Genomic DNA, 144179 nt, shown 5'->3' with positions numbered 1-144179 from the left:
GGGAAAACCAAGGAGCAGGCTAATTGCGATATGCGATGGTGATCCCCAGGCGGACCCGATGGCGCTATAAACTAGGATTTCCCGTGTTTTCACAGCATTCTCTGTGTAAACAGAGAATGACTATTACTAATGATTTCAAGCACCGATTTCCCTCATTCGTGGCAGAAATAGGTGGTCGCCTACCCAAAGGGCATTATACAATGATTATTGAACACTCAGAAGAGGGATTCGAGCAGACTATGGCCGAAAGTTGCAGAGCCCGAAAGGGAAACCAACAGATAGCGCGATTTGGCTTTTAAGCCGTGAATGTCAAAGACACAGGGCTGCTGGGTTGTTGAATGGTGGCCAAGTTCTTGTTTGCTGCTAAATTGTTGATGGTGGCCGAGTTGCTGAAGCCGAGCACAAGCGGGCAGCGCTGAGACAAAGCAGAAGCAAAAAAAAGAAGGCTGCTGAGTTATTGTTGGTGGCCAAGTTGTTGTTTGTTGCTGAATGCTGAAAGTAATAGCAGCAGAGAAGCGAAAAGCAGCTGAGGGAGCCTTTGGGGTCACTTGAAGTTCAAGTGAAAAGCCAGAGAGCGTGAAGGTTGCAGAAGGCAGAAAGAAGCCAGAGCAGGAGAGCCAAAGAGCCAAGAGCTCGAGCCAAAGAGCCAGAGTCAGAGCCAAGAGCCAAAGAGCCAGAGCCAAGAGCCAAGAGCCAAAAGCCAGAGCTTCAAGAGCCAGAAGGGATAAAATGGTATCTGAACCCACTGTTTTTGTACAGAACAACAAGAGTTGAGTCAAAGACTTGTAAAAGACTTACACCATAATCCCAGAGAGCCTAGTTGAATTAACTAGAGCTCACGGAGATGTAGCCCAAGAGTTGTGGGTGAACTCCAAATTAATTTGCTGTCTCATGTGTCTGTTTTTACTGCTGCTTTATTTACTGTTTTATATATATATATATATATATATATATATAAATATATATATATATATATATATATATATATATATATATATATATATATATATATATATATATATATATATATATATATATATATATATATCAGTTTCAACACATTAATTTACAACACTTAACAGTCAAAAACAAATACAAGCATACACCCATATTTTCAAGCATTTCTTAATTCCGCATTGGTTAATCATAAAAGACTTGGGAAAATTCAAGCTTTGGAAGTGGGAGAGGTTCTTGTAAGCTAGACAAGAAGCCTAAGAGCCCCATTTTTAGATCAATTGAAAGCCACAGAAGAGGCCATGGAAGAACTGAAGCATAACAAACATAATCTTCAAATAGAGAACAATGAATTGAAGATGCATCTACATGAAGAGAAAGAGGAGAAACATAGTTTGCTACGAAAACTACAAGCAAAGGACGAGGCCTTGGAAAAGCTACAGTGAGACCCATGTGAGGTAAAAAGTAGTTCTCCATCTTCATGTATATTTCTTGATGATGATTTCGCTATTTTTGAAAATCACACCACAGGATTGGCTCCAAACTATTGAAGAGAATGGGGTATGAAGGAAAAGGCTTGGACATTAATGGCCAAGGCATTATTAATCCCATCAAGGTAGAGGAATTGCCCCATTAGGCAGGACTTGGGTATGTCAGTAAGGAAGTTGGGGAATGCGCTGAGAGAGTTAGTGAACCACCAACAACGAATGATGAGCAACCCTCATCAGTTCTTTCCAAATCGAAAGAGAAGGTAAAATATGTTGATTTCCTTTCAATTTCCTCTACTGATAGTATGATGTCTGTTGGAGATTTGGAGATCCCAATTACAGGGACGAATATGAGGCTCCTTACAAAGACAAGACACGAAGAGAAAGAACTTGGTGTTAATAACCAAGGCATAACTCAACCTTTGGAGGTTATGCACGAACCTCGATTTGCAGGCTTGAGGTACACCAAAGGAGAGTGCTCAAAGGTGTCAGAGTTGTCCAAGACTTCGTCGAGGAAAGAGTGTGATGGGAAAACATCCCCATCATCCCATGGCAGTTTCCATTGTAGGGAGAGAGCTGGGGCAAGCTCTCATCGCCATACCGACATCAAAAACAGCAAAGGAAGGTATAATCACTTTCGATCTTCGGATTTTCATTATGATCATATTGTTAATAATGAACGAAGACAAAGGCATCGAAAAACATGCACTTTTTGTGGTTTACCTAACCATACCTTTTCCAAGTGTTGGAAAAGAATAGCAGCACTCATGAGGCATGAAAAACCCTCTCAACCGCATAAAAAGAAACAGGTTAAGCAGGTATGGAGGAAGAAAACATACTGCAGTCATTGCGACAGAAATGGCCATCAGAGAGCCACTTGCTGGAAGCTCCATCCAGAGCAGTGCCTTAAAGACAAAGCGTCGGTGCGTGAACCAGGTAAAGAAGTTGTTCGACATGAAAAACCACCTCAAGGAGGTGACCCATTCACATTGATCAGTGAGAAATGGTTTCTAGACATGTTGTCATTTCATGGTCATTCTTTTGTAAATCATTTTAAAATGTTAAAACTCTGAAAGTGATGTTATGTTTCTGTCACGTGTCGAAACAATAGTGTTTGGCCTTATGAGTGTAAATCATGCATTGCAGTCCGTCACTTTTTGAAGCAACCATGATAGGTTGGCCTTGTTGTCATATATGGAGTATTACGTCTATCTTATTGTAAACTTGACCACCGAGTATGAGTTATAAACTTGTGCAAGTGTGGGACGTTTGGGTCTTAGTTGGTCATGTCAATTAAGCATGTAATTTGCAAATCCATGTACTACACAGGTTGTAGATGTAGCACGTGTTAGCTCGTCGCTTAAGGCTCCAAAGAACAAAGGTGAAGGAGATGGAAGTGAGACCTTTTCAGGACATTTGTGATGCAGACAGGGTACAGAGAAAGATGCAGATTACTTTTTATGATTTTGGAGGACCAAAAGCTCCTCAGTGGGGAGGATTGATCCAGGTGGATCTTCAGATACATGGCGTGGAAACGCTAGAAAATCAAAGTGATCAGAATGATGTTGAACCAGGACCAGAGTGTAGATCTCGTCATCTTGATCGTGGAGGTGTGAACGGTTCGTCAATCCGAGTCCAGATGACGAAGTAATCGCGAAAAGTGTTAGCCTTAAGTTCCTTTGAAAAAAGGAGGTTTTTTCATGGAAATTGGACTTTAGGCCTTAAGAGGAAAATCTCAATTGGCATAGTCCAAAGGGTAGACTTAAGGTGGGCCTTTAGGACCCCCAATCAACGATCTCCGATATCGGAGTCAGGGGTAGGAAATCGGTGATGTCGGAGAGTTGTCTATGTGATCGGCGATCGGCGTCGGTGAAACCCAAAGGCCGAGGATCAGGACTTTAGACCCTACGATTAGTGATCACCGATATCAGCGATTGGAACGATCGGTGATTGGCGATCAGCGTCGGCATATACCATGTATCAGCAAAGGACCGCGGGCCGCAGCAATAACGATATAGCGACGCAATCTCAGCCGTCGAATCCGGAAACCTATCAATGACCCAGATCTAATCGGCGACATTGGCGATCGGCGATCGGCAACCTGCGATCCTGACTTGCGATATATCCCGCACCCGATAAGTTTATAGGCTTGATTTTATAAATTTTGAAATCCAAACTGTTGGATTTTTCAATGATTTTCAGTGTTTTTCCGGGTTTTTGTCATATCGTTGTAAAATGATAAAAGGTTTTTTTTAAAAGGTTGTTGCGCCCGCCGAGTGTTCTATACAAACGGCTTCTATTATTAAGCAACAGGCCTCCGATTTTGAAGCGCTCTTGTCCCAAACATGTTATAAAACACGATGGGTGATAGAGAGCCAGGGAGAAGAAGGAGGGAGTTAGAGCCTGCATGCCAGAGCATGCCCGAGGGCCCGAAAGCCTGTGCTAGAGTGCCGAGAACATGGTGCAGAGAGCAGAGAGCGGCGAAAGGCTGCGTAACAGAGGGCGAGGGTAGTAAAACAAAGAACCTGAGAGGCTACGTGACAGAGGACAGAGAGCTTGTACTAAAGTGCCCGAGAGCCTGTGTTAGAGAGCCCTGAGAGCCTGAAGTGCTAGAGAGCCATAAGGAGGTTGTGCCCGATGAATAGTCGCAGAATGAGGCTATGCAGAGATAGCTAGACTATGTTGTGAATTATGCAGGGAAACTTGAAGCCAGAGCTACGCTTGAGATGCATAGAGCCACAGAGCTTGAACTTTAGGTAGATCACAGAGCTGTAGTGATAGAGCCAGATAGCCAGTAAGCTACAGAGCCGAGAGTTCAGAGCAATTCTTCTTATGATCGATTCCTTTAAGCAATGCTTCTTTGATTGATTCTTCTTGTAATCGATGTTGTGAATTCGATATTCAGCAAGCTTCAGCCATTTATTGAACAACTATGTGTCAGATGTCCATTTTCTTGTGCAAGCAGCCATCTTCATGAGGATCGATGCTTTGAGAGCAATGGTTCGAGCAGCTTCAGCCGTGACATTCGCTTCTTCATATGGCCATTCGTAATGAGGCCATAACAGATTGGTAGCAGACTATGCCTGCGCATTGATAATGTGAACAGATGTTCACCATGGATTGTTTTATCCACTTCTTCATTCACATCTTCAGATGGCCCGTGGTTGGTGTGAGGTATATGATTTATTCATATATTTCTTCTTTTACATTATGCTGCAGATCCTAGATTGATATTGATGCAGGATCTTCTTTATTTCTTGTTGTCATGATTCCTTGCTTCATGTCATGAGGAATCTTCATATGATGTATTTTTGCTTTGAGATCCCTTATTGTATGTTTCTGGGATACTCTTGTTGTCGTTGTGCATGTGTTTTGCTTTGACATCCCTTTTGTGCCTTGTTGGCGGGATGCGCACCATGCATGTTTTGTGTCATACTGATAGGAGTTTTGATTGAGAGTTCTAGTTGTGGAATATCTCTTAGAGCCACTCCTATGTGAGGGCCTTCTTCCTTGTATGATTGAGACATCATCTCTTGTGTACATCACTTCTTTTGATAGCACCTAATGCAACAACCTACACCACCTTGATTGGGGCCCGAAGACGTAGTCCCTCCTGGACGAACTCCGTTAACAACGACTTATGTTTCCATGTGCTGATGATTATGTTGTTCCTCTTCTTTTCCGCATGCACTTGTATTCCTTAATGTTCTTTTGAAAGCAATTTTAACACATCACGAAAGTAAAAGGTCTTGGTAAGGTCCTTCTTCACACCCGGACCTGGATCAAAAGTGATGTTGTTTTACTCTCTCTTTCCCTAAATTGAAATGATACAAATATAAAGGAGTGAGCCATATGGCCAATGGGCTACTAGAGAACACAAACACTATGCATTTTTTTGCGCTCACTCTATCCATTTTCAGCTATTGTGCTCTACCATGGAATAAAATTCACTTGAATAGAATGAAACCCATTTCCCTCCTAGTGGCTCGATCATAACATATCACGATAGCCAATTAGGGGTTAAATTTGACCCATAAATTCTCAATATGAGTCACAACTCAACCCTTCTAGAGTATTTTTCATAAGGCCCATGTGCTTAACCCCTTTTTCCATGACTAATAGTGGCTGACGTGGCATCTTCTTGAATTATGGTGGTCAAACACAATAGGTCAACTTTTGAGAGGCATAACTTTTGTGTCCAAACTCTAATTAACGTGATTCTTGCATTGTTGGAAAGATATTCAAGTGTAGAATACCACCAAGGTATGTGACACTCACTAAGAAATGTCATTTAAGCCCTCAAACTAGCCCTAGAATATTTATGACCCCAATTCTCCAAATTGGGTCTCGCTACTAAAAATGCTCCTGTAAGATGTTTTCTCTATTTTTTCCACCCTTAAAGAATCAACATGGCTGACAAACAATATAATGATCTAATCTGAATTAGTCATTTTTTAATGATTTATTATGAGAAACTCTCTTATGTACAATTTATTTTCTTTCACATTAATAAATTACCTCAAGTGGCAATTGTTTCCCTCTTAAATGATTTTAACCACATGAAAACATGGGTGTTGTGACCTTTTTCACCACCTCCACATGGAAACTTTTAAGTTAGACCCTTCTCCCATTCAATTTAGATTCAAAATCACTCTCACCAAGCCACTACACCCAAAGTTGATGTCATTTTGTACCGTTGATTAGTTGCTAACCTCTTATATTTGGTTCATCTTGATATTTCCTTTGTTGTTAGTCTTGTTTCCATATATATGCGAACACCCCATGCAAGCCATTTGAAAAAGAAAAAAATATATTTTGATATATCCATAGGTACAATTTAGTGTGGGATACATTCCAATTCAAGGGTGACTCCTTTGTTGGTTGGTTTCACTAATTCATATTGGGTTGGTGACCCTAATGATTAGAAGTCTATTGCAGGTTATGTTTTTAACCTTAGTTCAGGACTTGTCACTTGGGATTGTAAGAAGCAGTGGGTTATTGATCTTTCTTCAGTAGAAACAAAGTATGGTATGATAGTTATGCAAGGTAATAAGCCCCATGGCTTTGATATATCCTTTCAAAATATGGATTCTAGTTGTAGCATATGACCACTCTTTAGTGTGATAATTGGAGTGCCATCAATATTTCTAAGGATCCAATTCAACATTAGCACAACAGACACATTGAGATACAAATGCACTTCATTAGAAATCTCATTCATTATCATGTTCTTGAAGTGCTCTTGCTCAATAGGTGAAAAAGTTTCAAACATTTTCACAAAGTATCTTACAAAACTGAAGTTTTCCAAGTTTCAATCTACATTTAGAGTTCACGAAGTTACCATTAAGAGGGGATAGGAGTAAAGCCTTATGAAGACTAAAAGCACAAATTGTTGCATTGACATTGATTTTAGTCTTCATAAGGTTTTAAGCCTTCTATATTTTAAAGGTTATAAGCAAAAAATCAATGGCAGGGGGGAAAGAAGGTCTATAAGCCCTCCCTCCCACCACCTTCTTTTGTGCACTTCGCACATTGGAGAAATGTTTCCTTATGTGTTTCGTCATGTTTCCCAAAAAATGGGTAAGTGGGGAAACATTTCCCCAAACATCCCAAGTCCTTGGAGCATGGGAAGAAGGGTGGGTGCCTTAGACCCTTGGGGACACAACCATGTGAAAAACTAAAAATTATTCAATTGAATGTCTTCAATGAGTAAGTGAACATGGAAGCAACATTTTTAGGCTTTAAAAGACCTATTATTATCAAGATTAGACATACATGACCTTTATTATGTCGACCTCAATCAATATTTTGTGATGTGAGATATAGTTAAAGCAACGTTGGGTTTGCTAGTTGTTAAATAAGTGTACTTCTTGTGATGTAAATATAGCCCTTTGTTAGAAAAAGAATTGTCAATATATCCTTCTGTCAAATGTTTATATAAGTGATCATTGACTTTAATTAACTTTAATGTTACACTGGATCAAAATTATTTTATAAATTATTTATGATAAAAACTGCTTATTTTAATTAATTTTTTCCAACAAATCCATTTTTTTATATAATATCTTCAACGCATTTGAATGCGCCTTGAAATTAGGGTTGTTGGAATTGAATCTTCATCACCAATTAAGTCGACATCAATCTTCTTAGAATCAAAAGTGATTTCAAATTTTTGCAATGGAGGGTCCCCAATACTGAGTTCTTCAACTTTAGGTATACCTTCCTCCTAAATAACAAGAAACGATCCCTAAGAGCGCCTACATGTCAAATACACAATACACTAAGGCATTTGCTTCACAAGTATTCTAAAACATGTGCCAAACGCATCTTACTTATGTGCCAAAAACATTATTATTTCTCATTTCAACTATACAAAAATAACTCTTATAACTTCTCATTATAAAAGGTTTATTATAAAATCTAAATATAAAGAAATTCAACCTCTCATTATAAGAGGTTTATTATAAAATCTAAATATAAAGAAATTCAAGTTAACTGACGAATAAATTATATATATATATATATAGATATATATATTTATATTTATATTTATATTTATATTTATCAATTTTCACTACTTATAATGTAAAAATATTCATAAATACGTCACTTTCAATGGACTTTATCATCTAGCTACAATATTGTGCATCAATACCTCATGCTTCCGAAACTTCAACACAAGTGTGAATACTTCAACACAAGTGTGAATACATTATTTGCTCAATATGTGCTCCGTTAATTGTTATGATCATGACGTTGTTGAAGTAAGACACATTTATACTTGATTACAAGATAATAAAAAGAGGGGTTGTGAAGCAGCTAGTCCCTGCGAATGGAGTAATTTCTTCAGTTTGATGGGATCATTTTGAAATAGTTTTTCGTTTTTATCTGTCAGAATGAAGAATTTTGCAGTAAATTTGAGTCTATTACAAATTTTAATGGGTTGTGTGTGTAAATTTGATTGATTTGACATAAGCATTCATTTTCTACCGTCAGAATTGATCATTATGCAGCGAATTTGAATGTTACAGAATTTCATGGTTTCTCTATCTAATTTGGATCATTTGGATCATTCGGACATGAATACGCGTTTTTTCCTGTCAGGTTCTATCTTTTTTGCATTAAATTTGTCTCTGTTACGGAATTTCGTGGTTTCTGTAGTGCCTCAGTTACTGATATGCGGCAGATACTTTCTCCTCCTCATCTCGTCCTATAGTCATCTAGTAGATCTTTAGTCCATTAATTAATCAATTAATTAATATTATTATTATTTTAATCTTGGAGATACTACTTATTTCCAGTATTTCTTTTGTCTTTTATGCTTTTGGAGTAGTGTAGTGTACACCTACATCTTAAGATCATTGTTTATGCTTCCTAGTCCCTTTGACCTACTCTTTCATTTGTTGGACTTTAATAATTTTTACTGCTAGTAGCTCTTGGTATCATAGACATACTCTCTTGGGTCAACATTAATTTCTTTTTGTTAATCTGATTATATGGGTTATTTGCTATATTTTTAAGCCATTTTATGACAAATTGGACTCTCGTGAAACTTAACGGTTCTCTAGGTAGATTAGACCATTTTGATATAAATATTTGTTTTCTGTTGTCCGAATGGATAATTTTGTAGTGAAGTTTACTCTATTGTGAAATTTCACGGCTACATGGCTAAATTGGATCTTGTTGACATAAATATTCATTTTCTACTGCCAGATTGTATCATTTTGCAGGAAAGTTGAGCCACTACTAAATATCACGTTTGATCTAGGTCTATTGGATAATATTGACATAGTGAAACAACTCCACGGGAGGGAAATCTTTTTTCTTAAAAAAACATGGCAACATGTAGTGCACATTAGAGACATGGTTGCATGCATTGAATGTTAGGGTTTAATTTATTCCTGCACATATAAAAATAAAAAAAAAAAAATTAATAAAAAGTAAGATAAATAATAAATTAAATTAAAAAGAAAAGGAAAAGACTTTGTCACCATAACCTTCCATGCATTTCACGTGTCGGAAGGATAAGGAGATCAAGTTGAGCATGTTGAATAATGGGTCCATTGCAATGGACAGACCTGAGGTTTCTGGGATTGTTCGGAGCAGAGATTGTTTCTGGGATTGTTCGAAGCCAGGTTTCTGGGACAGACCTGAGGTTTCTGGGATTGTTCTGGGTCTGTTGCAAATGTTCAGGAATTCTTTCCCTGACTGCCCTGCAAATTGTAAATTAAATGTTACAATCTCAACAGGTATTCATCAATTTTTAAAAGCAATTACAAAAGATTCAAATCAATCTTCTGCTAAATTCAAATATAACAATGATATTACATGATCAAATGCATGTATGGGACCTTGTAGCCTTGCCGAATTGTGTGATTGGGACCATTAAATCCTTTGCAGACATCCACATTAATTTTTTGATAAATGCAATTACGGTAACCAAGACAACCACATTAATTTTCAAAGATATCAGTTGAAAACACCCATCATCTGTAACGATTACGGGTATGCAAACATAATCTTGACAACATCTACTGATAAGGAAGGAGAAACAAACATTCAAGTTGACAACATGCAAGATAGAGAAGGCAAGGAAAGACAAAATAGGGCAGCAAACATAATTATTAAAGGGGTGAAAGACTATGGAAAAATGAATGTACTCTTGACCTTGCAAGAGACTTCTTGAAAGACAAGTTGCTATGACAAGGACAAATATGCCAAGCATGGAGGGTGGGTAAGTTTAACGGGGAGAGAGCCAGGCCCATAAAAGTCATCATGCCTAGCTTGCGTGATAAATATATCATTCTAAGCAAGAAACATCTCTTGAGGGGTTCTCGTTTTTTCCTAGAAGAAGATTTAACTGTAAAACAACAGGAGGAAAGAAGGGAGGAAATGTTAAAGGTTAGGGCAGCAAGAGATGAAGGAAAGAGAGCATGGATTTATAAAGGCAAAGCTATGATAGCGTGATTTGGACCTCCTTCCAAAACTAAGTAGCAAGATGGTAATAAAGAAGAGGCAACAAACTCTTCAACCGGAAATCAAGAAGCAAGGTCAGTATGGGAAAGTAGAGACAAAGACTCAAATGTGAGTCTTGCATGTCAAAATAAATAGCAATCAAGTCATACCCAGGTTTCCTTAAGATTAGTTTGTTGGAACTACAAAGGTTACCCATGGAGACGAGGACTTGGGTTAGGGCCTATTGCGGAAGGTAGAGACATAATTTTCCTCATAGAAACACATGAGAATGAAGGGTGCAAGGCACCTCTGTTTGAAGGATATTGGAAGATGGAAGAGTGGAATAGGGCAGGAGGGAATGGTAAAGGGCACGGGGGTATCATGGTTTTAGTAAGGGATAAAGAAGGTCATCTCATTTAGTTACAAAAATAATGTTGGCATTATGTTTCAGGAATGGCTATATATGTTACAGATGTTGTACTTGATGGCAACTCCCATGGCAAGGCTCTCTTTTTATTGAAAATAAAGAAGGACGCAGGAAATCAGTTCAAAAGATGCGTACCCGCAGGTACATCATGCAGAAGCTGCGTCCAGAGACGCAGGCCAGCCGTTCAGGAGGTGCGTCCACCCAGTGCACACATTTTAAGGCAGATAAAAGCACACGTGGGGGTTTCTTGTGTTTTACTCTTGGTATCTAGCCGACGGCATTGTGTTACTATGGTGTCGGCTCGTGGTATTGTTCCATGATTTGAGGAGGAGCTTGCATATATAAAGCAAAGGAAATCATTTGGTTTGAGTATGTCTTTGGTTGAATATGTTATAAGGCTAGATCTGGTCTAGATCTAAAAAGGCGAATCTTCTGAAAGACTGAGATCTCTTTGGCACATGATCAGATCTGTAGATCTGACTGTTTGGGTTACTCTTGAAGTCTTGAAATCATCTATGCCCGGAGGTATGCAGGTGCAGTAAGGGTTCAGGTGCGTCGGGACGCAGGCGCAGAAGGGTTCAGGTGCGCCGGACGCAGGCGCAGAAGGGTTCAGGTGCGTTCGGGACGCAGTGCAGTAATAGGAGGTCTGCGTGGGGACGCAGAGCGACTAAGGTTCAGGGGCGTCCCTGGAGCAAAAGGACGCGGCGCGATAGCATTTCTGGGTGCGTCTCTGCAGTAAAGTACGCGGTGCGATAGTGTTTTTGGTGCGTCCCTGCAGCAACAGGACGCAGTGCAGTTCAAGGAACAGTGCGTGGGCACACAGCGCAGCAGAAGGATCTCTGCGTGTGGACGCAGGGAAGCAGAAGGTGAACTACGTCTAGTCGCAGGTCACTGAAGGGAAAACTGCGTCTCTGTCTTAAGATGTTCTGTTGATTGAATTTCTCTGTTGATAAGGTGTTCTGGGTTAGTTCTGTTATTACTGATCTGATAACTGTAGTGGACTGTAACTGTTATGTACTTGATGATCATTTGATGCTTTATGAAAAGAAGTAGGGGGTTGTATCTCCCTTTCAGGAGAAGACTGGAAAACGAGAGAGAGAGTTGTAGCTCTCTGCAGGTTGCAGCCTACGTACTGGTAAAGGACTGCACCAGTACAAAATCATTGTAAAAGGAGTTTCTAATTTGAAAGAAGATAGAGACATATTGCAGCAGGTGGTTTTCACCCACATTGGGTTTCCACCTTACATCTTGTGTTCTTTGGTGTGACTATCTATTTTCTTTGTTCATGCTCATTATTTTATGGTACTGACATGCAAAAAAAAAAAAAATTCAAAGATCAAAAAGGAAGATTTATTAAATTGCTAGATAATACTGATTCACCCCCCCTCTCAGTATTATTTCCAACAATTTGGTATCAGAGCAGGTCCTTCAAAGAAACTTGATCGCTTGAAGGTAGATCGTTCATCATGAGCAACTATGAGAGAGAAGCATCAATCAGGCCACCGGTTTTTGATGGGACAAACTTCAATTATTGGAAGGTAAGAGTTACTGCATATCTTCAATCTCTTGGTACAGAAGTTTGGGACATTGTAGAAACAGGCTACGCTTTTCCTTCAGCTACTCCTACAGATCCAGCAGAGAAAAAGAAGTATGAAACAAATGCAAAAGCAGTCAGTACTCTGTTAGGATGTATATCCCAAACAGAATTCATGAAGGTAATGCACTACAAATCTGCAAAAGAGATATGGGACAAAATTGTCACAAGCTATGAAGGAGATGAACAGGTAAAGCGTGCTAAACTTCAAACTCTCAGGATTCAGTATGAGACTCTCAAGATGTATAATGATGAAAGTGTGGCTAACTATTTTCTTCGGGTAGATGAGATTGTTAATTGTATGAAAAATTTGGGTGAAGAAATAAGAGAGGCTATAGTGGTTGAAAAGGTTCTAAGATCATTGTCCCCCAAGTTTGAATCTAAAGTATCTGCTATAGAAGAAAAGGAAAATCTACGAATTCTTACTATGTCTCAGCTACATGGAATTCTAACTGCTTATGAAATGAGAAAGGGAGGTCCTTCAAATAGAAGAGAAGCTGCTTTCAAGGCATCAGGCAAAGGAGATTATTATGAAGCAAGCCACGTCCCAGAAGAAGAGGAAGAAGAATCAAATTTTGTCAGAAATCTTCAAAGGGGTTCTGGAAGGTTCAGAGGTAAGTTACCTTTTAAATGCTTTGCTTGTGGAAGAGTAGGTCATTATGCTGCAAAATGCCTTATAAGGATAAAGGAAAGGAACCTGCTAGATGGAACAAGAAACAGAACGCAAATAAGAAAAGCTACTACACTCATGAAGATAGTGATGGTCTATCAAACAGTGATGAAGATGAACAAGGTAATGAATATAAGTTGTTAATGGCATTTGAAGATGATGATTATATGGATGTTGTAGATGTGGATAACCTTTATGATGAAATCACTAGACTCAAGAGATGTATAGAAGAAAAGAACATGATCATTGATACTCTACAATTTCAAATTGATGAAAAGGAAAAACATCTTGAAAAATTAGAAGGTGAAATTGTTGGTCTTAGAAAAGAGATTGAGAAAACAAAAGCTATTAATCTCAAGTTTGTCAAAGGATCTGAAACTTTGGATGAGATTATCAATGTGCAGCGATCTCCTCTAAACAAGACAGGTCTGGGCTATAATGGAGAAACTTCTCAAGCATCCACCTCAAAAAGTTATCTTGATGCAGCAAGAAGAAATGAGCAAAAGCAAAATGAAGATCATCAGGTAAAGCAGGGACGAATTACAAACAGAAACTATCAGGGGCAATCCATCTTAAGGGTGAACAAAAGCTACAACCAGCCACAGGTAAACTCTTCTCAATTTGGTTCAAGAATGGATGACAATAGAAATTACAATCATTTGGCCGGTAGATTTGATAACCGCAAAAGTTTCTTCAATGAACAATGCTTTTCTTGCCATAACTTTGGTCACAAAGCAGCTCAATGTGTTGCATATAAAACAATCATGACTAGGGAAGCTCAAAAACGAAGAAGTATGACAGGGATTACAAAAAGGACCTATAACAACTTTTCGGTTCTTGAAAATGAAGTTGAATGTTCTATTTGCAATAACTTTGGTCATGAAGATTCTGAATGCAGGAGCAGGTTCAGCAGAAAAAGGAACAAGCCTCAAGCACCAAAACATGGAGAATAAAGGAACCTCAAACAGAAAGATGTGGGATAGCATTTTATGCAGAGGGACAGGAAAATCTATGGTACATTGACAGTGGATGTTCGAAGCATATGACAGGTGATAAAGAAAAACTTGAATCTTATTCTGCTCTAGAAAAGGGAAAGAAAGTCTCTTTTGGAAATGATACTCCTACAACTATAAAAGGAAAAGGCATTGCTCAGTTAAAAGAAAAGGTCAAGGCTGGAAATGTTTTGTATGTTGATGGATTGAAGCATAATCTTCTAAGTGTCAGTCAGCTGTGTGATCAAAGAACCGAGGTTATATTCAGATCGAATGGATGTCTTGTTCGTGATCTTGATACAGGTAAAACAGTGCTCAAAGGCAAAAGAACTCCAAATAATCTGTACATATTTGAAGAAGGACAACAACAATGCTATCTGAGCAAGGATGAAGAGCACTGGTTATGGCATCGAAGGTTGGGACATCTAAGCTTCTCACAAATAAGGAAAGCATGCAAATATCAGGCAGTTCGCGATCTTCCAGATATTAAAATTCCTGACAACACCATATGCAAATCATGTCAGTTTGGAAAACAAACCAGAACTAACTTTCCAGAGAAAGAAGGATCAGCTAGCATGCCTCTTGAGCTAGTACATACAGATACATGCGGTCCCTTCAGAAAAAGGACACCTCGAGGAGAAGAATACTTGATATTATTCATTGACGATTTCTCCAGGTTTGTCTGGTTAGGACTTATGAAGCACAAAGATGAAGCATTCGAAAAATTCAAATCCTTCAAAGCCTTGGTTGAAAATGAATCAGGTCACAAAATTAAGTGCCTCAGATCCGACAGAGGTGGGGAATTTACTTCAAATGAATTTTTCGATTTCTGTGATGAACATGGGATAAGGAGAGAATTCTCTACAGCTAGAACTCCTCAGCAAAATGGAGTTGTGGAAAGAATGAACAGAACAATCCAACAAATGGCTCGTGCTATGCTTGATGAATCAGGAACTCCCGCAACTTTCTGGGGTGAAGCTGCACATGCTGCGGTTGTTATTCTCAACAAAACAAATATCCGGGTGAACAGCACTCAAACTCCTCATGAGCTTTGGAGTGGTAGGACTCCTTCGGTAAAGCACTTCAAAATCTTTGGGAGCAAATGCTATATCAAGAATACTGATGAGCAGCTTGGCAAACTTGAACCTAGGGCAGATGAAGGCATTCTTCTTGGTTACTCTCCATATAGCAAAGCATACAAGTGCTACAATAAAAGACTTGGCAGAATTGTTGACAGTATTGATGTAGTGGTTGATGAGAAGGGATACATTCCTAGGAAGTACATCATGAAGACATAGAAGAAGATGAAGGCTACCCTCAAAGACAGAATGATGAAGAAGAAGAACCTCAAGCAGAACCTCAAGAAGAACCAGAGGAGCAGACAAGAATAGAAGAGAAAACCCCATCCAGATATGTTCAGAAGAATCATCCAGAATCTCAGATTGTAGGGCAGAAAGAAGCAGGTGTACAAACAAGAAGAACAGTTGCAGAAGCCTCAAGCTATTTGGCATTACTCTCCTCTACTGAACCACAAAATTGAAAGAAGCATGCAAAGATGAATGTTGGGTGAAAGCAATGGATGAAGAACTTGAGCAAATCGAAAAGAACAACACTTGGGAGCTGGTTCCTAGACCAAAGGATAAGAATGTAATCGGAACAAAATGAGTCTTCAAAAATAAATTGAATGAAAATGGAGAAGTAATTAGAAACAAAGCCAGACTTGTTTGTAAAGGGTATGCGCAGCAAGAAGGAATAGACTTTGAAGAAACCTTTGCTCCTGTTGCAAGACTTGAGGCCATCCGAATGTTCCTTGCTCTCTCAAGTTTTCAAAACTTCAAAGTATTTCAAATGGACGTGAAATCAGCCTTTCTGAATGGAGACTTGGAAGAAGAAGTGTACATTGAACAGCCAGATGGGTTCATTCTTGGAAATGATCCAAATCTTGTATGCAGATTGAAAAAGGCTCTCTATGGTCTCAAACAAGCTCCAAGGGCTTGGTACTACCGTTTGGACAAATATCTTCATCAACAAGGTTTTTCAAAAGGTTCAGCAGATAGCAATCTTTATATAAAAGCTGAAAATGACAAATTGCTAATACTTGTTGTGTATGTAGATGACATTATTTTTGGCAGCAATGAAGAAGCTATGAGTCAAAGCTTTGCCTCGGTCATGCAGAAATAATTTGAAATGTCCTTGCTAGGAGAACTGACATATTTCCTTGGTTTGCAAATCCAACAAAAAGAAGGAGGAATCTTTTTATCTCAAACAGATTTTGAAGAAATATGGCATGGAAGATGCAAAACCAGTATGTACACCCATGGTCACAGGATGTAGTCTCAGTGCAAATGATGAATCTGCAGCAGTACATCAACCAACCTACAGATCTATGATTGGAAGTTTACTATATTTGACAGGTACCCGACCGGACATCATGCATGCAGTTGGAATAGTTGGAAGATTTCAGGCAAATCCGAAGGAGACTCATCTTCAGGCAGTGAAGAGAATTTTCAAATATCTTCAAGGGACTCAAAATTATGGCTTATGGTATCCTAGAGATACGGATCTTACACTTCATGCTTATACAGATGCAGATTGGGCCGGAAGCGTGGATGACAGGAAGAGCACAAGTGGTGGTGCGTTCTTTATGGGTTCCAGACTGGTATCTTGGTTCAGCAAGAAACAGAGTTCAATTACCTTGTCTACAGCTGAAGCGGAATATGTTGCTGCTGCATCTTGTTGCACTCAACTTCTTTGGATGATGCAGACTTTGCAGGATTTTCAAATCACTTGTACACCACCTATCCCCATCTTATGTGATAACACAAGTGCAATCAGCATCTCAAAGAATCCGGTTATGCATTCAAAAACCAAGCACATACCAATCAAGTATCATTTTCTCCGGGAACAAGTGCTTGAACAGAAGGTCAAGTTGGAGTATGTTCCTTCTAAGGAACAAGTTGCTGATATTCTCACCAAACCATTGCCCAGGGACACTTTTGAATACCTCAGGCAAAAGCTGGGGGTTGTTGATGCATCATCTTATTGTTGAATCTTTTCTGATTGATGGTACAGGTTCAGGGGGAGCATATAATGCATTGTTGGCTTTATGGAGGATGGTCAGAAGGAGATCTTGGAAATAACTGCAATATGTCTCTATCTCTTTCATGGTGGATTATGGTTCTGTGTTGCAGATCTGGTTCCTTTTTTAGGGGGAGCATGAGCTTAGGGGAGCATACCCCTTTGCCCTTGATGTCAAAGGGGGAGAATGAAGCAAAGTTTGTGAGGTTGCCATCAAGTCCAAAGGGGGAGATTGTTGGCATTATGTTTCAGGAATGGCTATATATGTTACAGATGTTGTACTTGATGGCAACTCCCATGGCAAGGCTCTCTTTTTATTGAAAATAAAGAAGGACGCAGGAAATCAGTTCAAAAGATGCGTACCCGCAGGTACATCATGCAGAAGCTGCGTCCAGAGACGCAGGCCAGCCGTTCAGGAGGTGCGTCCACCCAGTGCACACATTTTAAGGCAGATAAAAGCACACGTGGGGGTTTCTTGTGTTTTACTCTTGGTATCTAGCCGACGGTATTGTGTTACTATGGTGTCGGCTCGTGGTATTGTTCCATGATTTGAGGAGGAGCTTGCCTATATAAAGCAAAGGAAATCATTTGGTTTGAGTATGTCTTTGGTTGAATATCTTATAAGGCTAGATCTGGTCTAGATCTAAAAAGGCGAATCTTCTGAAAGACTGAGATCTCTTTGGCGCATGATCAGATCTGTAGATCTGACTGTTTAGGTTACTCTTGAAGTCTTGAAATCATCTATGCCCGAGGTACGCAGGTGCAGTAAGGGTTCAGGTGCGTCGAGACGCAGGCGCAGAAGGGTTCAGGTGCGCCGGGACGCAGGCGCAGAAGGGTTCAGGTGCGTCCGGGACGCAGTGCAGTAACAGGAGGTCTGCGTGGGGACGCAGAGCGACTAAGGTTCAGGGGCGTCCCTGGAGCAAAGGACGCAGCGCGATAGCATTTCTGGGTGCGTCTCTACAGTAAAGTACGCGGCGCGATAGTGTTTCTGGGTGCGTCCCTGCAGCAACAGGACGCAGTGCAGTTCAAGGAACAGTGCGTGGGCACGCAGCGCAGCAGAAGGATCTCTGCGTGTGGACGCAGGGAAGCAGAAGGTGAACTGCGTCTAGTCGCAGGTCACTGAAGGGAAAACTGCGTCTCTGTCTTAAGATGTTCTGTTGATTGAATTTCTCTGTTGATAAGGTGTTCTGGGTTAGTTCTGTTATTACTGATCTGATAACTGTAGTGGACTGTAACTGTTATGTACTTGATGATCATTTGATGCTTTATGAAAAGAAGTAGGGGGTTGTAGCTCCCTTTCAGGAGAAGACTGGAAAACGAGAGAGAGAGTTGTAGCTCTCTGCAGGTTGCAGCCTGCATACTGGTAAAGGACTGCACTAGTACAAAATCATTGTAAAAGGAGTTTCTAATTTGAAAGAAGATAGAGACATATTGCAGCAGGTGGTTTTCACCCACATTGGGTTTCCACCTTACATCTTGTGTTCTTTGGTGTGACTATCTATTTTCTTTGTTCATGCTCATTATTTTATGGTACTGACATGCAAAAAAAAAAAAATTCAAAGATCAAAAAGGAAGATCTATTAAATTGCTAGATAATACTGATTCACCCCCCTCTCAGTATTATTTCCAACAAATAAGACTCAAATAAGAAATTCATTTGGTTTAAAATATCAGAAAATGAAAACCACATCAGAAACGCAACATGCTATTTTGCGCTGTAAGTTTCAAAAATCTACAAAGGTAGAGGGCTTAACCACAAAGATCCATTTGCAGCCTTAAAAGTGGATATTTTAACATATTCATAGCTAGGTGAAGTCCTTATAGTGGGTCATTTCAATGCTAGGACTGCAAGTGAGCAAGCTAGCATTCTTTTCTGTAAAGATGATTGCGACCTTTTTTAGATTACAGAAGAGAGTAATCATCAGTGGGAAAGAATTTCAGAGGACAAGGGCTGCAATCTCTTTGGTGAACAATTTCTTACTCTATGTGGGGCATTTGATTTAGTCATTTGTAATGGCTTGACTAGATGGGAAAACTCTGGTAATTTCACTTGCAATACTTACAACGGAGCAAGTATAGTAGATTATGTAATTTGCTCGCATGGTTTATGTGAGAAAAAGGAGGAAGTTTTGATTGTAGATCAGCTGTGGGACTTAAAATCAGATCACAAGGAAATTTATTTACGTTTCTCTTGGATTGGAAAGAAATAATTAGAGTAAAAAATTCAGCATGTCCAACAAAATCTCCCACAGGGCAGAATTCTTTTGACCCCAGAAAATTGTAATACCTTCAAAATGACGCTAGAGAGGCTCTTCGAGAAGGAGAAAATCGTAATTCAAAACCTTCATAGTCATGGATTAACACATTAAATTCAATGCGCACTTGCAAAGTGCAAAAGAGAAAAAATTAAGAAGTCTGAAACAAATTGCTTTCGAGTTAATGCTTGGTTTGACGAGGAATGAAAAAAGGCAAGGAGAATGTAGAAAGAGTCAAACAAGGATAACATAAACCACAAAGCTTACAAGCAGTTATTAAGCAAGAAAAAGACTGATTTCATGGTTTCAAGGAGGGAAGAACTAATCTTCCTTGGGAAAAATAATCCCAAATTATTTTGGAAGGAGCTCCAACCAAAAATGATACAAATTGGAAATAGTATTACATCTTCTAAATGGTTTGACTATGCAAGAAAACTCTATTAGCAGGATGCCAAGGTTGACCCTACCCCCTTGGTCAACACTGATACTGAACTCTTCACGGTGGAAGAGGTAGAGATGGGTATCAAGAAATTGGGTGTTGGAAAAGCAAAAGACTTAAATGAACTCCAAGCAGAATATCTAATGTGGGGCTCAAAGATTCTTGCACCTCACATTACAAAAAAATTCAACAAAATCATACAATAGGGGCTCCCCACAGATTGGACAACTAGTCTGGCAATACATCTTTTCAAGAGAGGTGACGCCAATAATCCCTCCAATTATAGGACCATCATGATAAACCCTTTGTTTTCAAAGCTATTTGGAAGCATTCTAGAAAACAAAATAAGAAAGTGGGTAGAAGAAAGAGATAAGCATGCTAAAGGGCATGCAGGTTTTAGACCTAAACATTCCACAGTTGATCATTGTATAACTTTAAGGCACATCATTGCAAAAATTTGGGAGAAAAATGAAGAAGTCTTTTGTTGCTTTGCTGATTTCAGAAAAGTGTTTGACTCGGTTCCTAGGAATAATATTTGGCACATAAAGGAGGAACTTGGGGTTCCTAAACACTTGAGAGAAATTGTGCATAGGCTGTATGAAGAGGTGAAAGTCAAAATTAGAACTTCAGCAGGCATTTTTGAAAGTTTTAGAAGTGATATCGGGGTCAAGCAAGGTTACCCACTGTCTGCTACCCTTTTTGTTTTATATATCGACAAGCTTAAGAAGTGGTTAAATTCGCAAGGGGATGATGGTATATATTTGGGCAAGTTTATTATAAGGCTTCTTTTGTATGCAAATGACCTTATTCTGATTTCTAAATCAGCTCTTGGTTTGCAAGAGCACTTACTATCCCTTGAGAAATTTTGTAGATGTGTGGGGATGCAAGTCAATATCAGCAAAACGAAAGTAGTGGTTTTCTCTAAGAAGAGAAAACATAACCAGCATAAGTTCTACTTTGAAGGCAACATTTTGGAAGAAGTTGCAGATTACAAACGAATTACAAATACGTTGGAATTGACATCAACAAAAATATAAGCTGGAATGGTTTTAGAAAAAAAGGAACTTTGGGGGGTTGGAAAGCAGTTTATGCTTTTCAAAATAGGTGTATAGAGGCAGAGTTATTTTACTGGAAAAACACTCAAACTCTTTTTGGGCTTCTAGTGATTTTGATGATTCTCTATGGTTGTGAACTATGGGCCAATACTACATCTAACATGCAGTGGAGACAAATTGAGAAAATTCAGAAGTGTTTGATTACAAACAAATTCAAGACTAAAAGTGTAGTTCCTTATGCTATCTTGTTAAGTGACACAGGGACTGCTCCTATTGAAGCAATTGCTATGGTGCGAGTCATAAGGTATTTAAAAAAATTGAGAAAATGGAATAGGGTAGATGACCTAAGTTTGTCTTTAATGACAGATTGTGCAAGAGAAAAAAAACTTGGATGCAGCAAAATAACAAATGGTTTAGTAAATTGGGTATTTGCTTGAACGCGTGTCCCATACACAACAAACAAATAAAAGCTTTTGTTATGGAAAAGTTCCATAAGCGTACTTGGGATAAGGAGCTAGGAAGAAAGAAAAAGTACTACATTGAAGTGTTTAATCCCACTCATAGTCATCAACCAAAAGCATACATAGAGGCCAATATCTCTTGGAGAGACAAAATTCTTATTGCTAAGTTAAGGACTACTTCTCATCAACTCTGTTGTGAAACAGGGCGCTGGAAAAGGCCAAAAGAAGTGTGGGAGGAAAGAGTATGCATTTTTTGTTCTTTCGAAAAAATGGAAACAGAAAAACATTTCATTTTAGAATGTGAGGCCTTCAAAGACAACAGGGAAAGTTATGTAGATATGCTGGCAGCTAGCTCTTGGGATAATATATTTAGTGAGGGGTTTGTCGAGAAGCCAGGAGCATTTATTTTGAAGCTTCACAGAAAAATGGTCGAATACATCAAGCAGATGAAGAAGCAATTTGTCCCATAGGCTATCTTTAGACTCGTGGACGTTAAAATAATTTCTTTCTTTCTTTCTTTCTTTTGTATAATGTCATTCCTCCTCTCCATGATGCATTTTATGTTGGTTTTTGCTTCATTTAATTATATTGAATTTTGAATATTCATTTAACCATAATCTTTTTGAAATATTTGTTAAATTCATATTTGATATATTATTAAAAATATCCAGTCTATTACGCCCTAAACTCCAAAATCAACAACCATTCTGCATTTGATAATATCACCGTAGCCAGGGGCTCACGCTTGTGGGGAGGGGCTCTGCGAATATGTTGAGGCCGCGCTACGCGCATATCTAGCACAGTGCATTGTGTTGTGAAGCAGTTCAAGACCACTGTCGGAAGGATAAAATATCCCGAGCAATTGCTACTAGGATTTTTCTTTTCTTATCACCTATGTTGCATAAAATAAGATTTGACAAGGTCCAATTGGAGGTTCTAAATACGCACTTGGAGATTCAAGCTAGTGGGCTTGCTCAGGGTGGAATTCAAGCTGGTTCATGGAGATTGTTGATCTGGAAGGTGGTGATGGGTTCAAGCCTCTTGCAACAGAGAATAGTGGCAATGGAGAAATGGTAGTGCCTATATGCTCCGAGCAATGGCATGCCTAAGTGGGTCCTCTCACCTCGCTGCCTGCGAAGGGCAGTTATGTCGTGTACTTCCCTCAGGGTCACATGGAGCAGGTAATGTTTGATTGATTGTCTCTGTGCTATCCCAAAATGCAGTTTCTTGTTGAAATTTTGACCCATACAAGCCATTTTTCTGTTGAATTCATTGAATTTAGAGCAAAATGTAGTTCAGTAGCATGTTTTGATGCTCATTTTGGTGATATATTATGTTAAAATCCATCTAGATGCTTTGAAATAAGCAGGTGGTTTCATCCCTGAACCAGGACACCGATCAACAGATGCATTCATACAACATTCCGACACAAATCTTCTGTAGAGTTATCTGTGTAAAACTTCATGTGAGACTGGTTTCTCAACTGTTCAAATTTATGAAAATTAATTATTGAATCGTAAGTTGTATTTATTGGTTGGCTTTGATTTTCATTGTGTTTTAAGACTTGTATTATGTTTGGTTTCTCACACATTATGCACCATGCCTGAAGGTTTTGCATTTACATATGTGTACTTGTTGTCTCTAGTTTTACCAGGCTGATCAGGAGACGGATGAGGTCTATGCACAGTTGCCATTAGTTCCTGTCCCAGAGGTGTTCTTATTCAATGTCAGAACAAATGCTTCCTTACAATAATTGTTAACAAATATTTTATATCCCCTATATGGAATTCTTTGTAACTGGGTTGATGTATTTTCTCACAGCCAACAGAGAAATCCTTAGAGGAAGAGGAGGAACAACAAGTGCATACATCTAGTACTAGCATTCCTCATATGTTCTATAAGACTTTGATTGTTTCTGATACAAGCATCCATGGTGGATTTTCGGTCCCCAGAAGAGCTGCGGAGGATTGTTTTCCTCCCTTTGTATGAGAATTTCCCCTTCTAGTATTGGAAGCACTTTTATTTTTGTTATATTATGGTGGGAAAGGCTTCAAAGAGTTATAGAATTCCATTCTTGGCAAGCATACCTTTTGTTACTTCTCAGCAAGTACAATTGACCTCAGAATGTTTCCATAGGTGGAAATCGAAAGGATTTAATCAATTACGACAGGTGAGTGAGGTCAGTGAAAGCGGAGAGCTGTTATGGCCTCCACTAAGGTTTGGATGGACCTAAAAAAGTTTGTCTTCCAGAGCTTACCCCATCTCAGGCATGCGGGGAAGATCAGACATTATTCTCAAGTATTTTTGCAGCAAATTTTGCTAGTTACATTTACAATCCTTCTATGGAAGAATGGTAATCCTTATATAAATACCAGCGATTAGTTTTAATATAACTCTTTGCTTCCAGAGTAGTAATTTGATTCTATTAGTTACTATGTTTTGTTTTTAGATTTCTGATTAAGGAGGTAATTCAGAGCTCAATTAGGCCTTGTTCGCAAATTGGAAATAAAACTGAGTCAAGAGATTATGGTCTAATGGATAGGTGGGGATCGCAAAAAGGATTATGTGTGCTTAAGAGTTTCTTCGGGCATAATTTCTTCAGTTGAGATAAAACTTTGGTATCCTTCAACCTCATTCAGAGCTCCATCATCGTCATATTGTTTATTCTAACCACACTGGACATTGACACTGTTCAAATCCAAAACACGTTTGGAGGTAAGTTGTCATCACCCCATTTGAGTTTTAACGACAGGAATCGAGCTTTTGCATAATGCTGCTTGCAACAGTTTTGTTTTGATGTCTTTATTTGGTTTTCTTGAATTAGATTTTATAGCAGATGGTTGCTGGAAACGGAAGGGTTTCCTCTGCCTCTGCCGCAGCCCACACCGGCAAGGGCAAGTCAGGTAGCAGATCTGATTAGGTTCTATTAGTTACTCTGTTTTATTTTTAGATTTCTGATTGAGGAGGTATGATATCATGAAATTAGACTGTAAAGTACAAAAAATTTAGACTATAAAGTACAAAAAAATTAATAGTAAGATTCTAAGGTATTAAAAAAAATAGTATGTTTACCTGTATATGCAGACAACATTGAGGAGGATGCAAACCGAGCTGAGGAGGAGGCTTCAGACAGAACTGAGGATGCAAACAGAGTTCAGGAATTAAAATAAAAAGCTACTAAATAAAAAGCTAGCTACTACAGAATGGTGCTGGAGGAATTAGCTGGTGTAAGGAGAACATGTTGCCAGGAAATTGAGCAGCCACGTGTAATCTAGAAGACATTCCAGATGCCTATCTTCCCAGGTGCAGTTTGGGTTATATTCTATAAATATATGACTAATTTACTTTGTTAATGCAAACAGGTTATGAAACAATTGCTTGACAATACTTTTTTAACCAAAGAATTTGATCTAATACGTGCTTTTGGCCTCGAGAAGAGGCCAAATAAGAAGGCAAAATTATTCATTGGCCACCAGAATGTACTGTCAATCTCTTATAGGGTGGACAAAAAGTGTTTGTATTAAAACTTTAGGTTTATGTCTTTTGATGTCTTGAGTACTAATATGAAAGACACACATTTCAAAGCATTTCGATTACTATAGTCCCTGTTGCCTTATGGCAAGGACTAAAAAGTGAATGGAATTAAAAATATATCAAAACTACAAAAAGAAAATAGAATGGAGAAACATACCCAAAGAATGGAAAGAAATATGCACAAGAAATGCATCGTTGGATGACTTTTAGTGGGTGGTGAGAGACATAAAGAGAGGCAACATTAAATGCAACCCTTAGTTGGTGGATGACATTTAATTGATGGTGTGACGTGAAGAAAGCCAGGATTCAGAGTTCAAGCAAGAAGAAGAAAACTTGACCCAAAAATCCATCTATTTAACTGGCAGCCATGGGAGCGGCCACGCAATTCATCTCAGAAAATGCCACAGGCGGTAATATAAGAAGCCCAACTTCATACACCCACGACTGCAAAAGGGTTGGAGATCCTAAGAGATATGAAGAAGACAGATGGAGGAGAGGTTAGATTCATAAAAATATTAAGAAAACATGCAGTTACTGGCTCGCAGGCAATTGCATGCACACAGGAGATGACTGCAAATATCTGCACTCCCATGTTGTTGGAGGCTCCGATGTCACTTTCTTGACAAAGCTCGTTGGCCACAGTAACAAGGTATGTAGCTTCTCGGTTTCCTTATTTGCTCTGCATATTCTTAGCTTGTTTTGGTTGGCTTCTGGTTTTCTCGCTCCCTCTGCATACTCTTGGTTGCTCGTTCTTTGTTGGTTTCCTTATTTTATGTGCTCTGTTTCTTGGTTTCCTTGTCTTCTTTGCATATCCATTTGATTTACTTCCTTCCCACAGGCTATTCGAGGGATTGCTTTTCCTACTAGTTCAGGTGTTGCCAAACTCTATTCAGTTGGTCAAGACAATAAGCTTTCTAGGATTTCCATACAAGACAAGCATTTTGAGCTTTTACTTACACTCAACTCTTATACTGTCTATAAATATCTTCATCGAAGCTTAACGTCTTCTTTCTTAAACAGGGTACACATATTCCTTTACATGGCGTGAGCGAAGCTGGATGCCTCCTCAGTGAAGGTCCTTGGATTTTTGTTGGCGTTCCTAACGCTGTCAAGGTAATTTAACAATATTTAACCCTTGTATTATAATTGATTTTGTCAAAGTGATTTTCTTCGGCTAACACAATGAATTTAGATTTCAGGCTTGGAATAGTCTCACGTCCTCGGAACAATCTTTAGATTTCCCCAAGGGACAAGTTCATGCCCTGGGTGTCGCTAATCAAATGTTTTTACGTTGGAACATAAGTAAGTTTCTTAAGTAAAATTTAGGTAATGAGTTTATCATATTTTATAGCTTTTTGATTATTTTGAATTGTGATTTATTTTATTAAGTAAAATTTAGGTAATGACTTTATTATATTTTTTAGCTTGATGATTATTTTGACTTCTTGTTTCACAAGATAACACAATTTTTGCATTGAGGTTTAATTTTTCAATCAATACCTTTCAACTAGCAGTGTTTTTCGCAAGGCATACTATTTGCAAGGCTTACTCTTCACATGGAATACACTACTTATTGTCTCATTGGCCAAGGGGTAGACGGACTCTACTCTGCTTCAATGGATCACACAATAAGGTATGCTTCTTTGCTTCTTTTCCACTACTTTTATTGGTATTTTTTTACACATTAATATAATTCTATTTGGATTACATTGGTTAATAGAAGCACAAATAAACATTATTTTTCTTGCAAACTTTGATGTTTTTTATGCACCTTGTTACCCACCACTTGTGGGTAGTATATAGGAGAAAAATTTCTCCTAGATGGTCCTTAGTCAGCAGCCAGCCCGACAACCAACAACCCCTTGCAATCACCAGATATCTTAATGTGCCATTGTGTCGGCCACCTAAGCTAGCCATGTGGTCCCTCGACCACTTATCATGATTATATGTTTGAAGGTGGGTCTCCTGACACCGAAGGTATAGCTTTTCATTGGTATAGTTGAGTAAATTTTGTTACTTGTCATAGAAACTTTTGGGCATGAATTGGTGGGGGATTCAGCGAAAAGAGTGGGTTATGTTTGTATTCTTGTCTCCACTACCCGATTTCATGGTTACCCTTATATCCTAGTCTCGTGGGATCTCCTTTACTTTCCATTAGCTTTTGGAATTGGCACTACATGGGAAATCCCATTTTTTGTTGTGTGGTCTCACTTCCCGATTCCACCTACATAACTCCCCTTCCACTCATTTTAGCCCCATTCATCTATTTTCCCAACCGGGTCCACATGTGTCCACTGGGTCCACATAGGGTTAGCCCCCCCTTCCCCTTGTCCACACCTTGGGTTGGGCTTCGAATGATGCCCCAGAAGTTGATGCAACTAAAAATAAAATAAAAAACATAATTTTGTCTCTCAACAGGAAAAGTACCACAAGATGTAAAATATGGTCGGGACATACAAATTCAGCACGTGGGCAAAAGCCAAATATGATCTCTACCCCTTATCCATGGCCATCACCCCAGTTCCTATGGGCCCTAAGTGAGCCCCTTCCATCATTAAGGAACCCATTATTTTCCCAACCCCTAGTGGGTGATGAACTGCCCCACCTTAAGTGGGTATCTACTGCCACATATTACACATCATGCTCTTGTCACCTAAAGCCCCAAGCAGTTATGAAGAAAAAACAATCAAAAATAAAAGATATGTGAAGAAGGGTGGAAAAACAAAGGTCTGGGCAAATCATGTACCATGATTTGCTCCCTCCTACACTCATATACCCAGGGGTGGGCTTTCCTTGTACCATTGTACCATGATGTGTGGTCTGGATGATTCCTCTAACCCCCACTTCGTTCCATCACCATATCATTTTCTACCTACCACTTGGGGGATGTACCATGGACATGTCACCCCCTTTAAAGGTTGAAACCACCTAATAGGATCCTTGATTAGCCCCCTTATTAAGCTTGGAGACACGTGTACATGCCAAAGCCCATTATGAAAGGGCATGCCACCATGAAGTGCCCCATTGATTACATGACTTGTAAGCTCTTTTACTTCACTGTTCTAATGATTTTTTTATATTGGAGGGTGTTATCACCAAAAAATTGATCATCTAGCCTAATTTACTAAATGGATCTAAGTATACTATGTAAACCCAATTTTACCCTAGTAAAATTGCTTTCACTGTGAGAAATTACCTAATAAACTACCTTTATTAAGTAATTTATAGTTAAACCCATGAAGAATAGTTAAATAAATCACTATTTACTTGATTTTCTTCTAGGAATAATTAATTAAACCATTGTTTTATTATTATTCCTTGTTAAATTTGACCCAATCATGAAAAATCAACAGATAAATCATTATTTTTCTTATTTTTCTCTAAGAATAACTACTTAATCATTAATTAATTACTATTCTTTGTTAAATTTGACTAAATCCCTTAGGAATAATTAAATAAATCATTTTTTTTATTATTCCTTAACTAATTCATTGAGATAATAAATAAATCATTTATTTGTTTATTATTTCTAAATAAAAGTTTAAATACTTTTTCCCTCCTAAACAAATATAATAAAATATTCCAAGTGGTAATTCCAAGAATGGGATCAATAATATTTTATTGTTGCTCATTATTCGAGGATAACTCAATATTTTGCTATAAATAGGAGGGTTTTCCATTCATTATTCACTTTTGATTATTGTTGGAAATAATACTGAGAGGGGGGGTGAATCAGTATTAGCAAATCAATAACTTTTTCATTTCCATAATCAGATTCATATACGCTACTTCAGTTAAGGGAACCCGCATGTACACGCAACTGTGTTTAATGCAACTAGCGTATATCCAACAAACTTATGATTCAGTTAATTCATCATAAGTTAATCTTTAATCAGTGCATCAGAACTTCATTAACCATATAAACAGCAACCAGGTGTAGTAAAAACATAACAGATCACACATAAGAAACACAAATGAACACCAAGATATAAGGTGGAAACCCAATGCGGGACAAAAACCACCTGTTGTTGTCTTCCATTTAATATAAGAAAAACCTGTTTACAATCTTGTGTTGGCGCAGACTCATACCAGTATGCAGGCACCCACCTACAGAAGGCTACAACCTTCTCTCGTTCTCCAGCTTCTACTGGAAGGGAGCTACAACCCCCTGGCTCTTGTACTAGCCGATATATTTACTAGTACGTAGGCGCCGACCTACAGAAGGCTACAACCCTCTCTCGTTTTCCAGCTGCTACTGGAAGGGAGCTCCAACCCCCTGGCTCTTGTACTGGCCGATATGTTTACCAGTACGTAGGCGCCAACCTACAGAAGGCTACGACCTTCTCTCTTCCTCCAGGGACCACGTTTCATAAATTTTCAGACTAGATACTCCTGGAATACAACACCATAATCTAAAGGCCACGTTTCATCCAATTTTCATACTGAACCCATCAACAACATTGAAGCTCAAAAACAATCACCACTAAATATTCAGAATACTGTTATCAAAACACAATCGCCAGAACACAAAGCAGAACCCAGAACTCTGCAACAACTACTAGAACCAACTGCAAATTCAGATATCATATTTCATAATGTATACGCTACTCTGATGAGTCGAACCTGCGTGTACATGCGCTTTTACCAAGGCGAACCCACGTACAGATCTACAAATATTAACTCATAACTTTGCAGCTATTCCAGACATCAGTCATACCCAGATCATAACATTTATAGAATAAACATGCGTCAGTAATTCAGATCTAGTCTATCCATGATCAAACCACATAATGATAATACATTCCAAGCCTTAAGATCTCGATCCATCATCCATCATCATCCACATAGGTGCATCCTTGGTTCAGATCAAGCAAAGCATCACAAACCCATAACCTGCATACTGGATCTCACACTTCATCAGATATTCAATACTTGCACACCTTGGCCTAATGATCTTCTCCTCCTTATATAGTTTTAGGCCTTTCTCAATACCGTGGACCAAAACCACTTAGGACCAATACCTTGGACCAAATACCTAGGGTCAATACCTCGAACCAAATACCTTGGACCAATACCATGGATCAAAATACCATGGACCAAATACCTTGGACCAAAACTTTGTTTTCGGCCAAGATATACGCACATTGTCTTCTGTTAAAATGTGTGTGTATGTTATACACACCTCTTGGTCTGTTAACCCGCGTGTATACACTCCTTTGTCAAGGTGAACCTGTGTTTACCTCTTTCTGATCATTAATTCTTTGCTATTGACCTACTGCACTATGATCTGTCATTTGAGTGAGTTGCCATCAAGGACAACACCTGTATCATAATGCCAACAATTATTTTCATTGTTGCACTCACTCTTGTAACTCGGATTATTTTCATTGTCGCACACCATATTTTTGTTGGGTTTATGCATTATAGAGAAGAGAGACTCTACAGAAGCTGAAAACGTTTGAGGATAGCCAAGAACCCATCCCATAAAGGGGGACTAGTAACATTTATTTGTTCTCTTCACAGGTGTTATTATTAAATTATTCTTTACATATCTGGTTTCCATTGGATAATTGGGGTTATTACTCTTTCTTTCACTATCTAACTATGATCATAGCATAGATCAGAATTTTGGCAGGTTTTGTTTCTATCAATAAGTGTAGATCTACAATGTTTAGCAGTAATTTCTATTGTTGAGATTTTTTTTCATCCGCAATCTTAAGTGGGTTCTTTTCGTACATCATTGAAAAGAAAACACTACAACAAATTGGCGACTCCGCTGGGTTTTATACTTCCAATCCATAAACCTGAGTGACCTTTGGTTTTCAGCTTAGGATTTCTTCTTTTTTCAATTATATTAATGTTTCCTAGTGTTTTAACCCTAGATCTGATAAATTTCTGACTTCTGTAAGATTTCTGGTCATTTCCGTAGGTCACAGGAACCAGCAGCGGCAAAGGTGGCACTTTTTTTCTGAAATTTGCAAATCGGGAGTCTCAGAGTAGAAATCGCAGTTTTCAGCCCAAAAGGTGTGATTTGGGCTCCAAAACGCAGCTTTCTGCCCAAAAAGTGTGATTTCATTAAAAAACAGGTCAGAACCTGCGATTTCTGGGTTTTAGGGTTTTTCTCATATCTGTTTTTGGGTTTTGATGAGAGCTGTCTACTGGGTGTCTGACCTCTATCTCATCCCTCTTAGGCCTTGATCCATTCTATTTTACTCGTCAAAGTCGAATTTAGCCTCCCCTAGGGCTTCTAGTACACTTCCACCTTTCTAGGAGGAGTTTAGCTGAGTGAGAAGTTTGAGTTTCTGCAACACTTTCAGCCACATTTTCCAGATTTGTAACCTTTTGTTTCAAATTTGATAAGATAGGTTGCTACCATCCATAGTTTCACATTTAAAATTTTTTGGTCATTCCCTTAGGGTCCCATCGGTTTCCCTAGGTGTTTCACCCATCTCCCTATCTTTTTGCAGCGATCTTCCCCTCTAGTTTTTTGTTGTTGCTACACCACTTTCCAATAGCTTAGAGTCACTTGATCCCAGTCACACTGACATTCAGATCTCTTGACCATTTCAGTGTATTTTCCATCAGTTTAGCCACCAAGCAGTATAGTGTTTGCAAACCCAGTTTTGGTGGGGTTTAGTTAATCATTTTGTTGTTCATTTTTTGTTACTTATTTCAGTTTATTTGCAGCAAGATTTTTTCTTTTTTTACAAACACGATCTAGGATTAATTAATTAATGCACTTGCACACACAAGCACACCTTAAGAAAAGGATGCTAGGTTTACACCACCAAGCCAAGACTTAACATAATAAATTTACCTCACCGCATCAGAGACGAAAGATATATTGTTGATCTCCCTTCACCATTTATGTGTTCTGTGTCCTTCCATCATTGCGCCACCAAGGCGTGAGTCACGAAGACTATTAGGCCTTTAACCCCAATTTCCGCTTGGGCGTATTACTCCTCCCTGTCGGGTTCGAGTTCATAGCCATCAGAGTCTCCATCCTAACTCTTTTCTGGGTCCTTTTGATTCCTCATCTAATTTTGAACCTCCCTCACCACATATCGTCACCATGTCTAGACCCACAGTTGGTGCAAGAACCCAAACTGGTGGTGGCTCCGGTAATATACCAGTGGTCACATCAGGCAGAACAGTCTCAGGAACCATTCCGGCAGCCCCCATGCTCCCCTTTATGGCTGGGTTAAGTCTACTGGATCTTAACCAGTTGATAAACGACCCCATACACCATGATGCTAGTTGGCCCTCTATGCCGACCAAGCTTCCCTCAGACATCCCAAAGTTTGAGGGTATTTCTGGAGAGGATCCTACCAACCATGTCCAATCCTTCCACATGTGGTGTTCATCCAACTCCATAACTGATGACTCCATTCATCTTCATCTGTTCCAATGCAGGCTCACTGGAGACACTACAAAATGGTATGTAGACTAGCCCTTCACCTCTCATTCCATTTTCGTGACGCTTGCTAAAGTGTTCTTATCATATTTCCAGTTACCTCTCCGGTACGACACTGGTACGGAGCTATTGACCACATTCCGTCAATCCTCCGCTACTCGCCTTTATAACCATGTTCAAGAGTGGTGTTGAAGGAGGAGCACATGTCGTGCCCCACCTTTTGAAGACCGTGTTTATCTAGATTAGTTTCTCAAGAGCCTTTTATCCCCCATTAGGAAAGACGTCGCGTCCCATTTTCCTCAGACCGAGGAAGAAGCTCTCCAGACCGCTTTGAGATACGATTTGATCTATGCTCAATCTAGTTATGTCTATACCGTTATTCCAGACCTCCCTCGTCCTGGAAGTGCCAATGCACTGGGGGCATCTCACACCGCCGTTGGTATCGTTGGATCCATTTCACACTCTTTGCCATATTCTCAGCAGAGTTATGGCTACCCACAGGGGGTCACCAATTCCTCCAACATTTATTCCCCTCTTGCTAGCAACATCTTTCCAGGGCCCCAACCCATCTACCAAACGGTTGCTCCTTCTTATGCACAGGCTAGCGCTCTAGCCCCTCAAGCATTAGCGCTGCAGCCTCCCATGAATCCTCAGCCCCAGTAGCCACCACCCCCCGAGGGTCAAGTGTTTGTGCAGTAGAGTGATACAAATCCCCAAAATTCGGAAAAAAGAATAAGGGGAATGGTAACAAGGGTAACCAGGGTAACCAAGGTAACCAGCCTAGTGAACCCTAGGGGAACCAGCTTAACACCAATGACCAACAACAGGGTGGCCAGCCCAAGAAAAACAAGGTTATGGGTACGGATAATCCTTGTGCATGTTGTGGTGTACATGGCCACTACACACATGAGTGTCTCCTTTTACCCCAGATGCACCAACTATGGGAAGCTCAAGTAGCTTCTCGAGGTCAACAATTGCCTCAGAATCCTGCGCCACCTCAAACGGTTGTGCTCACAAATCCTTTCCCTCAGCAAGAATTTGTTGTTGCTCAACCCCAGCCAGGTCATGCAGCCCAACTTCCCCAACCTTCTGGTCTTGGTGACTACCATATCCTAATGATAAACTTTGATGAGGTTAACCCCTCCAATATCAACCTACAAACTCAGTCACGTCAATATGACAAGCCCTCCACTTTGTCAGCTATCGAGTCCAAAACAAAAGTGTCCACTGAGCCTCTTACGACAGCAAATTCTCCTTTACAAATCCCTCAACCCAAAGTTGAGGCCATTCCCAAGATCCCAAATTGACCATTACGCTGTAACGTGATTTTTAACAGAGCTGCCCATACATACAATATAGTAGATGACTTAGCGCAATCACCTGCCGCCATGTCGACAATGGGGGATGTACCGTGGACATGTCACCCCTGTAAAGGTTGAAACCACCTAATAGGGTCCTTGATTAACCCCCTTATTAAGCTTGGAGACACGTGTACATGCCAAAGCCCATTATGAAAGGGCATGCCACCATGAAGTGCCCTATTGATTCCATGACTTGTAAGCTCTTTTACTTCATTGCTCTAATGATTTGTTATATTGGAGGGTGTTATCACCAAAAAATTGATCATCTAGCCTAATTTACTAGATGGATCTAAGTATACCATGTAAAGCCAATTTTACCCTAGTAAAATTGCTTTCGCTGTGAGAAATTACCTAATAAACCACCTTTTTTAAGTAATTTATAGTTAAACCCATGAAGAATAATTAAATAAATCACTATTTATTTGATTTTCTTCTAGGAATAATTAATTAAACCATTGTTTTATTATTATTACCTGTTAAATTTGACCCAATCATGAAAAATAAACAGATAAGTCATTATTTTTCTTATTTTTCTCTAAGAATAACTAATTAACCATTAATTAATTACTATTCTTTGTTAAATTTGACTAAATCGCTTAGGAATAATTAAATAAATCATTATTTGTTTATTATCCCTTAACTAATTCATTGAGATAATAAATAAATCATTTATTTGTTTATTATTTCTAAATAAAAGTTTAAATACTTTTTCCCTCCTAAACAAATATAATAAGATATTCCAAGTGGTAATTCCAAGAATGGGATCAATATTATTTTATTATTGTTCATTATTTGAGGATAACTCAATATTTTGTTGATGTAGCTTGGCTGGGAAAGATAGGTGTGAACATGGAGGCCGAGGGCAGGAGCTTCATATGGCAGTAGAACCGCAATGTGAAGACAAGCATTGTGCGAGTATGGAGGCAGAGAAATAGGGATTCGAACGACAATGTTATCGCAGTTTGGAGGAAGAACGCAGTGCGCGTTGGGAGGCTGAGTGCTGGGGTTGTAGCAAGCAAGTGGGTCCGCAGTATGGAGGCTGCCAAGTCAGATATCTGCATCGAATAACAAATGGTGGTCCCGGGTCGTGATGCACAACGGGAGATGACTTTCGAATGTGAGACCGTCGACATAGACCCAGTGCCAGAAGACCTTCTCGCTTGCTGGGGTCATGACGTTTCCGAGAAAAATCTAAAACACTTCTTCCCGAATAATGCAGTGTACCCTCGGTGTCTTGACAAGGCGGTGGGAGAAGGGAGTTTGAAGACAGGAGCTCAGGAACGGGCCTCTGTTACAAATCCTATATTGGAAGGGTTGACCACCAAACTGTCAAAGGCTCCGTCCAATGAAGAGGAAGGAGGGGAGCCGAAAGGTCCCGGAAAAGAGGAACAAGTGAGAAGATTGGCCCTTACCCCTGGGGCTGGGATAAAAAGGTCAGCTGTGGAGGTGGAAGAAGGTAACAGAGACAATGACGATCAAAAAACTGAGCTGTTTGGGGCAGAAAAGGCAGCTGATCCTGTTAAAAAGAATACAGGAAAGGGAGAAGCCAGGAAGGATGGCGGGGGTGGAAAGAGGAAGAAGATCAAACCTATCAGAATAAAGGAGGAGCGACCTAGTTGTGTGTTTGGAGTGGATATCCGTATAGATCAGGCTATGGAAGCCTCAGAAACATTATTAGTTGGTAGAGTCCGAGGAAGAAAGTTCTCGGTAGACTACATCAAGGATTGGGCTCAGTCAGAATGGAAAGAAGCACCGGGTCAGCCAGAACAAATCAAAAATTTGGACAGAGGATGGTTTTGTATTCGGTTCGGACATAAGGAGCATGTCGACTGGGTGATGGAAAAGAACTGGAGCTTCGGGAAGAGGCCAATCCTTTTTAGAAGATGGACGCCCTTGTTTGACGCCCAGAAAGAAAAAGAGGTGGAGTCCCCAGTCTGGGTCAAACTACCGGGTCTCCCTATGCAATTCTGGACTGACTCGGCCTTCACCTCTATTGGTAATACTCTGGGGAAGTTTCTCGACATTGATAGATCATACCTTCGATCTCACGACTGGGGAGTCGCCCGTATACTGGTAAGTCTAAACCCAGAGAGGGCTTGGCGGACGCTATGAACCTGAAGTACCGAGGTCTTGAGTTTATTCAGACCCTGGACTATGAAAACCTCCCTTTCAGATGCCATCGATGTCATCAATATGGTCATCTGGCCCGGGAATGTCCTCTCGGACACCGTCGACGCCGAGGACAAAGGAGAAGTAGAAATATTCAGAAGGCAAACCAGAAGGTGATCATTCAGGAAACAGAGGCTCAGACCAAGGAAAGCAACCCTATGGCATCCGCTCAGGGATTGGTCCCGGAGCAAGGGAAGGTTGATGATCAGGAACAACCGGGGATTGCAGCAAACGAGTCCATCTCTTATCCGATGATTTCCCTGGGACCCTCAACAGTCTCTGAAAAGGCAGGGGAGGCTCAGGCGAGTTTGTTTCTTTCCCCTTCCTCCTCCTTATGCTATTCTAATGCTCTATCTCTGTCTTGCTGTGATGAGTCTGGTCCTTTAAGACAGCTCTTGAATGAAATGCCGGATCTGAGGAAGGGTCAAGCCTCCATAGATAGTGTTATCATGGCCATTCCCTCCTCCCCATTGCTGACCTCTATTCCCATTGATGCTGCCTTTTCTGTCCCTCCTTCTGTCCGGAGTCCTGATCCCCCATATAATCTTAGACCTTTGGCCAATAGAAAGGGGAAAGGGCTTGCTGTGGGTGGATTGGAGCTGGATATGGTGTCAACAGGCTAGAGGAAGCTAAGAGGAAGGAAAACTAATCTGTCGAAGGCACAGTTGAAGGCTGTCATCGACATTGCTGACGGGAAGCAGATGTCTCTACCAGGGGTGCTTAGAGCAAAGCGGACACCCTCTGCGAGTTTACGATGATCATCTTATCCTACAATTGCAGGGGTCTAGCTAGCCTACCCAAAAAGCTAGCTCTGAAGGAACTAGTCAGGTCCAACAAACCTGATATTATTCTACTCCAAGAAACTCTGGGGAAGGGGGAAGAAGTTACAGGCTGCCTCGTTAAGCTTCTTCTGGGTTGGAGCTTTCATGTCATAGACGCCAATGGACATTCGGGAGGGGTGGCACTGGGTTTCAACGCGAAGGTTCTTCGAGAGATCTCCTCTTGGGGATGGGAAAATGTACTGGCTGTGGAACTATACTCCATCGAACTATGCATCCCCTTTCTCATTATCAATGTTTATGGTCCTGTTTTGGAATGGGAGAGGTTCTGGAACCCCTTCTTCGCTAAATCTTTTATGGCGCACCCAAATCTTGTAATCGGCGGAGACCTTAATTTTTCTTTGGGGATGACAGAATCTTGGGGGGTCAGAGCAAGAGCAGATCCCCTCACTGACTTCTTTCTAAATAAACTGGCCTCTTCTCTTCTGGTGGATGTCACTCCGCTCAAGATGCGCCCGTCGTGGAGGAATCGAAGAATAGGAGAAGAATGGGTCGGGAAGAAGCTTGACAGATTCCTTCTATGTGATTCGCTGACCGATAAGCTACAGGCTTTCAGACATTGGGTTGGGGAAGGCGGTCTCTCAGACCATCTCCCTGTTTTTCTCGAAGTGAAGGGTGCTTTCTCTAAACCGGGCACTCCCTTTAAATTTAATGCCTCCTGGCTTTTGGATGCATCCTTTATTAGCCTTTTCCACAGCACTTGGAAGAATGCTAATCTCAGCGAAGATGAGAGTCGCAGCAAGGCTTTCATAGAAAATCTAACAAGGATGAAGGCTGCCTCTAAGCAATGGGCCCTCCAGAAGAAACTGAATGAAGAAAAAACTCTAGAAAATGTCAACTCGGAGATAGCCCTTCTTGAAGACCCAGGCGGTAATGGTTATGGAACAGAAGAGTCTCGGGCCAGACTCCAAGAACTGGAGATGGAAAGGAAGAGAATTCTCCAGACCAGGGAGGAGAGTTGGCGCTTAAAAAGTAGAGCGATCTGGTTGCAGGCGGGGGACGATAACACCAAGTTTTTCCAGAACTATGCAAAAGGAAGGAAAAATTCTAATACTATCTGGGAAATGAAGAAAGCCAATGGTGATATGGCTCGATCTTTTGAAGAGTTAGCATCTTTAGGGGTCAATTATTTCAAGAACCTCTTCAAAGCACCAGAGGAAGCTTCTATTGCTGAAGTTATAAGAGTCGCCCAGTTCTTTCCTAGGTTCATAGAGGAGGAAGGAAATGAATCCATCATGGCACCTGTTTCTAAGGAGGAGGTAGAAGATATTCTCAAATCTATGCAAAAGGACAAAAGCCCCGGTCCGGACGGTTGGACTGTCGAATTCTTCCAACACTTCTTCGAATTCATCGGTGATGAGTTAGTGGCAGTTGTGGAAGAATCCAGGCGCACAGGATCAATATACCATCCCTTCAACTCCACATTTCTTGCCCTTATTCCCAAATCTGACCTCCCGGGCTCTTTTGAAGAATTCAGGCCCATATCCCTGTGCACCTGTGTTTATAAAATCATTGCAAAAGTTATTGCCTCTAGATTAAAACCTTTTCTCTCCAGAAACATTTCCCCTGAGCAATTTGGCTTTCTCGACGGCAGACAAATTCATGAAGCGGTTGGAGTTGCTCAAGAAACTCTTCATAGTCTAAAAATTGGGAGAAAAAAAGGAGTTGTAGTGAAAATCGATTTGTCAAAGGCTTTTGACAGAATCAGCTGGCTGTACCTCAGGCTTTTGCTAACTCATCTGGGCTTCAGGTATGATTTTGTGAAATGGATTATGAGCTGTATTTCTTCCTCCTCCATAGTTGTTCTGATTAATGGAGCGGCCTCCAGTTTTTTTAGTCCTGAACGCGGCCTGCGTCAAGGCTGTCCGCTCTCTCCCCTTTTGTTCCTGCTGGCAGTAGAGGGCATCAGCCTTATGATTCATGACGCAAAAAGACAAGGGTCTCTCAAAGGCATTGAAGCAGCTAAAAATTTCTGGGTTACCCACCTCCTCTTTGTGGATGACATAATACTGTTCAGTAATGGTAGCCTGGAGGATTGTAAGACGCTCAAAAGGATCATGGACCTTTTCCTGAAGGCTACTGGACTTTGTATTAATGAGAAAAAATCCTCTCTCACGTGCACAGGTATGTCCAGAGAAATGACGCGCAGCATGAAGATGGTCCTAAACTTCGATGTCAAAGCGCTGGAGGATACCTTCAAATACCTGGGCTTTCTTCTCAAACTTGATAACTACAGGAACAAAGATTGGAATTGGATCCTTGCAAAAATCGAATCCAAGCTGAAACATTGGAGTTTCAGATGGCTTTCCAGGGCAGGAAGGCTTGTGTTAATAAAATCTGTTCTGATGGCAGTTCCAGTCTATTGGGCTAGTCTGACTTGGGTTCCCAAAGGAATCTTATCCTCAATTGACAAAATTTGCAACAGGTTTCTGTGGGCGGGGTCCAAGACAGAGAAAGTCACCCTGTGGATCGCCTGGGATAAAGTGGCTCATCCTAAAGAGTGGGGAGGTTGGGGGATAAAAAATCTTCAATGCTTCTCCCAATATTTAGCAGCAAAACTTGCCTGGAGGCTCATTTCCTTTGACAACCTGTGGACTTTTGTTTCAAAAAGAAAATACATTGACCCTCTATCAACGATAGATTGGATCAGATTGCCAATAAAGACCTGCAAAAACTCCTCGGTGGTTTGGAAAGCTGTGGTAGCCTCTGTCAATATTATTGAGAAGGGTTTGGCTTGGAGTGTGGGGGATGGCTCTCAAATCAGGTTGGGTAGAGACCCATGGATAGGTTGTTCAGAGCGGTTCTCTCTATCTCAGGGGTTGGTTGCAGTTTTAAAAGAGAAGGGTCGATACACATTAAATCAGGTGGCCGATCCCCGGGCTTCCACCATATGGAGCCAAGGGTGGATGCAAGGAATAGATTTACAATTGGATGAAGAATGGCTGGAGGAATGGGAATCGTATAGGGAAGACCTCCTCAACTCTTCAGTCAGGCTCTCAGACGCTCCAGATGAACTTCGGTGGGTCTTTGCTCAGAATGGCCTCTACTCTCCAAAGATGGGGTACAAATGGATGATGACCCAAAAAGGGTGGGAAAATCCGGCTTGGTGGGCTAAACCTCTATGGAAGTTAAAAGGACCAGCGAAAACCAAACTTTTCTTTTGGTGTGTCCTGCTCCAGAAAGTCCCTACTTGGGATTTTCTTCAAAGACGAGGTAGGATTGGTCCTGGATGGTGTCCCCTCTGTAAAGATAGCATCGAATCAGTTCATCACCTGTTCCTATTCTGCCCTTTCAACTCTAGTCTGTGGACCGAAACGTTAAGGTTACTTAAAATCCCTTATAGATGGGAAGGGCAGGGGATTTTGGAAGCTTGGCAGAAGTGGTGGAAAGAAGCTTCAAATGATAGAGAGAGATCCATTCCACTTCTCATAACTTGGGGGACATGGCTTGCTAGGAATCAGGTCATCTTCAAGGACTCCGTCTTCCCGATTGAAATATTGGTTGTAGAAGGAGTTGCTATTTACAATAGTATCCCTGTTCCGCAGGCTACTCCTTCTCCCAGGTTGGTTCAGCAAAAAACTATAAGATATTCAATACCGTGGGCTATTATGACAGGGCCTCAGACATTAATGGTCGCTGTGGGGCTGGTTTAATAATTCATTTTTCAAAGGAAAAGATTGTTAAAGCTTCGGTCGGCCTAGACCAAGGCTCCAATAACTTTTTTGAGTTGAAAGCCCTCCACCTTCTTCTTTGCTGGCTTGTCCTAAGGAATGTGCAAGAAGTTCAGATTTTTGGGGATTCTATGAACATAGTGAGATGGTTCAATGGGACGCAATTATGCAGAAATTTCATCTTACTTCCCCTGCTTAGATAAGCTACTCGACTTAAATATCTTTTCACGGAGATTTCCCTTAGCCACATCTTCAGGGAAAGAAATTATGAAGTTGATCGCCTCTCCAAAGAAGGTGTTGATCAAGACATGGGGTCGTGGATTGTTTTGGAGGAGGAGAATGGGGTGGTTCGACCTCTCGAACAACCCATTTTCGAATAGCTATCATTTTTCAGAATCTGTTTCCTGTGCTTTGTACATAGTTGTTTTGCTACATATGTTTTTCACTTTCCTGTTTGCTAATCCTCTTCAGGTCTTTCGGGTTGTTTTCCTTGTAAAAGGAGGCTCAGTTCGACTTGTTTTCCTTACGCTTTTCCTAGTTTTTTAGAATCCTACTCGTGTCTACGCAGGATTCTCTCTTGGACGCTGTTTGCTCCTTTTTTCTTGCAGACCCTCAGTCTCTGTATCAATAATCCCTCTCCTGTATGCCATCCTCTAATGGTTCCCGGGAGGTGTGCACTTTCTGGTCGGGTCGTCTACCCTGCCTCTGATGAGATTTCGGTGAGCGGTTATTACAAATTGTAATTTTTTCCTGTCATCCATCTGGGACTGACGTGCTGGCTCTTTGCCATCCGGGTGAGGGTGTTTGCGCTGGTTTTTGTATCAACCAGCTGAGACTATTTTCTTTTACCTACTACAAGGCAAAGAATGAGTCTTTCTGTAATGATTTGCATATGCTATGTAACTAACTATTTTTCTCAATAGATGGTTCGAGTTTTTTCTGTGGAAAAAAAAAACTCAATATTTTGTTATAAATAGGAGGGTTTTCCATTCATTATTCACCTTTGATTATTTTCATTGTTGCACTCGCTGTTGTAACTCTGATTATTTTCATTGTCACACACCATATTTTTGTTGGGTTATAGAGGAGATAGACTCTACAGAAGCTGAAAACGTTTGAGGATAGCCAAGAACCCATCCCATAGAGGGGGACTGGTAACATTTATCTGTTCTCTTCACAGGTGTTATTATTAAATTATTCTTTACATATCTGGTTTCCATTGGATAATTGGGGTTATTACTCTTTCTTTCACTATTTAACTATTATCGTAGCATAGATCAGAATTTTGGCAGGTTTTGTTTCTATCAATAAGTGCAGATCTACAATGTTTAGCAGTCATTTCTATTGTTGAGATTGTTTGTCATCCACAATCTTAAGTGGGTTCTTTTCGTACATCATTGAGAAGAAAACACTACAACAAATTGGCGACTCTGCTGGGTTTTATACTTCAGATCCAAAAACCTATGTGACCTTTGGTTTTCAGCTTAGGGTTTCTTCTTTTTTCAATTATATTAATGTTTCCTAGTGTTTTAACCCTAGATCTGATAAATTTCTGACTTCTGTAAGATTTCTGGACGTTTCCATAGGTCACAATAACCAACAGCGACAAAGGCGACACTTTTTTTTTTTCTGAAATTTGCAGATTGGGAGTCTCGGAGTAGAAATCGGATTTTTCAGCCCAAAAGGTGCGATTTGGGCTCTAGAATGTAGCTTTCTACCCAAAAAGTGTGATTTCATCAAAAAACAGGTCAGAACCTGTGATTTCTGGGTTTTAGGGTTTTTCTCATATCTGTTTTTGGGTTTTGCTGAGAGCTGTCTGTTGGGTGTCTGACCTCTGTCTCATCCCGCTTAGGCCTTGATCCATTCTATTTTACTCGTCAAAGTCGAATTTAGCCTCCCCTAGAGCTTCTAGTATACTTCCACCTTTCTAGGAGGAGTTTAGATGAGTGAGAAGTCTAAGGTTTTGCAACACTTTCAACCACATTTTCCAGATTTGTAACCTTTTGTTTCAGATCTGATAAGATAGGTTGCTACCATCCATAGTTTCACATTTAAAATTGTTTGGTCATTCCCTTAGGGTCCCATCGATTGCCCTAGGTGTTTCACCCATCTCCCTATCTTTTTGCAGCAATCTTCCCCTCCGTTTTTTTGTTGTTGTTGCACCACTTTCCAGTAGCTTAGAGTCACTTGGTCTCAGTCACACCGAAGATCTCTTGACCTTTTCAATCTATTTTCCATCGGTTTAGCCACCAAGCAGTATAGTGTTTGCAAACCCAGTTTGGGTGGGGTTTAGTTAATCGTTTTGTTGTTCTTTTTCTGTTATTTATTTCACTTTATTTGTAGCAAGATTTTTTCTTTTTTTTCCAAACACGATCTAGGCTTAGTTAATTAATACACTTGCACACACAAGAACACCTTTAGCAAAGGGCGCTTGGTTTACACCGCCAAGCCAAGACTTAACATAATAAATTTACCTCACTGCATCAAATACAAAAGATATATTGTTGATCTCCCTTCACCATTTTTGTGTTCTGTGTGTCCTTCCATCATTGCGCCACCAAGGCATGAGTCGCAGAGACTATTAGGCCTTCAACCCCAGTTTCCGCTTGGGCGTATTACTCCTCCCTGTCGTGTTCGATTTCATAGCCATCAGAGTCCCCATCCTGACTCTTCTCTGGGTCCTTTTGATTCCTGATCTGATTTCGAACCTCCTTCACCGCATATCGTCACCATGTCTAGACCCACAGCTGGTGCAAGAACCCAAACTGGTGGTGGCTCAGGTAATATACCAGTGGTTACATTAGGCGGAACAGTCTCAGGAACCATTCCGGTAGCCCCCATGCTTCCCTTTATGGCTAGGTTAAGTCTATTGGATCTTAACGAGTTGATAAACACCCCCATACACCATGATGCTAGTTGGCCCTCTATTCCAACCAAGCTTCCCCTAGACATCCCAAAGTTTTGGGGTATTGCTGGAGAGGATCCTACCAACCATGTCTGATCCTTCCACATGTGGTGTTCGTCCAACTCCATAATCGATGACTCCATTTGTCTTCGGCTCTTCCAATGCACGCTCACTGGAGATGCTACAAAATTGTATGTAGAGCAGCCCTTCGCCTCTCATTCCATTTTCGTGACGCTTTCCAAAGCGTTCTTATCATATTTCCAGTTACCTCTCCGGTACGACACTGGTACAGAGCTATTGACCACATTCCGTCAATCCTTCGCTACTCGCCATTCTGGCCATGTTCAAGAGTGGCATCGAAGGAGGAGTACATGTCGTGCCCCGCCTTTCGAACACCATGTTTATCTAGATTAGTTTCTCAAGAGCCTTTTATCCCCCATCGGGAAAGACATCGTGTCCCATTTTCCTCAGAGCGAGGAAGAAGCTCTCCAGACCACTTTGAGATACGATTTGATCTATGCTCAATCTGGTTATGTCTATATCGTTATTCCAGACCTCCCTTGTCCTGGAAGTGCCAATGCACCGGGGGCATCTCACGCTGCCAACGGTATTGTTGGATCCATTTCACACTCTTCGCCATATTCTCAGTAGAGTTATGGCTACCCATAAGGGGGCACCAATTCCTCCAACATTTATTCCCCTCTTGCTAGCAACATGTTTCTAGGGCCCCAACCCGTCTACCAATATGTTTCTCCTTCTTATGCACAGCCTAGCACTCCAGCCCCTCAAGCATTAGCGCTGCAGCCTCCCATGCATCCTCAACCCTAGTCGCCACCACCCCCCAAGGGTCAAGTGTTTGTGCAGTAGAGTGATACCAATCCCCAAAATTCGAAAAAAAGAATAAGGGGAAGGGTAACAAGGGTAACCAAGGTAACCAGCCTAGTGAACCCTAGGGGAACCAGCTTAACACCAACAACTAGCAACAGGGCGGCCAGCCCAAGAAAAACAAGGTTATGCGTACGAACAAACCTTGTGCATGTTGTGGTGTACATGGCCACTACACACATGAGTGTCCCATTTTACCCCAGATGCGCCAACTATGGGAAGCTCAAGTAGCTTCTCGAGGTCAACAATCGCCTCAGAATCTTGCGCCACCTCAAATGGTTGTGCTCACAAATCCTTTCCCTTAGCAAGGATTTGTTGTTGCTCAACCCCAGCCAGGTCAAGCAGCCCACCTTCCCCAACCTTCTGGTCCCGGTGACTACCATATCTTAATGATTAACTCTAATGAGGTTAAACCCTCCAATATCAACCTACAAACTCGGTCGCGTCAATATGACAAGCCCTCCACTTCGTCAGCTACCGAGTCCAAAACAAAAATGTCCGCTGAGCCTCTTACGATACCAAATGGTCCTTTACAGATCCCTCAACCCAAAGTTGAGGCCATTCCCAAGATCCCAAAGGGACCATTACGCCGTAACGCGATTTCTAACAGAGCTGCCCATACAAGTAGATGACTTGGCGCAATCATCTGCCGCCATGTCGACACTCGGGGATGTACCGTGGACATGTCATCCCCTTTAAAGTTTGAAACCACCTAATAGGGTCCTTGATTAACCCCCTTATTAAGCTTGGAGACACGTATACATGCCAAAGCCCATTATGAAAGGGCATGCCACCACGAAGTGCCCCATTGATTCCATGACTTGTAAGCTCTTTTACTTCATTGTTCTAATGGAGGGTGTTATCACCAAATAATTGATCATCTAGCCTAATTTACTAGATGGATCTAAGTATACCATGTAAAGCCAATTTTACCCTAGTAAAATTGCTTCACTGTGAGAAATTACCTAATAAACCACCTTTATTAAGTAATTTATAGTTAAACCCATGAACAATAATTAAATAAATCACTATTTATTTGATTTTCTCTAGGAATAATTAATTAAAACATTGTTTTAATATTATTCCTTGTTAAATTTGACCCAATCATGAAAAATAAACAAATAAATCATTATTTTTCTTATTTTTCTCTAAGAATAACTAATTAACCATTAATTAATGAATATTCTTTGTTAAATTTGACTAAATCGCTTAGGAATAATTAAATAAATCATTATTTGTTTATTATCCCTTAACTAATTCATTGAGATAATAAATAAATCATTTATTTGTTTATTATTTATAAATAAAAGTTTAAATACTTTTTCCCTCCTAAACAAATATAATAAGATATTCCAAGTGGTAATTCCAAGAATGGGATCAATATTATTTTATTATTGTTCATTATTCGAGGATTACTCAATATTTTGTTATAAATAGAAGGGTTTTCCATTCATTATCCACTTTTGATTATTTTCATTGTTGCACTCACTGTTGTAACTCTGATTATTTTCATTGTCGCACACCATATTTTTGTTGGGTTTATGCATTATAGAAGAGAGAGACTCTACAGAAGATGAAAATGTTTGAGAATAGCCAAGAACCCATCCCATAGAGGGGGACTGGTAACATATATCTGTTCTCTTCACAGGTGTTATTATTAAATTATTCTTTACATATCTAGTTTCCATTGGATAATTGGGGTTATTACTCTTTCTTTCATTGTTTAACAATGATCGTAGCATAGATCAGAATTTTGGCAAGTTTTGTTTCTATCAATAGCTGTAGATATACAATGTTTAGCAGTCATTTCTATTGTTGAGATTGTTTGTCATCCGCAATCTTAAGTGGGTTCTTTTTGTACATCATTGAGAAGAAAACACTACTACATAGGGCAAAGGGGATGCATAGGATTTTATGCAGGATTGTAGGTGGGTCTCCATTTGGGGCTTGGTCTCCTTATACAGTTACTAGCCCCCCAGAGGGCCACATTGGCATTTGTAGGGTGAGTGTTGAGAGCCATGGGCCTCCACCATAATAGATATTACTTCATGGATCCTAAACAACATTCATTGATTGCTCATGTTCCACCTTTTGGATGAGGATGATGCACATGGTTCACCATGCCCAATCGACTCCACACTTGCACCATACATTTGGCAGATGTTCTAGGGTCTAGAGGATCTCTCCCGCTATAGAGGGAGGTCTTATGTCATCATTAAATCCCTTGTATATGGTTTACAACCATTTTTTATCCATTTGGAGACCCATGAGGATGTCCTTGTGCCCCCACACCCACTTGGGAGCAACACAGGTTCTTGCTTGGAAAACAAGGGGCCACCCCCTTTTCCATTATGTTTGGTGTCCATTTCTACATCATGACACCCCTTGGACTTCATTAGGCATCCTCAAAGGCCTAACTACTCACATTGTTGATCATTTGACCCTCTTGAGAGGCTTATTATTGTGTTATTGAGCTATTTAGTGGGCTTGTCACTAAAAGTGTTGTTATTATGCACATTATTTTATTCTAGAGGCATTATTAGTCCAAATTAGGTTATTCAAATCCATTAGAGGATTTTATAAATAGAAGATAGACATTCTTTTTCTTTGATCATCACTTGGATTGGGTTATTATCTCTTGTGAGATTTTCGCTATACCTTTTGGAGAACGATTTTAGATGATATAAATGAATTTTGATGTTTGGATATCTCTCTTGTCTTGGAGCTTCTCTATTGACACAATTTGATGATTGGATATACTCTTTTATACATGTAAGTGTTATTTTCATGCTTATTCTTATCATTTACTTCTTTCACATGAATGTTGTTGGGATTTTCATTATACAAGTATGAAATTTACTGCTATTCTATATGCATTGGTAGAAATTGTGATCATTTATAGCGTTGCATCATGTCATGGGCCATGTATGAATGGGTGAATGTTCTTAGAGATATTTTATGTTAAATACATCTCGAAAAGTCATCAATTATTGCAAATTGAAGTATAAAGACCTTGAAGAAACTATTCTCATGCCCTAATGCCATGCGAAGTTGTTTAAGGCCTCCTTGATTGGGTGAACTCTTTCCAAACCATAAATTCTCCTTGACTCCATCTCTCCCAAAGGACAAGGCACTAATCCTCCATAGGTAATCACTTTTAAAGCTTATTTCTCTCATCTCCCCTTCTTTTTCTAGGCTTAGCCTCCATAGGTCACTTAGGGCATCACTTTTCTCACGATTTAACCATCAAAAGAATTCAATCTCTTGCCCACAATTGCGCTGGTGTGTCCTATAGAACCTCTCCAAATTTCACAAAATTCCAATGGTGGGATCTTGAGATATATTAAGCTCTAGTTCAAAGATCGATTCTTGCCCTTGGTTTCCCATTGGTTAGTAATATCATTAGGATCACAGCATTAAATTATCAAAATAATATTCTTTCTTTGATCCTCTTCCCTTCCCTAATTAGGTCAAACCCATTCTCGGTTGATCAATTCCATACCCTTGACTTAATTGTGGGTCCACTTTTCCTTTTGTGATTTCGCAACTTGTCGATTCCAATTTCACAAATATCACATAAAAGCCAAGTCGCCACAAAGATACCTAGGCCTAGGAACCATCTTAGCAAAGCATAATCTCATAACTTATCCCTAAGGATCTTCTTGGCCATTCCTACAGCGCCCATCACCTTGCTTCCAAAGAAAGTGAGCCATACAATTGAGTCTCTCTTGTGAATAGGCCTTGGGAATCACCTTTCATCATTTTCATTGACATATCCATTATCGTGATTCCTCTCATACCGGGTCTCCTCCCATTGGTGAAAGTTTGTAAAGAGCAGGGAGCCTTAGCTGAGGTGACAATGGGCTATTACTCCATTATTTCCCTTGACCTAGTAGTTTCTCCATAGGATCCCCTACTAGTTTGAGCAGTAACATTTTGGAGTCGTTGTCGGGGAGGAAGCAGGTCTACCTCCCTTATGAATCTTTGATGAATTGATTCATTAATGACAATTCAATATTCCTTTGGTGACTCCATTCATTGTCAAAACCCCTAGTTTGCTCGAAGGTGACAACATTCCTCCTCTAACTAGGGTTGCAACAAAAAGGGGAGAATGAACTCCATCACTTGTTAGAATCACCCTTCTCCCTGAATTTGAAAAGGTCATTAATCCAACCCCAAAGATGGCATCTGGTTCTAGTGCTTACCCAAGCCAAGAAAAACCCAAAATGACTAGAAGCGAAAAGATTTTGATTAGTGTCTTTGCCCCTTTAAACTTGAGTAATGATGCCAAACCTTTACCTGAGAAGTACGATAATTGGTTGCCCAGGTTCAAAGGTGATGTTGTCATAAGCACTCATGACCATATTGAAGAATTCTATTGGAACCTTTCCCCTTGGTTGATATTCGATGAAGATAGGATAATGATGTTGTTTGGTTTGTCTCTTGAGGGACAGGCAAGGGAATGGTACCTTAGTCTTCCCCCAGGATGCATTGATAGTTCTGATCAACTTGAGAACATGTTCACAAAGAGATGGTCGTGTGATGCACTAGGAACCTTCAACATTGAAAATTCTATCAGATAAGTAGGGAAGGGAAGACATTAGTGAATTCATCCTAAAGTTTGATAGGATAGTTAGGGACATCCCCGACCATTTGAGGCCCCCTGATGCTAACATACTTGACAAATTTATGAAAGTGGTGGGTGGCCTCCTTACCTATGCACTAAGGGATAAGAAACCAAAGACCTTGGCTGAGGCCAAAGATATAGCTGTGGAAGTCGAGAAAAAGTTGTGGATTTCCAAAATGGATGTTGAAGAACACCATAAGACTAAAGTTGAGATGAAAAAGGGAAAACCTATGGATCAACATGAAGAAACTCTTTTAGTGATTCTCAAGAAAATGGAAAAGATTAGTGAAGAAATGAATTCATGAGATAGGCTCTACATTGTTGATTTTTGGTATCATCGGATGTGCTCTAAGTCTCAAAATTTGGAGGTAGGTTTAGACACATGCATTCTCCAATACCGAGAAATCGTTTTGGGAAATTCCATGCGGAGACAATTTTATTAAAATAATTAATTATTTTTAATGGGACCCTGAGTCTAAACTTAGGAAATTAAAATATTAAATGGTATTAATCTAACTTTGGGTGTAAATTCTAGAAGGAGACGAGGATCAAGCTAAAATGATCTAAGCTATTGATTAGAAGTTAATCTAGGTCGTTGGTTGTCCAGCAGAAAGATATAAAAAGAGGCTTGAAGGGCACCTGGAGAACACACATTGAGTGAAGATCAGAATATCAATTTTTTGAAGTAGAGCAGCCACCAGAAAGAATTTCAAAGTGATCTTTTGCATTGAGGGGCATCGATAGTATCTGGTGGGGATTTTTCTTGGGTCAGAGAGTACACGACAGAGAGGGCAGAATGACGTCCAAAGAGAGGCCGACGCTGGCCCACGCAGAGCTGATGCAGTGGCAACGTAGAGCCTAAAGGAGGATCAAATGCCTGCTGAGGAAATCGAGTTTCAGAAGTCGAGAGTCGGGGTGTGATACCGGGAGGCTGAAATTCAAAGTTTCCAACCAGCAGAGGGTCTAAAGGAGGAGCAGCGCAGTCCCCAGCAGAGGTGACGCAGAGACTGCGTAGGGTTGGCATAGTTCTATGCAGAGGTTGAGGTAGAAGGGATGTAAAGGCTCTTCTCCAGCGAGATCAGTGTCAGATTCTTCTAGTGACACGGTGAGAGAATCTTGCTATTCATTTTGTCTAGTTTCTCTCTGTATCGGATAGCCATTTGGGAATCCAACGAATTGTACTCAAAATTACCACTACATAATAATAAAACCCTCAATTGTTGCACTAGTTTTCCCACACTGGGTTTTTCCAGGGACATTTGTCCAAAAATAACTGTGTAGATGTATCTCTTTCTTGTTCAGTTTCTTGTTTCCATATTTTAATTAAATGGTGAAGGCTGCAGTGTATTCATTTCAGTGTTTACTACAGGAAATAGTAAATAATTTGGTTTAGTAATTAAAAAATAGGAGAAACGTGATCAGGTGTTGCAGTAGAAATTTGGGGCATCCAAATTTTCACATGTTATCATAGCTGCAGGTGAAATAAGAGAGCAGTGCCAGAAGAGCCCAATGCTGAAGGAAGAAGGGAAGTCAAAGTGTTGCATAGGCAGAAAATTAAATCCTCGGAGGGTTTGTGCAGTCCAGGCCAAGAGGGCAAGATCTTCGTGGTAAATCTCTCTCTGAGTGAGTTGATAGAGAGGTAGGATTTCCAAATCGAGATTTGTTAGCAGTAGAGGGAGCAATGCAACAAAAGCCTCAGCAAAGAGAGGTTCCTCGTGTGATGGATTTTTCTATAGGCAGTTGTTGGGCATAAAGATGTCATAAGAAAGAAAAGGCACTTGAGGTAATTTCTTCCTCAAAGAATTCCTAGCCAGGGAAATCAAATTCTCATTTGCTGAGTAGCAACAGGAGAGAGGAGGTCATTCGACTTTTTCGAGTGGCAGAAATGGCATCCAGTGGGTTGAGAGATCAAGATCGGTTGGATGGAACATCCAACTATGTGATCTGGAAGGCAAGGATTTTCTGCCTTCTGGATGAACATTTTCTCAAGACCTACATGGATAGTGTGGTAGCTATGCTCATGGATCCAGATCCGCTCAAGAACTACAAGGGAGAGATGGCAAAGACAAAGAGAATGATCCTCGATGGAGTGAAGGATCATGTGGTCTGTCACATCGCTAGCAAAGGGACTGCTAAGGAGAGATGAGATGCTTTGTCGACGCTATATCAAGGATCTTCCGAGCATCGGAAGATGTACTTGGAGCAGAAGATGAGATCTATGAACATGCAGAAGGGGGAACACATTAATCCATTCCTCACTAAGCTTCAAGGGACCCAAGATGAGCTGGAAGTTGTGTGGTCAACACCTCAAGGTTTCGAGATGGTAAGACTGGCCCTAAATTCAGTATCTGAGGAGTGGAAAGTTTTTGTCCAGAGCATCCTGGCCAGGGCGACTTTGCCAAACTGGGATGAAATGTGGGCAGCTCTTAAGCAAGACGAGCTGAGGAGTGACTTGGTCAAGTGTAAACTTGACGGAAGCAACAGTAGTGGGTTGAAGCCCACGGAGGAGGAAGAGAATGCAGCCCTCGCATCCAAGGGGTAGCATGAGGAATGAAAGAAGAAGAAAGATGTTTCAAAGATCAAATGCTTCAATTGTGGTGAATTCAGTCACTACGCAACACAGTGTCCTCTTAGGAAGAAGGAAAAATATGAGAAGCATGATCTAAAGGTTGCAGCTGCAAAGATCGAGGAGGAGTTCGCCATGACAACCCAGGCATCTCTAGGATAGAGGTGGGGCGATTTAGAGCTATAGTTCGAAAGGAATGCAGATGGGCAAGATCCTTGAGGAGCCCACCTCTCGAATCAATTCCTTGCTATGGGAGCCCAGGTCAGTAGTAGCAGGATGGATGAGTGTCAGTTGGTGCAGAGGAGTTCCAGAGTGACAATTGCAGTGGCTAGTAGCGCCAAAGACTGAGTAGTGCATAGCAGAGTTGGAAACAATGCAGATGGCACAAAGCAGAGGTCAACAACAATGTAGAGGCTTCATAGGTTCGGCTCAAAGACTAGCAACAGTCAGAACTCCAACAAAGAGATACATCATACTGAACACCAGTTTAGTAATTTGGGATTCTTTTCTGTTGTTGATGCACTAGCAGCAATAGTTGGAGAAGGTTGTAGTGCAGATGCAGTAATTGACAGTGGAAGTGCCAACAGCAGCACAGATCTAGAATTGAGAGGTAGTTGCAGTATGGATGCAGTCTTTACAGTGGCAGCTTCAGTAGCAGTACATATGCAACATTTGCGTAGTAGTTGGTGGATAGTATGTTAGACAGCAACATCGCAGAAGGATATGTTACAAAACAGAGTGATGCTTCAGCAGGGTGCATTGATAGAGCACATTCCTCGCTAAGAGGGAGTGTTGATTTCTGGTAGCATCGGATGTGCTCTAAGTCTGAAATTTTGTAGGGAGGCTTAGACACATGCATTCTCCAATGCCCATAAATCGGTTTGGGAAATTCCACCCGGAGACAGTTTTATTAAAATAATTAATTTTTTTTAATGGGACCCTAAGTCTAAAATTAGGAAATTAAAAGGTATTAATCTAAATGTGGGTGTAACTTCTAGAAGAAGACGAGGATCAAGCAAAAATTATCTAAGCCATTGATTAGAAGTTAATCTAGGCCGTTGGTTGTGCAACAAAAAGATATAAGAAGAGGCTTGAGGGGAACTTGGAGAACACACATTGAGTGAAGATCGGAAGATCGATTTTCTGAAGCAGAGTAACTGCCAGAAATAATTTCGAAGTGATATTTTGTAGTGAGGGGCAGGGATAGTATCCGATGGGGATTTTTCCTAGGTCGGAGAGTGCAATATAGAGAGGGCAGAACGATGTCGAGAGAGAGGCTGACACTGGCCCACGCAGAGCTGATGCAGTGGCAATGCAGAGCCTAAAGGAGGATCGAATTCCTGCTAAGGAAATCGAGTTTCAGAAGCCGAGAGATGGGGTGTGAAACCAGGAGGATGAAAGTTGAAGTTTCCAGCTAGTAGAGGGTCTAAAGGAGGAGTAGCGCAGTCCCCAGCACAGGTGACACAGAGACTACATAGGGTTGATGCAATTCTACGTAGAGGCTGATGCAGACGGGGTGCAAAGGCTCTTCTCCAGCGAGATCAGTGTCAGATTCGTCCAGTGACAGGGTGAGAGCATCTCATTATTCTCTTTTTCCAATTTCTCTCTGTATCGGATAGCCATTTGGGCATCCAACGAATTGTACTCATAATTACTACTTCATAATAGTAAAACCCTCAACTGTTGCATCGGTTTTCCCACACTGGGTTTTTCCGGGGACATTTGTCCAAAAATAACTATGTAGATGTGTTGTGTATTTTTCTTGTTTAGTTTCTTGTTTCTGTTAATTAAATGGTGAAGGTTGTAGTGTTTTTGTTTCAATGTTTACTGTAGGAAATAGTAAATAATTTGGTTCAGTAATTAACAAATAAGAGAAACGTAATCAGTTGTTGCAGTAGAAATTTGGGGCATCCAAATTTTCACATATATGAACAAACTCACCACCTTGGAAAGGGCCCAAAAGTCAAGATATATCCCAAAAGGGAAGCCTATCCCTAAGAAGAAAGATGGGAGGGCAAGCCTAGCTCATCCCAAGTCCCCAACACTTCGGCACCAACAAATGTTGTGGAGCGAGATTCATCTTCTGAAGGTGGACAAAGTGATGAGGATGAAAGTGAAGATGAAGAAGTCGATGAGCAAGCTAACCTTGTAGAATCCGAAGCCTTCAAGATTTTTCTAGGGGGCACATATACTCATCCTCCCATTAGGGGTCACTATTAAATAAGAGAAGAATGAGTCAATCCTGAATGTTGATCATAGTGGAAGATTCAAAGGGGTCCAATATTCAAGGAAGGATCTCAATAATGACCCTGCAACCTCCAAAGAAACCAACAAATATGACTCAATTCCCAAGAAAGTCCCTTCCAAATAACCTCTCCCTAAATATCCCCCTAAAAAGGATCCTTCGAAGAAAGTCAATTCCAAAAAGGATCCTCAAAAGAAAGAAACCATCAAAAAAAGATAAAGGTAAAGAGGTCAGACTTAACATTGACCTAGAGACTGCTATTGGGAAAATAATTATACTAGTTCCATTAAAGGAGATTGTGAAGCTTCCCTGTCAATAATGGAAAATCAAGAAATCTTTGGGCCTTAAAGAGGAAGAATTACCCGAGGAATTATAAAACATTCAACTTCCCGACCCAAATCTAGGGCATGCGCCATTCATGATTACCTTAGCCATAAATGACCTTATTTTACATAATTGTATGTTGGACTCAAGGGCTTCTACAAATATCATGTTGTTGGCTTGATGGGGCTTGACCCAAGTTCAGAGTTAATTAGCCAAACAAATCCCTGTACTATTGGCCCTTTCGGCAACAGCCCGCGGAGCGCGGACTGAGGTCTCACCCGAAGCAGTATGGGGGGATGTTGGAACCAAGTTTCCGCACCCTTGAGATGTCTGAGGGGTCGACTTAGTCCAACTAGGAATAGCTTCGCGCAGGTCACTCTGCGCACTTCCCTGACCTGCGAGGCCTTCCCGCTCTATCTCGATCGCCTTCGCGCAACCCTTAATCAGGGGCTGAGGTGATTTCACGCTGCTAAGGCAGCGATCTGCGCTCTTTCCTTGAGTTCTACCACAAATCTTACTTATCCTCTTATAACTATTAGTTAACTTTTCTTAAAACGATACTTAGTTTATCTTCACTTATTCAACACATTCATATAAGTTCATGCAAAAAATAAACAGTAACTTTCAATTTATATCCAATATACTCCAATGCAAAAGATAAGGAAAAAAGGTGCACAGAATGATAAGAACTTTTCTTTATTACTTCTCAATCAATTACAGACTCAACTCACCCTGCGCACTCAGCTGCAGGGGTCCACACACTCAGCTGCGGACTAATAGGCCTCTTGCACTCAGCTGCAAATCCTTCTCCTATCCTACGACCCAAGACACGACTTTACACTTTAACCAAGACTTAATGCTTCATCTTATCTTAAATTCTTAGATCTAATAATCTCTCTCTACAACTTAGAGCCTCGCTCTATTTATACAATCCCATGGTCCGTGGACCATGGGTAGAACTCTCAAGCCGACATTACATTACAAAAGTAAGGGCGAACAACCCTATGACTCAATTACAACTTCGCGCTCTGCGCCCACACTTCGCGGAGTCTTTACATCAGACGTAGTCAAAACTTGGGCTTTAAGCCCCAAAACTTGCCTTAGTGGATCCCGCACCCAATAGGCCCCCAACACAAACATCATGACTCGCCCTCGAGTCACTCTGTCGGTGCGAAGATCTTCGCATGGAGACCTCCCGACTTTGCTCGGACCGCTGCGAGGTCGGAAGTGCACAGAGCCACTGCCTGTTGGACTTCCTATGGCTAGTTAGATGGTCGGGCCACCTGTGTAAGGCGTCAATCGACTACCGTTTACTTTTCCTGGGAAGAGTTCACCATTCAGTTTCACCAACTACACCGCACCATTATTTGTGACTTCCTTAATAACATATGGTCCCATCCAATGCATTTGGAGTTTCCCTGGGAATTTATCAAACTTGTTGTCGTATAACAACACCAAATCATTCACCCTAAAAGTGTGCAGCTTGATATGTCGATCGTGCCATGCCTTTTCACGCTACTTTTGTACCTGTTGATGGAATCCTACCAAAAACATTCTTCTTTGAGTTCCTCCAGCTGCGCAAGCCTCTCCTCTAGGGCTCCATGGTTTGTCATACCTGTGAGCATCACTATGCGCAGACTAGGCACGATATACTCCATTGGAATTATGGCTTCCACTCCATAGACCAGCCTAAAAGACGTTTGTCCCGTCAATTTCTTGCATGTGGTCCTATAATCCCATAATATTGTGGGGACGCATAGATCCCAATCGTTTCACTGCGCATTGAATACTTTTGTCAACGCGGTCTCTAATACTTTGTTGAATGCTTCCATGGTTCCGTTAGCCTGTGGGTGGTACGGTGTGATTTTCTGATGATACACCTGAATTCTTCCATCAGTGCGCTGATCGTTTCATTCAAGAAATGTGTACCGCGATCGCTCATCAAAATCTTTGGACACCCGAATCGTGTCGGTACGTGTTCAAATAGAAACGTCACAGTCGTGCAATCTTTTACTAGCTGCACTTCTGCCCAATGCGTCAGGTATTATGTCGCAATAATAATATATCTCGCGCCTGTATTTTCTTGTGGTTTGATAGGTCCTACAAAGTCGATCGCCCACTTTTCAAAGGGCTACAACATCATTTGCGGATTCAAAGGCATCTTGTCCCTCAGTGATAGCTTGCCCGTTCTTTGACATACATCACATTCCTTGCAATGTGCTTTTGAATCCTGATGAAGGGTCAGCCACCACAACCCTGCATGGAGAATCTTCTGTGCGGTTGCTCTCCCTACATAATGACCTCCTGCAGGCCCCCATGAGCATCCGTGAGGATGCTACTTCATTCAAATTTTGGTACATACCTTCGCAGTATCTCATTAGTCCCCATCTTGTATAAATTCCCTGCAATGACAGAAAAGTCTGTCGCGCGCACCACTAGTTCCTTCTTCTGTTGGACAGAGTAACCTTCCGGCGTAGTTCCAGTTGTTAGAAAGTGGATTATATCTTCAAAGTGTCCATCCGCTACACGCACAACAAAAAGTTGCACGTCGGGTAGTCCTTCCTCCAAACTGGTAGGTTCCTCCCCTGTCTCAATGCGTGACAAGTGATCTGGTCCTGCGTTCAATCGCCCAGGCTTCACAACAACTTCGAAATCATATTCTTGGAACAATAAGAGCCACCTGCATATGCGCCCCCCCAACACAAGCTTATTGACCAAGTATTTTAGCGCGGAATGATCTGTATACATCTTGAAGTGTCCCCCTAGCAAATAGTGTCGATATTTCTAGAGCATGTACACCATAGCTAGTCCTTTATGTTCAGTGGTAGAATAGTTCTTTTCTGCTTTAGATAACTTGCGACTCGCGAACACGATGGGGTGATCCAAGCCTCTAACGCAATGCACAATGCATCAACATGAACATGAAATTCTTTCTTCTAGTTCGAGAAGACAAGAATTGGTGCAGTAACCATCTTCTGCTTCAATATATCTAGGCTCTTCTTACAGTCATCATCCCAGCAGAACGTGACATCCTTCTTCAATAGCTTTTCCATCTGCGTGGTGATTTGGGCGTAACTCTTGATAAAATTTCTGTAGTACCCTGTATGTCCCAAGGTAGTGCGCAACTGCTTCACACTGCGTGGTGCTTCCAAATTCAGAATTACTGCAATTTTTGCGGGGTCTACCATTAGCCCTTGTTTACAAACCACATGCCCCAACAGGTTCCCAAAAGGAACGAGGAACATACATTTCTTGAGGTTGAGCATGATTTGATATATTTGGCATGTATCCAACATCAAGCGCAAGTTCGCTACATGGTTCCTAACCAACCCAAATACAGTCCAATCATCAAAATAGACCTCCAAGAATTTATGAATATATTCCCTGAATGTCACAACAACTACGCGCGAGAAGATAGTCGACGCATTCTTTAATCCAAATGGCATAATAGTGTATTGAAAGCAACCCCACTCTGTTGTGAAGGTTGTCTTACTCCTATCCTCCGGCACGATTCTGATTTGGTGGTACCCTGAGAACCCATCAGTGAAAGAATATGCTTCCTGACCGCCTACATTGTCCAACACCTCATTGGTGAACGGAGTTGGGAATGGATCATGTACACACACATCGTTCAACTTTCTGAGATCCACGCATATTCTTATTTCATCCTTCTGCTTCTTTTCTTGTACCACCATCAGACTTACCCAATCAGATTCCTCGACAGGCTCGATAATGCCTGCCGCGAGCATCTTATCTAATTCTACGCGGACCTTCTCCTTGTATTTCGGGTTTAGGCGATACGGTCTCTGCTTTACTGGCTTCGTGTCGGGTTTTAACGTGATCCACATTACCCCTAAGTCTCTGATTATTCCCTTTAAGTCCGTGAACTTGGTCAGGAATAAGTCCTGATACTCGCGGAGTAGTTTAGCGACTTTATCCACTGTCGCGGCATCCCAGTAGTCCCCAATCTTCGTGAATTTAGGTTCTGCCTCTGTACCAATATTTACCTGCTTAGTCTTTACTGGCATGGTTATGTTAGGGTTCTCGATCTGTGGTCCTTGAACCTCGCGCTGGCCTTTTGTCTCTGGAATATCAATGTTCCTCGGATCTTCATCTTCTTCCTTAGCAGTTACATTATAACACTCCAACACGCAACTTAGCTGCGCAGCCCAGTCAGGCTGAATCATTTCTACTGACCCCTGCGGCATCCTAAAGATGGTTGCTTTTACTTCTTGTAGTGCTTCATCAATACTATCTGTTTCGAGAATATTTAGTGTTCTTGGACAAACGCCTAACCCTCTAGATTTAGTAGCAGATCTAGAAACAACAGACAAAGTAATCTCTACCTTTCCTATAAACAACAGATAAAATAAGAGAACAAAGAACCTACTTGTAGCTTCCGCTTGTTCCTTATCTCCCTTGACTGATTCTGTTGCTCCTTCCCGTACTTAAATCACTTGAGAAGTACCTGCACACAGACATAAACAAGAACCCATCAAAGCAAATGATAATGATCTATTGCTTATAAATAACATGGAATCGAGAACATGATATACATATGAAAGCATCAACATATAACACAAGCATAAGAAAAAAGTTTCGAAGACTTTATTAATAAGAGGAAGAGTTACAACCCATATGTGCTCGATCTAGTGACACTCTTCCAATTCAATCCCATCCTCTTCACCTCATGACAAGCAAGACACTTCAACACTATAACAATACTTGCACTCAATTCTAATCTCATATCACCAGCATCTCCCTACAATTCAATAATTTCCCTCCCCTGATCTCTTAGATGAGTGATCTATTTATAGGTGACTGAAGGAGGTTATGCCATCAATGGTGATGATCAATGCCTTTCTAAATTTAGAAATCAGTTCCATGGAAGAAGGGATAGGGGATTGATGTTTCCTAATTCCATTTCTCATCCAATTGCAAACTCAAAGGAGCAAGTGGCATTGAGAAACTTCTAGAGGCTTCCAATGGATAAGGAATCTTTAAACCCTCACGGAAATTTGCTCAAATTCGCTCAACGCAAGCCAAAGAGGGACCAAGTGTGCTGCATAGCACCCTGTCAGTGTATGGTTTGCATTGCAGCACACCCTCTTGAAGGCCTACATGCGCTGATCTTCTTAGAGGTAGTTTTTGGATGTTTTCAGTGATGGAACTTCTTTGGAAGTGTGGCATTCTGATGAATAAATCATTTAGGGAATGTAACAACTGTACTAGGGGTTGATGGGCCCTAATAGCATCGATCTGTAAGTTGGGGTTGATATGCCCAAATGGATCTGTAACAGCTGCCCCCTAAGGCATGAAGTCGTAAATATATATGTCGGGGGAAATGCTTTATCACGAGGAGAGGAGGTTTCAAAATGGAAGGTGACCTGCATCAATTACAATACATATATCATGATAATTTGATTTTTCTCATGAATTAGCTGAGGGAGGCATACCCATTCTCAGCTTATAAACTTTCATTACATTACAAATATAGTCGTCTACAGATATAGACCCATGAATGGTTGACCACGAATGTAAGGCCATTGTACATTTGAGTTAGTACTCCTGAAAAAATATCGTAGGCCGGAAGGATGAAACTAGATCCGGGTTCTTCAATCTCATCCAATCTTTCGCTCAAGTACAAGTCTAACCTTGTGAATAGATGTTTTGAAGTTGAACATGGATAGACATCATCTGATTACCAACAGACGCGAGAGGAATCACCGATAATGATAGTGACCCTCAAGGTACTACAGTACATTTCGCATGGTGTGAATAAATGATTTGATGTCGAACACCATACAAAGTCTTTCGGTTGAAGGCCATTGATGTCAACCTGTCGCCAGAAGCAAGAAACCTACCATTGATGTATGCAAGCTTCAAGGTACTGAAGGGGTGTTTCTAAGTTAACTTCTTGGATGATGATCTGATGTCGACAAGAAGCAACTCATCGTAAGAGGGCCTTGATGTATCCCACATCTATGACACGAAACGAGGTAAATGATTTTGGAGATGAAAAATCGACTGATGACACAAGGTTCAGGAATGGCGGTCATGAAAATGAAGGTTTACGGTATTGCAAAGGATGAAGTTTGAACTGAATGACTTCTCTTGAACATATCAGTGACACTGAATGAATTGGCAGCATTGACCCAAAACCAAGTAATGGATGGTATGATAGACCAATGATGTGATAACCATCAAGCAGATAACCCAACCCAAATAGTCACGAAGATGAAGTGAAAGTGTCATGTTCAAGAGCGACTTGCTACCATAAAATTTTCTCGACTTTTTCCCTTTTTCCCTAGTCATTGCTGACTAGTACCTCTTTATTTTTTATCAAGCTTGAGGAGGATAACATATGCTTGTTGTATAATTTCACCCTTCGGGTGAATCCATCGCTATTTGATGCTTTAACAAGTCTAGCGAAGGTGAAAGTCAGCCTTGTCTAGATGGATAAGCTTATCGCTATTTGATGTTTTTAACGAGTTTAACGACAAAGACAACTCGGTCCTTTTCATGTTTAGAGAGTTTGAAAAGGGATGAAAAGGAAACTCCACAAGTTATTTTTCATAAAATAATCTCTCAAGTCCGAAAAAGCGTAAAATAATACACGAGAGATGTCGTTTCCAATCCTTTAACGAGCTGGAATAGACAAGCACTCGGCGATATTTTCATATTTAGAAATTCTAAAAAGAGTTTAAAGAGGACTCTATTTTGAGGAACGAGTGGTGTCTAGGGTAGAAACTCGTTCCGGTGATGTTGGAACTTCTCAAAACATGTTGATTTATGTGAAGAGGCTGGCTAATAGGACCACTCATTGCAACTGTTCCTCAAAAAGGGTAAAACAACCAAGTGAAAGCGTATGATCGGCCAAAGGGATGGTGGCGATGGGATGAAAACAACCAAGGCTCATCTGATGAAAGAGGCTGATAGAATGGCAATCACGAAGGTTAAAATGGAAATGGGTTCATTTTTAGACAATCTTGAACCATAGGGAACTATGCTTGGATTCAGTTTCATGTTTACACAAGCTTGAAATGAAAAACTATGCTTGGATTCAATTTCATTTTTACACAAGCTTGAAATGAAGAACTATGCTTGAATTGGTTTACATGCCCCTAGCATGATGAAAGGGAGAGTCTCTTGTAACCAGATGGAAGTCGCTGCGGTGAAGCAGGACGGTTATCCAACACCTTTTGGCTTCATCCAGATAGGGACAAAGGTGAATGGGATGATTCCCTTCACATAACCTACAGGGAAACTTAACTTTACCATTAGGTGCATGCCCCCCAAGCTTCATTACATTCACCTAAGTAGACTACTCGTGGCTATCAGGTGGATGGAATGAAGGTTCATTTACGAGATCAAGTGAAAGACTCGACTGGGATTTTACGAGATCTACTCAAAGACTCGACTTGGAACTTTGCTCTAGGGGACCTTGTTTCATTTTTTAATGAGCTTGACACAAGACAAGGAACTATTCTCTAGGGGACCTTGTTTCATTTTTTAACAAGGTTTACATAGTAAAAGAACTGTCTTCATGGACCTGTTTCATTTTTTAACAAGGTTGACACAGTAGAAGAACTATCCTCATAGACCCTTGTTTCATTAAAAAGCGTGTTGTTCATTCCTCTTTTGTTGTGCGGCGTGCTTAGCTTCCTCCTTTTGCTTTCATATAGCGGCCTCATCGCACCCTACTGCCTCTGGTCCGCGCCATGCCAGTGGCCAGGTATCCAAAATCGCGTCAATAGCTTCATCAATGGCAACAAAAGGGAGTGAGGTCCATATGTGGTCAGGATCCTTGCGCGCCCTGATGTAGACAAAGTGCATGTCCACTTTAAACTTGGCAATATGCTTCACGCTTTCATAGATTTCGTTGGACAGGTGGGGTTGCTTGTTAATCCATTGGCGCACATTCATGTCCATCAATATCCAAAAGATCTTGATGCTCTGGATTCATCCAGCATCCCCTGTAGCCCAAAGGGAAGCGTATTTGGCGACTTCTGGCCAGTCCTGGTCCAAAATAGGAAACTGGTTGTCTTCGGGTAAGTCAATGGTAACCAACATAATGGATAGCAGTAGCCACGCATAATGGAAAGTCTTGCCCTCCTCCTGGACCTCTCGGCAGTTGGTCAAGAACTCTACACAAAGGAATTGTGACCAATTGAATCGTTCTCTAGCTGTGCATTCCTCAGTGAGCGCAATGACTACTATCGGGACCTCGGTGCCGCGGCATTTCTGCATCGCTTTCCCTACCAGCAACTGGGTGGCGACGCAGACTGCGTTATCTAAAATGCTATCATTGACGTATCCTCACTGCCCCTTCTCGAGCTTATACTTCTTTTTCAAGTTGTCTATCATTGTTACATCGCCACTTCTATCAACAATTTCTCGGGGGTCTCTTCCCTCACAGGGAAGCTGCGAGATCCGATGAACAAGTTTGGCTGTGATGCGGATGGGTTTGCCGATCCATAATATGTCCTCATGGACCAAACAGAGCAACTGCCTTATGACCAACATTGTGATAGGGGGCCAGAGAAAGTGGGGAATGGACAAGAGACAGAGCAACTTTTTCCACCTTCCATAGCCACTCCTTTGGCTGTAGTGTTGTATCCGCCCCCTCTGCACTCTTCTCCATCAGTGCGCCAGTCGCCAAATGGGGAAATTTTGTTGTATCTACCAGGTCCCAGTCTTCAAATTTCATTGTCGCAATACGGCCAACCACCGAGCTTTCCACTGGGACTCCTTTTGGAAGAGATGGGGTGATGAGTATAGTGTCGACTTCATCCAGATTGGTAGGTACCTTCGCCTTCCCCTTGCTTGGGGCCACATACTTGGGTCATCGTACTGGCTGGATGGGATCCTCTTCAGGGTTTACTTCTTCGACATATGTTGGAGAACCCTCTTCCTCCTCATCGCTTTCAATTGTGACGGTTTTACCCTTTTCCTCCATTGTGAGCTTGCTAAAGTGCAGGTGTCGTGGTGACCTCCTTACTGGTTCTGGAATCTGGGGGTCCTTCCTGGTCCGCGGCGTCCGGGGTGATTTAGGGAGCTCGGCCGTCTGCGGCGTGGCTTTCTGCGGACTATCTACGGTAGGGTTTGTTGACTTGAGGATTTCTTCCTGATAATGTTTTGGCAATGCCTGAAACCACAGACTTTCTTCTAGTTCCTTGTCATTCATCTTGCGCTCAGCTTGGACCCACGGCATCTTTTTTTTGGAATGGTAAAGCGGGGTTGTGTGACCCTTACTATGTTTATATATGATTTAAAATTTAAAGTCGACCGTTCGCCCTTGTTGTGGCTCATAAATGCGATTTTGGCGGTTACTCTTCTACCTTAATTGCCCACCGCCCGCTCCACCTTGCCTTAAATGGGCCATCATATCGTGAATAGTACCTGCAACGGTCACTTTCCATCCTTTCCCCGTGGCAGCGGATCCCAAGGTACGCAGATGCGTTTTCCGTATGTGCGTTGCGGTCATGTCGCGCAGCTTCTTGGCAACTTGTTTTATAGTCTCGAGCCTTCTTTCAACTACATGGGTCACTGGGACTGGGCCTCCTATGGATAGTCAGGTGGGTACACCCGTCGTGCGGGCCTTCCGTTTCCCGACTAGCTCGGGCTGCGGGCACCCTTTGCTTTCTCTTGATTTAATGGTGGATTGCGGTTTATGTGTCTCGGTACTCCAAGGTGCAATTACAACCATGCTAGTGAGGTCGCGGCTTAGCGTAGTAGTGTAGGAGAGCCAGCCATGCCCGATCCCTTCATTAGTTCCTTTGCATAGCCTGTGTGGGTGACCTCTAATTTTAGCTTATCAATTTCTGCATCCAGCCTCGTACTGTGTTCTCGGAGTCTGGCCCCCGTTTCTTCTAACTTACAAAGTTGTATTTTGCCACGTCGAATGGCTGCCCAGAGCTTTTGAATCCTTTCGCGGATGTTGTTATAGGCAGGATGGACTGTAGAGGTACTGGTCGTGGAGAGAGTTCCCTGCCCGGCCCCGCGAGCCATCGTTCCGCACAGCTCCGGTTGGGGTGATGGTTGTGCGATGTGCACCCATACCCTTCGTTGTTGATGGATGATCGCTCTGCACCAACGTGGTTGCCACGTACGTCTTCCAACCCGTACCTGGAACCGCCTCCTGCATCTCAGCGTCTGCGCCCTCCATCTGGGTGCACGCGGTGCATCTTCTGACGCGCCAGGCTATTCCTGTGATACGAACCGCCCCTCATTTGTTGTGTCGTTCTCCGCTGGCCGTTGTCTTTCTTCTGTGGTCACGCGTTGCAAAGATCGAATCATCATATTACAGTTAAGTGTCGTAACTTCCTGCAATCGTTTCTGCCATCGCTTAGTCTCCTCATCTAAATCCGTTGTGCAGGTGCTATCGTGCACCCATGAGATTCTTGCATCATCTGCGGGATGCATCTGATCCTGGTCTTGCATTGTTATCTGATAGATGCAATCCAGTTCATCGTCACTCTCCTCGTCGCGCACTAGTTCGGTGTAGCGCTCTCCTTCCGTTGGGTCCAACGGAACTACAATCCGCAGTGACTTCTTTTCGAACATCATTTTCTGTCTCTTCAAATTAATGATCTCATTCATGTCCGTGGCCCAATCAATTCCAAGAAATGCAGGGTAAGGATTACTGTCATCAACAATTTCTATTACCTCGAAATCGGTCTGTGTACTTACGCCTTCGATGTCCACAGTCACCCCTTGTAGTCGGCCCATCAGTAAGATCTTTTGTTGGTTGGCCATCCTTAGTTGGATCGGGGACCATTGCAGTGTGGGCTTGGCCATGCGTTCCCATGTTTGCTTAGGTAACACGTTCACATCCAAGCCTAAGTCCAAGATGACCTGATCCATCTCGTATTCGTCGATTTGCGCTGTCATTCTCATTTCTCGTCCAGTGCGTAGAGCATGTCTTCCTATTTTTCGGACTATGCGCAGCTCGCCCGATCCAGCGCACTTAGTGATCAGTTCCTGTAGTCCTTTAACAGCTTTACTATCACGCAATAGCTTCATGCAGGTTTGGAGAAATGTAGTAATCATGGAGGGATCCAATCCTGGCTCCATTTGGTCCCTCCTACCTGGAGTAGAGACTTCCGCGAAGCTCTTCTGAGCTTCCTTAGGCGTCTGCATCCCTTGTTCCGGCTCAGAGTCAGGTTCCTTTGTAGGTGCATCGCGCCTCTTCCTGTCTCCTGCAAGCTCTTTCCACGTATCACCTCCTGTGGTTGCGTCGCTCCTCAATACCATATTTATACTGGGGTTCGCTTCGCGTGGTTCCGATCGCATCATCTGGAAATTTTGAGTTGGTGTAGGTTGTAACACTCCCTTCTCATGCATCTGGGCAATTAACATTGGACAATCTACCATTTCATGATCAAACTGCTCACAATAGGGGCAAGAGATCCTGGTCGGGTTAGTGCAGTCGCGAGCGTAGTGTCCTGGCCCTCCACAGTTATAGCAGATCAGCTATCCGTGGCCCCGCCCGGGCCCCATTCCTCTTCCTCGGCCGCGTCCTTGGAATCCCCCTCACGCTTCAGTCTGCACTCAGTAAGTTGGGGTTCTTTCCATCATTAAGTCATAACTTTGACATGTCCGCTCATCGTGACCCACTGATCAACAAAAGTTGCAATACAGCTGCTGCGGGGTTTGGGTATACTTCTGTAATAGGTGACAGTTATCTGTTGCGTGTTTTCCACCCACTTGACAAATTGCACACCAAAGCGCAAGTGCGGCACTCAGTCCTGCTTGTACCTCCACTTTTAACGGCATCAGGCCCCCCCCCGCCAGATAGTTCGCGAAGACGGGGCAGTGGTCCTTATCATGCCCTTGACTCTTGCATTTAATACAGCCTACCTCAGCACACGCCTCCGGTCGGGGCACCCTTTCTTGCTTCAAGCTTTGCATTTCTAAACTCAGTTTTTGTAGTTGCGCGTGGATTTGCTGAACTCCCAACCCTGGATCCAATATTGGGGTTTCGTGCAACCTCATTGTTGTCTCCAGCGCTTTAGCTTGGGTTGAGATCTTTTGTTGTGACAGAGCCGTCCTTAGATTTGGTGTCAATGACGCCACAAACCTCACACAGTGTTGCGCATCCGTCAATGTCATGTTAGCCTCGCAAATAGTGCTTTTTAACCTCTAGTCCAGATCCCACGGAGTTTCACCAGGCAACATTGCGATCTCTTTGAACCCAATAACCGACTGTGTTTCTGATTTTGGTTAGTGAAACTCCTTGTTTAGCGTCTCCTAGATTGCTACTATTCCATCATTCAAATGATCGGTTGAGTATTTTATGTACCACATCAACGCGCGGTCCTGAAGTGCACTAACTAAGGTAGCCTTCTTGATGTTTTCATCTGTTATGCCTTGAGCGTCCCACATAGACTTTATCACAAACCAAAACTAGCCTGGTTCCTCATTTCCTACACCTTTAAATATCGGCAGCTTTACTGCGCTCTCCATCCCAACTTTTGGTGGTGGTGGGGTTGGAGATGGGGTTGGTGTTGGTGTGGACGGAGTTGATGTAAGTGAAGTGGGTGGTGGCATGGACGGAAGTGGTATCGGTGGGAAGTGCTCCTTGATCAACCGAACTACACTTCCTGGTGAGAACCCCGCGATCTCCTCCTTGCTTTCCCATGAAATAGAAATCAGAGGACTATTCTCTGCCCCTCTCGTTTCGCAGTAACCTCTTCCACTCCGCGTTACTCCAGACATCAATAAATGCACATAATCTGTTTTTCACACAATAGCATCTTAATCGAGGTATTCAATGATTTGATATACTTACCCCACGGTCCTTGGAGAAATCGTCTTTTTGCTTCCCTATAACTCATAGTTGTGTCTATCGCGAACTCAGTGATAAATCCTCCTATGATCCAACTAATGATCTACTGCGCGTGCGATTTTATCCTCGGTGGCTTCTAGCCTGTGCACCAGTTCTGGAGTCCACACAATAGGCTGATCTAATCTGCACCTTCCCACACTGTCAGCTAACCTCACGATCCACTCGTAAAGCTCTACCGGAAATGTCGCAAAGAAGACCTCGTGGATATCTGTGTATATATAGCGGTCCAACCAATCTTCCTCTGATATCTGCGATTTCTGTTTTCTTGAACCGCGAACTCGTGGAGCTTCAGATCCAACCACTCTTCAAGCTCTTTCTTTGTAGGGTTCCAGTGTTCCAACATCAGACACCCCTTAGGCAGATCCCGGTCCCGGCAACGGTACCATTTTTTGGCTTATATGGGCCTGACCCAGGTTCAAAAGAATTATTTAGCCAAACAAATCCCGCAGCTACCGGCCCTTTCGGCAACAGCTCGCGAAGTGTGGATTGAGGTCTCACCCAAGGTAGCAAGGGAGGGTGCTGGAACCAGGTTTCCACACCCTTGGGATGTCTTGATGTGGTCTGGAGGTTTCGCGTACCATTTCGTGGCTTCGCACGACTCTGCTTCACGAAGATCCAGCCCCAGAATACTCCTTGATACTTATTAATACGTTGTTTATAGATTCAACCTATTTTTATGGTCTTTTAGCAAACAGAATTAACCAGTTTGCACACTTAGAATAGATACAGATTCACATATATTCATAACATGAGCATACGTGCAGAGATCAAACAATTATATTAACCATGCATTAACCAGATCCGCGATATTTCAGATTTAACGTAGAATTTCATAATCAACTTATCTTTATTCACTTTCTTCACTAATACATCCAGATCTGTCCTGCGCACTCAACTGCAGGGGTCCGCGCACACAGCTGCGGACTCTTCCAGGCCTCTGCGCACACAACTGCAGAGCCTCTATCTACTACCCAAAACCCTCGACTCGGACTTATTGATGCTTCAAGACTTTTCTTCTCAAAAACCCATTACATAATAGATCCAAGATTACATACCAAAAGCTACTTTCTATCCATAGAGCCTCGCTCTATTTATACATTTCCATGGACCGCGATCCATGGGCGGGCCAACTCACTTACATTTCTTTACATTATTTTTTGGCGGACTACCCTTTCACTCAACTTATTATAAATCACGCTCTGCGCATCTCGCGGAGTCTTTACCCAAAATTTCGGGCTTTGTGCCCCATGACCGTTGCGCGGGGCTTCTGCTACCCAACACACAATAAAAGAACTGTCCTCATGGACCTGTTTCATTTTTTAACGAGGTTGACACAGTAGAAGAACTATCCTCATAGACCCTTGTTTCATTTTTTAACGAGGTTGACATAGTAAAAGAACTATCCTCATATTCCTTGGTTTCATTTTTTAACGACGTTGACACAAGACAAGGAACTATCCTCGGACCCTTGTTTCATTTTTTAACGAGGTTGACACAAGACAATGAACTATCCTCGGACCCTTGTTTCATTTTTTAACGAGGTTGACACAAGACAACGAACTATCCTCGGACCCTTGTTTCATTTTTTAACGAGGTTGACACAAGAAAATGAACTATCCTCGGACCCTTTCACAACTCATAAGAGGTCATGAAGGAGAGATCTGGTTCCAATGCCCCCAATACATGTTTTACAACATCACTGAATTGATCGTCAGTTAATGTAGGTATGGAATAGGTTGCCTCATAATTAACCCATGGCGGGGATGATACCATTGGTATAAATGGACCATTTAGGGAAGATGGTTGACTGGAAGCCATATTTGGACCGGGAAATGAAAGCTGGTCAACGGTGACAATCTTGCCTTCATGCAGGAAACAAATCACTCGAAAGAGTGTTGAAACAATAGCTCCCATGTCATAAACATAGTCACGCCCAAGAATTAAATTGTAATCTAAAGGGCTTGGGACTACCATCACGTTCAGATAAACGATTTTTCCTCCCAACATTATGGGTAACAAATGGAGGATCCCTAATGGTTGGTTGGTTCCTCTGTTAAAAGCCAACAGATTCTGGGTAACCAGTACAAGCGGAGGTGAACCGAGCACTTGCCAAGCAGTTGAGGAAAGGATACTCACTGATGCACCTTCATCTATAATAGTGCTGGGTACAATCATTTTACAAACTTGTACTATGATCTGGAAGGGCACATAAGAAGGAAGACGAAATCCTGCCAGTCGATTCCAATCAAAGGAAGTGACTAGACTACTTGGAGGGGGTACCATAGAAACGGGAGGATTTTCCTCCTGTTTTGATGGAACAAGAGGACTGCCCCCAAGCTCATTAGAATCTGAAGAAATAAAAAGAACCTGAGTGGTATCATACCCACTCTCTTCGGGAAAGGTACGATTTACTGAAGGTGAAATCGGATCAACTGTTACCTCGACCTGTTGATTTGGGTCGGGTATAGACTCATAGGATTCACTTTCAGATAGAGTGGGTTTGACCGACGATTGATTTTGGTTAGTCAATTCATCAACTAGTGAAGGATTTAGGGAGAGTTTCCTGTAACCAGATGGAAGTCGTTACAGTGAAGTAGGACGGTTATCCAACACTTTCTTGGCTTCATCTAGATAGGGACAACGATGAATGGGGAGATTCCCTTCACATAACCTACATGGAAACTTAACTTCACCCTTCTTTCCATGAACTTTACTACCACTAGTTGATGGTGTGTCATAAACATGATCTCTAGAAGTTGATGACATAGGATGGTGGGAACGAGAAGACCATTCTTCTAAGATCTGAGGAATATTAGGACAATTTCGAAGAAGATGGTCTCCCACACAAATTTTGCATGGATATCGAACTTTGTGAGGCTTGATGGACGGTTTCTCATCAGATGTTGCATTCAAAGAAATGGTTGCTTTGTTTCCCCTTTGCTGAATTTGCTTCTTCTTCTTCGTCTTCTTCCCTTTCTTCTTCTTCTTAGCCGCCTAGTTACTAGTACCAATACTTTCACCAGGCGAAGAGGAAGAAGGGGAGGAAGAAACAACCGAGGAAGAAGGCAAAGTGTCACCTTTAGGATCAACTAGAGGTTGATTTTGTCCAGTTGGAGGAGTACTCGATTGCGGAGAAATCATGACATTTTGAAAAAAGGAGGTTGAAAACAACCATACTGGAAAGCCAATGGTAAATCCCAGAAGGGACAATGTAGCCATATATGGAGCACGAATATTTCCAAAAGGAGGAAAAGGACTAGGATTCCCATCAAAAGGAATTCCTTGATTGGTGGACTCTGAATTTGTCGCCATATGTTTCAACGTAAGATCAACTAAGGAGCGAGCGTGGAGGATGTTATTCACGTCAATTAATTTTTATGACACTGGAACACAACTTTGCTTTTTCATTTTTAAAGAGTCGAGAAAAAACAAAAGATGACTCTAGTCACTTTCGATGTTTAATGAGCCTGAAAGGACAAGTGCTCAGATGATCCTTTTACTTTTAAAGAGTCAAAAAGGAACGAAAGTGACTGCTCTGGAGATTCTAGACAAGAGGGTTTACCAGACAAATCACAAAACTACAATATACACCTTGGTGATAAATGAAAGAGAAATGACCAAGGACTTTACGTACGGCAGTCAATCTTCCCGAATGTTGTGTTCGGTGCGTTGCGATCGGTAAGGCAGCAGACTTGGCTTCCTAGGGATAAAGGATTTCAACCTATTGGGGTCTCCCACCATATACTCGACGGTATAGGGAGCACAAGTCTGTACTAGCACTTATCGAATCAGAGAGGAGGAATCACCCAACCTCAGTGAAAACAATAGCCACTAGGTTTAAAGACACTGGAACACGTCTCTAACCTAGACCTCTAGATGTTTTTCGTTAAGTTCCAATGCGTTATTAGATTAATTGATGTAAATTTTAGGTTGATCTTGCTTAAAATTTTCCTTTGAAGGTTCACCACGAGATGTTTTTCGAAATTCCTAAGAATGCAACTAGAATGAGAAGCACTCTTTCCATTTAATTTCAGCAATGAAATCCTAGCTATGAGGGATAGAGCATACAAGTACTTTTTGAACAAGCAATAAAGATCACAAACTAATGCAATTCCCTACACTATTCCTTTCAAGCATTCACAAACTACAAAATTCAAATTGCATGTATTCCTTTTCAGTTTCTCTTAACATGAATGATGCAATAAGAAAAACTAATGCACAAATGATTCAGAACTCTTTTCATAAAAAATGACAATTTGCGACAATTTCTTTTAAAGGGAAAGGAAGATTGTACGACACTTTCTATTTTAAATAAATGAAGATTTTCGACACTTTAAATGAAAATACAAATCAAATGCACACATCAATCAATCGATCTTTCATGAATGAAGACTTTACGACAATTCAACTTTCGAAAGAAAAGACGATTTTACGACACTTTCTTTCGACAAAGATCAATCAACTATATTCTAACTTTGACTATAGACTGATAATGACAAAGAAAACATTAAAGAAACATTAATCAATCCAATCAAAGTAGGGCTAGATTAAGGAGATGTAAAACTATTTTCAAAGATAAGCCATCATTGATATTCAGCATGCAAGCAATCAGAATAATTTTGGCAAAAACTCAAACTAAAGGTGGGAATTTAACCTAAGGTTGATCAGCGCAGGTCAAAGAGGGGTTAACTACGCTGCAGAGCACTGTCTCTCACTAAAGCCTGCGCTGATTTCAATGATTTCAAGATTGATCAGCACAGGTCAAAGAGGGCCTATCTGCACTGATCGGCGCAGGCCAAAGAGGGAAAAACTGCGCTGATTAAAATATTCCTTTGTTAATCAGCGTAGGTCAAAGAAGGCCTAACTACACTGCATAGCAATGTCTCTAAGGCTAGCCTACGCTGATTCCTGTGAGGCCACTCAAGAGTCATCTAACCTCAAATTTTGACCAAAATTCAATGCAAAAGGCTGAAATACAACAAGTAAAGTATGTCAAGGTGTCCAAGGAGGTGGATAAGCTACTATAAGGGTAAGATATTCCCCAGCGGAGTCACCAATTTGTTTCAGGAATATTTACTGTTCTTGGACAAACGCCTAACCCTCTAGATTTAGTAGTAGATCTAGAAACAACAGACAAAGTAATCTCTACATTTTGATATAAACAACAGATAAAATAAGAGAATACAAAACCTACTTGTATCTTCCGCTTGTTCCTTATCTCCCTTGACCGATTCCGTTGCTCCATCCCGTACTTAAATCGCTTGAGAAGTACCTACACACAGACATAAACAAGAACCCATCAAAGCAAATGATAACGATCTATTGCTTATAAATAACATGGAATCAAGAACATGATATACATATGAAAGCATCAACATATAACACAAGCATAAGGAAAAAGTTTTGAAGACTTTATTGATAAGAGGAAGAATTACAACCGATATGTGCTCGATCCAGCGACACTCTTCCATTTCAATCCCATCCTCTTCACCTCATGACAAGTAAGACACTTAACACTATAACAATACTTGCACTCAATTCTAATCTCATATCACCAGCATCTCCCTACAATTCAATAATTTCCAACCCCTGATCTCTTAGATGAGTGATCTATTTATAGGTGAGTGAAGGAGGTTATGCCATCAATGGTGATGATGAATTCCTTTCTAAATTTAGAAATCAGTTCCATGGAAGAAGGGATAGGGGATTGATGTTTCCTAATTCCCTTTCTCATCCAAATGCGAACTCAAAGGAGCAGGTGGCATTGAGAAACTTCTAGAGGCTTCCAATGGATAAGGAATCTTCAAACCCTCACGGAAATTTTCTCAAATTCACTCAGCGCAGGCCAAAGAGGGACCAAGTGTGCTGCATAGCACCCTGTCAATGTATGGTTTGCATTGCAGCGCACCCTAATGAAGGCCTACCTACGCTGATCTTCTTAGAGGTAGTTTTTGGATGTTTTCAGTGACGGAACTTCTTTGGAAGTGTGGCATTCTGATGACTAAATTCTTTAGGGCATGTAACAACTGTACTAGGGGTTGATGGGCCCTAATAGCATCAATCTGTAAGTTGGGGTTGATATGCCCAAATGGATCTGTAACACTATCCCATCCATCCTCAAAGTTGAAAGTCATCACGAACCCTTCGCGTAGGACATCCCATTCGTTCGTTCCATGTCAGAGCTCTGTCTCTATATACCAGTTCATTTGTATAACATCCAGGGTGTGATAGAACAGGTGCACCCATTCAGGTTGAGGCTTTTCTCCATATGCCTACGTCAACTTAGCCAGATGCGTGCGCGGATCATCCTGCCCATTGTATTTATCTATGAATCATACTCTAGGTTGTCCAAACCGTGTGCACATCATCCTCCTACATGTGCGCCAGTCTTCAAAGCTCCCTTTGTGTGTACCCCACCACCTCGCGGGCATAGCATGCAGTACCCAATTCAAGGCTTCAAAACATTGCTTCTCTGACACCTCCCTTTCAAATTGGTCTAGGAAAGCATCTACCTCTCCTAATCCATCATAAGTAGGTGAATCTCTCGTTTCCATTGATACACAGCGCAGCGATCTTGTCATCATATTACAGTTTAGCGTGGTTACCTCGTGTAACCTGTTCTACCCCCACTCTATCTCCTTATCCAAATTTGAAGTACAGGGGATTTCACGCTCCCATGAAATTCGTCCATCTGCAGTGGGATTTACCCAGTATAACTCTCGTGCAGTTATCTTGTAGATGCAGTCCAAATCATCGTCACTTTCATAGTCACGCACTAGCTCAGTGTAGCACGATCCCTCAGTAGGGTCCAATGGTATTACTACGCGCAGATACTTCTTTTCGAAAATCATCTTGCGCTTTTTCAGATTAATCACCCCATTCATGTCAGTGGCCCAATCAATTCCTAAGGGCACGAGGTAGGGATTGTTGTCATCAACAATCTCTATCACTGATCCGAATTGGATCCTAAAGAACTCTCTAAGTTTTAATAGCTCTGTAAAATTCATGCCAAAGTTTCAAAGTCTTACAAAGGTCGAGCTTATCAGAAATATCCTCGAACAATTATAATTTGTGAGCAGCACCGAGCAACGAGGACCCTCGGTTAAGCACGCAGACCATTGGCCCATGGTAATGTGCGCTGCCACGAAACAACAAAACGGGAAGCCTTTTTGAAGAACGGGGAAGGCTTCTGATATGCGATTAGCGACAGCAACAAGTCGCTAATCGCATATCATTGGGCAACCCCTCAAAGAAGAAAAATCCCTGAGCGACCCAGACCTGAAAAGTCAAAAACCGTACGGAATTCACCGATTCCATCAGAGGCGGGTCCCACACGAAAACCGGCAGGATATTGGAAGGGCTTCGAGCAGTAAGCGATTTCAATCGAGTCCCGCCCGATGCCACACACTGGGTGCCACGCGTCCGGCGGAAGAGAGAGAAAACCGCTCACATCAGACAGGTAAACGTCATGCAACTTACCCGCCCGATATGGATGGAGACCATAGGATCTGGAGGCTCCAGATCGACGGCGGACATGCGATCCAACGGATGACCGGATTCAACGGGGTAAACAGGCCGAGTTGTATAAAGTTTGAAGTCCAACATGAACGATGAGTTGGCAGGAGAATCATGTTCGCGGGCAATCTGGGAGTTAAATGGAAATAACGACCGTTCAAACATTTCCAAGAGAACTGACACTCAGTTCATTATGAAACAGGTGGCCACCTCCCTGTAAGGCGTTACACAGTGATGATGACGCAAACAGAGGAATTCAAATGGACAAAGGCAGGAGAACCAGAACACCGGGAAGCGGAAATGAACAGTCAGAAAGCAGATTGGCTTTAAAGCCACGAACTGACAGAAACAAAGCAAGCGGTGAGAAAAGCGAGTTAAGTAAGATAAGAACAGAGGGAAGAAGCCGAGCTGACCTGAAGGCAGCATCGAGCCAGAGAGAGTCAGAGAGTCTATGTACTTCAAAGAAGGTTTGAGAGGTTCAAGCGAACTCCTCTGTACATGCCTGTCATGTATGAGTCTCAGATTGGGCTCATACTACTGTGACCAATAGAGGTCAAGTTTCAGTGAGGAGAGTCTGTGTACTCCAAAGACTTGGGGGATCCAAGTCCAGTCCTACTAATTCATATCTGTTGAGTGAGACTCAAATTGAGCTCACCGTTGTAAAAACTCTGCTTTGAAAACATAATAGGGAGGCCACCACTGAAGGTTAGACTAGGAGACATAGCCCGAGAGCGTTGGGTGAACTCCTTATTAAACCTATTATGTCACATGTTTGCCTGTTATGTTTTCTCTAACTGCTTCAGTGTCTATGTATTTCGCAATCTTATCGATCCATTGCATAAAGTAACATAGGCACATCCATGCACATAAGTTTGTAATACCTTTAATTCTTTGTCTTGGATAAATTCCATATCAAGTGGTATCAAAGCTCTAGGTTACTAAGGTTAGACAAGCTTGTGCTGGATTTTGTTGTTGAATGCTAACTAGATCAAAGCTTAAATTAGGAGAAGAAGAGTTGGTTGAAACTAACCTTGAAATTGGAAGAGTCTATCCTAAGAGGAAAATGTCAGAAGAAAGTCCCTTGGAATCAGACCCTCAGTTCATGGATAGTTTCATGACCATGAGAGCCATGGTAGAGGAAATGTATAGAGAATTTAAGAAAGGTAGAGAGGAAGATTCATCAAACTCCAAATGAGATAAAGGAGCAGAAGAATCTCTCCTCCATGACCACTCTAAAGGCAAAGGGAAAGAAGAAAAACTTCCCACACCTCCTAGTAGCCCTGAAAACAAAAAGAAGACATCTTTGATTAAATTAGATGTTAAATTTGATTTACCAATATATGATGGAGAGTTGAATGCAAAGAAGTTGGATAATTGGATTAGACAAATTGATGTGTATTGCAGGGTGCAGAGCATTGATTCAGACAGTAGTAAGATTCATTTGGCCAGCCTACGCCTTGGAGGCACTACCTTGGTATGGTGGGAAGGCAGGACACAAGCTGACATGAAGAAGCATGGTAAAATTATTTATGTCTGGAGTGAATTTGTTTCTGCAATTAAAAAGCAATTCTATCCACTAGCCTATATGCAGCAAGCCATGATGAGCTGGCAAACTCTTCGACAATTAAAAGGGAAAAGTGTACAAAGTTACACCCAAGAATTTAGGAAAAGAGCTTTGATTCTAGGAATTTCTTTAGACTCACCTGAAACTTTGCTGAAGTATATAGGTGGTCTACACAACTACTTAAGGCACACTATTCTCATGTTTAATCCCACTAGCATAGATGAGGTATCTGTTCAAGCTACACATCTAGAGGCTAGAGGTAAGAATGTGAACCCAGAAGTTGGGGGATCATCAAAACCCACTGCAAGCAAGAATAAGGAGAAAAGAAAACAGAGATGGAAAGAGAGGAAGGCAAATATTGTACAAAAGACCAAATATTCATGCACTCACTGTAAGAAGGATGGGCATGATGATGAACACTGCTAGATTCTACATTCGGCGCTGAAACCCAAGAAGTACGATGGTAAGAAGAAGAACATTGATGCAGCTATTCAAAAGGATTTGGGGTCAGAATCAGGAGATGAAACAACGATCGCAGCCATAGGTATAAAAGGTAAAAATTCTGAAGCGTCTACTAGTAATTCTGCACAATCTACTGATAATGAAGAAAAGACATGAGCTTTTTCATATTAGAGTTGTTTCCAAGCATCAAAAGATTGATACTTTGTTTGATAGTAGCTCACAAGTAAATTTAATTTCTGAAGCAATTGTAAAGAAGTTGGGATTACTAACCACACCTCACAAAAAGCCATATCCATTAGATTGGTTATGTGATAAAGCACAGCTACAAGTGACTAGACAATGTAAACTTAGGTTTTCTTTTGGGTCAGTATTTGTAGATGAGGTTGAGTTAGATATAGTTCCTTTGGATATATATGGAATTGTTTTAGGAAGTCCTTACTTGTATGATAGGAAAGCTATTTTCTATAGAGCCGAAAACAAGTATCAACTCGTTAAATATGGAATCGAATATATTGTAAGAGCTCATAAACTCGAGAATAATTATACTCTCATAAACTCAGGGTAGATGAAAATAATTGTAAATTCATGAAAACAATTTTTACTGATGGTCGTAAAGGAAAAGAAACCTGACAAAACCAATGTATTTGAGGGCTGTAATGCTAAACAGCAAGCTGATTTAGAAAAAGTTGTTTCAGAATATGATATACTATTTCAAGAACCTAAAGGTCTGCCACCCAAGAAGGAAATAGTACATGAAATTAATTTGCAGCAAGATGCTCCATTGCCTAACATCAGAATGTACAGGTTGTCCGCTTTAGAGAATACAAAAATCAAGAAGCAGGTACAGGAGCTGCTCGAGAAAGGGTTCATAAGACCTAGCACATCTCCTTGTGGGTCTCCAATTCTCTTGGTGAGAAAGAAAGATGGCTCATGGAGAATGTGCATTGATTACCGAGCACTGAATAAGATAACGATAAAAAATCGTTATCCCCTTCCTCGCATAGATGATCTATTAGATCAGTTGAGAGAAGTCGTTTATTTTTCCAAGTTGGACTTGCATAGTGGCTATCATCAGGTCAGAGTTGCAGAGCAAGATGCATGGAAGACTACTTTCAAAACAAAGCAGGGATTGTATGAGTAGTTGGTTATGCCTTTTGGCTTAACTAATGCTCCTACTACTTTCATGAGAATAATGAATGATGTACTCAGACCTTTTATTGATGATTTTGTCATTGTATATTTGGATGACATTCTCATATTTAGTAAAACATGGGAAGAACGTTTAAAGCATGTCAAGCAAACTCTAGATGTTTTGAAAAAAGAGAATCTTTATGTTAAGCTCTCAAAATGTGAATTTAGCAAAACATCTTTGAATTATTTGGGTCATATTTTAGGGGGTGGTGAATTGAAGATAGATCCCTCTAAGGTTGCAGTCATTGTAAACTAGCCTAAACCCAAATCTGCTACAGAAGTTAGAAGCTTCTTAGGAGCAGCACAGTATTGGAGAAATTTTATTTCTAACTTTTCCTTGATTGCAGCTCTCTTACATGCTTTAACAGGATTGAACAAAGTGTTTCAGTGGGGAGGCAAACAATAGAAAGCCTTCGACACCTTAAAAGAAAATATTAGTACAGCACCAGTACTAGCACTGCCCGATCTTCAAAGACCATTTGAGATTGAAACGGATGCCAGTGACTATGCCATGGGAGAAGTGTTGATGCAACACGGTAAACCAATATGTTATCATTCTGAGACATTTAATTCTGCAATAGTTAACTATCCCACATACGATAAAGAATTATATGCATTAGTACAGAGTGTGAAAAAGTGGAAACATTATTTAATGGGCAAAGAGACAGTTATACATATTGATCATCAACCACTTCAATATTTGCACTCACAAACTAAGTTGCAGCAATCAAGACACTATAGGTGGATGGGTTTTCTACAACAGTTTCATCTTGTCATCAGATATAAAAATGGCATACACAATAAAGTTGCAGATATGTTGTCCATACCAATCATAAATGCATCCACTATACTTAAGCATAATTCAGTATTGCATGAAAGCTACATTGAACAGTATGCTCAAGATATAGATTTTAAAGATGTATATGCAACTTTAAGTCATGGAAAACAAGTAGAAGAATTGGATTATCATGTTAAGGACCAACACTTGTTTCATTTGGGAAAGTTATGCATTCCACAAACTGAAAGAGTAAAGATAATTCGAGAAGCACACACTTCTCTAATATCAGGTCACTTTGGTGTAAGTAAAACAGTTGCCCAGCTACAAAGATTTTGTTATTGGCCAAAAATGCATGAGACAGTTTCTAGATATGTAATAGGGTGTACCATGTGTGTTAAAAGCAAGCCCAGCAATAGAAAACTAGGCTTGTACACTCCATTACCAGTTCCTTCTCACCCCTGGGAAAGTGTTTCCATGGACTTTGTTGGGGGACTGCCTAAATCTAGAAAAGGTCATGACTATTTATATGTTGTTGTGGATAGGTTCAGCAAAATGTGTATTTTAATACCTTGTAACAGACAGATTACAGTTGAACAAACTACAAAGTTGTTCTTTCAGCATGTATGGGTTCATTTTCGATTACCCACTTCCATTATATCTGATCGAGATGCCGATTTGTTGGGAAATTTTGGTCGAGCTTATGGGAATTGATGGACACCAGACTGAAAAAGAGCACAGCTTTTCATCCGCAAACAGATGGCCAAACAGAGGTAGTCAATAGGACAGTGATCCAGTTGCTCAAAGGTTATTGCAGCAAGCATCCCAAGCTTTGGGATGAACATTTATGTTATGTGCAACATGCTTACAACCGAGCTAAACATTATTCTACACAGAGATCTCCTTTTGAGACCTGTTTTGGTTTCACACCAAGGTCTCCCTTGGATTTTGTCTTTGGTAAAGACATAGCAGTTGATGGACACAGTGATGTGGACAAGGCAACCAAGTTCATCGAACAAATCCAAGAGATTCACCAGGCAATACAGGAACAGCTGGAAAAGAGCCAAGCCAAGTACAAGGCAAGGCATGATAAGCATCGGACTGAGCATAGTTTCCAAGTTGGTGATCAAGTCTGGCTATATATCAGCAAAGACAAAATGCAAGGTGAAGGGAAGAATTTGAAGCCAATAAGGTATGGACCTTTCAAGATACTTGAGAAAATTGGTGAGAATGCTTTTCGCCTTGATTTACTAGCTTACATTCACATCTACTCAGTTGTTAATGCAAATAGCTTGATACTATTTTAACCTTCATTGATTGAAGATCCCAAAGAGAAAATTCAATTGCCTTCTATTGATGATCTGTTACCTGAATATCTCAATGAGTTGCAGGAAGATATAGTTCTGGACAGGAAGGTGAGAACTACGCGCAGGGGGGATGTTGAGTACCTTAGGATTGGTCTCAAAGGTTCAAAACCAAGCAGTGCAAAATGGATAGAAATTGGACAAGCAAGGAATTTATACCCTTGATTGATGCTTAAAAACCAACTTTTGGTGGTCCCAAAAGATTTTTCAGTGGGAAGGCTGTGATGCGAATTGGATCCTAAAGAACTCTCTAAGTTTTTATAACTCTGTAAAATTCATGCCAAATTTTCAAAGTCTTACAAAGGTCGAGCTTATCAGAAATATCCTCAAACAGTTGTAATTTGTGAGTAGCGTCAAGCAATGACGACCCTCAGTCAAGCGCGCAGACCGTTGGCCCATGGTAACGCGTGCTACCACGAAACAGCAAAACGGGAAGCCTTTTTGAAGAACGGGGAAGGTTTCTGATATGCGATTAGAGACAAGTCGCTAATCACATATCGCCAGGTAAACCCCTCAGAGAAGAAAAAGCTCCGAGCGACCCAAACCGAAAAGTCAAAAACCATACGAAATTCACCGATTCCGTCAGAGGCAGGTCCCACACGAAAACCAGAAGGATATCAGAAGGGCTTCGAGCTATAAGCGGTTTCAACCGAGTCCCGCCCGATGCCACACACTGGGTGCCACGCGTCCGGTGAAAGAGAGAGAAAACTACTCACATCGGACGAGTAAACGTCATGCAACTTACCCGCCCGATATGGACAGAGACCCTAGGATCTGGAGGCTCCAGATTGACGGCAGACATGCGATCCAATGGATGACCGAATTCAATGGGGTAAATAGGACGATTTGTATAAAGTTTGAAGTCTGGCATGAACGATGAGTTGGCAAGAGAATCATGTTCGCGGGCAATCTGGGAGTTAAATGGAAATAACGACTGTTCAAACATTTACAAGAGAACTGACACTCAGTTCATTATGAAACAGGTGGCCACCTCCCTGTAAGGTGTTACACAGTGATGATGACGCAGAACAGAGGAATTCAAACAAACAGAGGCAGGAGAACCAGAACGTCGGGAAGCGGAAATGAACAGTCAGAAAGCAGATTGGCTTTAAAGCCACGAACTGACAGAAACAAAGCAAGCAGTGAGAAAAGTGAGTTAAGAAAGCTAAGAGCAGAGAACAAAGGAAGAAGCCAAGCTGACTTGAAGGCAGCATCAAGCCAGATAGAGCCAGAGAGAGTCAGAGAGTTTGTGTACTCCAGAGAAGGTTTGAGAGGTTCAAGTGAACTCCTCTGTACATGCCTATCATGTATGAGTCTCAGATTGGGCTCATACTACTGTGACCAATAGAGGTCAAGTTTCAGTAAGGAGAGTCTGTGTACTCCAAAGACTTGGGGGATCCAAGTCCAGTCCTATTGATTTATATCTATTGAGTGAGACTCAAATTGAGCTCACTATTGTAAAAACTCTGCTTTGAAAACATAATAGAGAGGCCACCACTGAAGGCTGGACCAGGAGACGTAGCCCATGAGCGTTGGGTGAACTCCTTATTAAACCTGTTGTGTCACATGTTTGCCTATTATGTTTTCTCTAACTACTTCAGTGTCTATGTATTTCGCAATCTTATCGATCTGTTGCATAAAGTAACATAGGCACATCCATGCACATAAGTCTGTAATACCTTTAATACTTTGTCCTGGATAAATTCTAGATCAATCACTTCAAAGTCTGCTAGCGCGCTCGCTGCCTCAATATCCACATTGATTCCCTACAATCGCCCCAGGGGTATTATCTTCTGTTGTTTCGCCATGCGTAGTTGAATAGGAGACCATTGCAGCGTAGGCCTCCCCATGCGCTCCCATGCCTGCTTTGGTAGAACGTTCACGTTTGACCCTAAATCCAAAATTCCTTGTTCCATCTCATATTCTCCAATCTGTGCGGTTAACCTCATCTCTCTTCCTATTCTCATCCTGTGTTTTCCAATCTTTCGAACTACGCGCAGTTCTCCTTGTGCAGTTCCCGTGCATCTATTAATGAGTTCTTGTAATCCCTTTACATCCTTACTGTCATGCAGTAGGTTCATGAATGTTTCTAGGAACATTATGAGCATCGATGGGTCCATCTCTGACTCCGGTCTATCTTTGCTTCTTGAAGTGGAGGCATCAGCGAAGCTCTTCTTAGCTTCCATAAAGGTTTCTTGAGCATGCTCCAAATCAAACTCTGCTTCTTTCGTTGGAGCTTTGCGAACCCAAGTACTTTCTTCGGGTTGTTTGCCTTTATCATCTCCCATTGTAATTCCACTTCAGAGCACAATATTCACATTTGGATCGTCCTCGTGCGGCTCAGACCACATCATTTGCAGGTTCTGAGTCAGGGGTGGTGGTAGCGCTCCCTTGTTGTGTAGCCTAGCTATTACCATAGGACAATCCTTCGTCTCATGATCAAACAAGGTACAGTACAGACATAATGGACGCATTGGATTTGTACAATTGCAGGCATAATGTCCTGGCCCTCTGCAATTGTAGCATATCAGTTGTTCGCGACCTCTCCCAGGTCATCCTCCACCTCAGCCTTGTCCGCGCCCCTGGAATTTGGTTCGCACCATCCCTGCACCTTGGTCTAGGGGTCACGTTTCAGCCTGAACCCTGTAGGTGGGAGTTCTATCCATCATTAGCTCATAACTTCTACATGTGCGCTCATCGTGTCCCACCGATATACAGAAATTACAGAACAATTGTTGCGAGTTCTGTGTGTACTTTTGCAACAAATGGCAGTTGTCTATAGCATGCTTTCCCCCTATTTGACTAATCGCGCACCATAGAGTAGGCGTCGTGCTCAGTCCTGCTTATGTTTCTGGACTTAACGATATCGGTCCCCTTCCCGTGAGGTAATTCGTGAATACCGGGAAGTGGTGTTTATCATGACCCTGACCTTTTCATTTCACACACCACACCTCTTCACGTGCTTCTGGTTAGACAAGTTCTGTCCGTTTTTAGACTCTGCATCTCGAGGCATAAGTTTTTCAATTGCACGTGGATCTGCTAAACTCCCAAGTTAGGATCCTGTATTGGGGTCTCATGCAGCCTCATCACGATCTCTAAAGCCTCTGCCTGAGTTGTTAACCTTTGCTGCAACAACGTGTTCCTCAAATGCGATGATAGTGATGCTACAAACCATTCGCGGTGCTGTCCATCCGTCAGAGTCATGTTAGCTTCGCGAATCATGCACTTCAGCCTCTGATCCAGCTCCCAAGGAGTCTCACCTGGTAGCATCGTGATCTCTTTGAACCCAATGATCGACTGTGCTTCTGACTTCGGCCTGCTAAACTCCCTAGTTAGCGCAGCTTGGATAACCGTGATTCCCGCATTCAGATTATCACTTGAGTGCTTGATGTACCAGGTCAGCGCGCGATCCTACAGAGCGCTAACCAATGTCTCTTTCTTGATATTATCATCTGTAACTCCCTGCGCTTCCCATATGGCTTTTACAATGAACCAAAACTAGTCTGGATCTTCATTTCCTACTCCCTTGAACACAGGAAACTTTATCGAGCTTGCCATATTAAAACGTAGTGGTGGCAGAGGTGGTACGGGCGAAGATGGAGGTGATGACAGTGAAATTGGCAGTGGTGTCGGTGGAGGTGGTATGCCGAAATCCTCTTCCTTATCAAATGGATCGCACTTCACGGAGATACATTCACGAGCTCTTCCTCATCCCTTCGCGAAGATACATTCGCGAGCTCTTCCTCGTCCCTTCGCAGAGGTGAGATCAAGGGGCTAGTCTCTAGTCCCGCACTTCCTTCGTTTCTGTAAATTCTCCCACTTTGCGTAGCCCCGAACATCAATGTAGCTGCATAATCCTATTTTTGCACAATAGCATTTTAATCCAAGTGTTCAGAGACTTTATGTACTTACCTCGCGGTCCCTTGAGAAAGTGTTGCTTTGCCTCGCTATAGCTGACCGAAGTATCTACCGTGAACTCAGTAATGAATCCTCCTATAATCCGATCGAGCTAGTGATCAATAGCGCGTGCAATCTTATCCTCCAATGCTTCCAATCTACGCACCAACTCTGGGGTCCACACAGTAGGTCCGTCAAGCTTTCACCTTCCTTGGCTATATGTTAGCTTCGCGATCCACTCGTAGAGCTCAGTAGGGAAATATGCGAAGAAAATTTCATGGATTTCTATGTATAGGTAGCAGTCTAACCACTCTTCCTTCGATAGTCATGGATTCCTGTTCTCCTACGCCGCGAATTCATGAATTTTCCTGTCCAACCACCCTTCAATCTCCTTCTTAGTTGGATTCCAGTGATGCGACATCAGACATCTCTATGCAGATTCCAATCCCAGCAACGAAACCATTTGTTGGCTTGATGGGGCCTAACCCAGTTTCGGAGTTATTTAGCCAAACAAATCCCTGTACTACCGGCCCTTTCAGCAACAGCCTGTGAAGCGCGGACTGAGGTCTCACCCGAAGTAGTATGGGGGGATGCTGGAACCAAGTTTCCGCACCCTTGAGATGTCTGAGGGGTCGACTTAGTCCAACTAGGAATAGCTTCGCGCAGGTCACTCCGTGCACTTCCATGACCTGTGAGGCCTTCCCGCTCTGTCTCGATCGCCTTCGCGCAACCCTTAATTAGGGGCTGAGGTGATTTCATGCTGCTAAGGCAGCGATATGCGCTCTTTCCCTGAGTTCTACCACAGATCTTACTTATCCTCTTATAATTGTTAGTTAACTTTTCTTAAACCGATACTTAGTTTATCTTCACTTATTCAACACATTCATATAAGTTCGCGCAACAAATAAACAGTAACTTGCAATTTATATCCAATATACTTCAATGCATAAAACAGGAAAAAAAGGTGCACAGAATGATAAGAACTTTTCTTTATTACTTCTCAATCGGTTACAGACTCAACTCACCCTGCGCACTCAGATACAGACTACTAGGCCTCTTGCACTTAGCTGTAAAGCCTTCTCCTATCCTACGACCCAAGACACGACTTTACACTTTAACCAAGACTCAATGCTTCATCTTATCTTAGATTCTAAGATCTAATAATATCTCTCTACAACGTAGAGCCTCGCTCTATTTATACAATCCCATGGTCCGTGGACCATGGGTAGAACTCTCAAGCCGGCATTTGATCCGGATTTAAATAGGAACGCAAAAAATTACAAATATAACCATACATATAGAGATGCAACAAAAATAATACTTCATTTCATTACTATAAAATACTGAAATATGCTTACAAACAAAAATGGAAGTAAACTAGCTAGGGCGATGGTAGCTTATCTCTGAGAAGAGATGTGGCGGCTACAGGCCTCTGAACTGTGTTACAATGAGGCTCAAAGGCCTATTTATTGTTGAGAAACAATGGAAAACCCTAAACATCCAAAAACCTAACCCTAGGAGATGAAACACCAAATTGTGGGCCCCGTTTGGGTAAATTGGCACATCAACTTCTCGGGGTCATAACTTTGGCATACGATCTCTATTTGACGCGCACAATATCTCGTTAGAAAGATCTATCCAAGAACTACAACTTTGGGAAGGGGAACATCGATCCATGGACCCATGTTGCTCCCATTTTCCCAAAAAACTTCATTTAGGGCCTCAAAACGGCTCCGGAATTTTAGGACCCGAAAAACTGCTAAAAATAGTAAATTGTGCTACAATTAAGGAAACTAAAAAGTTGAAAGAAACAATGGTGGGGGTCCAAGTGGACTTGGCAGGTGGCCATCAATATCCACTGGATCATTCCTCCTCCCTTAGGAAGCAATGGTCCCCATTATGTTGAGTTCCTCCATGAGATGAGGAAACTTCTGCTGAACTTGGTCCCTGGTGAGCCACTTCCCCTAGTGAAGGAGTTGCCCTGCTTTGAAAACTCGATATAGTTGGATATTCTGCTAGTGAGTGTGCTTGAACTATGTGTCCATGATCTGATTAGTTGTAGCTTGTTCCACGAAATCTGGATTTAACTCTGTGGGTGTGAGTTGTTCTGCAATGTCAGATGTGTATAGTAATGGTGGAAAGTATGGCCGAAGACGGTCCACATTGAACACTGGATGCAGGCCTAGGAATGGGGGAATGCTAAGCTCAAATGCATTATATCCCACAACCTTGGTAATGGTGTAAGGACCATATCGAAGTGGTCTGAGTTTTCGATAGGCTCTGGTAAGGCATTCCTTTTGCAAATGCAACCAGACTTTGCCGCCCACCTAAAAATTGTGTGGCACCTGATGTTGATCATGTCGTTGCTTGTACTTGGCATTTGATTTCTCCAAAATGTCGTGGACCTGCTGGAAAATATGTTGGATGTGCTCAATGAAGTTGTTTGCCTTATTTGTTTCGGACTGGACATGAGCTGAATCTGCGTGAGTAGCTGGCAATGGCACGGCCACATCAATGGACATAGTGGCTAGAATCCCAAGCCCACCTGAAAAGGGTTGTGGCTAGTCGAGCTATGGAGAGCCTGATTGTAGCTGTACTGAACATAGGGGAGGATCTCATCTTAGGTGCATGGATGCTTTGACTTGTACATGCACAGAATGTGTACAATCCTGTTGACAACGTTTGTCTAGCCATCAGTTTGAGGATGGAAGGCTATGGACTTAGTGAGTTTGGTGTCTAGCATCGACCGGAGACTAGACCAAAATGTACTTAGGAACCTGCTATCCCGATCTGAGATGATAGACTGTGGGATCCCAAAGTGTACCCACACTCGTTCAAAGAAGAGTTTAGCAGTGGCTTCTCTTGCGATATTCTTCTTGCAGGTCGCCATAATGGTCATCTTCGGGAGCCTGTCGACGACCACAAAAACACAGTCGTTTCCATGCTTAGTAGAAGGAAGGCCTTACATGTAATCCATGGAGATGGATTCCCAAGGTCGACTAGGGGTAGGTAGTGGGGTATAAAGGCCTTGCTTCTTGATGGTCAGTTTGGCAATGGCGTAGGCAGTGCATGATCTGATGTACTTCCCGACATGTCAAAGATTCGGCCAATAGAAATACTTTTGTAGTACTGCCACCGTTTTCTCAACCCCCGAAATTCCCAGCAGCCCGACTGTAGTATGCTTCCCAAATCATCTTGGCACACTCGCTTGAAGGAACACAAAGGTGACCTAGGTGGCATAACAGGGCATCCTAGAGGTGAAAATCTGGAACATGCTGACCCTCCAAGAGTGTCTGGTATGTGTGACCGAATTCTGGGTCACTTTTGTAGAGAAGTGGCCAATCAGAAGTCTCGTTCCCACAAAAGTTGAGCACGGTGGTTAACGCCATGATCGGTGGTCGACTGAGGAAATCTGCAACATTATTGGTGTTGCCCTTCTTACACTTGATATTCAAATGGAACTATTGCAGGTATGTGGACCACTTCTGATGGCGATCATTCTGTAATTTCCCTTGGGTCTGTATGAATTGTAGGGGTCGGTGGTCTGTGTGGATGACCGTTTCCTTCCCCAAAATGTAATGCATCCATTGTTGGCAGGCCTTCACAATGGAATACATCTCTTTGTCATAAGTGGGATACTTCCGTACTGTGTCTGAAAGTGTCTCATTGTGATATGCCACTAGATGCCTGTGTTGAGTAAGGACTGCCCCAATAGCATAGTCAGAGGCATCTGTCTCGACCTCAAATGGTTGTTGCAAGTCTGGTAATGCGAGCACTGGTGTCGAGCAGAGGTGATCTTTCAACTCTATGAATGCCTTCTGTTGAGATTCATACCAAAAGAATTTTGCTTTCACTCCTCCCTTGGAGACTTGACTCAAGGGCCAAGTGATATGAGAAAATCCCAACACGAACCTACGCTAGAAGTTGGCAAGACCTAGAAAGCTGTGGAGCTCTTTCAGAGTGGTTAGAGATGGCCAATCCTGAATGACTTGGATCTTGGCGATCCACATGCACCCTGCGTTCATCAATAATGTATCCTAGATACTGAACCTAGGTCATGCCAAAAGTGCATTTCTCCAAATTGGCACATAACTTGGGTTGCCGCAGTGTTTGGAGAACCTATCGGATGTGGTGGAGGTGCTCTTCCCAACTCTGGCTGAAGATCAGGATGTCATCCAAGTATACCACTACAAATGAGTTGATGAATGGCTGCAAGATGTCATCCATTAGCCTCATGAATATTGTAGGAGCATTCGTCAACCCGAAAGGCATAACCAACCATTCGAAAAGGCCCTCGTTGGCTTTGAAGGCAGTCTTCCACACATCGGAGGGTTCGATTGGTACCTGGTGATATCCTGACTTCAAATCGATCTTGCTGAAATATTTTCCCCCTTCAGTTGGTCCAGGAGGTCATCAATCCATGGGATTGCGTACCTATTACGGACAGTGATCTTGTTCAATGCCCGATAGTCAATACAGAGTCTCCAAGTCCCATCCTTCTTCTGTACCAACATGAGCGGGCTCCCACAGGGCGATGAACTCAGACGGATGTGACCTTTCTGCAGCGGCTCCTAAATCTGCCTCTTGATTTCATCGTTCTCCAGAACGGAGCACCGATAGATTGGTCCATTGGGAAGCGACACACCTGGGGTCAGATCGATGGAGTGCTTAACCTGATAGTGCAGAGGAACCCCTTCAGGGGAGGTGAAGATTTCCTCGTACTCCTCCACGACCTTGTCCATCTGTATTTGTCGTGCGGAGGGGCCCTTTCTGGAGGTTGTGGCCACTATCTTCTTCTTTCCTTGAGGGCGTATCATCAGGAAAACAAATTTCCCGGTTTTGTAAATGAGATTACTACATTGTTTTGCAGTAACCAAAGAGATGGCGATAGGTGGTGCTACCTCCGTTATCCTGTACAACTTATTTTCCAAAGTAACAATAATAGCACAGGGCCTTGATTCATACATAGCATGTCGCTTCCACAAGTATGGTTGTCCTAATAATACATCACAAACATCAAGGGGAGCAACGTCACACAATACCTCATCCGTGAAGGGCTTGATGTTGTATGGAAGGAGACACTGCTGGCTCACGCGAAGATCCCGTCCTTGGTGAAGCCACCTGATGGTGTACGGTTGTGGATGTGTTGTGGTCGATAAGCCAGCCGCTTCATGACCTCTGCCGAAATGAGTTTCTTTTGTCTCCTGTTGTCGATAATGAACTGTAGCGGGGATCCCTTTACCCACATCTGGGAGTGTAAGAGATGCTCCTCCTCCTCTGGATCTTCGTGTTCCTCCCGCTAGATCTTCGTGGTGGCAATGGTGGCATTGGGCTCCGCATTGATAATCTACTTCCCTTTGTCATTCCCCTTGTTGGGTGCTAACTCAGAGTCAGAACATGCATCTGATTCTGAAACCTTTAGCTCGGCCACTAGTGACTGCTTAGCCAAACACTCACTTGTGTTGTGAGTGGAGCTCTTATGGAACCCACACCACTTTCCCATGTCCTTTTTCGGCTTCGCGGCACTATTCTTTGCTTGCAGCTTTTGCGGGTTGTCTTGGGTCACCCTGCCTTGGCTTTGTCCTTTGTTCTTCTAGTTTGGGGGCACCTTTCCCTTGCTTCAGATTCATAGATCCAAAGTCTCACTTCTTCTGTTTAAACTTTTTCTCGATCTTGACGGCATATCGATATGCCGTGCCGAGTGAGGATATGTTCAGGAATTCTGTTTCTTCCTGGATATACTTGTGCAGGCAGCCGCAGTATTTGAGTACCAAATGCTGCTCCAAATCCTTGATACCCAACTTTTTGCAAAGGGTATGGAAAATATTGGTAAACTTTGGCACGTCTTGGTCCCTTCCCTGCCGCAGCGTGGTCCCCTTTATGTATTGATCCTCATAGCTTCCGATAGGGTAGTACTGCTCCTTGATGGTAGTCTAGAATGAATTCCAAGCGGGTGTGGAAAAAAATAGTGAGGCCGTACTTTCATCCTTCTGATCGCAGTAGGTTTCCCACCAGTCCTTGACGTGGGGGGCAGCTTTAAGAAGAGCGAAAGTAATCTTTTCCTGGCCGGAAAAATCATGAATAGAAAAATACCCTTCTAGCAGATTTAACCATTTATCTACGGCGTCTGCATCTATCTGACCCTCAAATATGGGAATGTCAAAGTTAACTTGTACCTTAAAGGGTGTGGCGCTTCCAGAGTAGCTGTTGGAAGTAGATGTGTCACCCCTAGGTAGCTGCTAAAGGATTTGAGAAAAGTTGTCCATCATCGCATTCCTTTGTCGCTCGAGGGCCTCTTCGAGCAAGATTTTGATAGGATCTCCTGCCCCCTCGTCTTTCTTTTCATCCGCCATGGGAGGTCATCGGAATTTGCGAGGCTGGTCTTGCAAAGGTTCGACCAGTTCAAGCCCTAACTACTTATATCCCGACCTCGTTGGGGACATGCAAAGAAAGACAGAGAAAGAGCAGACCGCTTTGATACCACTAATCCGGATTTAAATAGGAACGTAACAAATTATAGATATAACCATACATATACAGATGCAATAGAAATAATACTTCATTTCATTACTGTAAAATACTGAAATATGCTTACAAACAGAAATGGAAATAAACTAGCTAGGGCGATGGTAGCTTATCTCTGAGAAGAGATGTGGCGGCTACATGCCTCTGAGCTATGTTACAATGAGGCCTAAAGGCCTATTTATTGTTGAGAAACAATGGAAAATCCTAAACATCCAAAAACCTAACCCTAGAAGATGAAACGCCAAACTGTGGGCCCCGTTTGGGTAAATTGGTACATCAACTTCCCAGGGTCGTAACTTTGGCATACGATACCCATTTGACATGCACAATATCTCGTTACAAAGATCTATCCAAGAACTACAACTTTTGGAGAGAAACATGGACCCATGTTACTCCCAGTTTTCCCAAAAAACGTCGTTTAGGGCCTCAAAACGGCTCTGAAAGTTTAGGACGCGAAAAAACTGCTAAAAATAGTAAACTGTGCTACAATTAAGGAAACTGAAAAGCTGAAAGAAAAAATGGTGGGGGTCCAAGTGGACTTGGTGGGTGGCCACCAATATCCACCTAGATCAACATTACATTACAAAAGTAAGGGCAGACAACCCTGTGACTCAATTACAACTTCGTGCTCCGCGCCCACACTTCGCGGAGTTTTTAATTCGGACGTAGTCAAAACTTGGGCTTTAAGCCCCAAAACTTGCCTTGGGGGATCCTGCGCCCAACACATGCTATTAAAGGTCATGAAGCAATTGGGTCTCAGCATCACTCGAAGTTATAAAATGTGTGTGGTTTTAACTCCAAACCCATAGAAGTAGAGGGCCTCATAAAAGATCTTAAGGTTTCATTGGTTATGAACCTTGATATATCATTGCTTATGGATGTTGTGGTCATAGATATCTGTGATGTTTGGGGGATGCTGCTATCAAGGAACTCGGGAGCCACTGTTGGAGGTCATCTCCAAATGGACCCATTGTCGCATGGATTGTACAGACACTGCAACAACCGCTCAGGGCGGGGGCTGTCACTCTAATCCCTGCCCACTCTGTTCTAGTTATCTTGTTAAAATTGGAAACTAGGGATAAAATCCACATGGGTCATATTATTTATGACATTTAATATTTTTCTTGGATTCCTCTCTTCGAGAGGTGTAGGATTGATCTAAATAACATCCAATTCTGACATGTACAAATGAACTTATGAATTTATTTTGATTATGGTCAAATTCTCAAGGTCAGACAACAAACTTATGTAGGCTCAGAAGCCCAACAGTCACGTCTATTCATCCTCAATGTTTCATATAAATAGAATTTGACTTAGCCTCATTTGGACACACTCATCTTAACACTTCTCTCTTTCTCTTCTCATTGATTGGGTATGATTTTTGGGCCTCTCTCTCTCCACATGTCCGAAATTTCAGGAGGCCGAAATTTCAAGAGACCAAAATTCTGGGCATTTTGACCAAGCGTTGACCAATATGTGTTGACCTCCTTTGACTGCATTTTTGTGAGGGCTATCTCTATTTGGTCATACCGTATTTCTGGGCACAGAAATCGAGGCTAAGCATTGACTTTTGACTAGCGTTGACTGCAGCTAGGGTTGAGCGCAGGTGGGTTGTTTGACCAGACTTTGACTGGGTTGAATTTGACTGTTTTGAGGGTTGTTTTATCTTGTTGTTGGGAGGCCAAAATTGACTGAAGTTGACCTGTTTTCTGAGGGTCAAATCTACCCTATTGACCAGCGTTAACTTTTCTGGTTAAGGCTCTTTCCCTACTGTTATAAATTATCAGATTTGTAAATTGTACTATCTCTCTATGTTGAACTATTGAAGACTAAAAGAAGATTCTATCAAAGGTTTCCCCACATTGGGGTTTGTCCCTGGCTAGTGCCACATCTTGTTTCCTCTTGTCTTGGCTTGTCTTATACTATTTATGTTTATGTTCTATCTGCAATTAACTATCATGTTGATGTGATTGCTAATCTGAATTTGATATTGGGTTGATAAAGAAATTGAAGTAAAATTCCTCTAAATATTAGAACATACCATTGTTCCCTAAAATTAACATGGAATCGAAGTTGAGGTGAAGACAAAGCCCAAGCAAGAGTGAAAGAGAAATCACCAAACATAGTTGGATAAGGACAAAAGCTTCAATGGGTTCCTCATCCTACTTCCCAGCTAGAGACAAGCTCCATGATAAATCTAACCATCATGGATGGAAGATGTCTCTTGATTTGACCTTGGAAGAAAAAGAAGTAATGGACTATGTGCAGGGTAAAATCCCTGAACCTCCTTCAAATGCACCGACTGATCTAAAGACCAAGTACAATGAGGTTGAAGTCAAAGCAAAGAAGATTATCAGGGATTCCATTGACAAGCATCTGGTGGCCTACATCTCCAAATTCAAGACCTCCAAGGAGATCAATGACAGGTTGATCAACATGTTCAAGGTTAGTAATGCTAATCAAATTCTATTTCTCAAGAATAAGTTGAAGGATATTAAGAAGGGTAAGGACGAGGATATTCAATCCTATTTCTCGAGGATTACTAAGATCAATAATGATCTACTCTTGATTGGAGAATTCATTCTTGACAGGGAACTTACTCTCACCACCCTTGGAGGACTCCCACCTGAGTGGTATGTATTTAGAACCACCGTCCTCAACAATGATCAAATTCCAGGGTTTGAAGAGTTGATGTCGAGATGCATTCAAGAAGAAAGAAGAATGGTGGAGCAAGAAATGCCTTCTAATAGAAGCAACCCCACTGCATTCTCTGCTCATGCCAAACAGAGACATAATGCAGGTTCTAAAGGTCATATACATGGAAAGTCTGGATCTAAGGGAGGAAGGAAGGGCAGGTGCTTTGTTTGGAATAAGTTTGGCCACTATGCAAGGGAGTGTCCAAATAGAAGGGACACATCGCATGATGATGATCAAAATCATTCCAAGGGCAACTTCAACAACAACAATCAAAGGAATGGTAGGTCCAATGGCAAAAGAAAAAGGAATGTGATACATCAAGGAAATGGTCGACCCTCCAAGAAATCAAGGAACTTTAGGTATGAAGAATCAAATGCTGTTAACAATAAGAAAAAAGAGTATTATCTTATATCGACCCTCTCCAGTACCTCTCCACTACCTCTCCTCTGGACACTTTGGGAAATTGGTTGATTGATAGTGGTGCCTCAAGGCACTTCGCCGGATACAAGGGAGCCCTCTCTAATCTGATAGAAAAGTAGACAAACTTGGAGATCATCCTTGGAGATGATGCCACATATCCCGTGAAGGGAGTAGGGAGTGTTACCCTTCAATTGAATTAAGGTAACACTATTCATTTGCAAGAAGTACTATATGTACCTGATCTCAAGAAGAACCTGGTGTCCACTTCAGCCATGGAGGACAAAGGATTTAAGGTAGCATTCATCGATGGAAAGGTATGTGTTTGGAAAATAAATTTTAAAGATGCTTTTACTCTTGGGTTCAGGGTTGAAACTTTGTATCAAGTTGGAGGAATTCCATTGGGAGCCATGTCTTGCAACACATCTCTACAATATGAACTATGGCACCGGAGGTTTTCCCATCTTCATTATAAGGCCCTACCCGATGTGAGACATGTTGTCACTTCCTGCTTCATTAGTCTTCAGTTGCATAAAAAGTCAAATAGAAGTGATGTTTGATGATAATTTTTCGGCCACATAAGCTATTAGAGCTTAATTGGTCCCTCTTCATTGCCTAGTTCTCAGAAAGAGCTTTCCAATGGTATATGGAAGTCCAAAAATGGACACCTGGAGCAGAAGTTAAAGAATTTTTAAGATTAGCTTGGAAAGCTTAGAAAATCAAAAAATGGCTAAGTATTAGGAAAAAATGGCAATCGGGACCTGGTAGGCTCATCGCATATCGGTAGTCGGCACGTTCGGGTAGAGTATATATCGCAATCGGCCATCGGCGGAGTCTCAGGGCTCACACTAAAGGATTATCGAGGATTCTCAACGCCGAAGGCCGATATCGATATTGGTGCTTGGCGTATCGATGGGATTTTAACTTAAAGATCTGTAAGACCGTCGACCATGCGATAAAGTAGTGCATCATCAGTGGGCTGAGGAAAGAAAATACAAAGGAAAGCGGAGAAAAACAGGAGTAGCCTCCCCCCCTTCTCTCTCCTCCACGTGGCAATACGATGGTATCAGTGATCGATGGATTGGCGGTGTTCTAAACTCCAAAGACCATGCGAGGGCCGATTTACAATAAAGTGTTGTATCATCGGGGAAGGAAAAAATTCATTAACAAAGGAATGGCTTGCAAAACAGGTCAGGCAGGCCTTTTTCTCTCTCCTCCAGGGGGCACGTGGCGACATGTGATTTGTCTTCAGAGCTAACAAGGAAACTAACATCAGCAGTGATGTGGAAGTACAGTTGATGACGTGGCAGAGGACAATGGTGCAGTGTGATTGCGATATGCGGGACTCCTCCCCCAAATGTGATAAATTATTATGCCAGGGTCTATAAAGATCTCGCATCCGGATTGTCGGCCCGCTCCAAAGAAAAGGTAAAGAGTTCCCCCTCTCTGTGGTTACGATTCTGATTTCTTTTTGCTGGCCCGACCCCGCAAATCAACGATCGTTAGGACAGAGGGAAGTGCCACAAGTGAAACATAGTAAAGTGTCGATATGCGGTATTTGTCGTAACAAAGGGAAAGAAGCCCTCGAACAGAAAATTGAAGGCCTTAGCACACGAGGGCTAAGCCCTTGGTCTTAGCCCCTGGTCATATGTGGAGAACTATAAAAGGGGCTGTAATAAGGGGGGATAAGGGGGGAAATCAAAAGTGTCACCTGTTTTATCTATTTTAAATGATTAAAAGACCTGCAGTCATGGTGCATTGATAGTGTCGTTGCCTATATTAAATGGGCAGATGGGTCGGCGACGATGATATTAAATAAGGCATGGCATGGTTGTAGATCAGTATGGGGAGGATTCAGGAAGTCTTAATGGCATGGCATGGTGCTCCACTCCATCATGCAGAAAATGACTGCTCGGGCGCACGACTTTCACACTCCATCACTTCTCCACTGAACAACTCACTCAAGCAGTTAAGGCAGAATGGACAAAAACCGGTTGAGCAGTAGTGAATCGCCTCAACAGCAGTGAGAAGCATGATGATAGTAGGGACGTGGCTAAATCAGGGGCTTCCACGGAAACAGTAAGGGGACACCTCCTCCTTCCCCTTTCCATTTTATTTCTTTGTGCATTTATCTTTGTTTTATTTCCAAGAAAGGGATTCAGTCCCGATAGTAATCTTTTTGGGGCAACAGAGCCTAACACTGACCGAGACAGCTAGGGCTCAGGCTCAAATATATTGCAAGCTGTAATTCCATCTCCCCCTCCTCTTATAAATAGGGGGAAGCAATATTATACAGAGGTTCTAGAATTTCTCACCCGAGAGGGCTGAACTCTGTGATACCATATTTTGGCTCATAACTCTGTAAGTGAATGATTGTTATCTTAGATTGTATAACTTTACACAGGCATATCTTCAGACTATCACAAAAATGGTGGTGATTCCTCCTTCTTAGCATTACAATATGTTTTTCCTTCTGTTAATTCCATTATGTTCATATTCTTCTATGCATGTGTGCTACAATAGCTGCTAGAAATTATTTCATGCTTCCTTACAGATCCATGTGTGTTGATTTATTAATGCATAATTCTTGTATGAAGGGCTGAAGTATATCTTTAAACTGCTCTAAAAGAATCATAGCACCCATCCTCTTGTCAGTCTATTATTTCTGCTTGTAACTCAAATAAGTGTAGAATTTCCCATTTCTTGCGGCTCTATGTTTTCAACATAGGATTCTGGATGTTTTGGGCTCTATATGATGAGTTATGATTTCTCCTAATGCTCTTTCATTTACTCAACAAATCATATTAATCTTTAATCCCCTTTGAAGTAATCGACCTCTATTTTTCTATGTGATACTACTAGGAACTGTGTGTGTGAGGGAGTACCTGAAATCCATAACTCATACCTTTGGAGGAATGAACCAAGCCCCCTCATTATCTTTCATTACGTGAAAATTGGAGTGTTGCAAACCCCTCACATATAACCTTACAAGCACTCCTCTATTTAAGATGTCCTAGGCATTGGTCTACAATCAACCCAGAGGTTGTCTCTAGGAGGCTTTCTATCTCCCCTGTAGCACTTGTGCCACAGGGTGCTATATTTATCCACAACATATTTCAGGCACCATTGCTAGGGAATGGATTAGAATATTTTTCCCTAGGTACGACAAAGTTTTACATTTCCCCTGTTAGGTGAGCTGGGGAAGTGTGGGTTGAAGATATCTCACCTTCACGACTCCACTGCCAAATTTTATGGAAAACATCCTGGCGTCTCCACTGTCAAATTTTATGGTAAACATCCTGGTGACTCCATGTCCATATCTCCATTTTGATCATCCTGGATTTTAAGCAACCTCATACTCACTTTGATGCTACAACAGCTTAAAACTCTCCCTACCTTTGAAGCTAAAATCAATCATATAGGGAGGTTTTCAAGATGACTCTTCCTACATTTCTAGCCAACCTATTTGCCCCACTGGATTTTTCTTCTATTGTTGGTTTTACCAATCATGTCCCTACATATCATGGGTGGAATACCTATTTGCCTAGATTCAATGTGAAATTAGAGAGAAGACCTGACCAACACCTCAAATACTTTCATGAATGCATGGAGCAACAAGGTATTCTTCTTAAAGATGTACAAATGAAGTTATTCAAATTGTCTTTAAAGGGGGATGCTAAAGTCTGGTATGGAACGATACCTCATGGAAGTATATCTTACCTAAGAAGTTTTCATATATCATTTTATCAATATTTCAAAATATTTTATCCACAGAATGCTTTATTTGAACAATGTTGCACACCTTTTAACGATAAAGACATTCTCAAGGTTGAAGACCTTGCTGAAGATGTTTGTGGAGCTCCACTCCAAGAAAACATCTACTTGCATCAAGAAGCATCACCCACTGAGCTAGAAAGTGAAGAAAGAAATATCACTGAGCTTCCAACAAACCCTCAGGGGTCTGATTCGGCCAAACTGGATGTTTCTCCTTCTTGTGATGAATACGACTCGGCTGGAGAGTCAAGTGATGCAGATCCACAACGCTTCCAGTCAGGGGAAGCTATGCAAGAAGAGGAGGTTGATCAGGAGGTCAGCAAAGAGGCTCCAGTTCACAACGCACACCCTTCACATGGAGAACAAGACCAAGACCCTCCTCCAATTTTTGATTCAAATTATTCAGAAGAGGAAGAGATAGTCGCGGAAGTTCAGAAGGAGTTGTTTGCCAACAAGTGGAGAAAAAGCTCCTAACAGCAGGCTTTTCTTGAAAAGGCCAAAGTTGAAGAGCCAAGTAGTGTTTGTGGATGCCCTGGCCAAGAGGATATTGGTCAGCAGACTGTATGTGAAGAAGGGGCTACTGCAAACATTCATTGTTTATTCCATGACCCTGTGCCTGAATACATGAGCCTATTCTTAAGCCAGCCATAGAGGTTCTTTCAACAATTTGTATCAGGTCCTGTATTTGAAGATTTTTTATGGTACCTGCTTGTTTTAATCTTGTTTTTTCGATAGTGTGAAGGCATATGGTCCAGTACTCTAATGCTAGCATGGTTCCATTATAGGGTTGAACACACTTAGTTGAATTAAGTTATGTGCATAAGTAGGAATGTACATAAATAAGCTCACTAACTGAGCATTTACTTTTCGGTTGTCAGAATTTTTATTTTTTGCATTTAGATTGATGAGGAAAGTCCCATGGAGATTTTGCTGATTAAAAAGTTCATATATTACTAACTCCATGCCCAATGGTGAAGAATACTGGTCTGCAGGTTCTCATCACCTTGCAAGCAAGGCACTGTCCCCAGTAGGAGCCAATGTTGTCACTCACTACTTCATCAGTCTTCATTTGCTTAAAAATTCAAATAGTAGTGATGTTTTATGCTAATTGTTGGGGCACATAAGCTATCAGAGCTTAATCAATCCCTTTGTATTTCCTAGTTCTCAAAAATAGCTTTCCAACGGTATATGGAAGTCCAAAAATGGACTCCTGGAGCACAAGTTAAAGTTTTTTTAAGATTACAATCGGGACTTAGGAGGCTCATCGCATATCACATATCAGCAGTCGGTGGGTCTGGACAGAGTATATATTGCAATCGGCCATCGGTGGAGTCCCAGGGCTCACACTTAAGGATTATCGGGGGTTCTCAATGCCAAAGGCCAATATCATAGTCCCGCAATCCTGCGATATCGGCGATCGACGTATTGACGGGATTTCAATTTAAATATCTATAAGACCATCGACCATGCAATAAAGTAGTGCATCGCCGAGGGGCCAAGGAAGCCAAATACAAAGGAAAGTGGAGCAAAACAAGAGCGAGCTGCCCCCCTTCTCTCTCCTCCATGTGGCAGTATGATGGTATCGGTGTTTGGCAATCGGCGGATTGGCAGTGTTCTGAACTCCAAAGACCATGCGAGGGCCGATTTTAGTGTTGTATCATCGGAGAAGGACGAAATTCATTAACAAAGGAATGGCTTGCAAAATAGGGCAGGCAGGCATTTTTCTCTCTCCTCCAGGGGGCCACGTGGTGGCATGTGATTGGTCTTCAGAGCTTACAGGGAAGCTAACGTCAGTGATGATGTGGAAGTATGGTTAATGGCATGGAAAAGGACACATGTCACCCATTTTAGTGTTTTTTGGGGGTGACATCGGACCATTTCTGGGTGCCACGTGTCACCACTCGTAGGGTGACACATGGTAGTGATGACATCACCCCGTAGATCGGTGATTGCAACAATTAAGGGGTTAAGGCTTAAGGCAACGGTGCAGTGTGATTGTGATATGCGGGACTCCTCCCCTAGATGCGATAAATTATTATGGTAGGGTCTATAAAGATCGCATGTCTAGACTGTCGGCCCACTCGAAAGAAGAAGTAAAGAGTTCTCCCTTTCTGTGGTTGCGATTGCGATTTCTTTTGGTGGGCCCAACCCCACAGATTGACGATCGCGAGGATAGAGGGAAGCGCCACAAGAGAAACACAATAAAGCGCCGATATGCGGTATTTGGTGTAACAAAGGGAAAGAAGCCCCTGGACAGAAACCTGAAGGCCTTAGCGCCCAAGGGCTAAGCCCTTGGTCCCAGCCCTCGGTCATATGCGAAGAACCACAAAAGGGGTTGTAATAAGGGGGCTAAAGGGGGAAATCAAAAGTGTCACCTGTTTTGTCTATTTTAAATGATTAAAATACCTGGAGTCGTGGTGCACTGATAGCGTTGTTGTAGAGATTAAATGGGTGGATGGGTCGGCAGAGGTGATATGAAATAAGGCATGGCGCGGCTATAGATTGGTATGGGGAGGATTTAGGAAGTCTTAATGGCACGGCATGGTTCTCCACTCCGTCATGCAGAAAATGATCGCTCGGGCGCACAACTTTCACACTCCATCACTTCTCGACTGAACAACTCACTCAAGCAGTTAAGGCAAAATGGACAGAAACCGGCCAAGCAGTAGTGAACCGCATCAACAACAGTGAGAAGCATGATGACAGTAAGTACATGGCTAAATCAGGGGATTCCACTGAAACAGGAAGGGGACACATCCTCCTTCATGTTTTCGTTTTCTTTCTACGTGCATCTCTGTTTTATTTCCAAGAAAGGGATTTGATCCCGATTGTAGTCTTTTTGGGGCAATAGAGCCTAACACTGACCGAGATAGCTAGTCTAGCATGATAGCTGGGGATCGGGCTTAGATATTTTGTAGACTGTAATTCCAGCTCCCCATCCTCTTATAAATAGGGGGAAGTAATATTATACAGAGGTTCCATAATTTCTCATCCGAGGGGTCTGAACTTTTTGATACCATATTTTGGCTCATAACTCTGTAAGTGAATGATTGTTATCTTAGATTGTATAAATTTACACAGGAAGATCTTCAAAACTATCACAAAAATGGTGGTGATTCTTCCTTCTTAGCATTACAATATGTTTTTCCTTCTATTAATTCCATTATGTTCATATTCTTCTCTACATGTGTGCTACAATAGTTGCTAGAAATTATTTCATGCTTCCTTACAGATCCATGTGTGTTGATTTATTAATGCATAATTCATGTATGAAGGGCTGAAAGTATATCTTTAAATTGCTCTATAAGAATCATAGCACCCATCCTCTCTTCAATCCATTATTTCTGCTTGTAACTCAAACAAGTGTAGAATTTCCCATTTCTTGTGGCTCTATGTTTTCAACATAGAATTCTGGATGTTTTGGGCTCTATATGATGAGTTATTCTTTCTCCTAAGCCTATTTCATTTACTCAACAAATCCTATTAAGTTTATCCCCTTTGAAGTAATCGGCCTCCGATGTTCTATGTGATACTACTGGGAACTGTATGTGTGAGGGAGTACCTAAAATCCATAACTCATACCTTTGGAGGAATGAACGAAGCCCCCTCATTATCTTTCATTATGTGACAATTGGAGTGCTACAAACCCCTCACATATAACCTTACAAGAACTCCTCTATTTAAGATGTCCTAGGCACTGGTTTATAATCAACCTAGAGGCTGTCTCTAGGAGGCTTTCTATCTCCCCTAAGCACTTGTGCCGCAGGGTGCTAGATTTAGCCACAACAAGTCATATTGTGATAGGTATGCCCAAGTCCAAAGTAGATCATGAAGGTGTATGTCCGGGATGTGCCAAAGGAAAACTTACAAGGGGACCATTCCCCTCAAGTAATAGCAGTACCACAACTATATTGCAATTGATCCACTCTAACATATTTGGTATGATGCCCATAAACTCTTTGGGAGGATACTTATATTATCTCACCTTTACGGATGATTATTCTTTCAAGACCTGGATCTACTTCTTAAAGAAGAAGGATGAAGTGTTCGCTTGGTTTTGACACTTCAAAGCCTTGATCAAAAACCAATCCAAGAAGAAAATCAAGATATTGAGGACTGATAATGGGACTAAGTACGAATCCAATGAATTCCAAGATTATTGCAGAGAAGTTGGCATTAAGAGGGAGACTACAACGCCATACACTCCTGAGCAGAATGGTGTGGCTGAAAGGAAGAATCACTCTATTGTAGAAATAGTTCGTACCATGCTTCATGATCAAGGCCTCTGAAGTCCTAAGGAAGAACAAAGAAGATGACACTGAAATCAGGGTGCAAAAGAAGACGAAACGATGCCTGATGTTGATGAAACTATGGATCCTATTGATCCTCCTCCAAAAGGAGACCCTCATGGCTTAGGGAGACTATCTAAGATGCCAAGAGATAAATTGCATCAATGGGGACTTTCCGTGAAAGCAAGAAGCCGAATAGGTATCAAGGATATTTGACCGCCATGAGCACTATCATTCAAAATGAGCCTTCATTATTCGAAGAAGTCGTGAAGCATCAAATATGGAAGGATACTATGAATGAAGAATACGAGTCAATTATGAAGAATGATGTCTAGGATGTGATCCCTAGACCCCTGGACAAATCGGTTGTCACCTATAAGTGGCTCTACAAAATCAAGCATAGAGTTGATGGAAGTGCAGAAAAGTTCAAGGCTCGCTTTGTTGCTCAAGGCTTTTCTCAAAAGGAAGGTGTAGATTATGATGAGATATTTTCACCTGTTTCCTGATACACCACCATCCTCTCCATCATAGCCTTTGTTGCCTCACAAGGATGGAACCTACATCAGATCGATGTCAATATCGATTTCTTGCATGGTTCAATCAAAGAGGAATTCTATGTGGAACAACCCGAGGGGTTTGAGGTTCATGATCGAGAATCTCATGTATGAAGGTTGAAGAAATCTCTCTATGGATTGAAGCAAGCACCTTGGGCTTGGTATGAGAGGATTGATAGCTATCTGATGAATTTGGGATTCACTAGAAGTGAAGCTGATCCAAATCTTTACTTTAAGGTTGAAAATGATAAACCTCTCATTCTAGTGCTTTATGTGGATGACATCTTTTTGATAGGTGCAGACCCACTCATTCACAAATGTAAGAGGGAGTTGGCTTTTGAATTTGAGATGAAGGACTTATGGCTAATGCACTATTTCCTAGGGTTGGAGGTCTCGCAAAAGCTAGGTGAAATTTTCCTCTCCTAAGGAAAATATGTTGTGAAGATATTGGAAATATTTGGGATGGTGGACTGCAAGCCTGTGTCTACTCCGATGGAACTTAAATTTAAGAAGTTGTGTGGTAGTGTTGCTGGACCTAAATTGGGAAATGCTTCTGAGTATCATCAACTGATAGGAGCATTGATGTTCTTGGTGAACTCTCGTCCAGACATATGTTTTGTAGTTAACACATTGAGCCAATATATGGTTGAGCCTCATCATATACATTGGATTGCTGCCAAGAATCTTTTGAGATGTCTTTGGGGCACAATCACTCATGGACTGAGATACACTACCGAAGATGTGAGGCTGCATGGCTATTTTGATGTTGATTAGGCTGGCAGTGTGGTGGATCGAAAGAGAACTTATGGATGTTGTTTTTCTTTAGGTTCTACTTCGATATCCTGGATGAGCAGGAAGCAAAAATTCATTGCCTTGAGCATCGTAGAGGCTGAATACATAGCTACTAGTATGGCCTCCTCTGAAGTTGTTTGGTTGAGGAAGCTCTTCAGTGAGCTGTTTGGACATGTGCTGGATACCACCGTGATCCTCTGCGACAACCATAGTGGGATCCGATCATCAAAGAATCTTATGTTTCATGATCACTCCAAGAATATAGATATCAGGTACCACTTTATCTGAGATATGGTACAATGAGGAGCAATAAGGCTCCATCACATTGGGACCGATGAGAAGGTTGTCGATATTATGAAAAAGCCCCTGGGGAAGGTCAAGTTCTTGTCCTTTCGATAACGACTTGGAGTCATGGAGAGACCCTCTTATGAGGGTCTTGTATGAGATGGACATTGAGCTCTAGGAAATCTGGGGGCTTGGGGTGCTTCTTGGAGCAATGAGCAACCATAAGGTGAGTGGTTCAGCCTTCCCCTAGTAGTTTTTTGTGTACAGGGTGAGTGGTTCAGCCTTCCCTTGGCAAATGTAGGCAGGATGAGTGGGTCATCATTCTCCTGCTGAGACATCCTACCCATGCAATCTGGGACTCATGGGAAGTACCTCTCATCTGGAAAATGAGTAGGGAAATGAGGATAGGGACCATATTACTACCGATGGATGCATTGTGTACTACCATACACCCTATGCTAGGATGACCGATATTGATCTGGGATCAATTGGAACTAACTTTGGGTCAGTAAGAGTGGTATGACACACTCTCTTTTGATTGGAATTGACTTCATGTTAGTAAGAGTGGTATGACACACTCTCCTTTGATTGGGACTGACTTCGGGTCAGTAGAGAATGGTATGATACATTATTGATCACTTCTTCTTCTTCATAGTTCACCAGAGAAAAGCATAGTAGAGTAGTGCATTGATGGCAGAGATAGTACATATTGGCAGATGGATTAGCAGATGGAGTTCTCCCTAGTTGAGAGGGAGTGTTAAAATTGAAAACTAGGGCCAAATTCCACATCGGTCATCTTATTTATGAAAACTGATTTTTTTCTTGGATTCCTCTCTCTGAGAGGTGTAGGATTGATCTAAATATTATCCAATTTTGATATGTACAAATAAAGTTATGAATTTATTTTGATTATGGTCAAATTGTCGAGGTTGGCTAACAAACTTATGTAGGCTCAGAAGCCCAATAATCACATCTATTCATCCTCAACGTTGCATATAAATAGAACGTGACTTAGCCTCATTTGGACACACTCACATTGACACTTCTCTCCCTCTCTCTCCTCATTGATTGGGTACGGATTTCTGGGCCTCTCTCTCTCCACAATTATGAAATTTCACGAGAGCAAAATTTCAGGAGGTCGTAATTTCAGGAGAGCAAAATTTCACGGGGCTGAAATTTCAGGAAACCGAATTTCTGGACATTCTGACCAAGCGTTGACCTCCTTTGACTGTGTTTTTGTGAGGGCTACTTCTATTTGGGCAGGCCATATTTCTGGGCACATAAATCAAGGCTAAACGTTGACTGCATCTAGGGCTGACCACAGGTGGGATGTTTGACCAGACTTTGACTGGGCTGAATTTGACTATTTTTAGGGCTATTTTATCTTGTTGTTTGGAGGCCGAAGTTGACCAATTTGTTGAGGGTCAAATCTGCCTTGTTGACAAGCATTGACTATTTTGGTTAAGGCTCTTCTGTTGCTGTTATAAATTATCAGATTTGTAAATTGTACTATCTCTCTCTGCTAAACTATTGAAGACTAAAAGAAGATTTGATCAAGGGTTTCCCCACATTGGGGTTTGTCCCTGCCTAGTGCCACATCTTGTGTCCTCTTGTCTTGGCTTGTCTTCTACTATTTATTTTTATGTTCTATCTGCATTTTACTATCATGTTGATGTGATTTCTAATCTGAATATTGATATTAGGCTAATAAAGAAATTGAAGTAAAATTTCTCTAAAGAATAGAACATATCATTGTTGCATAAAATTAACATGTCTCCAAACAATAGGCTATGGGGGGTAGTCCCTATGGAATGAGATGAAGGAAAACAAGTTGTGAACCAACATGTTTAGGAGAAATAGATGAGTGGCCTAGCTACTCGGTGGAATTTTAGTAAGATTAATGATTAGACCAAATTTTAAAGTGTGAGACCAGTGCCTTATGGAATCACAATTCTTTCTTAATGTAAATTAATGATAAGTAACCGGATGGCCACCCGTTGGTTAATATGATATACTATCCAGTATGATATGCAAATCCTAGGATCTATGTGTGATGCAATGATCTTAGTTATTTTTAATTAAATGCCTATTCTAAGTAAAACTTCTTCCTTAACTATTTTGAGAAACAGTCTTTAGAGTAGGTTGTGAAATGGAAGCCAACGAGAAGCAAGCAGCGTTTGATTAACGATACCTCCTCCTGTGTTCCACCCAACGAGTGCCTCTAGCGTTGTAGAGACTGTGGTTCTAACAACTGCAAGGCCACTAATAAGAGTTGAATCCATCAAGCTAATTGGAAAAATGGGTGCCCTAAGAGTCTACCAACTTGGCTTATGCTAGGAGGTAAGTTCTTAATGTAGGCTATATCTTAGAATGCTTATGCAAGATAGATTGAGTGAACTCATCTTGAGTTAAGATTGATTTATGTTATTTAAGTACTTAATTTGAATTATATTATAGCAAGAATACTTAACAATGTTGAGATAACAATCTTAAACAAGATAAATGCTTAGAGACACAAGTGCAAGCTTCAACAATGTTCCACGAGATGTTTAACCAATTAGATCAACTTATCCACTTATCAATTATGATGTCAATCACAATTACCAAAGATGTAAAACAAGATTACATGTGGTCTTATTAGTCAATGCTAATGAGATATTCAACTAGATTCACAAGATGCCAATATTCCCAAGAGACTTATCACCAAATTGATTTATGATCTAAGTGCTTTAGTGAGTGAGTCAATTTAGATGTGAAATATGAATAAACTCACAAGAAGAATATGATATTAGCCCCTTCCACAATGTGAATGTTAGGAACAAAACATAAAATTATGAAAACACTTATATACTTTATGTTCCAATGACCATTTTATGAGTAATAAATGACTAATATGGCAGCAGTAAGAAACTTATGACAAAAACAAGTAAAAATCAATTCCAAAGTGCATGTGCTTGCCCAATGTCACAAGAAGTAACCCAACCACCAAATAAAACTTAACCAACTTAAGAATCAGATGGGTTAGGCTACTTAAGATACAATATTCAGAAAAAAATCTAGATATGATCTATTTATTAGAGCAGCAAATAAACTAACAGATCAACAAGCTAATGAAGCTATAATCAATGCCAAATATGTCCAAAAATAGGAAATTTTGACTGAAACTTGAAAAAATCAATTTTTTGACCCTCTTTAAGTGTGTGCTTCAGAAATTGTAGATCTGATACGTTCAGTTATGCAGTAAATTCCAGTAAGAAGAAAATTAGATCCAGGTTAGATCTAAGATGCCCAAGTAACCAAAATTTAGGAAATCAAGATTTTGCTATTTAAAATGATTTTGACCAAGTTATATGTGATTTAGGGCCTAATTATCATTGTTATCACTGTTGTAATAAAATAGAGCCAAAATGAGGGTTTAGAGGTCAAACCCTAGGCCTAAGGCCTTATAGATGCACTTGCAAAAATTGCCCAAAATTTTGGGATGAAGATACCACTTGAAAATCAAACTTTGAAGCCCAAAAACCTACAAAACCATCAAGGAATCAATCTTGAAAATTTCAGAGGAGAGGTTAGGGCAAGCTACGGCAGAAAAGGCCAAGGAAAGCCAACACTAGGACAAGGAAGGTTAGCGTTAAAGGAAGAGGAGGCTAGGAGGGAAGATCAGGGCACAAAGAGGTAAGAGGAGGCCCAAAAGATGCAATGTTGGGGGGATAAGGGCTCAAAGGATGGACATTGAGCTTGGAAGAGACAAACAAGTAGGGTTTAGGGGCTAAAAATCCTATGACCTGCCCTAAGGCAACTGTCTAGGGCTCCAGAGGGAGGTCAAGGCCTTTTATAGGCCACGGCTAGGCCAAACTTGGTCCTAAACCCTCTGCGCAGGGGCTAGGAGGGGAGGCTGAGGCCTCTAAGGATTACATCTTGCCCTAAAAACAGCCGAAAATGATGATGCAGGAGGGAGATAGGCTGACACAGGGGCCATAGAAATTGACGTTGGGCTAGAGGAGGCCGGTTCCGGACCCAGGTGGCTCAAAATTTGAAACACTTGCTTTAAAAGAAAAAAATTCTCCTCCGGATCTGAATTTTGCTGCAAAATCTTCAGTGGGTATCCCTACAAATTTTCTAGAGGCTAGATCTTACCCTCAAGGGCCTCGATCTAGCTCTACTTTAGCTTGATCTCTTGATTTCAACCTGCAAAATGAAAATAAAACACCCAAACCCCAAATATATATGAAATTTCTTAAAACCCCAAAACCCAAGTTAGCAAAAATAATTTACAAATTAAATTCACAAAATTATTTACAAGATCTACAAATATACAAGGGTTTTGAAAATTTTAAATTTTGAGAAAAATATTTTTATGGTTTTTCTTTGATGAATGACTAAAAATACTTTAGAAACTCCATTGTATATTATAGCCTTAGCAAAGATTGAATCCACCATAAAAATATTTGGGATCGAAGTAACAATGATTCTTGCCTAAGTTTTTGAACTTGGAGGCCAAGGACTAAAGTACCTACAAACACTATGTATTTATCTCAAAATAATTTGTTAATCACATGGGGAATCAAACCACCTAATATTAGCCCAAAACTATCAATAGAATGATTTTATCTCCATCTAATGAAAAAAAAAACATATCTTACCAATATTTAACACAACATAGGACTGCCCGTAGTCAGTACATACCACAAATCAATAAGCATGAACACCTTGAATTGCACCCCAAAGTCTTTATTATGATATAAAAAATAGTTCCTAGTGGGACAATAGTGTTACAAAGATGCTTCAGCAACAATTTTCTAGCCAGAGATCATCTTCCTAGAGACTTAAATGACTCTAATTTATAGATTAATTCTCTAAGTGGAAAAATAATGGCTAGTTTCTTTCATCCTTGTCAAAATAATCTTGACCATTGAAAAATATTTCATCATCTTTTAATCTTGGCCCTTGATTTTTTAATTTTTTTAGGAACTTTCGAATTTATCATTTAATTCCATTTTTGTTAGCTCAAAATTAATTATTTTGAACTAATTTCCTCAAAATTTTGACTTTGACTTAACCACTAAGGTTCAAGGCTCCAAATTTTCTTGAAATATACAATATTCCCTTGGTGGAGGACCTTTAAAATTTTATTCTTTTAAGACCCACGAATTTTTCCACTTGGAGAATTAACTTTCCTAAGACAACTTAATTTGACTCTAATTAATTAATTTTTTGGCTTAGGATTTAATTCTATTTTGCCAGAAAAATTAACTAGTTTACACATGAGGGGATTTAATATTTTTTCCACCCTCTAATACATAAGATTTTACATTTACAACCCTCAAGTTGGAATACACATTTGGCTTAGACCCTCAAGATACACACCCAGTTCTGCGACACAATACGATCTAGTAGACCAAGTGATTTGTAATAAAATAGTTTAGCCGACTAGCTTAAATTTTTTCCAAATCATTTTTACATTAGGATTCACCTAAGATTTTGACGAAGAATTCCACCTTAGCTTTGGGGTGAGGTTGGAGGGAAAAACTTTGTCGACCATCTGTGATTAGAAACGTACATGAGTCAGTGAGATGAAAACCTCCTAGGCTAAAACTTTTCGCCAAAATAATAGGCTTACCTAGGTTGTTACATACATTCAAGGTCTTACTAGAATCATTTACATTACACAATTTGCAGAATGGGTTTACAATGACATGTAAATTGTTGATAGATGACCCGATCTTGTTGAAAAATTTGGCACTTCCACTTCTTTAGAACTTTGACAAATTGACTGCAACATTTGGCTCCATATGGGGACACATTGCTTCCAAGAAGTAACGTGAGAATCCCCGTATCCTGTATCAAAAAAAAAAGTTCCATCAAATATATATCCATTCAACATCGAAATCATTATGCATATATAGAAAATACTATTGGAATAGAAAAAATCTACTCTATCAGACTGAAATATAAAATACATAATATAAATGTATGAAATAGAACTACCTAATGACGTGAAATAAAAGGTAGTAGGGTTAGAAATACTATAAAAAACGATGCCCTATGGCATTAGATGTCATCGATGAGGCACAATCTCAGGCATTTGTCCGTTAACTGGTAGATCAATGGGTTGCTTCTCAGATGTCCCGTGTTGAAATTTGACCCTCTTAGGTCGGTGCGACTACTCATCATTGTGCTGCATATTTCTGTCTATCTGAAATCTTCCTCTTTTTTAAATTTTTTTCCCTTAGGCTTAATTTGGATTCTTTCAAAACCAGGGATTTCTGATTTCCCAGAGACTTTCTTATCCTTCTCCAATTCCTCCGCCATGCTTTGGGAAATTGTTAGAGTGTTTGGATGAGCACGTCAGATTTCATACTAGGCTTCTACAGGATAAGCGTCAAGATATTGTTACAAAATAGTCTTGTGAGGAGGCTTGTAGTATTGAGTCATATCCCTTAGAAGTTTATTGAATCTCTAGTTAAATTCTTCCACCGTTTCATTTTCTCTTTTCTTAATAGTGTTGAATTATTTAACCAAATATTTTCCTTCTCTTTTGTCCCCATATTTATCTTTGAAAGCATCAGAGAGACTCCTCAAAGAATCAAAGGCATTATCAGCCTATCTTAAAACCAGTCAAAAGCATCATCTTCTAAGGAATGGATAAAAAACTTCATTCTGACATTTTCATGATTGTAAGTTGCAATATGAGCAAATCTCTAGATGAAGCAGTTGAATTTCTTAATACGTGCTTCAGTGTTGATGGCATTATTCCCTTGGAAGAGAGGTATCTTGCTCACGGTAGATTCATTTGGCAAGTCATTTGGTGATCTGAAAATGAGTTCTTAGATTACTTTTAAGGTATTACAGACTCATGTGCATGGATTTTCCTATATTACTTAGTGCAACGGATCGATAAGATTGCGAATAATATAGACAATGAGCAGTTAGAGAAACATAATAGACAAACACACATAACACAACAAGTTTAATATGGAGTTCACCCAAAATTCCTGGGCTATGTCTCCTAGTCCAACCTTCAGTGGTGACCTCTCTATTATGTCTCCAAGAGCAGAGTTTTACAATAGTGAGCTCAATTTGAGTCTCAACACAACAAATACTAAACAGTAGGGCCAACTTGAATCCCTCAAGTCTCTCTGAGTACACAGACTCTCCCTCTCGCTTTCTGTCTCTGTCTTCTTCTCTACAATATGACCCAAATAATTTAAAGATGTTTTGCCAAATTCACATTTTGATAGCTTCACATAGAGATTTTCTTTTTTCAAAACATCTTAAAGTCTGCTTTACATGCTTCAAATGTTCTTCCCATGTTTTACTGAAAACAAGAATGTCATCTAAATATACAATTACAAAATCATCAATAAAAGGTTGGAGTACATGATTCATAACTCTCATGAAAGTGGTAGGAGCATTAGTTAAGCCAAAAGGCATAACCAGCCATTCATACAGCCATTCATACAGCCCTTGATTTGTTTTGAAAGCAGTCTTCCATGCATCTTGTTCTGCTACTCTGACCTGATGATACCCACTACGCAAGTCCAACTTGGAAAAGTAAATTGCTTCTTTCAGCTGATCTAATAGATCATCAATGCAAGGAAGAGGATAACGATTTTGATCGTTATTTTATTCAATGCTCTGTAATCAATGCACATCCTCCACGAACCATCTTTCTTTCTCACCAACACGATTGGAGATCCACATGGTGATGTGCTTGGTCTTATGAACCCTTTATCGAGCAGCTCCTGTACCTTCTTCTTGATCTCTGCATTCTCTAAAGTGGATAACATGTACATTCTGATGTTAGGCAATGGAGCGTCTTGCTGCAAATGAATTTCATGTACTATTTCCCTTTTGGGTGGCAGACCTTTAGGTTCTTGAAATAGGATATCATATTCTGAAACAACTTTATTTAAATCAGCTTTCTGTTTAGCATCATAGCCCTCAAATACATTGGTCTTATCATGGTTCTTTTCCTTTACAACCATTAGTAAAAATTGCTTGCATGAATTTACAATTCTTTTCATCTACCCTGAGTTTATGAGAGAGTAGTTATTTTTGAGTTTATGAGCTCTTAAAATATATTCTATTCCATATTTAGTGAGTTGATACTTATTTTCAGCTCTATAGAAAATGGATTTTCTATCATACAAGTAAGGACTTCCTAAAACAATATTGCATATATCCAAAGGAATTATATCTAAGTCAACCTCATCTACAAATGTTGACCCAATAGCAAGCCTAAGTTTACATTGTCTAGTCACTTGTAGCTTTGATTTATCACATACCCAACCTAATGGATATGGCTTCTTGTGAGGTGTGGTTAGTAATCCCAACTTCTTTACAATTTCTTAAGAAATCAAGTTTACTTGTGAGCCACTATCAAATAAAGTATCAATCTTTTTATGCTTGGAAATAACTCTAATATCAAAAATCTCATGTCTTTTCTTCTCATTATCTTCATTATCAATAGATTGTGTATAATTACTTGTAGATGCTTCAGAATTTTTACCTTTTATACATGTGGCTGTGATTGTTGTTTCATCACCTGAGTCTGACCCCAAGTCTTTCTAAATAGCAACAGCAGTCTTCTTCTTCTTACCACCAAACTTTTTGGGTTTCAACTCCGAATGCAAAGACCAGCAGTGTTCATCATCGTTTCCATCCTTCTTGCAGTGAGTGCATGAAGGTTTGTCTTTCTGTACAACATTTTCCTTCCTCTCCTTCCATTTCAGCTTGTTATTTTCCTTGTTCTTGCTTGCAGAGGGTTTTGATGATCCCCCAATCTTTGGGTTCACATTCTTGCCTCTAGCCTCTAGATGTGTAGCCTGAACTGATACATCATCTAGGCTAGTGGGGTTAAACATGAGAATGTTGTGCCTCAAATAGCTATGCAGACCACTTATATACTTCAACAAAGTTTCAGGTGAGTCTAGAGAAATGCCTAGAGTTAAAGCTCTTTTTCTAAATTCCTGGGTATAGCTTTGTACACTTTGGCTCTTTAATTGGCGAAGATTTTTCCAACTCATCATTGCTTGCTACATATAAGCTAGTGGATAGAATTTTTTTTTAATGGCAGAAACAAATTCACTCCAGGTAGAAAGAATTTTACCATGCTTCTTCAAATCAGCGTGTGTCCTGCCTTCCCACCACACTAGGGCAATTCCTCCAAGGCGAAGGCTAGCCAGCTGAATATTTCTCCTTTCTGAATCGATGTTCTACACCCTGCAATATACATCAATTTGTCTAATCCAGTTATCTAGCTTTTCTACATTTAATTCTCCATCATAAATTGGAAAATCAAATTTTACATCTAATTTAGTCAAAGAAGTCTTCTTCTTTTTCTTATCAGGGCTAGGAGATGAGGATGATGAAGGAGATGGTGGAGGAGATGATGGAGGAGGATTTTCCCTTTGCCCTCTGGAGGGGCATCTAGAGAAGGTTCCTCAGCTCCTTTGTCCTGTTTTGGTGTCGAAGTGCTTTCACCTCGACCCTTCTTAAATTCTTGATACATCTCTTCCACCATGGCCCTCATGGCCATAAAACTGTCCATGAACTGAGATTCTGATTCCAATGAAGTTTCTTCTGCCATTCTCCTCCTAGGATAGACTCTTCCAATTTCTGGGTTGGCCTCAACAAGTTCTCCTTTTCCCAGTTTGAGCTTTGACCTAGTTAGCATTCAAAAAAAGGTCTAGCACAAGCTTGTCTAACCTTAACAAACCAAAAACCAAAAGCTCTAATACCACTTGATCTGAAAATGAGATCTTAGATTACTTTTAAGGTATTACAAACTCATGTGCATGGATTTGCCTATATTACTTAGTGCAAAGGATCGATAAGATTGCGAATAATATAGACAGCAGTTAGAGAAACATAATATACAAACACACATAACATAGCAAGTTTAATATGGAGTTCACCCAAAACTCCTAGGCTACGTCTCCTAGTCCAGCCTTCAGTGGTGACCTCTCTATTATGTCTCCAAGAGAAAAGTTTTACAAAAGTAAGCTCAATTTGAGTCTCAACACAACAGATACTAAACAGCAGGGTCAACTTGAATCCCTCAAGTCTCTCTGAGTACACAGACTCTCCCTCTCGCTTTCTGTCTCTGTTTTCTTCTCTATCTCAGCACTGCCTGTCTCTATCTCTGTCATTTTGTGGCTTTTAAGCCAATCGGCATTGTCTATTTGTTTCCTCTTCTGGGCTCTCTAGCTCCCGGCCTCTGTTTGCTCAAATCACCCTCCGAGCGTCAAGCAATCATTTCTAAACATCTTCAGGGATGGTGGCCACCTGTTCTGTAACAGAAGGGACCATCGGCGCCCTTGAAATCCCCAAAATAGTCGTTCTCTGTTTACACAGAGAATACACTAAAACATGGGAAAATCCGCAGAAACTCTTTCTATCAGACTTCAAAAATCATTGAATCCGCCCTAGACTCCTATCGGGTCCGCCTATAATCGCTATTGCAAGTCGCAGTGCCCATGTGTCGTAGTTTCCTTTGTATTTGTAAAAATACATTAAAACACTGAAAATCCTGACGAATGGCTTTGTGGTAGACTTCAAATAATATACAACGACATTTAAAAACCCTTTCGAGTCTTGCTTCATCGCATCGAGCGCATTCCCTTTGTATTTTTTTTATTTAACGAAAACGCGAAATACATAGAAAAAACCCTTTTTCCGGAACTCAAAATATATTAAATTTCATCCATAACCCCATCGGGTCTGGCTATCGCAATTCGTAATTGTATCGGCCCCGCTCCTCTGTATTATCGCGATGCGATTTTGCGATGAGACATGTCACAATTGCATATCACATAGTCCCTAGGCCATTGGTAAGCGCTCCTTTGTATTCTCGTCGATGTGATATTGCAAGTTAACCTGGGAAACTCACGTTGATCGCAGTAGAAACTTACATATGGTAGCCTTTGATAGCCTCCGCTTTCCATCTCCGATTATGATATGTTGACCGGATCTAGACTGTTGATCAGCCAGATCTGACGGCTCCTGTGCATCGTTTTCCAAGCCTCCAATAAACTCTATTTTTCACTGTTTCTTCATGTTTTTCAGGCCCGATAGTGTAATCCGCCATTTCTAAAAGTTAATCCTTTGCGATAGTTTTTTATTTTAGAAGACTTTGAAGACTTAGATGGTTTTCTAGGATCCATTTTGGATCATGTGGATACCCTTGAATGTCGGTGAAGTTGCAAGGCTTGTAAAAGTCACCCATGATATCTGGATTTATAGCATAGTTGATGAAAAGAAAATGGATATCAATCAGAGATTCCTGTCCGAGAAAATTTAAACCATATTTAGAGTGTAATTTGTTTAACCAATCTCTTAGAACCTTTTCAGGATCGGGAGAAGGGTTAACCAGGCTATTAGATTCCTTCTAGAGTACATTCTTGTGAATGGAAGAATAAGTGGAGTCACCACCCAAACAGGAAACCAACCTAAATGTCCAGGTGCTAAATGTGAGAATGAACAAGATGAGAGGATTAGTGAGAGGAAAAAGGCTAAGGTGATTAGAAGATGAAGAATGATGAGAGGTGGAAGGTGCTTAGAAGATTATGAGAAATTGTCGTAAAGCCAAGGTCCAACAAAATGGTCGCTGGTAACGGTGCCAGAAAATGTTGTCACTTGGATTGTACAGGAACCGCAACAACCGTTCAATGCGGGGGTTGCCACTATGATCCCTGCCCACTTTGTTCTAGTTATCTACCAACAACAGGCTATGGGGGGTAGTCCCTATGGAATGAGGTGAAGGAAAACAAGTTGGAAACCAACTTGTTTGGGAGATGTTACTTCTCAAACTGGCAAGGGGCCTAAAGGGGATCCCTAAAGGGAAAATGCTATACCAAGGGCAACAAATGGAGACTTAGCCCATTGTGACCTCAACTAAGGCTCCCTTCTATTTACGAACTTTCACCGATGGGAAGAGACCCGGTATATTATGGAGTCACTGATAAAGGATAAATCAATGAATGGATGCAGAGTGACCCAAATAATACCCTCCCAAGAAGAGTTTGAAATATGGAGCTTGCTTGATTTCTAAGAAAGGTACAATGTCTTCTAGGAAAAGGAAGGGAGGATTTGAGGGTTAGGTTTATGGGATATGACTTGTGAAGGATTTTCCTAATCCCTAAAATCCTTTTTGAAATTGGTATCCCGGATGGTTCTTGAAGGATTGTCTTTCAAAGGAACGGGACCACAAGGGACCAAGTGGACTCAGTCTAGTTCAGGAGGAAGGATTTTAGAAACCAATGGTGTCCTTAGCCTAGACAATTTAGGGGAAAGGATCAAAGAAATAATATTCACTTAAAGGTGTTGAATTGATCCAATAAGGTACTAGCCTTTGGGGATGCTAGGGCAAGGTTTGATCTTGGAGCAAGGGCTTGGCTTTTCTCACAACTCCACCAACAGAATGGCCTCAAATTTGGAGGAGGTCTTGAGGAAACACCAGTGCGGGAGGAGCTAGGAGATCAAATTTTTTGGAGGGCTAGTTCATTGCGAAAATGATGCCCTTGGTGACCCAACTTAGTTAGACCCAGGAAAAGGTGAAAGAAGTTGGTTTAAGATGACCACCTTTTGGTAGATTAGTTCCTTTAGTCTTGGGAGAATGGATTCTATGATGAATATGAGTGAGGACCTTTTATTCTTAGTCAAGGAGGCCACAAGACTACTTCGCTAACCTTTTAGTTCAAAGAGAAGCAATCTTGCAGCTTTTATACTTTGATGTGCAAAGGAGATGGCTTGTCAAGGTCAATTCATTGATATAATTACCCCTAGGAGATTGTGTTCACATTACATGGCCCATACATTGAGAGATGTTATAATAGAGACAAAATTCCACAATTTAAAGCAATAAATGCATGCAGCAATTAGCCCTAAAAATAGTGAAAATCCCATTCCAATGTATATGACAAAGTAAAACAAGAATATGATTAAAATCATGTAATTACATGTAAAAAAATATATCCAACCATCCACAATTGATAAAAGAGAATCTCCAAGATAAGATAGACCAATATCCACACATCAAAATTCATCCATAAAGATTCATCCTCTAGAAAAAGTGTGAAATTCTTGAGATAGAGAAAAGATCCAATCCAAAGTGATGATGAGCAAATGAACTCATCTCACTTGTATTTATACACTAATTAGGAGTCTGAATTAGCCTCCTTGTCCTACATGAGCCCCAAAAATAAAATAATGTTCTAATAATTCAACTTTTGGTGACAAGCCCACCAAACTAACTCATAAATGAAAAATTAAGCCTCTCAAGGGGTCAAATAAAAATCCATGCATGTCGTAGGGCCCTTTAAGAGGCCTAATGAGGTCCATGGGTGCCATAATGAAGAGTAGGACCCTCAAAGACAGTGGGCAAAGGGTTGGAGCCTTGTAATAACCAGTGGTGCTCCAAATGAAATTTGGGGGTACACAAGAGTCCTCATGGGTCTCCAAATAGATTGAAGATGCCTGTAGATCATCTGTAAGGGCTAGGATGTTGGTGTAGGTGATGCCACAACATTGCGCAAGTCCTAGATCATCTACCAAGTGTATGGTGCAAATTTGGGCATGATGGATCAGGAGCATCTTCCTCATCCAATAAGTGAACCACGAGCAATATCTGAATGGTTGTGGGGATCCATGGAATTATATTTGTTGTTTTGGAGACCCATGAATCTCAACACACACCCTACATGTTCCAATGTAGCCCTCTGGAGGGTTAGGACCCTGTATATGGAGACCAAACCCAAGATGGAGACCATCTGCAATCCTGCATAAGATCTAATGTGTTCCCTAGCCTTCCAGTACAACAAGTCATTATATAAATCGAGTAAATGAGCTTACCAATCATGGACCACAAGCGGGGACTTTATAATGGCCTGTCCTTCCATAATGGGCTTCGGGATGTGCCAATGTCTCCTAACTCCAAATGGTTTAACCAAGAATCCTATTAGGTGTTTTCTACTTTTAAAGGGGATAATATATTCAAGATACATCCTTCAAAAGGTTGTGGATGTGACAGATAGTTGAATGAAGTAGGGGGATGAGAAGGGGCAACCCTGGGTCACATGTTGGATACAAGGGTAGCTAATAATAGGGAAGTCCACTCTTGAGTTTATAATGTATAGGAGGGAGCAATCATGGTACATGATGTTGGCATTATGACTAATGTGTTGTCCTTGATGGAAACCTACTTGATGTGTTGTCTCTTGTTGGAAACCTACTTGATGAAGATGTCAACAGGATGTGTCTACATGTGATAGAGATTTTGGTCAAAGGCATAACAGTTCAGAGACATAGGAATGATAAAGATGAAGTTTCAAGAAGTTTACATGAGTTCTGTGAAGCAAAGCAGCGTACACACACGGGTATGAAGAAGGAAAGGCATGTACAGTTTCTGCACCATGGTATTCTAAATACCAAGGGTCTTTACCATATTATTAACCCATTGTATAGAGCCCAACAAAATATATTTGATACCATCCAAGAATACCATTGGAACTAGTATGGTTTTGACCTGTGGTATTGTCTAAGGGATAATCTATATATAAGGAGATGAAGATCAAAGTGTTTGGTGTTAAAGTTATGAATATTTGATGAATAGTTGGATCTGAAGCAAGTGTGCATGTAATGGGCTATTATTGATTTGTTTGAACTAAAACTAAGTATGCACCCGGGAATTTGATGATGGATCAAATCCAATAGATATGAAATGACAATATCGATTGTGGGTTGATTTGATCTATGATGATAGTGTTTTGACGTGTGATTATTCTGTGTATGCCAAGGTCTGGGTATGTCTAAAGTTATGTTATGCAGCGAAGGATTGTGCCAGTAATTGCATATTTGTACGTGGGTTTGATAACCTGAAAGGCGCGTACACACGCGAGTTTAATATTGGTAAGTCGTGTATCTATTCAAATCTGTACGTGTGTTTGATTCTTGAAAATTGCGCATACACTTGGAAATATTTTGAGGAAAGCACGTATATAAGCTAGGGTTTTGTTGAATAAGATGTCTAGTCAGTCAAATCAGTCTTGTTGTGTTTCTGCTATTTGTCAATGAAGTATTACTTAATGATATGGGGTTAATAGTGATGTTTGAAGATGAATATATTAAGGATTGATATGTTGAAGAGTGATGATGCTACTAGTTGCATATCAGTGATGGTTCTGTGATTATTTCAGAATGATTCAATGATTCTATGTGTGACTCAGAGTTTATTTTGGAAAGATAGTGATTCAATTTCAGGGTTCAATGCTTTAAGATTTATATGTGTAGGAATTTACAGGGTAAGCTCCTCAGACAGAATACCAAAGGACACCACTCACAAAAAAATCACAGATCAATACACCAGTATTGTTCACGTGGTTAAAACCCTCAAAGAGGGAAACAGGCCACGACCTGAGCCAACGCGGCCACTTCAGGCAATTTATTAATAAAAGAATGAAAATTTACATAAGCTTCTCTCATGAATGGTTACCCTACAAATGACCCTCCATGCTCTTTAAATAGAGATCATGGACCAAATGGGTGTTAAGCCACGGATCAAGTGTCGGTAATGCCGAGGAGAGAATGAACCGTCAGATCACTACATATCGTGACCGTCGGATTGTAATTTTACAAAATGTACATAGTAAAGAAACACACTTTACCTAACTCTACACTAGACCAAGTTATACTTAACTATTTCCTATGTGTCGGAATATCCTAACATCCCCCCTTAAGAACAACTTGGGATAGGATTGAAGGATTTACAAATATGACACAATAGGAGAAGGAAGGAGGCACTAGAGCCTATTCGGGTATTCTTCAATGAATTCGCGTGTAGACGTGGGTTTTCCAAAGTAAAGTAGCATATATATTCTGAAATTTTATTGATCAGGGTTTTCAGTTAGTTCAGTGAGTTGATGCAGTGTTTAGGTTCAGTATTGGTATTCTAGTTACAGTGATATAACTGCCTTTTATGTTTGAAAATAAGTTGATTGATTTGGGTCTTAGTTGGTTCAGTGGTTGGTTGATTTAGTTGGTTCAATAATTGAGTGACTTGTTTCAGTGATTAGTTTCAGTTTTGATATTTGGTAGTGGGTCTAGTCTGAAATTTTGATGAGGCGTGGCCTACAGATTTGATGTTTTGTATCAAGTGGATCCAGTGTGAAAATTAAGAAACCTGGTCCACGATAATGCAGGGGGTTGGAGCTCCCTTCCAGTGGGTGGTGGAAAATGAGAGAAGGTTGTAGCCTTCTACAGGTGGCTTCCTGCGTTCTGGTATGAACCTGCACAAGTACAGGATTGTAAGAATTATTTCATCATAATAAAACAAGATAGAGACGAAAGCATCGATGATTTTTTCCCACATTGGGTTTCCATCTAAAAATCTTGGTGTTCATGTGTGTTTCTTATGTGTAATGGTTTATTTTTTTCTTTCTACACATGGTTACAGTTTTATTAATTCTTAATGAGGTACTGATACATTGGTTCAAGATTAAATTGATGTTGAATTAACTAAAAAGTAATTTTACTGGATATACACTAGTTTTTTGCATGACAGTCACGTACATATGCAGGTTTCTTTCAATAAAGTTGCGTACAAAAATATAAGTAAGAAAAGAAAAGTTTTAAAATACTGATTCACCCCCCCTCTCAGTATTTTTCCAAACAATTGGTATCATAGGAGGTCCTTTGGAAGAAGCTTGATCACTTGAAGGAAGATTCATCAAGATGGGCAATCAGGAGCGGACAACATCTATCAGGCCACCATTGTTCAACGAAACCAATCTAGTTTTCTGGAAGGTAAGAACAAGATCTTATTTACAGTCTCTTGGAGAAGATGTCTGGGGAATCATTGAAGGAGGCTATCAATATCCATCCTCCATTCCCACAAATGAAGCAAAAAGAAGAAATATGGGACCAATGCAAAAGTTTTCAATGCTCTATTAGGAAGCTTGGCCAAATCAGAATTTGTCAAATTCATGCAGTTGAATACAACAAAGACTATATGGGACAAGATCATAAATAGCTATGAAGGTGACACAAAGGTAAAAAGTGCCAAACTTCAAACTCTTAGAATTGAATATGAAACTCTCAAAATGCACAATGATGAAAGTATCGCAAGTTTCTTTCTTAGGGTAGATGAGATCGTGAATTATATGAGAAATCTTGGTGAATAAATAAAAGAATCATCACTAGTTGAAAAAATATTAACATATCTAACCCCCAAATTCGATTCAAAAGTTTCTGCCATAGAATAAATGCAGGACTTGAAGAATCTTACAATTGAACAACTTCATGGGATTCTAATAGCCTATGAAATGAGAAACATGGGTCCCGCAGATATCATAGAAGTCGCATTCAAAGTTACTGCAAAACTAAAAGAAAAGGAATAATCAGGTTATGTATAATAAGAAGAAGAGGCAAACTTCGTAAATAAACTCCAAGTGGGTATTGGAAGATTCAGAGGTAATCTTCCCTTCAAGTGTTTTGGTTGTGGTAGAGTTGGTCATTACGCTGCTAAGTGTTCCTATAAAGAAAATCTTGAAAAAGGGAAAGAAGCTGCAAAAATAAATAGGAGAAGGTTTGAAAACAAGAGAAGTTTTTATACACATGAAGATAGTGATGGTCTTTCAAATGGTAAAGAAGGTGAGTCAGATCAAGAATATCAATTACTTATGGCATTTGAAGATAGAAGTAGTAATTAATCTAATGATAATTTCATGGATGCCATAGAAGAAAAATATTTTTTTATTGAAGAAATAACTCAACTTAATATTTGTTTAGAAGAAGCTAAAGTAGTAGAATAAATTTTGAAGAAACAAATCATAGAAAATGAAGAGCGTAATGAAAAGCTAGAATGTGAAATATTAAGTCTAAGGAAAGAACTTGAGAAAGCAAAAAGTCTTAATCTTATATTTGCTAAAGGATTTGAAACCTTAGATGAAATCATCAAAGTTCAACGCTCTCCTCTTATAAAGACAGGTCTTGGATATAGTGAAGAAACATCAAAGACTGTAAAGTCTTCTATAGAAACAAGAAGGTATCTCAATGCATTGAAAATAAGTAGTCAACAAAACTCCAGCATACAACAAAAGAATAAAGGACAAATACTTCACAGGTAAATTCTTCCCGGTTCAATCAAAAGGAAAACAACACTATAAGGTACTATACTTCTAGAAACTTCTACTTTAATGGAAAATGTTTCACTTGTCACAATTTCGATCATAAGGCTGCTCAATGTGTTGCTTACAAAACTGTCATGACTAGAGAAGCAAGAAAACAAAAGAATGAGTTTGGGATAAAGAAATACTCTCACAATGCCTTCTCTCCTCTTCAATATGAAATTGAATGCTCTTTTTGTAATAAATTTGGGCATAAAGAATCTGAATGCATGAGCAAAGGATGATCAACACCTCAAAATGAGCAAATAACAACAACATCTAAGATTTGGAAGAAGAAGACCATCGAATCTGAGAAATGTGGTCTATATTTATATGTAGGAGATCAAGAAAACTTGTGGTACATTGACAGTGGATGCTCAAAACACATGACAGGTGATAAAGATAAGTTTATGTCTTTTAATGAGTTAAAGAAAGAAAATAATGTAACCTTTGGAAATAATTCACCTACTGCTATCAAAGGAAAAGGAACTGTTTTGCTAAAAGAAAAGGTTAAAGTTGGAAATGTTTTATTTGTTGATGGGTTGAAGCATAACTTGTTAAGTGTTAGCCAAATGTGTGACCAAGGGAATGAATTTGTCTTTAGATCAAAGAATTGTGTGGTTCGAAATCTCGATACAGGCAAAACCGTAATAAAAGGAACAAGAACTCCAGGTAATGTTTATATCTTGGAAGGCGATTAGAACAATGTTACTTAAACAAAGCAGAAGAAAGTTGGTTGTGGCACAAAAGATTGAGACATCTAAGCTTTACCAATATACATAAGACAAGCAAGCTAGGCACAATTCGAGATTTTCCTAACATCTCTCAACCAGAAAATACTATCTGCAAATCATGTCAATTTGGTAAATAAACTAGGGTACAATTCAATGCCAAAGAAGGTTCCGCAAGTAAGCCACTTGAAATTATTCATACTGATTTGTGTGGGCCAATGAGGAAAAATTCACCTAGAGGTGAACAATATTTCATCTTATTTATTGATGACTTTACTAGAATATGTTGGATTGGTTTATTAAAACATAAATATGAAGCATTTGATAAATTTAAGGTCTTCAAAGCTTTAGTAGAGAATGACTTAGACTTAAAAAATGAATGCCTTAGATCTGACAAGGGGAGGAAAATTCATATCAGATGAATTTTTTTATTTGTGTGAACAACATGGCATCAAGAGACAGTTCTCTATAGCTAAGACTCCTCAAAAAAATGGGGTAGCAGAAAGAATGAACAGAACAATTCAACAAATGGCACGTGCCATGCTTGATGAGTTTGGGACACCTCATACCTTCTGGGGTGAAGCAACACATACAATGGTAACTATTCTCAACAAAGCTCATATCTGTGTAAACAGTGATAAAATGCCTTATGAACTTTGGTTCGGTAAGCCTCCAACTGTCAAGCATTTTAGAGTCTTTGGGAGTAAATGTTACATAAAGAATAATAATGATAATCTTGGAAAGTTTGAAGCTAGAGCAGATGAAGGAATTCTACTTGGTTACTCCTCTAGAAGTAAAGGATACAAATGCTACAATAAAAAACTTCAAAAGATAGTTGAATGCATTGACATTGTGATTGATGAAGCATCCACAGGTACCAAAAGGGAAGCACCAACAGATGACGAAGATGCTCCTACAACAAGCCAAAAGAATGTTGAAGAAAGAATCAATGAAGCATCAGAAGAAGGAAGTGACAATACAGAAGCATCAGAAAAGACTCCATCAAGGTATGTTCAGAAAAATCATCTAGAATCTCAAATCCTAGGTGATAAGGAAACTGGAGTACAAACTAGAAGAACTCTTGTTGGAACTCCTAGTTATCTAGCCTTACTATCCACAATTGAACCACAAAATGTAAATCAAGCTAGCAAAGATGAATGTTGGGTTAAGGATATGAATGAAGAACTTGACCAAATAGAAAATAATCATACATGGGAATTAGTACCTAGACCTCATGATAAGAATTTTATTGAAATAAAATGGGTATTCAAAAATAAATTGAATGAGAATGGAAAAGTAATTAGAAATAAAGCAAGACTCGTTTGCAAAGGCTATGCTTAACAAGAAGGAATAGAATTTGAAGAAACATTTTCACCTGTAACCACACTAGAATCCATAAGAATGTTTCTTGCATTTTCAAGATTTCATCATTTCAAAGTCTATCAAATGGATGTTAAATCTGCATTTTTAAATGGGGGACTATAAGAAGAATTCTATATTGAACAACCTGAAGGGTTCATTCTAGGAAATGATGAAAAACTTGTTTGAAAAGTCAAGAAGGCATTATATCGGCTAAAACAAGCCCCTCGTGCATGGTATTATCTCCTTTACAGGTATCTTCAACAACAAGGTTTCACTAAGGGCTCTGCAGATAACAACCTATATATAAAGATGGAGAATGGTAAACTTTTAATTGTTGTTGTCTACATGGATGACATCATATTTCGTAGTAATGAATAATCCATGATTCAAAGGTTTGCCTCTGTCATGCAACAAGAATTTGAAATGTCTTTACTTGGTGAACTAACATACTTTCCTGGTTTACAAGTACAACAAAGACTCTAGGAATGCCAGGACATTCTCAGAGGAGATGGTCACCTTACACATCTTGCAAGGGAATCTGACCTTCCGTGGAGGAACAGAAGGTTTACCTATAGGAGGTGCATTTGGAGTAACAACCGCACGGTTGGCCTCTTGCTTAGCTCACTTCTTCTTCTTCATCTTCTTCTTCTTCTTCATAGCCTCCTGGTTACTATATTTGAAACTTTCACTAGGCGAAGTAGAAGAGGAAGGTGAGGAAATAGGGGAAGAAGGCGAGGAGTCAACCTTAGAATCATCATTACATGATTCGAATGAAGGAGACGGCGGGGCGGGATTTGGGACACTCGTGATCACTGAGGTCGAAAATAACCATACAAGTAAACCAATGGTTAACCCAGGGAGGGACAACGTTGCCATATAAGGAGCACCAGCGTTTCCAAAAGAAGGAAAAGGTCCAGGATTCCCTTCCAAGGGGAACCCTTGACAGGTGGACTCCAGAAATGTTGCCATTGGAATCAACTCTAAAAAATTACTAAGGAAGATAAATTTTACTAGGAATATATCGTGGGAAGTTAATTTTAGAATATTGAAACAAAACTTTGGCTTTTCATGTTTTAAGAGTCAAGAAAAGGAAGAAAGGTGACTCTATCACTTCCGATTGGAAACGAGCTCGAATAGACAAGTGCTCAAGCGATCTTTTAAGTTTAATGAGTCAAAAAGATCAAATGACTTCTCTGGAACTCTAGGCAAAAAGTTTACCAGAAAAATCGTAAAACTGCATATACACCTTGGTATTAAAATGAAAGAGAAATGACCAAGGACTCCCCATACAGCAGCTAATCTTCCTGAATGTTGTTTTCAGTCTATTACGATTCGTAAGGTGACAAACTTGGATTCCTATGGATAACGAGATTGCAACCTAGTGGGGTCTCCCATCATATAATCGACGGTACAGGGAGCACAAGTTCGTACTAGCACTTATCGAATCACAAAATGAGGAATCACCCAACCTTAGTGAAAACAACAGCCACTAGGTTTAAAGACGCCGAAACACGTCTCTAGCGTAGACCTCTAGATATATGAGTGTTAAGTTCCAATGTGTTTTAGATTAATTCAATAAATTTTAGTAGTTTATCTTGAATTAGATCTCAGTTTCAAGGCCCTACTGAATGTATCTTCAAAAACTCCTAGAATGCAACTAAATGAGTAAAGAAACCATTTCTTTTCAATGAACAACTAACTAAAGAAAAGTGAGAGGTTCATTTCAAAGAAATCAAAGCAACAAGCAAGAAAATTCAAGAATTGTACTTTATGTTATTTTGCAAGCAAACCAATCAAGAGAAATGCTTCTATCTTTCACTAACTTGCAAGCAATCTAATTAAGAAAATGAAAAATACATCCTTTTCTTTTCAACTTCTAAATGTCAAGAATTTACTAACGCAAAAGATTGTTCTCATTTCCTAATGAAAAATGAATGCAATATTTTGTTTTTTCGAATAGATGACAAGCAACCGAATGCAAAACTCAAAAAAATGATAGTTTTAAGTCCTTTTCGAATGAAATCATTCAATAAGTAAAGAGACACATTCCACTCAAAACTAATCAAAGATTTAAAACAAAGAATATGTTTCTTTTTGCAAAAACTTGAAAGCTTTCTAACTGACGGGGAGCAATGTGATCTATGCCAAAGTGATGGAAGGAAACCAAACAAACAAGACTTGAAAGTTTGGATAACAAAACATCACATACCAATCAGGAAGATGAAAGAACAATCAATATCAAAAGCCTCAAACAAAGCAATGGATCGTTTCAAACACAGCTCAAAGGTCCAAACGAACAAGTAACCCAAGAAAAAGCTAATGCTTCAAGAAACCCTAAGGTGAACAAGTCACACAGTTAAAAAGGAGAAGTCTCAAAGGAATGAAACCAAGAGTCGAATATTCTAGCAAAAAAAAAAATGACACACAACAAATAGGCAAAAGACAAGCTCAGAAGGATAGGACACATTGGCCAATCAACAAACAGAAATTCAAAATTGAAACCTACAGGAATCTTCATGAGCGTCAAGCTGACAACCAGCACCGACAATGAAAAGTCGCACCCCCTTAACTAGAAACTTTGCGACGTCATTGCAGAAGTACACCAGACAATAGCGTCGAGCCTATTTCAGAGCCCGTCGTGACTGTGAGGCAATTTAATCACGCCAAATAGTAGAAAACGCAACTAATTAAATAGAGTAGATGCGACTATTGTCGCGACTGTCATGGAATAAAAGGAAACAACCCCAAATCAAAGGAAAAAAATAAAAATTCAGCTGAGGAAAGGTCAGACCTATCACTTATGATAGGGGGAAGACTACTAGGAGTAGTCAAACAACCCAAAATATGGAGAATTCTACCCAGAAAGTAAAGGAGACAATAAACAAGCAAAGAAAAATCAAATCAAGAGACAAAAGACACAGATCCCCAGTATGGTCGCCAACTTGTGATGCAGGCAAGTTCCCTCTGCGGATAGAGGCAACCCCTCTAGCCCTAGAGTGGGTCTAGTCACAGCAAGAACAATATCAAAGAAAATTCCCTTAGATAGTTAATGTCATGAAGGCCTACCTTCAAATCCTCGTTTGATGAAGTTCTCATTGTGTTGCTCTAGCTCTCTTCTAATCACTTTTGTACCTGAAACAACATATAGAGAACAACAACAAACATAATAGAATACAACAAAAATGATCTACTTAAAGGGTCAAGGAACTTCAAGCTATCAATATGAAATTTGACATAAGATATAGGAAATAAACCATTGATTTGTATTAATATGAACTGAAGTAAAACTTACAACCATGCCTTGACGTTGTAGGTCTCCTTGAAGGGTCCTGTCAGCATGTCTCCGCAAGCATTCACTCATGAATTATCTCCCAAGAGGATGAATAACTCTCTCTCCTACCCAAAAGGAAAAATTATGATGCTATAACACTCATACAATCAAGCCAAATCCACACAAAACTATCCCAGGCTAAGTTACATTAGAAGCTACTTCCAAACTCTCTCTAACTTCCACTCAGCAGATCTTAGCCATGAAGGAGGTATTTATAGGAGGAGGAGCCTCCATAAGAGATGGGAGAAAGAGCTTATCCCTTTGGGAGGTTGCACAAAAGGTGGAACAACCATCCCAAAGGAGAGAGTCGAGCTCATCTGATCCAACAACCAACCCTAGGACTGCCCATCGACAATTTGTTAAAACAAACTCGCCAAAAGTAGCTTGTCATGAGTGAAACACAGGGACAGAGCGACGACGTCGCTAGGCTTAGTTCAATCTTGGCCATCTTTGCGGGTGGAATAACTGATGACCCGCGACGACCCAAAAACAAAGGTTAAAAAGGGTCTGCTCCAGGAGTAATGAACTGAGGTATTCTTCCTGATATGACAAGGAAGACATTGACACATATTTTGCAACATGACATGAATCAAATGTCAATAACACAGACCGACAGTGTCCGAGATCAGGGGAACGCGGGTCGGTGACAAAATACTGTGTAGCAACTGTCACCTTGGCTAAGGCTCCCCTCTATTTACGGACTTTCACCGATGGGATGAGACCCATATATTATGGAGTCATCGATATAGGATAAATCAATGAATGGATGTGGAGTGACCCAAATAATCCCCGCCCAAGAAGAGTTTGAAAGATGGAGCTTGCTTTCTTTTTAAGAAAGGTACAATGTCTTTTAGGAAAAGGAAGGGAGGATTTGAGGGTTAGGTTTATGGGATATGACTTGTGAGGGAGTTTCCCAAACCCTAAAATCCTTTTTGAAATTGGTATGCCAGATGGTTCTTGAAGAATTGTCTTTCAAAGGAATGGGACCACATGGTACCAAGTGGACCTGGTCTAGGTCAGGAGGAACGAGTTTAGCAACCAATGATGTCCTTAATGTAGACAAGGTAGGGGAAAGGATCAAAGAAATAATATTCACTTAAAGGTGTTGAATTGATCCAATAAGGTACTGGCCTTTGGGGATGTTAGGGAAAGGTTTGATCTTGAAGCTAGGGCTTTGCTTTTCTCACAACTCCACTGCTGGATTATCCTCAAATTTGGAGGAGGTCTTGAATAAACACCAACACAGGAGGAGCTAGGAGATCAGACTTTTTGGAGGGCTAGTTCATCAAGAAAATGATGCCCTAGGTGACCCAACTTGGCTAGACCCAGGGAAATATGAAAGAAGTTGGTCTAAGGTTACCATATTTTGGTAGATCAATGCCTTTAGTCTTGGGAGAATGGATTCTATGATGAATATGAGTGAGGACCTTTGGTTCTTGGTCAAGGAGGCCACAAGGCTACTTCGCTAGCCTTCTAGGTCAAAGAGAAGAAATCTTGCAGCTTTTATACTTCAATGTGCAAAGTAGATAGCTTATCAAGGTCATTCCTTCATAGAATTATCCCTAGGAGATTTCGTTCACATTAGATGGCCCATACATTGAGAGATGTTATAATAGAGAAAAAATTCCACAATTTAAAGCAATAAATGCATGCAACAATTAGCCCTAAAAATAGCGGAAATCCCAGTCCAATGTATATGAAAAAGTAAAAAAAGAATAACATTAAAAGCATGTACTTACATGTAATAGAATATATCCAACCATCCACAATTGACAAAAGAGAAGCTCCAAGATAAGATAGACCAATATCCACACATCAAAATTCATCCACAAAGCTCCAATTCATCCTCTAGAAAAGGTGTGAAATTCTCAAGAGAGAGAAAATATCCAATCCAAAGTGACGATGAGCAAATGAAATCATCTCACTTGTATTTAGACACTAATTATGAGTTTGAATTAGCCTCCTTGGCCTACATGAGCCGCAAAAATAAAATAATGTTCTAATAATTCAACTTTTGGTGACAAGCCCACCAAACTAGCTCATAAATGAAAGAATAAGCCTCTCAAGAGGTCAAATAATAATCCATGCATGTCATATGACCCTCTAACAGGCCTAATGAGGTCCATGGGTGCCATAATGAAGAGTAGGACCCTCAAAAGTAGTGGGCAAGGGGTTGGCCCCTTGTAATAACTTGTGGTGCTCAAAATGACATGTGGGAGCACACAGATGTCCTCATGGGTATCCAAATAGATCGAAGATGCTTGTAGATTGCATGTAAGGGCTAGGATGATGGTGTACATGATGCCACATCATCGTGCAAGTCCTAGATCATCTACCAACTATATGGTGCAAATATGGGGCCAGCCGGGAATGATGGATCAGGTGCATCTTCCTCATCTAATAAGTGAACCACGAGCAATCTCCGAATGGATGTGTGGATCCATGGAATGATGTCTACTACTGTAGAGGCCCATGGATCTCAACGCACACCCTACATGTGCCAATGTAGTCCTCTGGAGGGTTAGGACTGCATATAGGGAGAGCAAACCCAAGATGGAGACCATATGTAATCTTGCGTAAGATCCCATGCATCCCCTAGCCTTCCAGTACAACAAGTCATTAGAGAAATCGAGTAAATGAGCTTACGAATCATGGACCACAAGTGGGGACTTTATAATGGTCTACCCTTCCATAATGGGCTTCGAGATGTGCCAATGTCTCCTAAATCCAGATGGGTTAACCAAGAATCATATTAGGTGGTTTCTACTTTTAAAAGGGATAATAATTTAAGGTACATCCTTCAAAAGGTGGTGGCATGTGATAGATAGGTGAATGAAGTAGGGGGATGAGAAGGGGGAGCCCTGGGTCACATGTTGGGATACAAGGGTAGCTAATAAGAGGGAAGCACGCACTTGGGTTTATAATGTATAGGATGGAGAAATCGTGGTATATGAGGTGCCCCGACCTTGATTTTTCCACCCTTCTTTATATGCCTTTTTATGATTTTCTTTGATTAACAACTTAGGGCTCAAGGGGTAAGAGCATGATGTATAATATATAGCAGTGAATACCCCCTCTAAAGTTAGGGCGTTCATTGCCCACCAGGGGTTGGGACAATCATGGGTTCCTATATGATGAAGGGGTTTCATAGAACCTTTAGGAACTAGAGTGATGGCCATGATGATGGGGTAGAGCTCATGTATTGGCTTTTGCCCACGTGCTAAATGTGTTTGTCCCGACCATATTTTTGCATTTCGTGGTACATTTTCCTGTTGAATGTGGCCAAATATGCTTTTATCTTTCTTTTTAGTTGCATCAACCTCCAGGCTTCATTCCATGCCATGACCTAAGGTGTGGGAAAGGGAAGGGGCAAGCTAACCCTATGTGGACCCAGTGGACGAATGTGGACCCAGGAGAAATGATGAATGGGGTAATAATGAGTGGAAAGAGGGTAATATAAGCGGATAACGGAGTGGGACCGCGCAATAAAAATCGGGGTTTCTCATGAAATACCATCCCTAAAGCCAAATGGTCAGCAAAAGAAATTCCACGAGACTAGGATGCAAGTTTAATATCCAAAAGGGGTTAGGGGACAAGGGCACATACCTAACCCATTATTTTCATTGAATCCTCCCATTAATCCATGCCCATAAGTGTCCATGATAAGCAAACTACATTACTCAATTACCAAATGACAATGAATACCTTTAGGTTCGGGAGGCCTACCTTCAAACATACAATCATGATAGATGGGCGAGGGACCACATGGCTGGCTCAAGTGGTGAAGAAAAGGCATAATGAGCTAGCTGGTGACCGCAAAGGGCCGTTGGCTGCTGGTTGAGGACCATCTTGGAGAAAAACATTCTCCTAAGGATATCACCCACAAAATGGTGGGTAATAGGAAACACAGATGAGTAGCCTAACCACTCGGTGGAATTTTAGCAAGATTAACGATTAGATTAGATTTTAAAGTATCAGACCAGTGCCTTATGGAGTCACAATTCTTGCTTAATGTAAATTAACTCCAAGTAACCAAATGGACACCCATTGCTTATATGATATACTATCCTATATGATATGCAAATACTAGAATCTATGTGTGATGCAATGATCTTAGTTATTTTTAATTATATGCCTAATCTAAATAGAACCTATTCCTTAGCTATTATGAGAAACAAGCTTCAAAGTAAGTTTTGAAATGGAAGCCAACGGGAAGTAGGCAGTGACTTGATTAATGATACCTCCCCCTGTGTTCCACCCACCCAGTGCCTCCAGCACTACAGAGACTGTGGCTTTGACGACAGCAAGATAATTGTGTTAACCACTAAGAAGAGTTGAATCCCTCAAGCTAATTGGAAAATGGGTGCCCTAAGAGTCTATCAACCTAGCTTATGCTAGGAGGCAAGTTCTTAATGCAGGCTAGATCCTAGAATGCTTATGCAGGATAGATTGAGTGAACTTATCTTGAATTAAGATTGGTCTATGTTATTTAAGTACTTAATGTGAATTATCTTATAGCAAGAGTACTTAACAATGATGAGATAAAAATCTTAAACAAGATAAATTCTTAGAGACACAAGTGCAAGCTTCAACAATGTTTCACAAGATGTTTAACCACTTAAATCAACTTATCCACTTATCAATTAAGATGCCAATCACAATTACCAAAGATGTAAAACAAGATTACACGTGATCTTATTACTCAATGCTAAAGAGATATTCAACTAGATTCACAAGATGCCAATATTCCCAAGAGACTTATTACCAAATTGATTTATGATCTAAGTGCTTTAGTGAGTGAGTCAATTTATATGTGAAATATGAATAAACTCACAAGAAGAATACAATATTAGTCCCTTCCACAATATGAATGTTAAGAACAAAACAAAGAATTATGAAAACACTTATATACTTTATGTTCCAATGACCCTTTTATGAGTAATAAATGACTATTATGACAACAGTAAGAAAGTTATGACAACAACTAGTAAAAATCAATTCCAAAGTGCATATGCTTGCCCAATGTCACAAGAAGTAACCCAACCACCAAATAAAACTTAACCAACCTAAGAATCAGATGTGTTAGGATGCTTAAGATATAATATTCAGAAAAAATTCATATCTAATCTATTTATTAGAGAAACAAATAAAATAACAGTAACAGATCAACAAGCTAATGATGTTATAATCAATGCCAAATATGTCAAAAAATACGAAAATTTCACTGAAACTTGAAAAAATCAATTTTTTGACCCTCTTTAAGTGTGTGATTCAGAAATTGTAGATTTGATATGTTTAGTTATGTAGTAAACTCCAGTAAGAAGAAAATTAGATCTAGGCTAGATCTAAGATGCCCAAGTGGCCAAAATTTAGGAAAATCGAGATTTTGTTATTTATAATGATTTTAACCAAGTTATATGTGAGTTTAGGGCCTAATTATCAATGTTGTAATAAAATAGAGCCAAAATGAGGGTTTAGAGGTCAAACCCTAGGCCCAAGGCCTTGTAGATGCACCTACCAAAATTGCCCAAAAATTTGGGATGAAGATGCCACCTGAAAACCAAATTTTTGGAGCCCAAAAACCTACAAAGCCATCAAGTAATCAGTCCTTCAAATTTCAGAGGAGGGATTAGGACAAGCTAGGGTAGAAAAGGCCAAGGAAAGCCAACATTAAGACAAGGAAGGCCAGCGTTGAAGGAAGAGGAGGCTAGGAGGGTAGATCGAGGCACAAAGAGGTAAGAGGAGGCCTAAAATATGCAACGCTTGGGGGATTAGAGCTCAAAGGATGGACGTTGGGGCTGGAAGAGGCAAACAACTAGGTTTTAGGGGCTAAAAATACCACAACCTGCCCTAATGCAATTGTCTAGGGTTCCAGATGGAGGCAACAACCTTTTTTGGGCCACGACTAGGCCAAATTTGGCCCTAAACCCTTTGAGCAGGGGCTAGCAGGGGAGGTCAAGGCCTCTAAGGCTTATGACCTGTCCTAAAAGGGCCGAAAATGGTGACGCGGGAGGGAGATAGGTTGACGGAGGGGCCTTCGAGACTGACATTGGGCTAGAGGAGGCTAGATTTGGTCCTCGAAGGCTCAAAAATTGAAACCCTTGCTTCAAATATATATATATATATATATATATATATATATATATATATATATATATATATATATATATATTCTTTGGATCTAAATTTTGTTGCAAAATCTTCAGTGGGTAGCCCTACAAATTTTTCTAGAGGTTATATCTTACCCTCAAGGGCCTAGATCTAGCTCTACTTCAACTTGATCTCTTCATTGCAACACGCAAAATGAAAATAAATCACCCAAACCCCAAATATATACAAAATTTCTTAAAACCCCAAAACCCAAGTTAGCAAAAATAATTTACAAATTAGATTTACAAAATTATTTACAAGATCTACAAACATACAAGGGTTCTGAAAAATTTAAATTTTGAGAAAATTGTTTTTATTGTTTTTCTTTGATGAATGACTAAAAATACTTTAGAAACCCCAATGTATACTATAGCCTTAGCGATGATTTAATCCACCATACAAATATTTGGGATCCAAGCAATAATGATTCCTGACCAAGTTTGTGAACTTGGAGGCCAAGAACTGAAGTACCTACGAACACTATGTATTTACTCAAAATAATCTGTTAATCACATGGGGAATCAAACCACCTAAGTTTAGCCCAAAACTATCAATAGTATGATTTTATTTCCATCTAATGAAAAGAAACATATCTTACCAATATTTAGCACAACATAGGAATGCTTGTAGTCAGTACATACCATAAATCAGTAAGCATGAACACCCTGAATCGCACCCCAAATTCTTTACTATGGTAAAAAAACAGTTCTCAGTGGGACAATAGTGTTACAAAGATGCTTCAACAACAATTTTCTAACCAAATATCATCATGGTAGAGACTCAAATGAGTCTCTAATTTATAGATCCTCCAAGTGGAAAAATAACGACTAGTTTCTTTTATCCTTGTCAAAATAATCTTGGCCGTTGAAAAATATTTGATCATCTTTTAATCTTGGCCCTTCATTTTTATTTTATTTTTGAGAAATTTTCGAATTTATCATTTAATTCCATTTTTATTAGCTCAAAATTAATAATTTTGAGCTAATTTCCTCAAAATTTTGACTTTGACTTAACCACCAAGGTCCAAGGGTCCAAATTTTCTTGAAATATACAATATTTCCTTGGTGGAAGACTTTTAAAAATTGATTCCTTTAAGAACCACGAATTTTTCCACTTGGAGAATTAATTTTCCTAAGACAACTTAATTTGCCTCTAATTAACTAATTTTCTGGCTTAGGATTTAATTTTTTTTTTGTAATCTTGGTAGGACTCTTCGATTTTCGAGTTTACATATCCATTATTCACCCCACTACGGGGGGAGGGTAGCACAAGATTCAAACCCAAGATCTTCGATTTGGTGAAACTTTATTCCACGGCCATCGCCACTTGAGCTACCCCAAGCGGACAAGCCATGGCTTAGGATTTAATTTTATTTTGCGAGAAAAAATAATTAATTTACACATGAGGGGATTTAATATTTTTTCCACTCTCTAATACATAAAAATTTGCATTTACAACCCTCAAGGGGGAATACACATTTGGCCTAGACCCTAAAGATACACACCCAATTCTGCAATACAATATGATCTAGTAGACCAAGTGATTTGTAATAACATAATTTAACCAACTAGCTTAATTTATTTCCAAATCACTTTTACATTAGGCTCGACTAGAACACTAGGTCTCACCTAAGATTTTGACGAAGAATTCCACCTTAGCTTTGGGGTGAGGTTGGAGGGAAAAGATTTGCCAACCATCTATGTTTAGAAACACACATGAGTCAGTGAGACGAAAAACATCTTAGGTTAAAACGTTTCACCAAAATAATAGGCCTACCTAGGTTGTTTACATACTTTCAAGGTCTTACTAGCATCATTTACATTACATAACTTGCAGAATGGGTTTACAATAACATGTAAATTGCTGATAGATGACCCGATCTTGTTGAAAATTTTGGCACTTCCACTTCCTTTGAACTTTGACAAATTGAGTGCAACAAGACTTGTCATATGCCACCATTCCACAGTCTGATGGAACCCCCGTAATTATTTATATAGAGCCCGCTTACCCTACTCATGTGGTCAAGCTAGGACTGATTCCATATTACAAAACACATGAGATGGAATATAAAGTTGGGGATGTGGTCTTGGTAGATAAAAATCCCATACTTGTCAAGATTCACGGGAAAGTAGGGGAAGATTACTCCTACATTGCCAAACTTAACGACGAACTTTGGCCACAGTCGGTCAAGTTAAGTTGTATCACCCCTTTCCTTGACACTTGACATTGTACCATATGCATGTTACAGTAGGGTGCATTGCATGCTTATTTTATCATTATAACTAACATATGATATTTCTCATGATAGATTAGTTGCATTTAGATTAAATTTTCTTTTTACTTTCTTGTTGATTCTTGCGGCCTAATACTAAGCATGGGTGATCATAAGACACCACAAAAATATGTTTCTCTGTGTGCTTGGTCTTTGATATGTGCAAGTAATAGGTCTGCAGTACCAAGAGATTGTTGGTGTTCTCATGACCTCTTGTTCGAGTAGCTTCATGCACCTCCCTGAGAACTCATGTCCCAGTTGGAGCCAGATATTACCCACCACCTATGAGTAGTGTATATAGGAGAATATTTTCTCCTAGATGGTCCTCAGCCGACAGCCAGCAACCCCTTGCAACCACCAGATAGCTTAATGTGCCATTGTCTCCACTACCTAAGCCAACCATGTGGTCCCTCAATCACTTGTCATGATTGTATGTTTGAAGGTGGGCCTCCCGACCTTGAAGGTATAGCTTTTCATTGATATAGTTGAGTAATTTTTCTTACTTTTCATAGGCACTTTTGGGCATGAATTGGTGGGGGGATTTGGCAGAAAGAGTATGTTAGGTTTGTATTCTTGTCTCCATTGTCCAATTTGATGGTTACCCTTGTATCCTAGTGTTATAGACATTTTTGTGCCTTACAGCTCTAAGCATGAAATGTCCATAAACCAAGGGATCCTAAGTCCCTAAAAGTGTTGTTCCGGCCCCTAAAGGAACAAGGTCAACAAATTACAGCTTCTCCCAGAAGTTCTCCACCAGAAACTGCTCAGAATCAGTCAAATCAGGATCATTTCAGCTACTCCACTAGCTAGTTGTGTTGCATAGCACCCAAGTACACTAGCTAGGTGCGTTGCAACGCACCTAAATGCACTACCAGGGTGCGTTGAGTGGGAAATGACAAATGGCAGTGTCATTCCGCGAGGTGGACAGACAATGGAAGCTTCCAGAATCTTCCCCAATGACACTTGCCTCACTGAGTTCGACCAAGGATGAGTAAGAGGCTCTCAGTCTCCAAGTGGAAGCAAGAACTGACAGAGAGAAGCCACTAGTCAGATCATAAGCTGACTCATCCTCTTTGCATACATCTATATATGTATCCCTCATCCCAGAGATCCGGAGGCTGGAATTTTGTACATTGCAGAGAATTGCTGTTGGTTTTGAGATAGATATCAGAGTATTGGGTGATTTATGCTTTGTTGGAGGTGAAGAGGGGATTCCTTTGCTGGGAGGTTGATGCTGGATCAGGAATCATCGGTTGTAACTCCTCCTGGATCTTCTTGTTATATCAATAAAACTATTTGAGTTTCTCCTACATGCTTGTGTTTCATTGATGTTTGTTACATTTGTATGTTTAGCTTAAATCTGATCCTAAGCTATTTATGAATATAAATCCATGTCTTTGTGTAGTTTTCTTCTTCTGTGATCTTATAGGAACTTGGTGAAGCTGGGCAAGTAAGGGAGCAGGTAGCTGGAAGCTGTCAAAGAGGAGAGAGATTGGATCAAAGGACTAGCGCAAGACACAGGTTGGTCCGTCCTATTGCTCTTCGTTTATAGTTCATAAAGAAGAATACGAAAGTAGTTTTCCTTGTTTGTTTCTAAGGTCACTGTCACACCTTAGTGGGATAGGGTCATTCTGAGTAGACACTTTTCCCGCAAACAAAATGGCGACTCCGCTGGGGATCGTGTCTAATTAGTTTGTTTGTGCTTCTCTTGTTGTTTGTTTCATAAACATAGAAGTAGCAATCGAACTGCATTTGCCATTAACAAATGCAAAGTAGACATCTACTACTTCAATCCATTCACTGGATCTGTTTATGATTTGAACAGCTGATTCACAAATGATCTGATTTCCCTTTGTGATAGCTCTTAGACCTCTTTTAAATCTACCCTCTGATTGTGCATTACTGATTGCTTTTACTCGGCCAAAAACCATAGATTAAACTGCAAACCGTGACCCAGAACCCGGATAGAATTCTCGTTTCTGCCCCAGCGCAGGCGCTGTGAAGAGATTCTGCATTTCAACGCAGTTCCCGAGAGGGCTACCAGCGCTGCAATCCAGTTTCTCTGTGTAATAGGTGCGCTGATCAGCCTAGCCTTGTGCAGCTGAGGTTCTTTGCTTCATTTTTTCAGTTTTGTCTCTGATTTTTGCAGCCTGTGATCAGTGTATGTGTCTGTTTAAAAACCCCTTTTCTTTGCTTTAATTCCGCCTCCTTTGTACAAAAAGACTGTAGATGTTTTTGTGTGTTTGTTACATCATTTACAGTTTTCCATTGAAAAAGTAGAATAGTCATACTGTCGTCCTTTGATTTAGATCTGTCGTAAGTGTCGATTTTGATCTTAGGAGAAAGTTTATTTGTTGTTGACAGTCGATTATGCTTTTACTTTTGCCTTTGGTTTGAATTTGTCACTTTCTAGTGTCGAAACGAGTATTTATTTCAAAATCATAAAGTGTCATAATCTTCTCTACCTTTTGATTTCGAAAAGAAGCTTGTTTGTGATTGTCACTTGAAAGCAAATTCAGATTTGTACATCAACTTTATTTTTAGGCATCAATATTAAGAAAGTGAAAAACAAATACATGCACATGTGCATTTGCATATTGACAGTTTGTTTGGCTTGATTTAGGAAAAGTCCATTTACAGTGTGCTCTTTGCTCTTTGAGAAAAGATTGTGTCTTTCTTTTCCCCTTGTAGCTAGGATTTTCATTGCTGAAAAGAGATAAAAGTTTGCTTATCATCTTTAGATTGCATTTTAGGAATTACATCTTCATCTCGTGGTGAACCCAAAAGGCAAACTTCATAAGAAAGATCAACTTAAAATAAATTGAATGAATCTAACAACGTTTTGGAACTTAACGCACAACATTTAGAGGTCTAGGCTAGAGACGTATTCCGGCGTCGTAAAGCCTGGTAACTGTTGTCCTCACTGATGGTTGGGTGATTCCTCCACTTTGAGACGATAAGTGCCAGTACGGACTTGTGCTCCCACGTACCGTCGAGTATATATTGGGAGACCCCTATAGGCTTAAAACCTTTTATCCATAGGAAGCCGTGTCAGCCGCCCTACTGATCGCAATGCACCGAACACAGCATTCGGGAAGATTGACTGCCGTACCGTAAAAAGTATTCTGCAGTTTTGCGATTGGTTTGGTACTCCCTCTACCTAGATCTCCAGAGCAGTCCCTTTCGTTCCTTTTCAGACTCCTTAACGGAAAAGGTCCATCTGAGCACTTGTCACTTCAGGCTCATTAAAAATCGAAGGAGACTAGAGTCATCTTTTGTTTTTTCTCGACTCTTAAAAACTGAAAAAACAAGTTGTGTCAAAAGCGTCTAAAATTCATTTAATTCGGAAACATACTTCCCCTTTTTATTTTAGTTGATCGAGTAATCCGCAATCGTGGAAGAAAGTCAATTGAAACCCCGTCGTTCGCAGAGGCTTACGAGTCAACCGTCTTTGTCTCTGGAATCGAAACCAGTATGGACAAAGTGAACTCGTTTAACCGGTTCAAAATCTCCTATTAAAGTTAGAACAAGTGTTCCAACGACATCAGAGATTCCGGTTACTCCAAACATTTCTGGAATCCCTGCCTCTACAGAAGAAGTTCAACAACCACAGAGGGACAGTGATACTGATCCTAGTCTGAGAGTAAACACTTGTGTTACCAAACCAGTTCCATCTACAACCGGTTCGGAGAGTCTTACTCTTCAAACATCTATCATTGTCGATTCCACACCTTCTTCGGCACCAGAAATATTTTACGGACCTGACGGTCTTCCCCTTCCACCTGGTCTGATTGCGATTGAAGAAATTGTAGAAGATCCTCAAACAAGTACTCCAACGCACTCTGGAGTCGGGATCACTCTATATCCTTCTTCATCAGAAGTTAGTCTACCACCAGCGGAAGTTCTTGTAGAATCGCTAGGTAATCTTTTGGATAGACTCCAAATGTCTGAACAACCGTCAACATCTAGGACTGTGTCATCTGACACAGCGATAGCAGAACTCCCTACTGTCACTCCGACAATGTTCGCCGGCATACCATCTGTCCCGACTAGCTCTCAACCGCTAGAAGGAGCCCACTCAGGGGCTATTTCGACAGTCTGGTCCGTTCCTGTTTGTTCATCCGGAATAATATCCGGAAACTCTTATGTTGAGTCTCAACAAATTGATCCGTTTGGAGGTCAATTTGGGCAGTCCGGTCCCCAAGGGAAAACAATCCCCTTGAGTTCTGGATTACCACCGTATGGGGGGCAGTATGCCCTTTCATTATCCCCTCCGGGAGGATATCCATACGGGAGTTCACAACAATATTCAGGTTATACTGGAATTACCTCAAGTGGTTGGGTACCTATACTACCTCAACAACCAAGGGTTGTGTATTCGATGCAACAATGTGTACCTATGTCGAATATCCCGACTACACCGGCTATTGTGACGGTGTCACAAGTTCAAACGCTGCCTGTTGTATGCCAACCTCAGATTTCTCAGGTTGTAATGCAACAGCCCCTTGACCCTGCGACTCAACCACAATCGCCAACTAGTGGGGCGACACAGGTCCAGACGGGTACAATTACCCCACACCTTGGTCCAACGGTTAGTATAGCGCAACAGCACATGGCTTCACAACCATGGCTGGTGCAATACCAACAACCACAATTCCAACAAGTATACCAAGGTTCTGAGCAGCAAATCTTTGCGAACAGTGGACAGTCGTACATTCAAAACGGTCAAAATCAACCATTTTACAATGGTCATGTCCACCAACCTTATCAGTCATACCAGTTCGACAACTTCAGTACCTTAGCCACAACCTTTTTAACCCATTTTCAATTACCAATAAGGTATGAAACGGGAACAAAACTTCTTACCAACTTCAAACAGACAACAGCCACTCACATATCTGATCATATACATGAGTGGCGATGTCGTCGTAGGATGGTAAAAATGTATGTCCCCGATCAGCTGTAAGCTGAATGGTTTATCAAGTCATTACTGCCTTCCATCACGGAAGATGTGGCAAAGGGGGGAGTCGTAACAGAAGAGCAAGTTATCGCTCGTGCGCAATATCTGGACTTGATTTACACTCAGTCTGGCACGCTCTACGATAAAATACCTGACGCCCCTAGACCGGAATTCTCAATTCCTCCTCCTCCTAAATCGAACAATGACTCTCATGTCGGTGATGGCGTGATTGGCGCAACAGACACGAAATCGACAATGGCTACATCTAAAAAGGCCCGTAATATTTCTAGTCAAAATGCAAATGAGGAACTTCTTGCCTCGGAAGTAAATGCCATGTCGACCGACAAGGGCAAACAACTGAAGCAACCAGGGGGCAAGAAGAAAAAGAAAGGGAGGAAAAAGAAGCAGGATGAGTCAACTCCTGAAAAACCTTCTACAAACCCTTCTGGGCAAAGGAAACCCCCTGCAGGGTGTCATATATGCGATGAGGATCATTGGACGAGAGATTGTCCACATAAAGCTGAAGTTAAGAAACTCTTTAAGAGTTCAAAAACCTCAGCGGTATTGACTGATCCATTTCCAAACCCGGGAACCAAACTGGTTGCTAATCAAAATGCTTCTCGATCGCAAGTGCTTATGTTGTCTATCTCAAAGCAGCAAAATGATGCTTTGACAAGGAGTAAAGATTACGGGAATCCACAGCTGTCGAATAACAAGGCTAATGAACAACCTGGTAGTTCGACAACAACTTTGACTGAAGTTGTGCCACCCATCATTCCTGAACCAATGATAAAGTCGCCAAAGGGAGTAGTACACAAATCGACATTTAATCCTCGTGCAAAAGTAGCACAGAATTATAATATAGTAGAGGACCTGGCCCAATCGTCGTCCGCTATGTCGACACTTGAGGTACCGCAAAATTGCCCCTCCCAAAAGCAAGCTTTATTATCAGCAATAGGTGGGATTGGCCCAATGGATTCCAATCTTGTGGCCTTTGATCATAAAGGATATGACCCTCAATTACCAGCTCAACTAGCTTTCCTTATTCAAGTGAAATCCCTCAACAAAATTGTTCATCGAACAATCATTGATGAGGGGGCATCCACATGTATTATGTCGATGAGTTGCTGGAAAAATTTAGGCTCACCACCCTTGTCGCGATCTTCAACAATGTTAAAAGCATTTGATGGACGATCATACACTCCATACGGGATTTTAAGTAACTTGAAAGTTGAACTAGGGGGAAAAACAGTAGAAATTGATGTTGAAGTAATCGACGGAAACCTCGATTACAACATCCTACTGGGAAGGCCCTGGATATATGCCATGGCCGCAGTTGTGTCGACCTACTTCAGGAAGATTGCATTTCCCTTCCAAGGAGGAATTACAATCGTCGACCAACAAACATTTCTCCCCAACAGTGCACAAGTTACGGGAAGCATTCCAATGATCCATGGAAGCAACCATTCGCTTCAAAATATTGGAGTAGGCCTCCTAAAAGACCCTGCCTTAATGGGTACTTTTGCCCTACCGCCTCCGAGTAATTTGGCGGAAGTGGCCACAGTGGAAACCTACAATATGAAATCTTCTATATCTAATGGATTCAGAATATTCCTGAACATTTTGTCAGCATGGATCATCGCCATTTTAGAAATATTGTAGCAATCAATTTTCTTGGCCTGGGGGGCAACCCCAAATCAACGCTCATCGAGTGTTTGGATAGATAGGTCTAAGGAATATGGCACCTCTTCAAATCCTTGGTCACATGTACATTCTACAAACGAAGGAATCATTCAATCAATGATGAAAGAAGAGGCACCATGGGAAGATTACCACCATCACTCCCATCTTCCGGATTACCACGAAGATTATTCCAGCAACCTTAATCATCCTTCAGTTTTTGATTTTCTATCAAATACTGTAAATACGGTGGATGATGAGGATAGTTCTTTTACTGTGTCAACCTCATTAAAAAATGAAACAAATCCCCTTTCCAAATCTCAAAGGTAAACCATCATTCCAACCACCGAGTTGAATGCAATGAAGCTTGGGGGGCATGCAAACTTATCGCGAGCAGTGTTACTGCAGGGTTCAAGCTCGTTAAAAAATAAACCCGCCACGAGCAATGTTACTGCAGGGTTCAAGCTCGTTAAAAAATAAACCCGCATCGAGCAGTTTTAGCACATAGTTCAAGCTCGTTAAAAAATAAACATAAGACATGAGCAAATGTTTCCACCCGCGTTTAAGCTCGTTAAAAAATGAACTATTCCCCGGTAAATAACCACCGTGAATGTAGCATTTCAGCCATTAAAGCCTTGGTCGTGTTTGCACCGTCACTTCCACTTTTCCATTGGCTGATCATTCACCTCCATTTGATTGTTTACCCATTTTGAGGAACAGCTGCGAAGAGTGATTTCACTAGCCATCCTTGTGACACTGCCGCGATTGGAAAATTCCAACCCTTACCTGGAATTAGCTGCTACCCATTTTATCACTCGTTCCTCAAAAGACGAGTCTTCTTTAAGCTCTTTTCAACTGACTCGTAAAATATGAAAAGATTGCCGAGTTTTGGCCTTCCAGCTCGTTAAAGCGACGGGAAGTGCTATCCCTCCTCTAGATTTTAATCTTTTTGGACCTGAGGGATTATTGCACAAAAAGATCGAGCGCTTGTTTTGTTTGGCTCGTTAAAACTATCGAAAATTCATCCCTTCTGTATTGTTTTATACTTTTTCAGACTTAAGGGATTAGATGACGAAAAAGGAATTTTGGAGTTACCTTTACGTACCTTTTCAGACTCTCTAAAAATGAAAAGGACCGATTTATCTTTGTCGTTAAACTCGTTAAAAAGATTAATAGCGACAAACTTGTCTTTAGACGAGAACGAGTTTCACTATCGCTAGGCTCGTTAAAACATAGCGATGGGTTTGCCGGAAGGGCAAATTATAGAACAAGCATATGTTATCCTCCTCAAGCTTGACAAAAATAAAGAGGTACTGGTCAGCAATGACTGGGGAAAAATTGGGAAGAAACTCAAAGAATCTTTATTGGTAGCAAGTCGCTCTTGAACATGACACTTCCACTCCGTGCCTGAGTCGGGTTGGGTTGTTTCATTCACCGGTCACGCCATACCATCCACATTTGGGGTAAATGCTACCAATCCATCACATAAAGTGTCGCCGACATGTTCAAGAGAAGTCATCCAGAGAAGTCATCCGTGTCCCATCCACTACCATACATTATACTTCATTCTTTCATGACCGCCATCCTGAACCATATATCATCAGATTGTTTTCACCTCCATCAAAATCATTTGCTCCGTTCTGTGTCATTGATGTGGGATTCATTAAGGCCCTCCTTTGACGGATCACTTCTTGTCAACACCAGCTCATTATCCAAGAAGTTGATCTAGGAACACCCCATTCAGTACTTTGAAGCTTGCATGCCTCAATGGCAAGTTTCTCACTTCCGGCGACAGGTATACATCAATGATCTTCGATCGAAAGATTTTGCGTGGTGTTTGACGCCAAGTCCTTTATTCACACCACGTGAATTGTACTGCAGTACCTTGAGGGTCATCATCATTATCGGTGATTCCTCTCGCGCTTGTTAACAGTTTACATCATTGACTGGTAATCAAGTGATGTCTTTCCATGTTCGACTTCAAAACATTTCTCACATGGATCGACTTGTACTTCGAGTGAAGATCGGACGAGATTGAAGACCCCGGATCTAGTTTCATCCATCCGGGCTGCGATATATATTCAGGAAAATAAAGACATTGAAATGTACAGCACTGCAACACAGATAATCATCCTACCAAAAGGATGATGGCTCTATCAGAATCATCAGTCTACCATCAGACGATTGTCTGTCATATGTACATGAAAATGAATTTATAAAGCTGAGCATGGGAATGCCCACCTCAGATAGATCATGAAAATAGTATGAAGATAATGTATTGTATTGTATCTTATTACAGGTCTCCTCCCAACATTGAAAGAACTTCGGATCCTCCTAATAAAGCATTTCACCCGATAAACGGCCTCATACTTTAGGGGGCAACTGTTATAGACATTTTTGTGCCTTACAGCTCTAAGCATGAAATGTCCATAAACCAAGGGATCCTAAGTCCCTAAAAGTGTTGTTCCGACCCCTAAAGGAACAAGGTCAACAAATTACAGCTTCTCCCAGAAGTTCTCCACCAGAAACTGCTCAGAATCAGTCAAATCAGGATCATTTCAGCTACTCCACTAGCTAGCTGCATTGCATAGCACCCAAGTACACTAGCTAGGTGCGTTGCAATGCACCTAAATGCACTACCAGGGTGCGTTGAGCGGGAAATGACAAATG

This window comes from Pinus tabuliformis, chromosome Q (genome assembly GCF_031772625.1).
Source record: "Pinus tabuliformis cultivar Carrire ecotype Pingquan chromosome Q, CPIR1, whole genome shotgun sequence".
NCBI classification, from domain to species: domain Eukaryota; kingdom Viridiplantae; phylum Streptophyta; class Pinopsida; order Pinales; family Pinaceae; genus Pinus; species Pinus tabuliformis.
This window is presented reverse-complemented; position numbering follows the sequence as displayed.